The sequence below is a fragment of the Odontesthes bonariensis genome, chromosome 19 (assembly GCF_027942865.1).
Source record: "Odontesthes bonariensis isolate fOdoBon6 chromosome 19, fOdoBon6.hap1, whole genome shotgun sequence".
Lineage (NCBI taxonomy): Eukaryota > Metazoa > Chordata > Actinopteri > Atheriniformes > Atherinopsidae > Odontesthes > Odontesthes bonariensis.
The window spans coordinates 13,915,040-14,036,935 of record NC_134524.1 but is presented as its reverse complement, the minus strand read 5'-3'; the positions used below and the strand labels follow the sequence as shown (position 1 = coordinate 14,036,935).

The 121,896-nt window shown below is 40.4% G+C and overlaps 6 protein-coding genes across 11 annotated transcripts; all 6 read left to right on the top strand.

Annotated features, from left to right (window-relative positions):
• Positions 1-726: 726 nt before the first annotated feature.
• LOC142368562 (uncharacterized) lies at positions 727-11,728 on the top strand. The gene is made up of 7 exons (XM_075450768.1): positions 727-1,458; positions 4,209-6,153; positions 7,539-7,702; positions 7,785-8,008; positions 9,258-9,387; positions 9,465-9,565; positions 10,656-11,728. The coding sequence occupies exons 2-7, from the start codon at positions 4,227-4,229 to the stop codon at positions 10,873-10,875; spliced, it is 2,766 nt and encodes a 921-aa protein (XP_075306883.1). The 5' UTR covers positions 727-1,458; positions 4,209-4,226; the 3' UTR covers positions 10,876-11,728.
• A 1,454-nt stretch (positions 11,729-13,182) lies between these two features.
• LOC142369051 (uncharacterized) lies at positions 13,183-25,503 on the top strand. Of its 2 annotated transcripts, XM_075451281.1 has the most exons (8): positions 13,210-13,255; positions 17,250-17,323; positions 17,485-19,441; positions 21,153-21,316; positions 21,399-21,622; positions 22,146-22,275; positions 22,353-22,453; positions 23,484-25,503. In XM_075451281.1, the coding sequence occupies exons 3-8, from the start codon at positions 17,503-17,505 to the stop codon at positions 23,701-23,703; spliced, it is 2,778 nt and encodes a 925-aa protein (XP_075307396.1). In that variant the 5' UTR covers positions 13,210-13,255; positions 17,250-17,323; positions 17,485-17,502; the 3' UTR covers positions 23,704-25,503. The 2 variants fall into 2 exon arrangements, with proteins under 2 accessions (XP_075307397.1, XP_075307396.1); XM_075451282.1 differs by lacking the exon at positions 17,250-17,323 and having other exon boundaries at positions 13,183-13,255.
• A 522-nt stretch (positions 25,504-26,025) lies between these two features.
• Positions 26,026-36,775, top strand: LOC142369117 (uncharacterized). Of its 2 annotated transcripts, XM_075451375.1 has the most exons (8): positions 26,053-26,098; positions 29,485-29,558; positions 29,720-31,679; positions 33,391-33,554; positions 33,637-33,860; positions 34,370-34,499; positions 34,577-34,677; positions 35,707-36,775. In XM_075451375.1, exons 3-8 carry the CDS (start codon positions 29,738-29,740, stop codon positions 35,924-35,926), a joined length of 2,781 nt encoding a protein of 926 aa, XP_075307490.1. In that variant the 5' UTR covers positions 26,053-26,098; positions 29,485-29,558; positions 29,720-29,737; the 3' UTR covers positions 35,927-36,775. The 2 variants fall into 2 exon arrangements, with proteins under 2 accessions (XP_075307491.1, XP_075307490.1); XM_075451376.1 differs by lacking the exon at positions 29,485-29,558 and having other exon boundaries at positions 26,026-26,098.
• Positions 36,776-38,259: 1,484 nt separating this feature from the next.
• Positions 38,260-49,739, top strand: LOC142369217 (uncharacterized). Of its 2 annotated transcripts, none has more exons than XM_075451517.1 (8): positions 38,260-38,312; positions 41,417-43,346; positions 45,367-45,530; positions 45,620-45,840; positions 47,124-47,253; positions 47,357-47,457; positions 48,252-48,470; positions 49,135-49,739. In XM_075451517.1, exons 2-7 carry the CDS (start codon positions 41,435-41,437, stop codon positions 48,466-48,468), a joined length of 2,745 nt encoding a protein of 914 aa, XP_075307632.1. In that variant the 5' UTR covers positions 38,260-38,312; positions 41,417-41,434; the 3' UTR covers positions 48,469-48,470; positions 49,135-49,739. The 2 variants fall into 2 exon arrangements, with proteins under 2 accessions (XP_075307632.1, XP_075307633.1); XM_075451518.1 differs by lacking the exon at positions 38,260-38,312 and adding an exon at positions 38,326-38,475.
• A 1,276-nt stretch (positions 49,740-51,015) lies between these two features.
• On the top strand, positions 51,016-64,951 carry ccdc149a (coiled-coil domain containing 149a). Of its 2 annotated transcripts, XM_075451258.1 has the most exons (13): positions 51,016-51,159; positions 52,087-52,248; positions 52,448-52,486; positions 52,844-52,951; positions 53,071-53,187; positions 54,162-54,334; positions 55,788-55,860; positions 56,038-56,122; positions 56,715-56,859; positions 57,079-57,155; positions 58,726-58,758; positions 62,630-62,734; positions 63,703-64,951. In XM_075451258.1, exons 1-13 carry the CDS (start codon positions 51,109-51,111, stop codon positions 64,230-64,232), a joined length of 1,698 nt encoding a protein of 565 aa, XP_075307373.1. In that variant the 5' UTR covers positions 51,016-51,108; the 3' UTR covers positions 64,233-64,951. The 2 variants fall into 2 exon arrangements, with proteins under 2 accessions (XP_075307373.1, XP_075307374.1); XM_075451259.1 differs by lacking the exon at positions 58,726-58,758 and having other exon boundaries at positions 63,703-64,949.
• An 8,375-nt stretch (positions 64,952-73,326) lies between these two features.
• On the top strand, positions 73,327-101,585 carry dhx15 (DEAH (Asp-Glu-Ala-His) box helicase 15). Of its 2 annotated transcripts, none has more exons than XM_075451257.1 (14): positions 73,327-73,487; positions 76,266-76,563; positions 77,677-77,870; positions 78,351-78,510; positions 79,698-79,916; positions 83,154-83,321; positions 90,645-90,731; positions 91,065-91,214; positions 91,698-91,806; positions 96,671-96,862; positions 97,871-97,993; positions 98,086-98,276; positions 99,060-99,229; positions 99,654-101,585. In XM_075451257.1, the coding sequence occupies exons 1-14, from the start codon at positions 73,483-73,485 to the stop codon at positions 99,769-99,771; spliced, it is 2,184 nt and encodes a 727-aa protein (XP_075307372.1). In that variant the 5' UTR covers positions 73,327-73,482; the 3' UTR covers positions 99,772-101,585. The 2 variants fall into 2 exon arrangements, with proteins under 2 accessions (XP_075307372.1, XP_075307371.1); XM_075451256.1 differs by lacking the exon at positions 73,327-73,487 and adding an exon at positions 73,503-73,654.
• The last annotated feature ends 20,311 nt before the right edge of the window (positions 101,586-121,896 follow it).

The window sequence follows — 121,896 nt, the reverse complement described above, 5'->3', positions numbered from 1 at the left end:
TGGCGACTGTATAGAGGGGAGGACGGCCTGTACGAACCCTGAAAGGCAATGCTGAGGGCAAACAGTAAAGTACAGTTAGATGGGACAGAATATGCTGTGCAGATCAGAGTTGCCAAGTCCGCAAATTGTAAGGGTTTACTTGTATTTCAGACGGCTGATGCATCTCCATGCAGTGCTGTTTTACACCCAGTCCTCTTTATTTGGGGGGCAAAGACTGTACTTTGCATTTCACCTGGGGCGCAGATGGGATTTTTGAACTGGGAGGACCAAGCTGTCAACAAATGATTTCAACTCAAGAATTTATTTTTGGGTAATTTGGCCATTAACTGGCGCTCAAGTAGTTACTTTTGTAATACCCAATGGGACAATTATAGTTTGCACTAAAAAGCCATTGTAGAATTATTTGAAATCATGGGTAAACAACAAAGAACATTGTTAAACAAAGGCCTTCCTGATTAACATCATTAACATCATTAACATACATTATGAAACTGTCTGGAATACCAATCACCCACCAAAACGTCATGCTTTACGCAAAAATGCGTTTTATTTAAACGTTTGTGTGTGTGTGAACAGAACCCGTTCCTCTTTAGGACCCTGGGGAGGGACAGTCGTCCCTTTGGTGCGTTCATGTACAATGAAACTCGGAACTTGGAGCTCGGAATAATGTGACCCCAAAGTTGAGTACTCCCAGCGCATCCCAGCCTTACAAACACACTAAAAAGCATGTAACTACTGTTTACGTGAGTAGGAGATGGCATGAATTCTATGTAGGGCTGGTAAAATTAATCCGACTTGTTCAGATAAAAAAATCTGCATTGGATCTAGGAAATTCCGACATCCGGGTACAACTGGGACGCATCATTAACTCTAGCAAACAAACGCCGGGCTCTCAATGCAACGTAAAAAAAAACGCTGCAATGTAAATTAGTCAAGTAACGGGACATTAATCATTGGTTTTATCGACGATGTTTGCCGCCTTAAGTACAGACGTGATAGGGGGAGGGGGGGTCCGTCCCCAGTGCCACCTGCGCCATGCATTTCACTGCATAAATGTAATTGAAATGTATTCAGTTATAATGCTTTCAAAGAATGTGTAATTGTTATTATTTTTGCCAAGCAAAGAATATGTTAACGAGTTGACGAATAAGAATCGGAAATGGGCCTCCTTTCACTTTAACAAAAATACAAATGCGTGGACTTCCCTGTCACGGAGCAGACTATTGCTGCCTTAACCGAGGCAACGCGATCTTTCACATTTTTTTGGTTTACTTTGCACCCAACTGCTCTGCTTTGGGTGTTGTTCTCGTGGATCCCAGTGCTTGTTTTTGTTAGGAGATCTGGCAACACTGCTGATGTAAATTGGGCGGAGCAGGACGAAAGACTAGACGCTGATAAGAGTGACCGAGTACGGAACAGCGTGACAAGGTGCCAGCGACAGATCCCAACCTCAACGCTGTAAGTTGCTCTTTCGACATTAGCGATTGCCATGGAAATGTATGGCTTTAGAAAAGCGAAGTATGGCAGACCCCTTCAGTGTTAGCATTTGGAGTCAAAACGGGCACTTTTACTGATCATTTGAAGGTTGATCCGTGGGAACAGCTGATGTGGCGTTGGATTTTTGTCCCCCCTTTCAAACGGTCTCCCACCAACATTTAATCGCCCCTTTTTAGGAATTATGATTAGCTATAGAGCAGACTAACATGCTTTACATAAGCTTTACACTATATTCACAGGACTCAACTCTTAACACTGCTGTACAGGGGCGTCTGTAGCTTGAGCAAACATTCGGGGCTGTAGTCCAGACATGAAAATAATTTTTAACGGGGGTCCGGGGGTTTCTCCCCCGGGAAAAAAAAAATAAAAAAGGGGGTGTTAAAATGAAAATTTAACACACTTCATGACCAGCTGCTACACAAGTAAGAGTTCAGCTTTGGCCACTAGGGGGCCACATCTCGGAGTTCACGAGTAGCCCTACTGCTTCTTTTACATTCATCATGACATATCAAATTGCTTTCTTTTTCCTTTTAAATTGGCATTAGGAAAACAAAACAACTTCCCCTTAAATATATGTCTATGTATATCGGCATAAAATAAAAGACTCAATACACACAAGTTCCAAAATATCACACCATTAACAACCTCAGTTCACTCTCATAGACTTTTATATCACCACAACTTTCTTTAGCACACCGAGAAACAACAGAAAAATAGCCTCAGAGCAGCTAAAAAGACAAGTTTCTCACCGTTGCTCTCTGTATTTCAAAGTACGCCGATATCGGAGCTTGCAGCGGCTCTACAGATGACAGGTGAGTGGTTAGCCTGTTAGCCACAGAGCTTGCAGCGGCTCTACAGGTGACAGGTGAGTGTTAGCCTGTTAGCCACAGAGCTTGCAGCGGCTCTACAGGTGACAGGTGAGTGTTAGCCTGTTAGCCACAGAGCTTGCAGCGGCTCTACAGGTGACAGGTGAGTGGTTAGCCTGTTAGACACAGAGCTTGCAGCGGATCTACAGGTGACAGGTGAGTGTTAGCCTGTTAGACACAGAGCTAGCATTAGCATGGACGACGGTAAGCGTTAACAAGCCTTTATTTTGATAACTGACGGTAGGCGTCCACTATTCCGGCACGTCAAGCCGTATCCAACGCATTCAATTCGACTCGTCTTACCGACGTACTTGTCTCCGGACTTCCAATCTGTATGTGCTCTGACTTTCTTTCAGTGTAACTCGGGATTTTTCTCCTTTTTCTGTCCTTTTCACAAGTAGCTGCGCTTTACTTCTCTGGTTAAGGTCAGAAAATAATGTAAAAGTCGCGCGCCTGCAGTTCACCTCCGAGCTGAGGGGCTGAACGTGGCCTGCGTAGCCCCTGATTGGCTGTTGAGGCACTCCCCACGTGGGGTCATACGAACTGTGCGGTACATTCAAATGCAACAGGAACATTAAACTTTACCGATGCAAACGTAAAATAAATACTCTCCCGCTTCTTTTATTGGTCTCTATGTCAGTCCAGAGAGATTCGGGGCTGAACGAATCTCGACGCCCCTGCTGCTTTATCTAAGCTTATTGTTATCACAATTAAAATGTTGTGATGTTATTTGTGTTGACATAGAGCGCTTGATTCTGTGCATGTATTTCTTGTGATCATTTCTTTGGACATTGGCTGTCATTTTTGTACCTCACCATTTTCTATGAATTGTCTGTGTGTTTTCATTTGTTTGTTAAGCCAATTTTGAACTATCCAACTATAGAAAAGGTGCCTAACTCAAGGGATGGACCAGTTGTGTCAACGCACAACGTGGCAAAGAACCATTTTGGAATTGTGTCTTCAGGCACTTTGTTCGTAGCAACCTAAGTGTGTCGCTAAGACACATTATTTGATCCAATTTCTTTTGGATAACACAGTTTCTTAAGGAATGAAATAGCCTATTCCAACAGTATAGTTCCCAAAGACCTATTAGCCGACAACAGAAGAAGTGGCAGGCCTATTACAGCAGATTACCAGTATCTGAAAGTGATGTGCTGAAGAAATAGGGAGAAAAAAAAAATCCAGCCTGACACATAACCCTGAGAGATGCATCTGGACCATCAGTTGATCCAAATGATACAAGAAGTGGACTGAAAATCAGTGGCAACAGGTCTTATGGAGGGATGAATCCTCCCCAGAACCCAGACCTCAATATTATTGAAGCAGTGTGGGATCATCTTGACAGAGAACAGAACAAAAGGCAGCCAAAATCCAAAGAGCTTTGGGATGTCCTTCAAGAACTATTCCTTTTTACCTACTAAAAAGATATTAAAAGAAAACGTGTCGCAGAGGGATCAGGCTACGTTGAAGAATGAAGGTGCTCATATCAACTCTTTACCGTCAAGCAAATTAGAATTTTACAAACTCTATTTTTTTAATTCTTACTGACTGTATTTCCATTTATATTTGTACTTTTCAATAAAGCTGCACCTATTTCCCATCTTCCTGGCAATATATAAAGAAATAAGGGTAGCCCAAGACTTTCAATCAGTACTGTCTACCAAAGTGAAAGAAATAAGAGTCTGCTTTTCAACATTTAAAATGTGCTTTTTTTGAAAAAAGAAATCAACAAACACAAAGCACCTCAGAGCTTCCGTGCTTATATTAGCTGCTCGGATGTTTGTTTTATTTGTAAAGCGGCACTGAATTATGTGACAATAATGTGATGACTGTATCTCCTCACAGGTTATCTGAAGCAAGAAAATGAATATCATCACACAGTTTAAAGTGACATTCCCCCAGCCGACAGAAACACATCCTGTAATACAGTGTATACTTGACAACAACCTGAAGAAGCTGAAGAAGTTACTGAGGGACAACGACATTAATGAGGTTTATCCCTGCAGAGAATGGAATGACTATATAACCCCACTGATTGCTGCTGTTGCAACTCACAGCCGTGATATTTTCACTTACCTTCTTCGTCAAGGAGTGGACCCAAATCATCCTTCCCAAAGAGGCTTCACATCTCTGCATTATGTGTCCATATCCAAAGCGCCACTTATTTTTGCGAAGGAACTGTTCAATGCCGGAGACAATCTAAACGGATGGAATGTCTTGACACCACTGTGTGTTGCTGCCGTCCATGACAGAGAGGATGTTATGAAATTCCTTCTCTCGAAAGGTGCTCAGGTAACTTTGTTACCTATAACTGACCCTCAGCATCTTACTGACGTAAAGAAATTAGCCCAGAAGATTCATAACTTTGCATCTGAAGGAGATGAACTGTGCTCCAAAATCCGCCACTTTTTGGACATGGAGATTGCTGTACGAGAGAAATCACCAGAGGAAGTGTTCAGAGCGTTTCACAGTCACATGTTACTGGAGGATCCTCAGACCCATTTGACCATGATTGAAGTGCTGTTCACGGTTACTGGGCAAGGTAAAGAAAAGTACTGCCAAGGAAGTATTAAATGGCTGAAAGAAACCGAAAATCTGAACACATACGTTGAAGGTGCAGCCAGTCGTTTTGCAAGCATCCCGGAGACACATATAAAGAGGGCAGTTGATAGTTTGTATGCCATTTTCTGCACGATGGATGATATACCAAATGAGCAAGCGCTGGCTATAGTTCCCCATCTACTGAAGCAGCTTTGTTTGAAAGAGAGACAGGATGTTTGGGAAGCTGTTCTGCAAACTTTATATGTGATGACACAGAAAACAAAGGGCATTCTTGGCTGGGATAGATCCTTTATGGAGAAGTTGTGTAAAACAGTTGCTCCTTTTGTAAATGAGCATCACTTCTCTGACATCAGGGTCTACACATATGGCATATTTGGAAACTTGCTTGCAGTAGAACATGCAGCTTACATGTTTAAATCAGTGGGGATAACTTCAGTGCCTGAGGACATACTGATATCTGCAGCTTTGACAACCAATGACAAGCTGAAAGAAGTGCTCAGACGTCTGAAAAGTCATTGTATTCAGCCAGGGTCTGAATGTGATGGAAATGCAGCCTTACCTGAACCCAGGAAAAAGAAGAAGAAAAATAAGAAGAAAAAGACAAAAAGAGAAGAGAGGCAAGAAGATGCAAAAGATGAATCTGACAGTGCTGCAGCTGATGCCATAGCATCGCTTTCTATTGTAGGATCTACGTCAGCTGGACAAGAATTACCCCGAAACACCTCAGATTCATCGGGAACAAGAAGATGGCTGCCAATCAGCAAGAGGTGGAAGGAAAAACTGGAGAAGCTGGTTGGCACTGATGAAAGTAAAGTAACCAGAATTGGGAGCATTGTTTATATGAACGATGCAGAATTCCGCATTGCAAAGGGAAGCGATGGTACTGAAGTCTTTTTGGGGCTGAGGGATGACGGCACGGAAGTTGCGCTTAAGAGAATGTCTAAATGTAACTATCAAGTGCTGAAGAATGAGGAAGGAATCCTGCGACTCCCAGAGCTTGATCATCCATCTATCGTAAGATACATTGATGCTGTGGAGGACCAAAACTTTGGATATCTTGCTCTCCAACTTTGTGAATACACCTTGGAAGAATACATCAGAGATAATGATGATGGTCTGCCGATGAGATGGAAACTTGTCTATGAGTTTCTTGACAGTTTAAGGGTCCTTCACTGTCAAAATCCTCAAATTCTCCACCGTGATCTCAAACCACAGAACGTTTTGATTGGTAAGAAAAACCCATACAGATATAAAGCTTTGCAAAACTCTACCAAAGAAACTTATAAGCTCCACAGTGACAGTACATGTTTTTATTATTATTTTTCAAAATACTTATATTTATAATTCAAAAACGTTCGCTGTCATATGCGACTTTCCTCACCAGCTAAATAATTCTGTGTGCTACAGCTTTTATTTCAGGTGAACAGCATTTATATAGAACTTTTAGTCTATTAGTTATATTGGAACGTAAACATTTCAGTCCATCTGAAATTGTACAAAATCAAAGCTCTCAAAGCTGGACTGGCGCACCCACATAATGTGTTTTGGGGATCAAATGACACCTGCATATATGAGTTTAACTAAACTTAAACAGACTTAGTCGCTCTGAGCACGCTCCAGTGTTCCCGTCTTTGACCTTGAAATGAACAGAATACGAATGACCAGTAACAAAACAGAATAACATCTTTCTCTAAAAACATTCAAGTGTGCAGCACGTACCAAATGTACAGAGTTGTAAAGCTGTCCAATTCACCGTGTGACGTGTTACCAAATCGCCCTTTATTTTGTATTTTCACGTCCTCTTTCATAAGTTGATCAAATTGGAAAACCAATAAACCTTCTCCCAGTGTGACAGCTTAAGAAACTGGCTACAGGGTAAATGAGCAAGCGTCACTTTCTACTGGGTTTAACCAACTGCAAGTCTTTTCAGGTAATTGTCTACCATACTTTGTCACCATTAAATAAAACTTAACTTTCTGTCGCTTTTAGGTAAATTATCTCTGGTTACTACACAAACCCAAACACAAGTGTTTCTTGGTAAAAAGGCACAGTAGTAAACATCTCATTTTAAAGTTTTTCCCTGAAACAAGATGGAAAACTTAAAACGTGACTTTCAGACTAATTTTTTTGGGTGATTTGCAATGTTTGACTTTCAAAAGTATTCTTGTTTTGAGGTCGACTAAATGTGTTATAGAATATTGTGAATATCATTCCATCAGTGTCTGGATTGTACACCATTTAGGTCACAATTTCACCCATTTTAAATCCAAACATTGCACAATATAAATCTTTTATTTTAAGCAGGTCCCCTCGTTGTTGTCTCAGTATAACAATGCTATTACAAAATAGTTAAACCCCTTTTTTCTGTGTTTTTCCATAAATATCCTTTGTTTTAGGTTTCCTGTTAACATACTTTATATGTTTCAGTATGATATCATAAAGCTATACCCATAGTAACAGGGTTCATCCTGGTTATTACATCTGTAATTGCATAGTATTATCTTATTATTAACTCTTTAGTATTTATGTTTACCACCCAACATTTACCATGTAATCAATTACCCTTTATTTTTGATTATATTTATGACTTTTTTGTCATCATTTTTCCTACAGACGTCAAGGGAAGGGCAAGATTAGCTGATTTTGGCATAAGTAGACGTTTAAAAAAAGATCAAACAACCCTGCGCACGTCCAGTGCAGGAACTAAGTGTTGGATGGCCACAGAGACCTTAGAAGAAGAATCTAGCATACCGTACAAGTCAAACACTGATGTACAGGTGAGTGTTTCAGCTGCATAAACATATTGAGTAAGGTGGTGTAAAAAAGCTTAACTGATAAAATGTTATGTTAACATTTAAGGTGGCAGGGATGCTGATTTACTATATCCTCTCTGGAGGACACCATCCTTTCGGCAAAAAATCCTTTGAATGCGAGTCCAACATTTACAATGGGAGGTACCGTTTGGATCATGTTGAAGATGTGGTGGCGAAGGATCTCATCGAGCAGATGATTGTTAAAGATCCAAGGAACAGACTTAAAGTGGACAAATGCATGAGTCATCCCTTCTTCTGGCCTTGTGGAAAGTAAGAGAAAACACTGACTGATTGATCGGTTCTCTTATTATCACTTCATTAAGTGTATTTGATTTGCTGTAAAGTGCTTCTATGTATGCTCTTAAAGGGATGGTTCGCCTTTTTTGACATGAAGCTGTATGACATCCCATATAGCAATATCATTTATGAACATTTACTTACCCCCCGCTGCGTCCTGTGAGCCGAATCCCAGCTGAGTTTTGCGTTCCACGAAGGTAGTCCGGCTAGTTGGCTGGGGTCAAAAAAATAAAGCGTTTTGCTTCTCAAAAAAATATCCGTTCAAAAGAGTAATACATTTGCATCACAAAATGTTGTCCAGGAAAAAGTCAGACCTCGCTTCGCTTGGCGCTATTTTTGCCTCCCTTGATATCAATGCGTCCAATGTAAAACAGTGCAGACCGAAGAGCAAACCGAGCACTCCCTAGCCACCTAGCGATAGCCGCACCTGTTACGGTGTTTACTGCTCGGAAGCAGGGGACTGCTGGGTCTGCTCTTCGGTCTGCACAGTTTTACATTGGACGCATTGATATCAAGGGAGGCAAAAATAGCGCCAAGTGAAGCGAGGTCTGACTTTTTCCTAGACAACATTTTGTGATGCAAATGTATTACTCTTTTGAACGGATATTTTTTTGAGAAGCAAAACGCTTTATTTTTTTGACCCCAGCCAACTAGCCGGACTACCTTCGTGGAACGCAAAACTCAGCTGGGATTCGGCTCACAGGACGCAGCGGGGGTAAGTCAATGTTCATAAATGATATTGCTATATGGGATGTCATACAGTTTCATGTCAAAAGAGGCGAACTATCCCTTTAATTGCTATGGAAGCAGTATGGAAGAATGTACTTTGTTTTTCATACACTGCCTCAGCATTTTGGCTCAGTTTTTGTTAAATAATGACACAGTGGAATATGTCATATGTTGCTGTTGAACTGACGTTGTCTTTACCTAATTTTATGACCTGTTAAGGACCAGATTATATCTGATGTTATCCTGATATGTTAAACCTTATAATTGAAACTGGGTGTTCTTACTTTTTCACAATACTGTATTCATTAAATTTTGGTCATTAAAGCATTAATAGAGTTGTTATGTTGAGCTTCAACTCTGAAATTGTATCAATCCAAACCAAAGTTACCCATCATTTTTTATATTTGTAGCTTTAGTTCAAATTGGTTAAATTTTTTGTATTTATCGCTTCTGTTTAAGACTCATACTGCTTTATTTTTTCTTTTTTAATCAGGAAAGTTGACTACTTAAGAAAAGTTGGTAACCGGAATGAGGCAGCAAACTGTCGAAAGGCTGACCAGGAAGTGACTGATTCTTTAGAAAAATGTGCTGCTGATGGATCCTTCAAGCTGTGGAAAAACAAGGTGACTGCAGCATAACAGCCGTAACTCAGGAATTTGGTTTCAGAACAAAGTATCATTTTTCTTTTTTTCTTACACAGTTTCCACAAGAGCTCGTTCAGAAGATGGATGGCAAAAACAAAACCTACCCTGAAAACACACTTGGACTACTGCGCTTCGTACGCAATCTCCACGAGCATTAGTGAGTTCAATTCAAATTTAAGCGTGGTCTGAAAATTCATTGACACTGAAAGGATAATTATTACCTTGTTCAAAGACAACAGAGTGATCTTGTCTTTTGACATATAGGCAAGAGCACTTCTCATAATAATTAAGTCTAAGAATACATCACTGAATTACTGAGCATTTCACCAACCACCCTACATTTATCTACATGTAGATATTACAAACTGGCTGAACTAATACGACACAATCAGCTGTCTTTATTAACACACTGAGTAATGATTCACATCCTGGTCTGGATTCACATCACTGTAAGCTGTTTTTTGATGCAACAAGTCCACAAGCAACAACCAAAGATCACATGTAAGACTCCTGAATGAAATCCCTTCAATATAGTTTTCTAGAATCTGTTCAGCTAAGATTTCCCAGAAATATGGATCCACTGAAACAGGTTTGCTGCAACTGTAAAGTCCTCCTCAGTGTTGTGCAGCTGGAGGAAACATCTGGTGGAGGCTTTTGCTGCTAAAGCTGGTTGTACGCGTTACAAAATGTTCTGCCTGACATGATTAGTACTTTTTGTGTGTTATAAGTTTAGTCAGATTTTGTTTGCCTGAAATTGTGATCACATCGATGGGCAACAACATTAGAAACCTCTGTGGGGTTAAGTTTCTAACAGTGGTGTTTGTTAAGTAATGAGATAAATTAAACATCAGGTGCAGTCAAAGGTCTAAAGTAAGTACAACCTCTTTCACTTCTACGGTTTTATATATCTGACATAAAAACAAATCTGGTTCTTACCTCATTTTAGAAATGATAAATAGTACCTCAGATGAACTACAACACGTATTGCATCATGTCATGATTCATTTAACAAGTACTCCGCTAAAACTCAGAAAAAAAGTCTGAAATTCCACACCATGATTCATTAGCTTGTAGAATCTATTTTAGCAGCGATAACTGGAAGTTGTCATTTTCTGTATAGCTGATGCCTTTCTCACTTGGCAGATGTGTTAACACACATTCGAATGCTTTCAGACCAGCAAACTGCAAAAAAATGTTTTCAATAATTCCAGCTATAATCTTTCTGGTACTGTCACTCTTCTCCACAGTGCTAAGGATGCAGCACAAACTGACGTCCTGGTGTTATTTCCTGATCTCTTTGGATGTGTTTACAAGTTTTCAAAGAGCCGAGGGTGGAATGACGAGACACCGCTGAAGGAAATGTTTCAAAGAGAAGACATCAGCACCATCTTTGTGATGGCATCCACAAACACTGTGGAGGATCTGGGTGTCCCAGTTCAAGAGTCTCAAGTCTTTGACTCAAAGTGAAGGTGAAGTCGAAGAGCATTTGCGATGGAGCAGTAATGACACGGTTGTGTTCACATATGCTCGGGGAGAACGGGCAGACTTCACACTGAAGAGCCCCGGCTGAGGTTCAAACAGGGCACCTTCTTGCTGTGTGGGAACAGTGCTAACCACCACAGCACCGTGCAGCCCCCTTTAAGGAATATCAAATACTGAAAAGGAAAAAACTTTTAGAAAAAACACAGATATATTTATCTGTCTTTCCTACCAAGCACTACAGCCTCCCCAAAATGTATATGATATTGATGCTCAAACACTGAAACAGGTCATTGTTGAATGATATATGTCTTTATTCTTGTTGCTAACAATGAAAATACTAAAGTTGAACGAATACTTAACTTGCACTTATTTTATCTCTTTTGATTCTTGTTTTTTATGGACCCTGAATTGGATTAAGCAGGTTTAGAAAATGGATGGATGGATGCTTAGATTTTACATTGAGAAACCAACTTACACAAAGTTAAAGCCCTGTATTAATTTTACCTTAGATTCTTTTGTTTTAGATTAAAAAGGTTTAAGGGCTTCTGGAACATACAAGTATCATTACAAGGACTTTACTGTCTATTTTTTAAGTTTGTACACTTTTACTGGGCGTCTTTGATTTTGAGTTCATGACTTCTGCTTTTGAAAGAAAGTTGCCTTTTGGAGATGCAGTCTCTACAAGTCGGTCTTTTCAGGTATTTCTTGTTATTATTATAATTTCATGTGTGAGTGATATGTGCTTGTTGTGTTTGGAAGCACTGATCCCAAGAAACCCCTCCACATCTCTGAATACTCTACAGTGTCAAATAAAGTCTACGTTGCTTATGTATGACGAGATGTAACCCACTTGTGGGCGTGCTTTTACACCTTAACATCATTCATTACTGAGTACTGACATATGGAAATGTTTTCACGTATTGGTACGTCAGGATTACCTAAGCTATGCTGAAATTGGCATTACTTTCTACTTTTGAATCTTTGTTGGGCACCACGATTATTTTAATGCTTAATTATGAACATTTTTCAATGTTGTGTGTCTGATGGAGAAAACTGTAAATGGTCAGCACCTATAAAGCACCTTTGAACCTAATTTACATCCTATAACAAGAGTATGCAGACATTCTGGCTCTGTTCTTGCAGAAGATTAACCATTGAATTTGTGAGCTGCCATCATTCAATCTGATAGAGCTATAAAAGATACATCTAAATAATGACTTATGAGCATGCTCAGTCTACATATTTAAGTATTGCCATGATAAACATTCATTATTGTTATTATAGATTTTATGTCATTGGATCTGCTCACTTTCTGTTTAATATCCCTGTGATAGTAGCGTCAAACCCCTCAAATAAGACACCAGGACCCGAGAGAATGTGTTTGCATCTAAACTCATCTTTCAGGGATGAGGGGCATAAAGGAGCCTAGAAGAGGAAACACCAATGCTTTGAGCTTAATTTTGTGTCTCAGAAACTGGCATACTTCTCAGTGTATGTGGCTTCATGAAAGATTTGATTTTCAGTGTCATGAAATAACAAAATGAATCCAATCAAATCAAATAAATGGTTTGGGAAAAAAACAAGAATTTCCTCGACTACTACTGTAAGGCAGCCACCAAGTAACTCAGGAGAGTTCTTCATCATACCACAATACAATTTTACAACCTTGGACTGGGCTATTTGAAGGTGATGTAATAAATCATTCAATCTATTGATTGTAGACCCATGTTGAAAATATCACTTTATGATTACTTTCTAAAACCAAATAAATGAACAAATAAAGAAGTAAAATCCTGTGGAAAGCCTCCAATGTTCTTGTGCTCCACATTCTGTTGTTCAATTTGCCCTTCATCTGCATTTCATTAGTTATCACCCCCACGTAGGCTATTCGACAGTGTTCCTCGTTTTCTCCTGTTCCTCGTTATCTTTCCCCCAGCTCTCTTTGTCGTTTGGGATGTTTCGGACTCCTGTTTTATTGTATTCCCCGCCCTTGCAGTGTCTTTTATACACCCAGTATCAATGTTCCTTTTGTTATCTAACCTGGCCTTCTCCAGCATGTCGCTGTTTGGACCCTGTGCTTAATGGACATAGAATGTTTTTATATTGCTTTAACTCCACAGAAGTTTCTAGTCACAAGCACAAGCCGACAGTTTTAGCGATAAAGTGTTGCCAACATACAGCCCTGGCAGAAGACTTTCAAGTTCGCTTGTGTGTTAAATGAGAAACGAAACTGAGCGCACAAAGTACAAGTTAAACGCTGCGCTCCTGTGCGTGCTGATGTCATTGGGAGGAGCAGAAAGTCAAAGCAAAAAAGACTCACTGCGCTGAGTTATGACGGAGGACAGATGCTCAGCTCTAAGACGCTGTAAGTTGATGTCGCGACAATCTACTTTACTGTACTATTTTCATTGTAAAAGATAATCTAACCTATGTGTTTGATAAATATAGTTGTTTACTTCATGCATTTTGCGACCAACGATTTTTTTTCCTGATCAGTTGAAGTACAGAATGTGTGACTGAACTTTCAGGTATTTCCCTCCAACACTTCCTGTTTCTAGACGTGTTTTAATCGTTAGGGTTTATGACAAGTAGTAGACCAACTTGGAGAAGTTTATATTACAAACATGGAGCGAAATATGGGGAATTTTTGTCAGGTCTTCGCATTAAAGTCTTAATTATCGGCGTTATTCCCATTTAGAATCAGTGATCAATTTCTGTGTCCAACTTCAGTAATTACAACTTCTCTCAGCTCACAGTAAATATGGGAGAGATTCCAAACTGTTAATTTTTCTCATATGATGGCCCTGATGATGTTACAATGGACTGGGTGATTATTACTTGTTATTGTCCTGCTAAGAGTGTCACTGTCTTCAGAAATAAATTCAGAATAGCTCGTTATTATTGATCTGACATATAGGGAGTGTCGTTGAACATGTTAGAAGCTCCAGCTTCTAAACCTGTCAGTCAGTGCCGTGAACTACACTGGAGATCAAAATCAGAGAACAATTTATGAACACTTGATTTTTTCAGAAATAATGTATTCTCCATTGCCCAACATTGGAAGGAATTGTCATTGTGGCTATACCAGCTATGAGAAGACAAAAAAAACAAAAAACTTTATTTTACAAAAAATCACAATGGTGTTTTGAAGGTTCTGATAAATCTCTGTATTCACTCTGCATGTAGCTGTGTAAGAGGCCCAACTACTGCTGCAGAAAACCTTCCCCGAACCATGACACTCCTCATGCACCTCTCACTGACTTCTTAACACACTTTGGGTTCAGTCTTTCCCCAGTTTGACGACGTACACAATGGGCCTCTTGCAAGAACCGTTCGTTCGCACAGATTTGTTCTTAAATCGTCTGTACGAGTGATTTAAGAGAATTTGCGCATTCACCAATCTTTCGTATTTTACGTTGTCTTTCAGGTACGAACAGAATTTACGAGTGATCCAGGCCTGTCGTTAGCCTGGCTGACGCGTCCACAATCTCGATGAGATGGTGGTCTGGGAACTAGGTGTGCATTTTCTCGTATTTGAGGCGTGGTTTACGAATGCCTAGAGCCGTTTATTGGGCGCTACGAATGTCTATCAAATGACGTCAGGTTCTTCCCATGCTGCTTTGCGCGCGATTCATAGCCAATTGTATCACTTATACCAGATGACGACAGAAATTCGACGAGGAAGAAGAAAAAAATGGAAAATAAAAGCAAACTTGCGCTCTAAGCTACTTAAATTAACAACAAAGTAGGCCTATATGCTATGTTCTACATGATTTTTTATGTTGTAGAGTTGTGAATTTATTTTGATAATGGAGAAATTGAGCAGCCTTGCTTTGTTGTCTACAGTAGTAGATCAACCCTCATCTTACTTTGAAGCTCCCAGCTCCCAGAAGTGACGTCAACGAAGCTTTAGCAGCAGAAAAGCTATCAGGCTTGTGTTGATGATAATAATAAACTCCTGGACTATGTACAAACTTCCAAATGCATCGTTTTGTGAGTACAGACCATATTTGTACTACTGTAGAAGTTTGGTGTCATGGCATATGATTTTAGTGTGGTAATTTTGGAGATACTGCCAGGGTCCGTTAGCGCTTGTACTAAGCTATTCGGGATAACTCAGTAACTCAGCTGATGTTCAGCCAATATCGGAAAAACTTCGGGTGGGCTACTTGGCTGGATGTCACGGTTCAAATGACCCCAGGGTGAATCTACTCCGAAACACTTTCTAAGGCTGCATCGAACGGTAACGTTGTGTCCGCTGTCATGTTGGATTAACACTCTACAAGCTTCGGTGTAGCGCATGGACGTCGTCATCGTCTTGCTGCCCCCCCCCGTTCTGTGATTGGTTCCCAAACTCTGGCAAAAATAAGGGCGGTGGTTTCCAGGCTGACTTTGCAGTGAGAATGAAATCGAGCGCAAAGCAGCATGGGAATTCCCAGGCTAGCCTGTCGTAGGAGTTTCGTAAAATAGTCCGCTGTTATTCAAATGAAGTTTGCTTGATTAATGGATTGTATATTTAATTACTTTGAAGCAAACATAAATAAATATATACATTATACCCCATAATGATGCTGACATTATTCTGTTTGACTTAAATTATGCACTAATTGAAGGTTTAATTTGACTCTGTATATAACAAGGTCAATGGGAAGTGTAACCAGCGGCTGTCTTGCTAATTTTGGATGCCTTAGCGCGTCAGGCTCTAAGAAGAGAATGTGTAGATATCCACATGGAGACAGACGAATGGCTGACATCGCGATTCAGACTGCCAAGGACTGTGCTGCTGCAAATATGCAGTTTGCTAGAGCCACAACTCCAGAAAAACACGCCGATCAAACCCAATTCCACCACACGTCCAGGTCCTCACCACCCTTGGATTTTTGGCCACGGGAACCTTTCAGAGGGAGATTGGAGACAGATCGGGGGTGTCCCAGGCTATTTTCATATTAAACCATTTCTTTTTTTTTATTTCGGTGACATTACGAACCACAGGTGACATTGAATTAACAGCACTCCTAATTGCTTCTCATTTCTTCGGTTTAGCAGGTTCCGTAATTCCACTGCTGACACTGCTAAAAATGACAGATTTTCCTTTCTGGATCTCCGAAAGCAGAACTTCAATCTCAGAGCCCCTAAAGTTGTTCTTTTTGCGCCTTGATGACATTCTCATGACTCAACACTCAACACTTCCTGGCACAGGAGCGAGGAAGCACAGCCTTATATGGTATCATTTTGGGCGTGGAGTATGCAAATCTACTATCCTCGTGCACGTGAACTTAAATACGCACGGGTGGGATTCATCATTTACGCAGGTCGTTTACACACTTTTTCCAAAGATAAGAGCGTTTGTTGAATCTGACGTGGCGTGTTCGTACGAGACCTTCATACGAAAAAAGTAAGAGAAATGTAGAATAAAAATACGAAAATGTTCTTGCATGAGGCCCATTGTCAGAGTTGAGGCCCATCTCACATCTTCTGGAAGACTGTTCCAGATTTTAGGGGCATAAAACTGAAACGCAGCCTCACCTTGTTTAGTCCTGACTCTGGGCACCAGCAGGAGACCCCTCCCTGAGGTTCTCAGAGCCCGAGTTGGTTCATATGGCTCTAACATGTCAGAGATGTACTTTGGTGCGAGACCATGAAGAGACTTGTACACAAGCAGAGCTGTTTTAAAGTCTTTTCTCTGAGCGACAGGAAGCCAGTGCACTGGACTAATATGGTCGTATTTCCTGGTTCTTGTCAGGACTCGAGCAGCAGCGTTCTGGATGTACTGCAGCTCTTTTACACTCCGTTTAGAGAGCTCAGTGAGCAGGCCGTTACAGTAGTCTAACCTGCTGGAGACAAACGCATGGATTAGTCTAAGTGTAGTTTAGACACTATTTCTTTGATTCTGGCAATGTTTTTTAGATGGTAAAAAGCTGCTGATGTTATTGATTTATTCATTTTTTGTACCAGTTCTCCTTTACCCACACAACATGCTCCTGAGCAAAGGTTAGTCTTGCCTTTTGATTCATTCTGCTAATGAGAAGTTTGGTCATTTGTTTGGGCATTTGGTCATTTGAATTTTGGGCATTTGGACTTGCTTTCAGTCCAAATGCTCTTAAACGTTGTGATACTGTTTGATGAGACAGATCCTTACCCTGTTCAGTTCTGAACTGGCAAGTGATTCCAGCTGCAGTGTTGAACTGATTACCCATTGAAATTCCCCACATTACCCTGTCCTCTGTTGCGTTTGTCTTTCGTAGACGACCGGCTTTCTTGGGGCACTTGAATGAGTTTGTGACGTTGTAAAGAAGCAATATTACAGAAATCACAGATTTTTAATGACCAGCTTCTCTTGTTTCTGCCGATACTCACAGGGAGGGACCCAAAAGCAGACTGACACTGAGAGATGGGTGAAAAGAAACTGATTTATTAGAGATAATGGTGAAAGGTAGGTCTGCTCAACATGTTTGCAAAGTCAGTGTAAAAAAATTACGCTGCCAGTTTAAAAGGGTTTTGACTGATATAGCACCTTTTAACCTTATTTACAAAGCACTGTCTTTCTCACACATTTATACAAACACTCAATTTAATTATTTTATCTCCTCACAGGTTATCTGAAGCAAGACAATGAATATCATCACACAGTTTAAAGTGACATTCCCCCAGCCGACAGAAACACATCCTGTAATACAGTGTATACTTGACAACAACCTGAAGAAGCTGAAGAAGTTACTGAGGGACAACAACATTAATAAGGTTTATCCCTGCAGAGAATGGAATGACTATATAACCCCACTGATTGCTGCTGTTGGAACTCACAGCCGTGATATTTTCACTTACCTTCTTCGTCAAGGAGTGGACCCAAATCATCCTTCCCAAAGAGGCTTCACATCTCTGCATTATGTGTCCATATCCAAAGCGCCACTTATTTTTGCGAAGGAACTATTCAATGCCGTTCCGACCTTGACTGTAGACAACCCAAACGGATGGAATGTTATGACACCACTGCAAGTTGCTGCCGGCTTTGACAGAGAGGATGTTATGAAATTCCTTCTCTCCAAAGGTGCTCAGGTAACTTTGTTACCTATTACTGATGACCCTCAGCATCTTATTTGCGTAAAGAAATTAGCCCAGAAGATTCATAACTTTGCATCTGAAGGAGATGAACTGTGCTCCAAAATCTGCCACTTTTTGGATCTGGAGATTGCTGTACGAGAGAAATCACCAGAGGAAGTGTTCAGAGCATTTAACATGTTACTGGAGGATCCTCAGACCCATTTGACCATGATTGAACTGCTGTTCACGGTTACTGGGCAAGGTAAAGAAAAGTACTGCCAAGGAAGTATTAAATGGCTGAAAGAAACCGAAAATCTGAACACATACGTTGAAGGTGCAGCCAGTCGTTTTGCAAGCATCCCGGAGACACATATAAAGAGGGCAGTTGATAGTTTGTATGCCATTTTCTGCACAATGGATGATATACCAAATGAGCAAGCACTGGCTATAGTTCCCCATCTACTGAAGCAGCTTTGTTTGAAAGAGAGACAGGATGTTTGGGAAGCTGTTCTGCAAACTTTGTATGTGATGACACAGAAAACAAAGGGCATTCTTGGCTGGGATAGATCCTTTATGGAGAAGTTGTGCAAAACAGTTGCTCCTTTTGTAAATGAGCGTCACTCCTCTGACATCAGGGTCTACACATATGGCATATTTGGAAACTTGCTTGCAGTAGAACATGCAGCTTACATGTTTAAATCAGTGGGGATAACTTCAGTGCCTGAGGACATACAGATATCTGCAGATATGAGAAACAATGATAAGCTGAAAGAAGTGCTCAGACGTCTGAAAAGTCATTGTATTCAGCCAGGGTCTGAATATGATGGAAATGCAGCCTTACCTGAACCCAGGAAAAAGAAGAAGAAAAAGAAGAAGAAAAAGACAAAAAGAGAAGAGAGGCAAGAAGGGGCAAATGATGAATCTGACAGTGCTGCAGCTGATGCCATAGCATCGCTTTCTATTGTAGGATCTACGTCAGCTGGACAAGAATTACCCCGAAACACCTCAGATTCATCGGGAACAAGAAGATGGCTGCCAATCAGCAAGAGGTGGAAGGAAAAACTGGAGAAGCTGGTTGGCACTGATGAAAGTAAAGTAACCAGAATTGGGAGCATTGTTTATATGAATGATGCAGAATTCCGCATTGCGAAGGGAAGCGATGGTACTGAAGTCTTTTTGGGGCTGAGGGATGACGGCACGGAAGTTGCGATTAAGAGAATGTCTAAATGTAACTATCAAGTGCTGAAGAATGAGGAAGGAATCCTGCGACTCCCAGAGCTTGATCATCCATCTATCGTAAGATACATTGATGCTGTGGAGGACCAAAACTTTGGATATCTTGCTCTCCAACTTTGTGAATACACCTTGGAAGAATACATCAGAGATAATGATGATGATCTGCTGATGAGATGGAAACGTGTCTATGAGTTTCTTGACAGTTTAAGGGTCCTTCACTGTCAAAATCCTCAAATTATCCACCGTGATCTCAAACCACAGAACGTTTTGATTGGTAAGAAAAAATGTGAAATTCAGAAAATGCATCATGGCACTCTACAAACTAATATCGCTATGGTGACTGGGGTAATCTTATTGATATTTATTTTTATAGGGACAAGAGTGCACTAAAAGAGTAATCAAACAGAAAAAAATGGCATCGACAAAAAATATTTTAACAATATTGTGGTAACCTTAGGTACTAATATTTTAATCGGCTAACATTAAAAGGCTTTAACAGGCGTACGTAGATGTGTTGAGTTTTTCCCTCTTGCATTCCCAAAACAAACAGATCTACACAACACCGTTTACAAGAGAAGGTCGTCTCCATCCATACAGATTTGCAAAACTCTACCAGAGAAACTTATAAGCTCCACGGTGACAGTACATGTTTTTGTCATTATTTTTCAAAATACTTATATTTATAATTCAAAAACGTTCGCTGTCATACGCGACTTTCCTCACCAGCTAAATAATTCTGTGTGCTACAGCTTTTATTTCAGATGAACAGCATTTATACATTTAACTTTTAGTCATATTAGTTATATTGGAACGTAAACTTTTTACACACACGTAAACATTTTAGTCCAACTGACATTGTACAAAATCAAAGCTCTCAAAGCTGGACTGGCGCACCCACATAATGTGTTTTGGGGATCAAATGATACCTGCATATATGAGTTTAACTAAACTCAAACAGACTTAGTCGCTCTGAGCACGCTCCAGTGTTCCCGTCTTTGACCTTGAAATGAACAGAATACGAATGACCAGTAACAAAACAGAATTACATCTTTCTCTAAAAACATTCAAGTGTGCAGCACGTACCAAATGTACAGAGTTGTAAAGCTGTCCAATTCACTGTGTGACGTGTTACCAAATCGCCCTTTATTTTGTATTTTCACGTTCTCTTTCATAAGTTGATCAAATTGGAAAACCAATAAACCTTCCCCCAGTGTGACAGCTTGAGAAACTGGCTACAGGGTAAATGGGCAAGCATCACTTTCTACTGGGTTTTTACTTAGAACCAACTGCAAGTGTTTTCAGGTAATTGTCTACCATACTTTGTCACCATTAAATAAAACGTAACTTTCTGTCGCGTTTAGGTAAATTATCTCTGGTTACTACACAAACCCAAACACAAGAGTTTCTTGGTAACAAGCCACAGTAGTAAACATCTCATTTTAAAGTTTTTCCCTGAAACAAGATGGAAAACTTAAAACGTGACTTTCAGCCTCATTTTTTTGGGGTGATTTGCAATGTTTGACTTTCAGAAATATTCTTGTTTGGAGATCGACTAAATGTGTTATAGAATATTGTGAATATCATTCCATCAGTGTCTGGTTTGTACACCATTTAGGTCACAATTTCACCATTTTAAATCCAAACATTGCACAATATAAATCTTTTATTTTAAGCAGGTCCCCACGTTGTTGTCTCAATATAACAATGCTATTACAAAATAGTTAAACCCCTTTTTTCTGTTTTTTTCTATAAATATCCTTTGTTTTAGGTTTCCTGTTAACATACTTTATATGTTTCAGTATGATATCATAAAGCTATACCCATAGTAACAGAGTTCATCCTGGTTATTACATCTGTAATTGCATAGTATTATCTTATTATTAACTCTTTAGTATTTATGTTTACCACCCAACATTTACCATGTAATCAATTACCCTTTATTTTTGATTATATTTATGACTTTTTTGTCATCATTTTTCCTACAGACGTCAAGGGAAGGGCAAGATTAGCTGATTTTGGCATAAGTAGACGTTTAAAAAAAGATCAAACAACCCTGCGCACGTCCAGTGCAGGAACTAAGTGTTGGATGGCCACAGAGACCTTAGAAGAAGAATCTAACATACCGTACAACTCAAACACTGATGTGCAGGTGAGTGTTTCAGCTGCATAAACATATTGAGCAAGATGGTGTAAAAAAGCTTAACTGATAAAATGTTATGTTAACATTTAAGGTGGCAGGGATGCTGATTTACTATATCCTCTCTGGAGGACACCATCCTTTCGGCAAAAAATCCTTTGAATGCGAGTCCAACATTTACAATGGGAGGTACCGTTTGGATCATGTTGAAGATGTGGTGGCGAAGGATCTCATCGAGCAGATGATTGTTAAAGATCCAAGGAACAGACTTAAAGTGGACAAATGCATGAGTCATCCCTTCTTCTGGCCTTGTGGAAAGTAAGAGAAAACACTGACTGATTGATCGGTTCTCTTATTATCACTTCATCAAGTGTATTTGATTTTCTGTAAAGTGCTTCTATGTATGCTCTTAATTGCTATGGAAGCAGTATGGAAGAATGTACTTTGTTTTTCATACACTGCCTCAGCATTTTGGCTCAGTTTTTGTTAAATAATGACACAGTGGAATATGTCACATGTTGCTGTTGAACTGACGTTGTCTTTACCTCATTTTATGACCTGTTAAGGACCAGATTATATTTGATGTTATCCTGATATGTTAAACCTTATATTTGAAACTAGGTGTTCTTACTTTTTCACAATACCGTATTCATTAAATTTTGGTCATTAAAGCATTAATAGAGTTGTTATGTTGAGCTTCAACTCTGAAATTGTATCAATCCAAACCAAAGTTACCCATCATTTTTTATATTTGTAGCTTTAGTTCAAATTGGTTAAATATTTTGTATTTATCGCTTCTGTTTAAGACTCATACTGCTTTATTTTTTCCTTTTTTAATCAGGAAAGTTGACTACTTAAGAAAAGTTGGTAACCGGGATGAGGCAGCAAACTGTCGAAAGGCTGACCAGGAAGTGACTGATTCTTTAGAAAAATGTGCTGCTGATGGATCCTTCAAGCTGTGGAAAAACAAGGTGACTGCAGCATAACAGCCGTAACTCAGGAATTTGGTTTCAGAACAAAGTATCATTTTTCTTTTTTTCTTACACAGTTTCCACAAGAGCTCGTTCAGAAGATGGATAGCAAAAACAAAACCTACCCTGAAAACCCACTTGGACTACTGCGCTTCGTACGCAATCTCCACGAGCATTAGTGAGTTCAATTCAAATTTAAGTGTGGTCTGAACATTCATTGACACTGAAAGGATAATTATTACCTTGTTCAAAGACAACAGAGTGATCTTGTCTTTTGACATATAGGCAAGAGCACTTCTCATCATAATTAAGTCTAAGAATACATCACTGAATTACTGAGCATTTCACCAACCACCCTACATTTATCTACATGTAGATATTACAAACTGGCTGAACTAATACGACACAATCAGTTGTCTTTATTAACACACTGAGTAATGATTCACATCCTGGTCTGGATTCACATCACTGTAAGCAGTTTTTTGATCCAACAAGTCCACAAGCAACAACCAAAGATCACATGTAAGACTCCTGAATGAAATCCCTTCAATATAGTTTTCTAGAATCTGTTCAGCTAAGATTTCCCAGAAATATTGATCCTCTGAAACAGGTTTGCTGCAATTGTAAAGTCCTGCTCAGTGTTATGCAGCTGGAGGAAACATCTGATGGAGGCTTTTACTGCTAAAGCTGGTTGTACGCGTTACAAAATGTTCCGCCAGACATGATTAGTACTTTTTGTGTGTTATAAGTTTAGTCAGATTTTGTTTGCCTGTAATTGTGATCACATCGATCGGCAACAACATTAGAAACCTCTGTCGGGTTAAGTTTCCAACAGTGGTATTTGTTAAGTAATGAGATAAATTAAACATCAGGTGCAGTCAACGGTCAAAAGTAAGTACAACGTCTTTCACTTCTACGGTTTTATATATCTGACATAAAAACAAATCTGGTTCTTACCTCATTTTAGAAATGATAAATAGTACCTCAGATGAACTACAACACGTATTGCATCACACCATGATTCATTAGCTTGTAGAATCTATTTTAGCAGCGATAACTTGAAGTTGTCATTTTCTGTATAGCTGATGCCTTTCTCACTTGGCAGATGTGTTAACACACATTTGAATGCTTCAGACCAGCAAACTGCAAAAAAATGTTTTCATCAATTCCAGCTATAATCTTTCTGGTACTGTCACTCTTCTCCACAGTGCTAAGGATGCAGCACAAACTGACGTCCTGGTGTTATTTCCTGATCTCTTTGGATGTGTTTACAAGTTTTCAAAGAGCCGAGGGTGGAATGACGAGACACCGCTGAAGGAAATGTTTCAAAGAGAAGACATCAGCACCATCTTTGTGATGGCGTCCACAAACACTGTGGAGGATCTGGGTGTCCCAGTTCAAGAGTCTCAAGTCTTTGACTCAAAGTGAAGGTGAAGTCGAAGAGCATTTGCGATGGAGCAGTAATGACACGGTTGTGTTCACATATGCTCGGGGAGAACGGGCAGACTTCACACTGAAGAGCCCCGGCTGAGATTCAAACAGGGCACCTTCTTGCTGTGTGGGAACAGTGCTAACCACCACAGCACCGTGCAGCCCCCTTTAAGGAATATCAAATACTGAAAAGGAAAAAACTTTTAGAAAAAACACAGATATATTTATCTGTCTTTCCTACCAAGCACTACAGCCTCCCCAAAATGTATATGATATTGATGCTCAAACACTGAAACAAGTAATTGTTGAATGATATATTTCTTTATTCTTGTTGCTAACAATGAAAATACTAAAGTTGAATGAAGACTTAAATTGCACTTATTTTGTCTCTTTTGATTCTTATTTTTTATGGACCCTGAATTGGATTAAGCAGGTTTAGAAAATGGATGGATGCTTAGATTTTACATTGAAAAAAACAACTTACACAAAGTTAAAGCCCTGTATTAATTTTACCTGAGATTCTTTTGTTTTAGATTAAAAAGGTTTAAGGGCTTCTGGAACATACAAGTATCATTACAAGGACACTACTGCCTATGTTTTAAGTTTGTACACTTTTACTGGACGTCTTTGATTTTGAGTTCATGACTTCTGCTTTTGAAAGAAAGTTGCCTTTTGGAGATGCAGTCTCTACAAGTTTGTCTTTTGTGATATTTCTTGTTATTATTATATTTTCATGTGTGAGTGATATGTGCTTGTTGTGTTTGGAAGCACTGATCCAAGAAACCCCTCCACATCTCTGAAAACTTTACAGTGTCAAATAAAGTCTACGTTGCTTATGTATGAAGAGATGTAACGCACTTGTGGGCGTGCTTTTACACCTTAACATCATTCATTACTGAGTACTGACATATGGAAATGTTTTCACGTATTGGTACGTCAGGATTACCTAAACTATGCTGAAATTGACATTACTTTCTACTTTTGAATCTTTGTTGGGCACCACGATTATTTTAATGCTTAATTATGAACATTTTTCAATATTGTGTGTCTGATGGAGAAAACTGTAAATGGTCAGCACCTATAAAGCACCTTTGAACCTAATTTACATCCTATAACAAGAGTATGCAGACATTCCGGCTCTGTTCTTGCAGAAGATTAACCATTGAATTTGTGTGCTGCCATCATTCAATCTGATAGAGCTATAAAAGATACATCTAAATAATGACTTATGAGCATGCTCAGTCTACATATTTAAGTATTGCCATGATAAACATTCATTATTGTTATTATAGATTTTATGTCATTGGATCTGCTCACTTTCTGTTTAATATTCCTGTGATAGTAGCGTCAAACCCCTCAAATAAGACACCAGGACCCGAGAGAATGTGTTTGCATCTAAACTCATCTTTCAGGGATGAGGGGCATAAAGGAGCCTAGAAGAGGAAACACCAATGCTTTGAGCTTCATTTTGTCTCTTAGAATCTGGCATACTTCTCAGTGTATGTGGCTTCATGAAAGATTTGATTTTCAGTGTCATGAAATAACAAAATGAATCCAATCAAATCAAATAAATGGTTTGGAAAAAAATCAGGAATTTCCTCGACTACTACTGTAAGGCAGCCACCAAGTAACTCAGGAGAGTTCTTCATCACACCACAATACAATTTTACAACCTTGGACTACTAGGCTATTTGAAGGTGATGTAATAAATCATTCAATCTATTGATTGTAGACCCATGTTGAAAATATCACTTTATGATTACTTTCTAAAACCAAATAAATGAACAAATAAAGAAGTAAAATTCTGTGGAAAGCCTCCAATGTTCTTGTGCTCCACATTCTGTTGTTCAAATCAATTTGCCCTTCATCTGCATTTAATTAGTTATCACCCCCCCCCCCCCCCCCCCGTAGGCTATTCGACAGTGTTCCTCGTTTTCTCCTGTTCCTCGTTATCTTTCCCCAGCTCTCTTTTTCGTTTTGGATGTTTCGGACTCCTGTTTTATTGTATTCCCCGCCCTTGCAGTGTCTTTTATACACTCAGTATCAATGTTCCTTTTGTTATCTAACCTGGCTTTCTACAGCATGTCGCTGTTTGGACCCTGTGCTTAATGTACATAGAATGTTTTTATATTGCTTTAACTCCACAGAAGTTTCTAGTCACAAGCACAAGCCGACAGTTTTAGCGATAAAGTGTTGCCAACATACAGCCCTGGCAGAAGACTTTCAAGTTCGCTTGTGTGTTAAATGAGAAACGAAACTGAGCGCACAAAGTACAAGTTAAACGCTGCGCTCCTGTGCGTGCTGATGTCATTGGGAGGAGCAGAAAGTCAAAGCAAAAAAGACTCACTGCGCTGAGTTATGACGGAGGACAGATGCTCAGCTCTAAGACGCTGTAAGTTGATGTCGCGACAATCTACTTTACTGTACTATTTTCATTGTAAAAGATAATCTAACCTATGTGTTTGATAAATATAGTTGTTTACTTCATGCATTTTGCGACCAACGATTTTTTTTTCCTGATCAGTTGAAGTACAGAAGGTGTGACTGAACTTTCAGGTATTTCCCTCCAACACTTCCTGTTTCTAGACGTGTTTTAATCGTTAGGGTTTATGACAAGTAGTAGACCAACTTGGAGAAGTTTATATTACAAACATGGAGCGAAATATGGGGAATTTTTGTCAGGTCTTCGCATTAAAGTCTTAATTATCGGCGTTATTCCCATTTAGAATCAGTGATCAATTTCTGTGTCCAACTTAAGTAATTACAACTTCTCTCAGCTCACACTAAATATGGGAGAGATTCCAAACTGTTAATTTTTCTCATATGATGGCCCTGATGATGTTACAATGGACTGGGTGATTATTGCTTGTTATTGTCCTGTTACCAGTGTAACTGTCTTCAGAAATAAATTCAGAATAGCTCGTTATTATTGATCTGACTTTTAGGGAGTGTCGTTGAACATGTTGGAAGCTCCAGCTTCTAAACCTGTCAGTCAGTGCCGTGAACTACACTGGAGATCAAAATCAGAGAACAATTTATGAACACTTGATTTTTCTGAAATAATGTAATCTCCATTGCCCAACATTGGAAGGAATTTTCGTTGTGGCTAAACCAGCTATGAGAAGACAAAAAAAACAGAACTTTATTTTACAAAAATCACATTAGTGTTTTGAAGGTTCTGATAAATCTCTGTATTCACTCTGCATGTAGCTGTGTAAGAGGCCCAACTACTGCTGCAGAAAACTTTCCCCGAACCATGACACTCCTCATGCACCTCTCACTGACTTCTTAACACACTTTGGGTTCAGTCTTTCCCCAGTTTGACGACGTACACAATGGGCCTCTTGCAAGAACCGTTCGTACGCACAGATTTGTTCTTAAATCGTCTGTACGAGTGATTTAAGATAATTTGCCCTTTCACCAATCTTTTCGTATTTTACGCTTTCTTTCAGGTACGAACAGAATTTACGAGTGATCCAGGCCTGTCGTAGGAGTTTCGTAAAATAGTCCGCTGTTATTCCGATCACGTTTGCTTGATTAATGGATTGTATATTTAATTACTTTGAAGCAAACATAAATAAATATATACATTATACCCCATAATGATGCTGACATTATTCTGTTTGACTTAAATTATGCACTAATTGAAGGTTTAATTTGACTCTGTATATAACAAGGTCAATGGGAAGTGTAACCAGCGGCTGTCTTGCTAATTTTGGATGCCTTAGCGCGTCAGGCTCTAAGAAGAGAATGTGTAGATATCCACATGGAGACAGACGAATGGCTGACATCGCGATTCAGACTGCCAAGGACTGTGCTGCTGCAAATATGCAGTTTGCTAGAGCCACAACTCCAGAAAAACACGCCGATCAAACCCAATTCCACCACACGTCCAGGTCCTCACCACCCTTGGATTTTTGGCCACGGGAACCTTTCAGAGGGAGATTGGAGACAGATCGGGGGTGTCCCAGGCTATTTTCATATTAAACCATTTCTTTTTTTTTATTTCGGTGACATTACGAACCACAGGTGACATTGAATTAACAGCACTCCTAATTGCTTCTCATTCTTCGGTTTAGCAGGTTCCGTAATTCCACTGCTGACACTGCTAAAAATGACAGATTTTCCTTTCTGGATCTCTGACAGCAGAACTTCAATCTCAGAGCCCCTAAAGTTGTTCTTTTTGCGCCTTGATGACATTCTCATGACTCAACACTCAACACTTCCTGGCACAGGAGCGAGGAAGCACAGCCTTATATGGTATCATTTTGGGCGTGGAGTATGCAAATCTACTATCCTCGTGCACGTGAACTTAAGACTACGGCTACACGAAAACGAAACGAGGTTTTTTTTGAAAACGGGTACGAAAATTCTTGCGACCACACGGAAACGCGCTGCTGTCCAGATGAAAACGATGAAACGATGCAGTACACACGCCACTGTGTCACGCCACGCTGTGAGACAATAGAGAAGTGTTAAAATTGGCTCACAGCGTCAACTTGTGACTGACGCAAAAACGTTTTGCTGTAACAATGGAAACGAAACGAGGCCGTTTTCAAACTTTCCCACTCTGGAACCCGTTTTCAAAAACTATCGTTTTGGGGTAGTGGGAACGCCGGCTCCGTGTGGCCGCGACAGCGAAACGATAAGAAAAAGTATCGTTTACAGTGAAAAACATTTTCGTGTAGCCGCAGCCTAAATACGCACGGGTGGGATTCATCATTTACGCAGGTCGTTTACACACTTTTTCCAAAGATAAGAGCGTTTGTTGAATCTGACGTGACGTGTTCGTACGAGACCTTCATACGAAAAAAGTAAGAGAAATGTAGAATAAAAATACGAAAATGTTCTTGCATGAGGCCCATTGTCAGAGTTGAGGCCCATCTCACATCTTCTGGAAGACTGTTCCAGATTTTAGGAGCATAAAACTGAAACGCAGCCTCACCTTGTTTAGTCTTGACTCTGGGCACCAGCAGGAGACCCCTCCCTGAGGTTCTCAGAGCCCGAGTTGGTTCATATGGCTCTAACATGTCAGAGATGTACTTTGGTGCGAGACCATGAAGAGACTTGTACACAAGCAGAGCTGTTTTAAAGTCTTTTCTCTGAGCGACAGGAAGCCAGTGCACTGGACTAATATGGTCGTATTTCCTGGTTCTTGTCAGGACTCGAGCAGCAGCGTTCTGGATGTACTGCAGCTCTTTTACACTCCGTTTAGAGAGCTCAGTGAGCAGGCCGTTACAGTAGTCTAACCTGCTGGAGACAAACGCATGGATTAGTCTAAGTGTAGTTTAGACACTGTTTCTTTGATTCTGGCAATGTTTTTTAGATGGTAAAAAGCTGCAAATGTTATTGATTTATTCATTTTTTGTACCAGTTCTCCTTTACCCACACAACATGCTCCTGAGCAAAGGTTAGTCTTGCCTTTTGATTCATTCTGCTAATGAGAAGTTTGGTCATTTGTTTGGGCATTTGGTCATTTGAATTTTGGGCATTTGGACTTGCTTTCAGTCCAAATGCTCTTAAATGTTGTGATACTGTTTGATGAGACAGATCCTTACCCTGTTCAGTTCTGAACTGGCAAGTGATTCCAGCTGCAGTGTTGAACTGATTACCCATTGAAATTCCCCACATTACCCTGTCCTCTGTTGCGTTTGTCTTTCGTAGACGACCAGCTTTCTTGGGGAACTTGAATGAGTTTGTGACGTTGTAAAGAAGCAATATTACAGAAATCACAGATTTTTAATGACCAGCTTCTCTTGTTTCTGCCGATACTCACAGGGAGGGACCCAAAAGCAGACTGACACTGAGAGATGGGTGAAAAGAAACTGATTTATTAGAGATAATGGTGAAAGGTAGGTCTGCTCAACATGTTTGCAAAGTCAGTGTAAAAAAATTACGCTGCCAGTTTAAAAGGGTTTTGACTGATATAGCACCTTTTAACCTTATTTACAAAGCACTGTCTTTCTCACACATTTATACAAACACTCAATTTAATTATTTTATCTCCTCACAGGTTATCTGAAGCAAGACAATGAATATCATCACACAGTTTAAAGTGACATTCCCCCAGCCGACAGAAACACATCCTGTAATACAGTGTATACTTGACAACAACCTGAAGAAGCTGAAGAAGTTACTGAGGGACAACAACATTAATAAGGTTTATCCCTGCAGAGAATGGAATGACTATATAACCCCACTTATTGCTGCTGTTGGAACTCACAGCCGTGATATTTTCACTTACCTTCTTGGTCAAGGAGTGGACCCAAATCATCCTTCTCAAAGAGGCTTCACATCTCTGCATTATGTGTCCATATCCAAAGCGCCACTTATTTTTGCGAAGGAACTATTCAATGCCGTTCCGACCTTGACTGTAGACAACCCAAACGGATGGAATGTTATGACACCACTGCAAGTTGCTGCTGTCCATGACAGAGAGGATGTTATGAAATTCCTTCTCTCCAAAGGTGCTCATGTAACTTTGTTACCTATAACTGACCCTCAGCATCTTATTTTCATAAAGAATTTAGCCCAGAAGATTCATAACTTTGCATCTGAAGGAGATGAACTGTGCTCCAAAATCTGCCACTTTTTGGATCTGGAGATTGCTGTACGAGAGAAATCACCAGAGGAAGTGTTCAGAGCATTTCACAGTCACATGTTACTGGAGGATCCTCAGACCCATTTGACCATGATTGAAGTGCTGTTCACGGTTACTGGACAAGGTAAAGAAAAGTACTGCCAAGGAAGTATTAAATGGCTGAAAGAAACCGAAAATCTGAACACATACGTTGAAGGTGCAGCCAGTCGTTTTGCAAGCATCCCAAAGCCACATATAAAGAGGGCAGTTGATAGTTTGTATGCCATTTTCTGCACAATGGATGATATACCAAATGAGCAAGCACTGGCTATAGTTCCCCATCTACTGGAGCAGCTTTGTTTGAAAGAGAGACAGGATGTTTGGGAAGCTGTTCTGCAAACTTTATATGTGATGACACAGAAAACAAAGGGCATTCTTGGCTGGGATAGATCCTTTATGGAGAAGTTGTGCAAAATAGTTGTTCCTTATGTAAATGAGCGTCACTCCTCTGACATCAGGGTCTACACATATGGCATATTTGGAAACTTGCTTGCAGTAGAACATGCAGCTTACATGTTTAAATCAGTGGGGATAACTTCAGTGCCTGAGGACATACAGATATCTGCAGCTTTGACAACCAATGATAAGCTGAAAGAAGTGCTCAGACGTCTGAAAAGTCATTGTATTCAGCCAGGGTCTGAATATGATGGAAATGCAGCCTTACCTGAACCCAGGAAAAAGAAGAAGAAAAAGAAGAAGAAAAAGACAAAAAGAGAAGAGAGGCAAGAAGGGGCAAATGATGAATCTGACAGTGCTGCGGCTGATGCCATAGCATCGCTTTCTATTGTAGGATCTACGTCAGCTGGACAAGAATTACCCCGAAACACCACCGATTCATCGAGAACAAGAAGATGGCTGCCAATCAGCAAGAGGTGGAAGGAAAAACTGGAGAAGCTGGTTGGCACTGATGAAAGTAAAGTAACCAGAATTGGGAGCATTGTTTATATGAATGATGCAGAATTCCGCATTGCAAAGGGAAGCGATGGTACTGAAGTCTTTTTGGGGCTGAGGGATGACGGCACGGAAGTTGCGATTAAGAGAATGTCTAAGTGTAACTATCAAGTGCTGAAGAATGAGGAAGGAATCCTGCGACTCCCAGAGCTTGATCATCCATCTATCGTAAGATACATTGATGCTGTGGAGGACCAAAACTTTGGATATCTTGCTCTCCAACTTTGTGAATACACCTTGGTAGAATACATCAGAGATAATGATGATGATCTGCTGATGAGATGGAAACGTGTCTATGAGTTTCTTGACAGTTTAAGGGTCCTTCACTGTCAAAATCCTCAAATTATCCACCGTGATCTCAAACCACAGAACGTTTTGATTGGTAAGAAAAAATGTGAAATTCAGAAAATGCATCATGGCACTCTACAAACTAATATCGCTATGGTGACTGGGGTAATCTTATTGATATTTATTTTTATAGGGACAAGAGTGCACTAAAAGAGTAATCAAACAGAAAAAAATGGCATCGACAAAAAATATTTTAACAATATTGTGGTAACCTTAGGTACTAATATTTTAATCGGCTAACATTAAAAGGCTTTAACAGGCGTACGTAGATGTGTTGAGTTTTTCCCTCTTGCATTCCCAAAACAAACAGATCTACACAACACCGTTTACAAGAGAAGGTCGTTTCCATCCATACAGATTTGCAAAACTCTACCAGAGAAACTTATAAGCTCCACGGTGACAGTACATGTTTTTGTCATTATTTTTCAAAATACTTATATTTATAATTCAAAAACGTTCGCTGTCATACGCGACTTTCCTCACCAGCTAAATAATTCTGTGTGCTACAGCTTTTATTTCAGATGAACAGCATTTATACATTTAACTTTTAGTCATATTAGTTATATTGGAACGTAAACTTTTTACACACACGTAAACATTTTAGTCCAACTGACATTGTACAAAATCAAAGCTCTCAAAGCTGGACTGGCGCACCCACATAATGTGTTTTGGGGATCAAATGACACCTGCATATTTGAGTTTAACTAAACTCAAACAGACTTAGTCGCTCTGAGCACGCTCCAGTGTTCCCGTCTTTGACCTTGAAATGAACAGAATACGAATGACCAGTAACAAAACAGAATTACATCTTTCTCTAAAAACATTCAAGTGTGCAGCACGTACCAAATGTACAGAGTTGTAAAGCTGTCCAATTCACCGTGTGACGTGTTACCAAATCGCCCTTTATTTTGTATTTTCACGTTCTCTTTCATAAGTTGATCAAATTGGAAAACCAATAAACCTTCCCCCAGTGTGACAGCTTGAGAAACTGGCTACAGGGTAAATGAGCAAGCGTCACTTTCTACTGGGTTTTTACTTAGAACCAACTGCAAGTGTTTTCAGGTCATTGTCTACCATACTTTGTCACCATTAAATAAAACGTAACTTTCTGTCGCTTTTAGGTAAATTATCTCTGGTTACTACACAAACCCAAACACAAGAGTTTCTTGGTAACAAGCCACAGTAGTAAACATCTCATTTTAAAGTTTTTCCCTGAAACAAGATGGAAAACTTAAAACGTGACTTTCAGCCTCATTTTTTTGGGGTGATTTGCAATGTTTGACTTTCAGAAATATTCTTGTTTGGAGATCGACTAAATGTGTTATAGAATATTGTGAATATCATTCCATCAGTGTCTGGTTTGTACACCATTTAGGTCACAATTTCACCATTTTAAATCCAAACATTGCACAATATAAATCTTTTATTTTAAGCAGGTCCCCACGTTGTTGTCTCAATATAACAATGCTATTACAAAATAGTTAAACCCTTTTTTTCTGTTTTTTTCCATAAATATCCTGTGTTTTAGGTTTCCTGTTAACATACTTTATATGTTTCAGTATGATATCATAAAGCTATACCCATAGTAACAGGGTTCATCCTGGTTATTACATCTGTAATTGCATAGTATTATCTTATTATTAACTCTTTAGTATTTATGTTTACCACCCAACATTTACCATGTAATCAATTACCCTTTATTTTTGATTATATTTATGACTTTTTTGTCATCATTTTTCCTACAGACGTCAAGGGAAGGGCAAGATTAGCTGATTTTGGCATAAGTAGACGTTTAAAAAAAGATCAAACAACCCTGCGCACGTCCAGTGCGGGAACTAAGTGTTGGATGGCCACAGAGACCTTAGAAGAAGAATCTAACATACCGTACAACTCAAACACTGATGTACAGGTGAGTGTTTCAGCTGCATAAACATATTGAGCAAGATGGTGTAAAAAAGCTTAACTGATAAAATGTTATGTTAACATTTAAGGTGGCAGGGATGCTGATTTACTATATCCTCTCTGGAGGACACCATCCTTTCGGCAAAAAATCCTTTGAATGCGAGTCCAACATTTACAATGGGAGGTACCGTTTGGATCATGTTGAAGATGTGGTGGCGAAGGATCTCATCGAGCAGATGATTGATAAAGATCCAAGGAACAGACTTAAAGTGGACAAATGCATGAGTCATCCCTTCTTCTGGCCTTGTGGAAAGTAAGAGAAAACACTGACTGATTGATCGGTTCTCTTATTATCACTTCATCAAGTGTATTTGATTTGCTGTAAAGTGCTTCTATGTATGCTCTTAATTGCTATGGAAGCAGTATGGAAGAATGTACTTTGTTTTTCATACACTGCCTCAGTTTTTGTTAAATAATGACACAGTGGAATATGTCACATGTTGCTGTTCAACTGAGGTTGTCTTTACCTAATTTTATGACCTGTTTAGGACCAGATTATATCTGATGTTATCCTGATATGTTAAACCTTATAATTGAAACTGGGTGTTCTTACGTTTTCACAATACTGTATTCATTAAATTTTGGTCATTAAAGCATTAATAGAGTTGTTATGTTGAGCTTCAACTCTGAAATTGTATCAATCCAAACCAAAGTTACCCATCATTTTTTATATTTGTAGCTTTAGTTCAAATTGGTTAAATATTTTGTATTTATCGCTTCTGTTTAAGACTCATACTGCTTTATTTTTTCTTTTTTTATCAGGAAAGTTGACTACTTGAGAAAAGTTGGTAACCGGGATGAGGCAGCAAACTGTCGAAAGGCTGACCAGGAAGTGACTGATTCTTTAGAAAAATGTGCTGCTGATGGATCCTTCAAGCTGTGGAAAAACAAGGTGACTGCAGCATAACAGCCGTAACTCAGGAATTTGGTTTCAGAACAAAGTATCATTTTTCTTTTTTTCTTACACAGTTTCCACAAGAGCTCGTTCAGAAGATGGATAGCAAAAACAAAACCTACCCTGAAAACCCACTTGGACTACTGCGCTTCGTACGCAATCTCCACGAGCATTAGTGAGTTCAATTCAAATTTAAGTGTGGTCTGAACATTCATTGACACTGAAAGGATAATTATTATCTTGTTCAAAGACAACAGAGTGATCTTGTCTTTTGACATATAGGCAAGAGCACTTCTCATAATAATTAAGTCTAAGAATACATCACTGAATTACTGAGCATTTCACCAACACCCTACATTTATCTACATGTAGATATTACAAACTGGCTGAACTAATACGACACAATCAGTTGTCTTTATTAACACACTGAGTAATGATTCACATCCTGGTCTGGATTCACATCACTGTAAGCAGTTTTTTGATCCAACAAGTCCACAAGCAACAACCAAAGATCACATGTAAGACTCCTGAATGAAATCCCTTCAATATAGTTTTCTAGAATCTGTTCAGCTAAGATTTCCCAGAAATATTGATCCTCTGAAACAGGTTTGCTGCAATTGTAAAGTCCTGCTCAGTGTTATGCAGCTGGAGGAAACATCTGATGGAGGCTTTTACTGCTAAAGCTGGTTGTACGCGTTACAAAATGTTCCGCCAGACATGATTAGTACTTTTTGTGTGTTATAAGTTTAGTCAGATTTTGTTTGCCTGTAATTGTGATCACATCGATCGGCAACAACATTAGAAACCTCTGTCGGGTTAAGTTTCCAACAGTGGTATTTGTTAAGTAATGAGATAAATTAAACATCAGGTGCAGTCAACGGTCAAAAGTAAATACAACGTCTTTCACTTCTACGGTTTTATATATCTGACATAAAAACAAATCTGGTTCTTACCTCATTTTAGAAATGATAAATAGTACCTCAGATGAACTACAACACGTATTGCATCACACCATGATTCATTAGCTTGTAGAATCTATTTTAGCAGCGATAACTTGAAGTTGTCATTTTCTGTATAGCTGATGCCTTTCTCACTTGGCAGATGTGTTAACACACATTTGAATGCTTCAGACCAGCAAACTGCAAAAAAATGTTTTCATCAATTCCAGCTATAATCTTTCTGGTACTGTCACTCTTCTCCACAGTGCTAAGGATGCAGCACAAACTGACGTCCTGGTGTTATTTCCTGATCTCTTTGGATGTGTTTACAAGTTTTCAAAGAGCCGAGGGTGGAATGACGAGACACCGCTGAAGGAAATGTTTCAAAGAGAAGACATCAGCACCATCTTTGTGATGGCGTCCACAAACACTGTGGAGGATCTGGGTGTCCCAGTTCAAGAGTCTCAAGTCTTTGACTCAAAGTGAAGGTGAAGTCGAAGAGCATTTGCGATGGAGCAGTAATGACACGGTTGTGTTCACATATGCTCGGGGAGAACGGGCAGACTTCACACTGAAGAGCCCCGGCTGAGATTCAAACAGGGCACCTTCTTGCTGTGTGGGAACAGTGCTAACCACCACAGCACCGTGCAGCCCCCTTTAAGGAATATCAAATACTGAAAAGGAAAAAACTTTTAGAAAAAACACAGATATATTTATCTGTCTTTCCTACCAAGCACTACAGCCTCCCCAAAATGTATATGATATTGATGCTCAAACACTGAAACAAGTCATTGTTGAATGATATATTTCTTTATTCTTGTTGCTAACAATGAAAATACTAAAGTTGAATGAAGACTTAAATTGCACTTATTTTGTCTCTTTTGATTCTTATTTTTTATGGACCCTGAATTGGATTAAGCAGGTTTAGAAAATGGATGGATGCTTAGATTTTACATTGAAAAAAACAACTTACACAAAGTTAAAGCCCTGTATTAATTTTACCTGAGATTCTTTTGTTTTAGATTAAAAAGGTTTAAGGGCTTCTGGAACATACAAGTATCATTACAAGGACACTACTGCCTATGTTTTAAGTTTGTACACTTTTACTGGACGTCTTTGATTTTGAGTTCATGACTTCTGCTTTTGAAAGAAAGTTGCCTTTTGGAGATGCAGTCTCTACAAGTTTGTCTTTTGTGATATTTCTTGTTATTATTATATTTTCATGCGTGAGTGATATGTGCTTGTTGTGTTTGGAAGCACTGATCCAAGAAACCCCTCCACATCTCTGAATACTCTACAGTGTCAAATAAAGTCTACGTTGCTTATGTATGAAGAGATGTAACGCACTTGTGGGCGTGCTTTTACACCTTAACATCATTCATTACTGAGTACTGACATATGGAAATGTTTTCACGTATTGGTACGTCAGGATTACCTAAACTATGCTGAAATTGACATTACTTTCTACTTTTGAATCTTTGTTGGGCACCACGATTATTTTAATGCTTAATTATGAACATTTTTCAATATTGTGTGTCTGATGGAGAAAACTGTAAATGGTCAGCACCTATAAAGCACCTTTGAACCTAATTTACATCCTATAACAAGAGTATGCAGACATTCCGGCTCTGTTCTTGCAGAAGATTAACCATTGAATTTGTGTGCTGCCATCATTCAATCTGATAGAGCTATAAAAGATACATCTAAATAATGACTTATGAGCATGCTCAGTCTACATATTTAAGTATTGCCATGATAAACATTCATTATTGTTATTATAGATTTTATGTCATTGGATCTGCTCACTTTCTGTTTAATATTCCTGTGATAGTAGCGTCAAACCCCTCAAATAAGACACCAGGACCCGAGAGAATGTGTTTGCATCTAAACTCATCTTTCAGGGATGAGGGGCATAAAGGAGCCTAGAAGAGGAAACACCAATGCTTTGAGCTTCATTTTGTCTCTTAGAATCTGGCATACTTCTCAATGTATGTGGCTTCATGAAAGATTTGATTTTCAGTGTCATGAAATAACAAAATGAATCCAATCAAATCAAATAAATGGTTTGGAAAAAAATCAGGAATTTCCTCGACTACTACTGTAAGGCAGCCACCAAGTAACTCAGGAGAGTTCTTCATCACACCACAATACAATTTTACAACCTTGGACTACTAGGCTATTTGAAGGTGATGTAATAAATCATTCAATCTATTGATTGTAGACCCATGTTGAAAATATCACTTTATGATTACTTTCTAAAACCAAATAAATGAACAAATAAAGAAGTAAAATTCTGTGGAAAGCCTCCAATGTTCTTGTGCTCCACATTCTGTTGTTCAAATTCCCCTTCATCTGCATTTCATTAGTTATCCCCCCCCCCCCCACACGTAGGCTATTCGACAGTGTTCCTCGTTTTCTCCTGTTCCTCGTTATCTTTCCCCAGCTCTCTTTTTCGTTTTGGATGTTTCGGACTCCTGTTTTATTGTATTCCCCGCCCTTGCAGTGTCTTTTATACACTCAGTATCAATGTTCCTTTTGTTATCTAACCTGGCTTTCTACAGCATGTCGCTGTTTGGACCCTGTGCTTAATGGACATAGAATGTTTTTATATTGCTTTAACTCCACAGAAGTTTCTAGTCACAAGCACAAGCCGACAGTTTTAGCGATAAAGTGTTGCCAACATACAGCCCTGGCAGAAGACTTTCAAGTTCGCTTGTGTGTTAAATGAGAAACGAAACTGAGCGCACAAAGTACAAGTTAAACGCTGCGCTCCTGTGCGTGCTGATGTCATTGGGAGGAGCAGAAAGTCAAAGCAAAAAAGACTCACTGCGCTGAGTTATGACGGAGGACAGATGCTCAGCTCTAAGACGCTGTAAGTTGATGTCGCGACAATCTACTTTACTGTACTATTTTCATTGTAAAAGATAATCTAACCTATGTGTTTGATAAATATAGTTGTTTACTTCATGCATTTTGCGACCAACGATTTTTTTTCCTGATCAGTTGAAGTACAGAAGGTGTGACTGAACTTCCAGGTATTTCCCACCAACACTTCCTGTTTCTAGACGTGTTTTAATCGTTAGCGTTTATGACAAGTAGTAGACCAACTTGGAGAAGTTTATATTACAAACATGGAGCGAAATATGGGGAATTTTTGTCAGGTCTTCGCATTAAAGTCTTAATTATCGGCGTTATTCCCATTTAGAATCAGTGATCAATTTCTGTGTCCAACTTAAGTAATTACAACTTCTCTCAGCTCACACTAAATATGGGAGAGATTCCAAACTGTTAATTTTTCTCATATGATGGCCCTGATGATGTTACAATGGACTGGGTGATTATTGCTTGTTATTGTCCTGTTACCAGTGTAACTGTCTTCAGAAATAAATTCAGAATAGCTCGTTATTATTGATCTGACTTTTAGGGAGTGTCGTTGAACATGTTGGAAGCTCCAGCTTCTAAACCTGTCAGTCAGTGCCGTGAACTACACTGGAGATCAAAATCAGAGAACAATTTATGAACACTTGATTTTTCTGAAATAATGTAATCTCCATTGCCCAACATTGGAAGGAATTTTCGTTGTGGCTAAACCACGCTATGAGAAGACAAAAAAAACCAGAACTTTATTTTACAAAAATCACATTAGTGTAAGGTTCTGATAAATCTCTGTATTCACTCTGCATGTAGCTGTGTAAGAGGCCCAACTACTGCTGCAGAAAACTTTCCCCGAACCATGACACTCCTCATGCACCTCTCACTGACTTCTTAACACACTTTGGGTTCAGTCTTTCCCCAGTTTGACAACATACACAATGTTTCCCGTTGGACCCAAATAAATTAAACTTGCTTTCAAGTTTTTTTTTTACTTTCTAAGACAAGGCAAGGCAAGTTTATTTGTAGAGCACAATTCGCACACAGGGCAATACAAAGGGCTTTACAGCTACATAAAATCACAAGAAGGCAAATAAAATCATTCCATAAAACATAAAAATAATCATGGATTAATTCAATTAAAAGCAAAGAGTGCAGATAAAATACTTTCAGGTGTCATATGCACAGCTAAATAGAACTGTTTTCAGCCTGGATTTAAACATTGTCAGAGTTGAGGCCATCTCACATCTCTGGAAGACTGTTCCTGTTTTTAAGAGCATAAAACTGAAACGCAGCCTCACCTTGTTTAGTCCTGACTCTGGGCACCAGCAGGAGACCCCTCCCTAGGGTTCTCACAGTCCCAGTTGGTTCATATAGCTCTAACATGTCAGAGATGTACTTTGGTGCGAGACCATGAAGAGACTTGTACACAAGCAGAGTTGTTTTAAAGTCTATTCTCTGAGCGACAGGAAGCCAGTGCACTGGACTAATATGGTCGTATTTCCTGGTTCTAGTCAGGACTCGAGCAGCAGCGTTCTGGATGTACTGCAGCTCTCTTACACCGTTTAGAGAGCCCAGTGAGCAGGTCGTTACAGTAGTCTAACCTACTGGAGACAAACGCATGGATTAGTCTAAGTGTAGTTTAGACACTATTCCTTTGATTCTCGCAATGTTTTTTAGATGGTAAAAAGCTGCTGATGTTATTGATTTATTCATTTTTTGTACCAGTTCTCCTTTACCCACACAACATGCTCCTGAGCAAAGGTTAGTCTTGCCTTTTGATTCATTCTACTAATGAGAAGTTTGGTCACTGCAGAGCGGGCTTTCAGTCCAAATACTCTTAAACGTTGTGATACTGTTTGATGAGACAGATCCTTACCCTGTTCAGTTCTGAACTGGCAAGCGGTCCCAGCTGCAGTGTTGAACTGATTACACATTGAAATACCCACATTACTCTGTCCTCTGTTGCGTTTGTCTTTCGTAGACGACGAAAGACATACACATCTTGTTTCTACTTTTTGTTTATACTCACAGGGAGGGACCTAAAAGCAGACTGACACTGAGAGATGGGTGAAAAGAAACTGATTTATTAGAGATAATGGTGAAAGCTAGGTCAGCTCAACACGTTTAAAAAGTCAGTGAAAAATTACGCTGCCAGTTTAAAAGGGTTTGTCTGATGATTAAGGAAATTCGCACCAGGTGTCAGATTAACACCAATAACTGGGAGGTATCTGAAGGGGTTCTCTTATGTTGATCAGTGTTCATTTTCAAATATCTGTATTTAAGTTTTTTATACTGTGCTTTAAAATACATGTAACTTGTGAAATATACTTAAAACACTGCTGTTTTACTCTTGTTTGGTTCATTTCAAATAGCACTGTGCAGTGAAATTGACTTTTAGCAAATTGTAGGTTTACGTGTTAAATTGACATTCAATCCCACATAAAGTTACTCTGCAGTTAGATGCAGGTAATTATTTGCTCCAGCTTGTCACGGCGTCAGTTTAAAACCCAACACCTCAGTGAAATGCCCAATCTGTGCTTGGGGCGCTAAGAGTGACCGCAGTTCAAATTTGCGACAAAGAAACAGATATTTTCCAAGCACAATGTTTCACGTGGAGGCTCTAAAACTGACAGCAAAAACTCACAGACAGAGAGAGATTGAGATAAGATTGATCAGTTTTTACCTGTATGCAAGGCAACTGGCTTCTCACTTTCACTACTGGCATCCACAGTCCAGTCAAAAATGATAACATTTCCAAATAATTTCAGAGAGTTGTGATCATCTGACACCCTGGTCCAACACAGCCAGCCGAATGCAGCTAATTCTATTAATTTTTTATTTATTTGTATAGCGCCAAATACAACAAATGTCTATGTTTGTTGCTAATGTAATGTTGTCATAGATACCAGCTTCTTGGGTATACCCAAGTTTAAAACAACCCATTTAAACACACTACCTTTGGTGTAAAAATGGCTAATTTGCTTTCATCAAAATGGTTCCGACTGATATAGTACCTTTTAACCTTATTTACAAAGCACTGTCTTTCTCACACATTCACACATTTATACAAACACTCAATTTAATTATTTTATCTCCTCACAGGTTATCTGAAGCAAGAAAATGAATGTCAACACACAGTTTGAAGACATAATCCCCCAGCCGACAGAAACACATCCTGTAATACAGTGTATACTTGACAACAACCTGAAGAAGCTGAAGAAGTTACTGAGGGACAACGACATTAATGAGGTTTATCCCTGCAGAGAATGGAATGACTATATAACCCCACTGATTGCTGCTGTTGCAAATCACAGCCGTGATATTTTCACTTACCTTCTTGGTCTAGAAGTGGACCCAAATTCCCCTTCCGAAGAAGGCTTCACACCTCTGCATTATGTGTCCATATCCAAAGCACCACTTATTTTTGCGAAGGAACTGTTCAATGCAGGAGAAGATCTAAATGGATGGAATGTTTTGACACCACTGCAAGTTGCTGCCAGCTTTGACAGAGAGGATGTCATGCAATTCCTTCTCTCCAAAGGTGCTCAGGTAACTTTGTTACCTATAACTGACCCTCAGCATCTTATTGACGTAAAGAAATTAGCCCAGAAGATTCATAACTTTGCATCTGAAGGAGATGAACTGTGCTCCAAAATCCGCCACTTTTTGGATCTGGAGATTGCTCTACAAGAGAAATCACCAGAGGAAGTGTTCAGAGCATTTCACAGTCACATGTTACTGGAGGATCCTCAGACCCATTTGACCATGATTGAAGTGCTGTTCACGGTTACTGGGCAAGATAAAGAAAAGTACTGCCAAGGAAGTATTAAATGGCTGAAAGAAACCGAAAATCTGAACACATATATTGAAGGTGCCGCGAGTCGTTTGGCAAGCATCCCAAAGCCACATATAAAGAGGGCAGTTGATAGTTTGTATGCCATTTTCTGCACAATGGATGATATACCAAATGAGCAAGCACTGGCTATAGTTCCCCATCTACTGGAGCAGCTTTGCTGTCAGGAGAGAGCTGTTCTGCAAACTTTATATGTGATAACACAGAAAACAAAGGGCATTCTTGGCTGGGATAGATCCTTTATGGAAAAGTTGTGCAAAACAGTTGCTCCTTTTGTTAATGAGCATTACTTCTCTGACATCAGGGTCTACACATATGGCATATTTGGAAACTTGCTTGCAGTAGAACATGCAGCTTACATGTTTAAATCAGTGGGGATAACTTCAGTGCCTGAGGACATACAGATATCTGCAGCTATGACAACCAATGACAAGCTGAAAGAAGTGCTCAGACGTCTGAAAAGTCATTGTATTCAGCCAGGGTCTGAATATGATGGAAATGCAGCCTTACCTGAACCCAGGAAAAAGAAGAAGAAAAATAAGATGAAAGAAACAAAACGGGAAGTGAGCCAAGAAGAGGCAAATGATGAATCTGACAGTGCTGCAGCTGATGCCATGGCATCGCTTTCTATTGTAGGATCTACGTCAGCTGGACAAGAATTACCCCGAAACACCTCAAATTCATCGGGAACAAGAAGATGGCTGCCAATCAGCAAGAGGTGGAAGGAAAAACTGGAGAAGCTGGTTGGCACTGATGAAAGTAAAGTAACCAGAATTGGGAGCATTGTTTATATGAATGATGCAGAATTCCGCATTGCAAAGGGAAGCGATGGTACTGAAGTCTTTTTGGGGCTGAGGGATGACGGCACGGAAGTTGCGATTAAGAGAATGTCTAAATGTAACTATCAAGTGCTGAAGAATGAGGAAGGAATCCTGCGACTCCCAGAGCTTGATCATCCATCTATCGTAAGATACATTGATGCTGTGGAGGACCAAAACTTTGGATATCTTGCTCTCCAACTTTGTGAATACACCTTGGAAGAATACATCAGAGATAATGATGATGGTCTGCCGATGAGATGGAAACTTGTCTCTCAGTTTCTTAAAAGTTTAAGGGTCCTTCACTGTCAAAATCCTCAAATTCTCCACCGTGATCTCAAACCACAGAACGTTTTGATTGGTAAGAAAAGATAGAAATTTGTTAAAATGAAATTCAGGAAAAGCATTGTTGTCAAAGGTTATTGTAATAAATCTCTGAAGTAATATTGGTGAAACAAATAACATTGTGGCAGATCAATTTAATAATATTGCAGTAATATTTTGAAAGCAATATGTTAACTTTGTGACAACAAAAGAGATTGTTAAGTGTTATGGTTGAACTTAGAGTGTGGAAACGTTAATTAGCCTAATAATCAGTTGGTGTTACTGGTCAGCTTTTCATAATCTTTCATCGTCACCTTTCTCTTGTTTTAACTAAGCCTGTCAAAGTCCTAAAATTTAGCTATTCCAGTAATCAGATGTGGATTAATTACGAATGATGAGCATTCCTAAATATGACCAAGAAATTCATATTTTCTCTGTATATTGTTGTTGGAACATAATTTTCTTTATCTGTGACAAATTCAAATGATGGTATTATTAAGATTGGAAAATAACATAAACTCTATCATAGCACACACTAACTCAGTTTGGCTATCTGTTATGCCTCTTATAGGATATAGGATATATAGGATTTATTTTTCAGGACATTTGTTTCATGGAATTTGTGGGTTTTAATCATTGCTGTACCTCTTTATGATGGCTTGTAAAACTTGTTGAGAGTTGCAACTTTCAAAACTTCTGTGAATCCCTTGTCATTGACAATATCAATTGGTCTACAATCCTTGGGAATACATTCGGCAGTTGTGTCAGTCAACTTATCAGAGGTACACTTAGTTGATGCCCTGCGTTCAGTGAGGGTGGTCTGACGCAAGCCTTGTGTTACACCCGAAGTTGAAACCCAGACGAATACGTGCTTGGCGTTGAGATTTGTATGTAAAGCTCATGGTGCCTCAGTGAAACTCAAACTCTTGCAGTGTGTGCAAATGACAGTGTGTTTTTTGATTGTTCCATCTTTGTTTTTTTATACTCAAACTTCCCATCCAGGGGGCCAACTGGTTCTTCGGGTTCCTCCATCTCATGGGTTGAATTGTGGGACATGCGAGGCGGGGCATCCTGCACATGTGTTAATGCGTTAAAAAAAGTTAGCGTGTTAATTCCACAAACTAATAGTTTTGTGTTTACACGCTTATTTTGACAGCCTTAGTTTGAACTTTTAAAAAGTTAATGAAATTTAGATAAACCAATAAAACCCACCACCAGTGGATCAAATTCAGACCTTGACCATTAGTGTGACAGAACAAGGTAAAACTTTGACTGTTTTTTTTACAGGAAAATAATCATGTTTCCAGATAATTCCTACGTTTTGACAAGTGGTTAAATTTAGTTTCACCATATACAGTACCTGAATAACTTCTCATTGAACATTTTCACAGATTTTTCATGGTTATGACACATAAACTGTTGAGTGTTTTCAGGTAACAAACAGAGCCTGAAATGTCTGATATTACAGTTAGCTATGTCAGCTTGAAATAGATATTTCATAATATAATAATATTTTAGCATTAAGTTTTGTTCTAACCAGTTTTGTTTCACAAGAATATTTGTGTGACTTCAAAGGTAAATGGTAGTGTAAAATGCACACAAATCAACCGGTATTAACCCATTTGTGTCAAATCTTGACCCCACTGATATTTCATTTTTAGTCATAAAAATTTAAACATAACACTGACAAAGCCATTTTACTGCTTGCCGGTCAATATATGTACATCAGAATAATTACTTTTTTAGTACTAAGTAGTTTTGCTGCATTGTCATTTTATAATTTGCGTCTTCATTATAAATCTTGCTTTTTGCCCGTTATGACCCTTTAACATAACTTTTAGTCTAATACTAACCACATACACCCATTTTTAGGACAAGTCTGTTCCCTGGTGATATTTTTACATCAATTTCTCTATTATTTAAATCAAACTAGTATGCCAGTATTACCATGTTAATGTATGAACTTTAATGCAAACATCAAAGCATCAGTAATTTACATTTTTCATTTTGTTTCATGATTTTGTATTTTTTTTCTTTTTACATGTTTTGTCCTCTAGATGTCAAGGGGAGGGCAAGATTAGCTGATTTTGGCATTAGTAGACTTTTAAAAAAAGATCAAACAACCCTGTGCACAGGCAGGGCAGGAACTAAATGTTGGATGGGCACAGAGACGTTAGGAGAAGAATCTAAGATACCGTACAAGTCAAACACTGATGTACAGGTGAGTTTTTCAGCTAATTAAACTTAAGAAACAAGTTGAAGTTGTTGAAAAATTACCTAAACTGATCAAAAGCTTTCTTGAATTTCAAGGTGGCAGGGATGCTGATTTACTATATCCTCTCAGGAGGACACCATCCGTTTGGCAAATCCTTTGAATGTGAGTACAACATTTACAAAGGGAAGTACTGTTTGGATCATGTTGAAGATGTGGTGGCGAAGGATCTCATCGAGCAGATGATTGATAAAGATCCAAAGAACAGACCTAAAGTGGAAAAATGCCTGAGTCATCCCTTCTTCTGGCCTTGTGGAAAGTAAGAAAAAAATACTGTATGGTTTATTTTCATGTAGTGCAACTTAATATGTGAGTTCTGGATGAAAGCATCACTCGAGAATTTTACCTTTTTGTTTTTTTGCTTTTTGGTTCTCCCTACATTTGTGGGATGAAATGCCACTGTCGTTAACACAGACTGCCATATGAACCCCATATTAACATGCACTGCTGCACATGTGAATGTGTTGTCATGCTTTGGAGGCTGACAAAAACATCTCCAGTCGTCAGTAAATATGTCATGAGATGAGACAAAATGGTGTACTGTTACAGGACCTAAGAAGATTTAGACTGCTTTTTTATTTTTTTATTTTAAGGTTTATTTGATATTAGTGACCTTTGGGGGTGTCACTAATATCAAAGTGGGCGGACAGGAAAGGGGCCTGAGAGAGTGGGGGAACACATGCAGCAAAGGGCCCCCAGGCCCAGTGTAAAACCAACAGCCTGTGTACATGAGATGCTTGCTCAACCACTTGAGCTATATGGTGCCCCAGACTGCATATTTTTTATATAGTATGATATATGTGATGAACAACCATGCTTGCACACTTTATCTTTTTCCTCATTTCTCCCATAGGTTTGTGTTGGGTCTAATTGCTGCATCTGCCAATGAGTTTTTAAACTGTATTTATTGTGGTGAGAGTGTGTTTTTTATCAAGTTACTAGTCTGTGATGTAGTACTCTTAAGTAAAATGCTGTCATGATGGGCAGGGAAGTTCTGAAGTATGGTATCAGACACTTTGCTACAGGGCAGTTTCAGGCCCATTTCAGGCCTCTTTATATTGCTAATGTGTGCTCATCAGTACACCAAGCTCACCCCTTTCATTTGCCTGGGATTTTACACTCCCTATGACAATCGAGGGAAGAAAAAGTCCTTTCATTTTTCTGCGATGTCTCCTTTTCAACTTGTCTGCATTTGGGCTCTCATTGTGGGCATTAATTGGGCTTTGGAAATCGCACAGAATCAAAAACAGTGTGGACAAATGTGGAAAAAAATCTTGGAGAAAACTCTCTTATCTCTGAGAAAACTCAGTCGCAAATCTCAAGAAGATACAGGGGGAAAAAAACTAATATCACCTGAGCTACTGCAACAAGCTGCCACCAGTGCAGCACTGTTCTAGAAAGAATAGATAGTTCAGGCATGCAAACATATGCAGCTTTGGTAACCTTACTAACTCCAAATCTTTCTACAGACTTCAGCTCTTGTGTTTGGCTATCGTCATGCAGACTGCATGAAAGCATAACTGAGATCTTTTCTTTTTCCAGGAAAGTTGAATACTTAACAAAAGTTGGTAACCGGGATGAGGTGGCAAACTATAGAAATGCTGATCAGGAACTCATCAGTTCTCTTGAAGAATGTACTGGTGATGGATCCTTTGAACACTGGAAAACCAAGGTTACTTCAACTTCACAGCTTTAACAATTGTACTCATATATTCCATTTCACAACTAATTTAATCTATCTATCTCTTTATTCATTTATTTATTAATGGAGACAGTTTCCACAAGAGCTCGTTCAGAAGATGGATGGCAAAAAAAAAGCCTACACTGAAAACACACTTGGATTACTACGCTTCGTACGCAATCTCCACGAGCATTAGTGAGTTAAACTGTATTCCAATTCATGCATGGTCTGAAATTTCATTGACAATGAAAGGATGATTATATCCTTGCTTAAAGACTGAGTGATCCTGTCTTCTGACATATGGGTAATACTTAAGTCTAAGGATACATCACTGAATTACCAAACAATTCACCAACCACCCAACCCCCTTTTGCTGCTAAAGCTGGTTCTACACGTTACAAAATGTTCCGCCAGACAGGAAAAGTGCAACGTTTTGTGTGTCTATGAGTTTAGTTAGATCGGCATCAACATTAGAAACCTCTGTAAGGTGATTCAAATGAATTATTTTCTAACAGTGGCATTTGTTAAGTGATGGGATAAGTTAAACATCAAGTGCAGTCAATTTTTGAGATTCACATGTTGGAAGCAGGAAATGCAGTAAGGTCAAAAGTAAATACACCCTCTTTCAATTCTATGTTTTATATATCCGACATAAAAAACAATCAGCTGGTTCTTTCCTCATTTTAAATACAGTATGACAAAAAATACCTCAGATGAACTACAGCACATATTGCATCATGTCATTATTCAGATAACAAGTACTTAGTTAAAACGTAGAAACAATCTGAAAATCCACACCATGATTCATTAGCTTGTAGAATCTATTTTAGCAGCAATAACTTTAAGTTGTCATTTTCTGTATAGCTGATGCCTTTCTCACTTGGCAGATGTGTTAACACACATTTGAATGCTTCAGGCCAGCAAACTGCAAGAACTTTTTTCATTAATTCCAGCTATAATCTTTCTGGTACTGTCACTCTTCTCCACAGTGCTAAGGATGCAGCAGAAATTGACGTCCTGGTGTTATTTCCTGATCTCTTTGGATGTGTTTACAAGTTTTCAAAGAGCCGAGGGTGGAATGACGAGACACCGCTGAAGAAAATGTTTCGAAGAGACGACATCAGCACCATCAGAAACGTGTCCACAAACACTGTGGAGGATCTTAGTGTCCCAGTTCAAGAGTCTCAAGTCGGTGACTCAAGCTGAAGGTGAATTTGAAGAGCATTTGTGATGGAGCAGTAATGACACAGAGTTATTATGAATATTTCATGATGGATTTGTTCAATAGACATGCGGTAATATGACCGAAGTTGTTGTTCATCTGATGTTGTATTTACCCGATGCTTAGAAGGACTGTATATATATATATATATATACATATATTGTATATATATATTGTTTAACCTGACTTTCTATTAGTTTGGGTGATGCAACAGAAACCCTTACCCAAGACTACCCAAAAGAATAAGATTAAATCACCAACAGAGTGACAGAAAAAGGAAATTCATATTTTGTAATTTATCAAATTGATTTGGTGTCACCTGAAAAAAACTGTTCAGTCAAGATTTACCAAAATCTGTTTTGAATCTGAAACAAACTTCCTAAAGATTGAGTGGGTTTGTTCACGTTTTGATAAATCTTTTGAATTTTACGATCAGTTATGCAGTAAATTACCAACAGAGACTTCAACAAGAGATGCGTCAGTGATGCACATTTACAAGCTTTGTTTTGTCATTTTGGTAAAGTGAATAAATCCAACATGATTCACACAGTTCATCATATTTTACTGATGACTAGCAGCAATAATGTCTCTGATATTGTCAAAGATTTGTCAGCTTCCTACTCTTATGATATTTTCCCTTTTGTTCACAGTGCTCAGGATGCAGCACAAGTTCATATCCTGGCGTTAATTCCTGATCTCTTTGGATGTGTTCGCAAGTTTGCCAAGAGTGGGATGAAGTGAGGCACCTTGATAGAAATGTTTCAAAGAGAAGACATGAGCACCTGTAGTGTCTGATACTTACCAGCTGTGCGAAGGAGTGCAGGAAACAGGGCGTCCCAAGATAGGAAATTCATATAGTCGAACATAAAACATTTTGAGAATAACACACTCCTGCATCCAGGAGAGGCTCACCAGAAATGTATACATTATCTTCTGGCTATGTGCCTGTGGACAGGGGCGCGCATCACCTTCAGGGTCACAAAATTGGGAAAGGTTTTTACCTTACTTAAAGGTAGAAAAACCCACAGTGAGACAGAGATTGCACGAACATTTGGGCTGATCTTGTAAGGGAAAAATTAATTCCTATATACATTGTATGAGTGTTACTCTGTATCACCCGGTAATAACTCATTTAAGACACTTGTTTTTCTCTTTTCTCCCTCTTTCAATGAGGGAATTGTGCTCTTATGATTTAACAACTTTAAGGAGTTTGACAGGGAAGATGGCACGATACCGAGGCGCCTTGGCTGTAGAAAGGGAGGAAAGATAGATAACAAAGTCTTGAACATATCAAAGGAGTGACTACGTATTAACCTGTATATTTACTGACTTGTTTTTCGCCTAAGAGTCAGAGCAACTCTGAACTCTGTTCTGTGTTGTTCTCTCTTGCAAGATATTATTAAAAGCATCTTATCTCCTCAGAAAAGAACTGACTCTGTGCCTTACTAAAATTTCCGCAACAATCTCTCCAGACTTGATGCATCATTCTGTAAAATATTGTCAACCCAAGAATCTCAACCCAGTTGAAGTTTAAGTTGAATTTAAATGTCGTCCCTTGGGCTCTTTTTTTAAGGAAACATGGGATATATTTCCACTACTATGCAGGTGACTGTCCAATTTAGTTCAACTTTTTGAGTTTTAATGAAAAGAAAACTTTTTGTTTGGTCCAAGTTTAATCCCCCTTTCGACTTAAAATTCTTCCTCTGGCTTATCGCCCAACCTTGGTTGTCCCAAAAACTTGGTTGAAGCTCAGAGGGGATTGGACTTTTGCAATCATGGCTCCCAAACTTTGGAACAAGTTGCCTTTAGATTCTAGACAGGCTCCTTCTCTTCCCGTTTTTAAATCTCTTTTAAAATCACATTTGTTTTCTTAATCTTTTACCACAACTTGAGTTGTTGAAATTTTGAAGCATAAAATAAATGTATTCTTATATCTAGTTGTTTTTTTTAAAACTTATATTGCTGGTGTTTGCATTTGTATGTGTGTGTTGTGTAACTTTATATACATTTGAAAATTATTTAAAATGTATTTTTTTTACCTCTCTGTATCATGTTATACTGTGCTGGCTTTTGAAATGTTTTTTAATGTGAAACTTTATTGTTATCTTATTGCTGCCAACTTCACCAGGACTTCCTGGAAGAAGAGATGTCACATCTCAATGGAGCCTTCTTTGTAAAATAAAAGGCAAATAAATTAAATTGATATTTGATCATTTATACTGTCATTTATTCACGTTAAACTAAACTTAAAGGAAAAAGAGCGTATTTCCAATAATATTAATATTTCGTTTTCAATTTTTGCCATTTTCTCAGATAAATAGAACTCACATCACATATATTTTAATAACATTCTGTCCCTCTGCTACGACGGAAACGATGTTTGTTTACTTAGTTTCACTGTTGTTCTATGACTGTGTTTCTCATGCAATGCTTTTAAACTGTCATAATTATTGGTCAAAACTTTATATCCAGAGACTTTTATTTTCGCCCCTTAACCGGAAGTTGTTTATTGTGATATCAGGGAGGGGAGAAAAAAGTGACGTCGCACGATAAACAAACGGAGGAGGCGAGGCAGCCACGTTCAGCCTGTATCCTGACATCTCTGTCATATTTTTTTTATAATTATGCAGTCTTCCAAGAGGAGTGAGAGCGACTGGCAGGGACTAGTTAGCGAGGTAAGTGAAAGACCGAGACCGTGAACCGCTGCTGCCGCGGCGGACGGATTTAACAGATGTTCCGCCGGTCCATATGGAACGAGCGTCGGCGTTTTGACTTCAGACGGACGAACTGTCGGGTGGCACATTGATCCCAGCCTCTTTGGTCATCACCTCATCTCCGCTGTTATGGTTTAAGACCATAACCAACATGTGGACCAACATCATATGAAGGCGCCTGTCACGGGTCGGCATTGTAGTGGTTCTGACACCTGTGGGCCCACAATTACTTGTTATTAGAATATATTCGTTTAAGCCTCTGAGTAAACATTGTGGTCGGCTGTAATTGTAAATTGATGATAATTCTGGATTTAACAAGCTTATGTGATTCGCATTAGATATAGAAAGTGTCACGAAAACAGCCATTCTTATGCGTAGAAGCTCAACAATGATATCAAGAGACTAAACAGGCATTGGAAGAGATGATTTTTTTTTCTATTTTCATGACTGAAAAATAGAAAAAAATCATAATACATTACAAGGAAATAACATTGCAGTGCTACACAGGCTCTACAATAAATACAAGTTTTCTTTTGCACAATCAGCTCCAGCTGCTGCTTGATTTGGTTATGAGATGGATATCAAGGCTTGCACCGTTTTTCACTTTCTTATCTAAATGACAAACTCTTCCTTCCATTGTGCATTTCTCCATCTGTAAGGAACTAGTCAGGGTTGGCAACACTGGGACATTGAAGTCATCTGACCAGTTCCAGCACTGGTCCGTCGGGAAGCTCAAAGTTCAGACCAAGTTCACATAATCTGTTGCAATTTTCACTGCATATCCTGTGCACCTGGAATTAGGGCAGCAAGCAGCACAACCTGCACAACTCTATCCACAACACTGAATGTTACAATGCCACCATTCTGTTCTTTGTGCATTTGCTGCAGTTTCTGGTGTGCAAACGCAAGCTGGAGAGTAAGAAAGAGGCACTGCTCATCTTGTCCAAAGAGCTGGATACCTGTCAGCAGGAGCGAGACCAATACAAACTGATGGCTAATCAGCTGCGAGAGCGCCACCAGGGACTCAAGAAGAAGTACAGGGAACTCATCGTAAGTCGTTCAAACCCTCAAAATGGCGCTCTCAGTTATATATATTTCCAGGCACCAAAAAAATCAAGTAAAAAATGTTTGAATTGTTTTTTAAAGGTATTAATTTATGCTATTTGTACTCTGATGCCGAAACTAGTGTTTGGCAGATGCATTTGATAATAAAATGTATATTATGTATGTATTTCTTTTCATGTTTTAGGACGGTGATCCCTCTTTACCACCAGAAAAACGCAATCAAGTAAGTTGTTGGTTTATTTTTGGTATCCCATCTTACCACAAAGTGTTTGGCTTCTTTGTGTAAAATTGTTATAATTAGGCTAATTTGAGGACAATACTACTCACTTTTGGTAATAAGAAAAACAAGGATGAGTCTATATGTTGGAGGCATCCTGTACGACTGCTTTTTGGTGCTTTTAAGGACATTGTGACAACCCCAAATGAACAGTTGACACGTTAAGCAAACACTTCTTGCTGGGCCTGATGGAGAAAGAGATGGAGCCCTGACTCAGTGAGATTTATTGGTGGATTTCATTTTAATCTCCCCCGTGACTAATCAGTTGGCCCTTTATCCGTGCACTGTTCTTCTCTCATTCAGGTGAACCTGGCTCAGCTGTTGAGGGACTCGAGGGAGCGAGCGAAACAGCTCACTGAGGAGGTGAAAGACCTCTCTCAGAGGCTGACAGAGGCTCAGGGAGATAACAAGGTGTTGTCGACAGCACTTGTACACAGTTACACATACTTCATATCATGAATTATTTTTTGACATTGAATCGAGTCCACGTGTGTGACAGAAACAGTGAACTGATTGTGTTATTTCTGCAGCTGCTGAGGATGACCATTACTCGACAGAGGCTGGGGGATGAAGAGGTGGGGGTGCGCCACTTCCCTGCGCATGAGCGCGAGGATCTGGTTTGCCAGCTGGAGAGAGCGGGGCTACAGGTTAATGCATTACACACTTTAACAGTGCTACAAACCAGGCAGTTGTAGTGAATCCTCTATTTCAGTTTTTTTTTTCTTCTGTTATTGTGTTTATTTATTTTCTGGCCTCATTTTCTTGTTCTGGTTGTCTTTTTTTTTTCTTTTTTTTTTTTTCTAAACCACTCATCACATCCATTCGACCATAACAGTCCTGCTACACAACTTTGAAGAGCAAATGACTGTTAATAATAATGATTACACTCACTATAAAAGTTCTTTGTGAAACACTTTTCAAAACCTAGTTTAAAAACGAGTACATGTACTGTAATTAGAATACATAAATAAACTAAAATAAGGTGAAAATTGTCAATTTCCCTAATCTTTTACATTCTGGAGATTTCTTTAAAAGTGGCTGTACTTTCAATATGAGTGCAGAGCAAACTTTTAGCTCCTGTAGTTGCATAGTTGCTGTAACTACCTGATAAAAGAGAAGCTCATGATACAGAAATGAATTCATTATAATATGTCCTAATACAAAGTCACACTGTAGTTTGCATTTTGCATCAGGTTTGAAATACATATTGCTTTTTGTTTGCTTAGAGATCACAATGCAATATGATCATGTTTTACCATTTCTAACCACTGAAAGTTGGGAAAGAAAACTGAGAGTTGTTTTTGCATGTATCAACGCTTCGTACAAACACAATTTCAAACTCAGAATGGATAGCTTGTGGGCTTGATATTTTCTGAATATGACAAATCGTGCCTCGAATGAAAATGTCTTCCTCCACCTTCAACTTCTGTTATAGCTGAAGTCACTGAACACAAAAGACAGGCTTTCACAATGGGCAGCTCCTAAGTTGCTGAATGCTTAAAACTATCAATGCACTCTCAGCAGACTATAGTTTAATGACCAAGGCTTTGAAGTATCTCTTGTCACTTGACCCCATCGGAGTTTTCCCTTCCAAAGATTTTGTCTGGGCACCTTTTCCTAGATGGAAGAGATGGAGCACACCATAAAGGCGCTGACAGACGAGCTGCAGGACATGAAGGCGGAGCGCAACGTGTTCAGGGAGAAGGCCGACAGACTAAACCTTGAGATCAACCACATTTTGGGGAATAATGAGAAGCGCATCATTGATGTCGATGCCCTCTGCATGGAAAACAGGTGAGCGTAAGACATCTGGTTCAAACACTCTCTGTTATCAGACTAATATTTCGAACATGATCTGCTTTTACCTCGCTAAACGATAACTTCTAGGGAAACCGTGTGTTTTTATCTTTTGCAAGTTCCCCTGAATTTTACTGTACATTTTATTTAATTAGCAGTTACAGAGTACCAGGCAAAGGTTTGAACACACCTACTCAATCAAGGATTTTTCATTATTTATTTTATTCTTTTACATTGTAGAACATGTAACACATTCTGATCAATGTTGCTCTTCAAGATGTAAAAATAACTAAAACAAACTGGCTGTGTGTCAAAGTTTGGATATTTAAAGGCTTTTGCTTTGATGACAGCTGTGAAAAAATCTTGGAATCCTTCCCACCTGCTACACGATGTTGTCATGTGGAATCATTTTCCAACTGCTCACGTGCTGGTTAAAGTGTTGTCCTGAATTCTGAATAAGTCTTCACCAATGCCAGCACCAAGCCCCCACGCCATCACGCCACTTCCTCCGTGCTTCACAGTGCAAAACATCATTTCAACTTCTCCTTATCACACAGACATGTGTGGCAGCTGGAATCAGAAATCTGACCCTGGTTTTGTGCTGGTCTAACATTGATTTACAGTGTTTCATGGCTCAATGGATTCTCTTCTTCTTGGTAGCCCTCAATCGACTTTTCTTTGCTGCCCAAAGGTCTGATTCACACAGATCTGCCTGTTGCTCAAACTTTGATGTGGGCTCTAATTTGAGTTACCATTAATCAGCCATCGCAGAGGTTTGGAACTCTAATTTACTCCTTCTGTGCAAGAGAGAATACTCCTAACGTTCCTTTCGCTTGGCAGTCCTCGTGAGAGGCGAGTTTAATCTGTGTTTAATGGTTTTTAAAAAAAAAAAAAACTTTTGAAGTTATAATAGTCTAGACTTGCAGTCATTTGTCTTTACCTCATTGGTGCTTGACTGTATGACTTCACTTTGAAATTTTATGCTTCGATCTTGTGAAACTCCTCACAACATTGAAAATGATTTTCTTGATAACCCTTTGTTATTTTAGATTTATTGTCATTTTGTGACTGTCTGAAATTGTTTTATTGAAGGTAGTTTTTGTTTTTCTCACCTCTTGTATTGCTTGCGTCTTACTGAATTGATCGACTTGTGTCTTTTATTGTTTTTTAGTCACGTTTTCGCTTTTATTGAATGTTTCCTTTACCGTGTTGTTTTATATTTGTCTTGTGATTTGTATTTCTCTACATCGCTATAAATGGCGGCTCAAAGATTATCGAGTTTGAATAAGTAAATGTTTGGTGCGCACAAGGTTCAGATGACAGCGTTCACACTTGCTCACACGACCTGAACTCCAGCTTTTCCTTGTGTCACACCGTCACGCCTTGCATGGAATGTGCATGCTGTCATCTGTGCTCCCACTGATTGTATTTTTCATCATTTTCCCTGTAGATACTTGCATGACCGTTTCAGCCAACTGCAGGAGGAGGTGAACTTGCTGAAATCGAACATAATGAAGTACAAGGTAGAGATCGAATGCCTCTGTTCACGTGACTGTTGTAAAAACTGTCTTGAGACTCTGTGAGTCCTGACCAAGTTTGGGTTACTTCTCAAAGATTTTTGCAAAACTAGCTGCTTCCTTTCGGAGCCTTCAACAAGCCCAGCAGGATGAGCTTCATTCCCTTGTTTTCATTCTCCACAGACAGCCCTTGAGAGGAGGAAAAACTCCAGCACATATGGGAAATCAAACAACAGTCCCCTTACTGGAGTGCTATCAGCTAAACAAGGTGGTAACACAAACTGTGGAGCTCACTCAGACATGGATGTCAGAGCAGTTGGAAATTGTAGAAAGCCTGTCAAACCTAGTGTGACACTTCTTTTTTTTTCTCCTTTCAAATAATTTCTTATCACAGAAACTCCTCAAACTTCTTAGTAAAACAAGTCACTGTGTATCCAGCCATGACTTACTTGGTATTTCCGATAACTTTCTTTTTGCCAATCCAAGTCAGCTCCCGGACACCAGCCGAGTTTTTTAATTGTATTCTGAGTGGTAGAGCAGGGAAATGAGGCTGCCATGATGACTGGCAGCTGTTGGAAGAAGCAGCACAGCGGGCTCTGGAGTTAAAGTTAGAAGAGTGTCACATAGCAGACAGCTGTTTCTAACGCTCCATCTCTGTCTTGTTCTTGTCCTGCTGTTTTCCCTTCTCTCGTTCTGTCTCCCTGTTCTATTTTTACCCGTTTTTAAAATGTTCGTTAGTGCATTATTGGCAGTTTGAGGGTCAGCCCCAAAGCTTTTGCACTTTCTCTTTTTTGAACTTCTCCTTCCATTGTTTCAACCTTACACACAGAAGCACATTCATCTTCTCCTTTCCTTTTCAGTCCAGGAAATGCTCCTGGAGGAGCAGCGCTGCAGCTTGCCAGCCACTCCTCAGTCCATCTCTGACCTCAAGTCCTTGGCCACAGCCCTGCTGGAGACCATCCATGAGAAGAATCTCGTCATCCAGCACCAGAGGCACACCAATAGGTAATAAGAGGGTATAATAATGATGGTAGAGGAGCCCCACCCACTCCTCTACTGACTACAGAAACGTTTCCATAAGCTGTACTCTTAACTTCAACCACCTGACACTTATGTTTGTCTATGAATCCTCCTCCTTAAAAACAAACACTGAACTGTAGAATACAAATTCAGACACAGAGACATCAGTATGATGAAACCTGGCCCCTCTTATCTGGTCTGCAGGATCCTGGGAAACCGCGTTGCAGATTTGGAAAGAAAGCTTAAGACCTTGGAGGTGTCGGGATTATGGAGTCTACCAGGTGGGTCTAAAAAAAACTAAACAAACAAACTTAAAAAAGCATATGAAGTGTACCCCATTTCTCCACTGACCAAGGTCTTAAAAACAATTCGACCATGAAACAGTCTATTATCTGGAACTGTACAGTTGTTCATAGATTAGATCATTAGTTCCTGTTGCTAATTTGAATTCTTATTGTAAAATGAATGCAAAGTTGTAAGTTTTATGGCTGCACTTTGTATTAAACTTTGTTAAACCAACAAATGACCAACCATGATCAATAGTTTACTAATGTTTGATAAAAGAAATACGCGAGTTTCAACATCCGTGTCTACTGTTAGCGGCCTGTTTTTATTCACACAGCTGTAGAGGGCCCCATCTAAGAACGTGTAATCCGTACCACACCATAAGTAAACATGAATGTGTGACTGTGTGTGTCATGTGCACGCACACCCAATGGAGACTTTTCCTCTGACCTCACTTGAACCCATATCAACTAACCCACAGGATCATGCTCCACGTGGGAAGAGACAGCTTTTTTGTAGGTTCAACATTAAGTCTTAGATTAAGTTAGAATTGATGTTTGCTTCGTTTAAGGGTGGGCTTTCGGTTCAGTTGTGATGGCTAAATGAAACCTGTTATCCCTTTTTCTTTCACAAGTTATCACAGTTTCCTATGGTCTAAATGTCACGTCTGTGGTCAAAATGGCCCTGAGGTACAGTCCAACTGCTCTGTCTTTCTTCACCAGTTTTCCATTTGAAGCTCTGTTAATCACAGACTGTTTAAGGCCACAAAGTGAGCCACTTGACTCCACTTGAGTTGAACTGGCTCGGGTTCAGAAAACACTGCATCACCGATAAAAAGGCTTGAGCAAAGTAACAGTCAGCTGGCTCATTAATTCAGCAGGCAAAAATTACATTCTTCTTCCTCTGTTGCATATTGACTCAATAAGCCCATGGGCTTCACTGTTGTGCTTGTCCTCTGAGACCTGTTTGGGATTTAAGATATAAAATGAAGTACAGACAGAACGTTGTTTGCTCATTTCTTCTTTCAGCCAACTCTATTGCTGCTGGTGAGATTTGATGTTTAGTGCAAAAGCAAAAAGAAAGAAAGAAAAGAAAGAAAGAGTTTTAACTTCCCTCTTCTGAGTTCAGCATGATTTGAAGTTGAAATTTTCATTTCTACTCTGAGATGGGAGTGATGTAGAAATCCCTTCAAATCTGAACGGCTCATTGAATGAGATATTTTCAAACTCGGGGGACTTAAAAAAAAAATAAAAAAAAAGTGTGACAGTTTTTCAGTTGATAGTGATCACAGATTCCCAAATCTTTTTTTTTTTTGTCAGAATCTCTATCTTTTAAGTTCAGGGTAATAGGCGAGCAAATGTCACTGAGTAATTGTGTGAAAGCAGCAAATGTTATGTAACTGTCAAATGAATTTCCCTGATATTGTGCATGCCCTGCATTTACAGGTGAATACTTTGCTTAGCCTGTTGTATCCCTCTTCCTTTCTTTTTTAGAATCTTAACATAATAATGAGATTTTGTATTCATAACAGTGTGTGTCTCTCTCTCCTCTCTGGCTGCATCTCAGGCTTGACCTACCACGTATCGGTGGGAATTGGGAGTATGTATTCCTTCTGCCCCACTTAGCCCATCCATGCCCTCCACTATGTCATGCCAGGACAAATCTGGGCAGATGCCCAGAAAACATGCCACCTCATGCCCACCTTTTACAATGTGTCGACTCCATTGACCACCAGCTCATGTGTCTGTTCATGATACAATTGAGTGAATCATGCTGCCTGAGCCAGTCAATGTTTTAAGAACTACTGAGGGATTGTTTTAAGGACTTAAATTTTTTAAAGTGGTATATTAGTCTTTAAATTTGTATTCAGATTCTCATTCGAAAGACTTTGATTCGAAAAGCTTGTGAGAATATCGAAGTCTGCCCTCAACATTTATTCTTATATACAGTATATGTTATAGGAAATGAACAGGATTCGACAACCTTGATTCAAACCAAAACCACGTTTTTATGAAATTGAGTAAAATGGCAATCAGAGGAAAATGTGAATTTCATGTAATTGTTTTTAAATGGCCCGCGACCCGACTGACGGATTCAGCGAGTATAGAAAATGGATGGATGTTTTTAAATGGGAACATGAAGACATACCTGCAGATTTAGAACACACAGTTCAGTATCCAGCACATAAACTGTATTCAAGTTTTTCTACCTTTATTATTGCTGATTTATATTTGTAAAGCATACTTTTGCTGACATGAAAAGACTTTCATAGAAGCTGTCACGTTTTGTGAGAAGACACAGCTGCTAGCTGTTCCCCTTCGGTAAACGAAAACAAAAAAATGCAAAACACAAACAATCTACCAAATGGAATCAAAGTAGCGTCCCAAATTAAATTGGCAGTCTGTAAAACGGGAGACAAAGCCATTCACAATAATTCCCCCTTTTCTCCACTGGAGGGCGATGTTGTGCCGTCTATGAACAGCACTGATGGTGGAGGGGCTGTGGCTGAATGGAGGTGCCCTGTCATGAGACCGTCATTCTCTCCGCCATAAAACTGACAAGCATCCATTACTGAAAATGATTGCCCACATTACAAACACATTTAGGGGAATGTGCCGTTATTAGGGAATTTGTAGGCGAGGGACCAGAATGCCTGACGACCACACTGTCCACCACAGTTAGGAAGACAGAGAAATAGAGAGAGATGTGAATGTCTGTGGCCTTGATGTGATAGGAAGTTGGGCTGATATATATTAAAGGCAAACAGCATAGCATGGAGGGCCTTGGCTGCATACCTGAAGCCTGGAAAAAAGCAGAGGCGACTACATTGTCTTCGGATGAGAGAGAGCCAAACACACTAACAATGCCATCGATGCAGTGAGTCAGATAAAGTTAAGATGGATAGATCTCTCAGTTCATCTCCATGATGTGCGAGTGCAAGCTGAAATGTAACATTGCAAGTGAAGACCTGTCAGTGTGCATCACCAATTGAAAAGAAAAAGGTGAATACAGACTGCACCATTATAGCTCTGTTTTAGGATATTGACAGACTTTTTCCAGTTAAGAGGAAGACATTTCACCCTGGAGATGGACAGCTCTGCCTTCCCGTGTAGATCTATTACTGTGAGAAAGATTGACAGATATGTCCGTTGCTTTTCCTTTTGTCTCCATATTTCTGTTACGTAGTTTATGATCTGTTATATTGTGGTTTCACATAATGTAGAATTAGTTTCTCAGCAGAGCCGGATAAGTGTATGCGCGCATATGCAGTGTGTCTTCAGTTAGTTGGCTGGATAGGCAAATGCCAGTAAGGTGCCTCCTCCTCCTCCTACTGGGTGCTGCCTACCTCCTAGAGGCACAACTGCTGTGCTCAGTCAAAGCCTTGCTCTGTATGTGTAATAACAAGGTCTGCCTTATTAATAGCTTAAAGGGGCAGTCTGGACTCCTTTGAAGCCCCTCACTAAAAATGTACCAATGAATGTGCTGCAGAACCACCAGTTATGAGATCAATATCTGAGCTTAATGACGGAATTTAAGGAAAGGTAAAATTGATCGGTGTGGAATGATTCTCCAACATGAATTTTTTTTTTTTTCCCTAAACCTACTTTAGGTTTTAGAAATGGCTCAGTGGGAGGGGAGTCAGACTCAGACTTTATGCTTGCCTGTCTTTTGTAGTTTGACCATCAAAGCCCTCCAACCTCCAAATGCAGTTTTTACTTTTGCCTGTTAAATGTTATCGACACTCCTTTGGCAGCAGTTTCACCAAGTGCCCTCAGACAGTGTGCCTCTGTGCTGTTTCCATGTGCACATTTTTTATTTCCTCTTGCACTCAAAAACAGAGAAGTTTGTGTCTATGTCTATGTACAGCGCATGAAGGAATAGTTTTCTTTTGTGACAATTTCCCGAAACTTCTGGGAGACTGTGTTGGTCTGTGTTCGTACTGAGTTGCTGTGAACACTGTTACAAGACATAGAACACAATTTCTGTTATGGCTTTATTTGAAAACAGTTGGAATTTTTCTTTTCTTTTTTAAATTTGCATTTGAGAGGGTATGTCATGCTGTGTTGCATGCTGGAGCATGGCCGCCATTTTGTAAGGAAATTCAGAGTTTCTTGCATTCACACGATAACCGCAGAGCAAGCAGGAATATAGTTTTTGCAGTGCATGCTGTCTAAACTAACTAAAGCGTGACATCAACTTCACATGCACTATTGCCACGTATGACAAATAATTTGTCAGGTATCAAATAGATTGCTTATTTAAGAACTGTCAGTCAGGACTGAAATGAATGTCATTTGGAGAGCCAGGCTGTATAACAAAACCACAATAAGTGAACTAATTAAATCAATGCATTTTAATGATCTCAGAATGAATAGTCCATAAGAGACCAACCGAACACTGACTCCAAAGTGGACCTTTAATGTTGTTTGCAAATGTTGAGGAAAGTATTCAGTTGGTTGCAGTTTGCAGTTAATTATGCTGGATGTCACTACATCTTCACTCTGGACCTGTATAGGTCATATTTTTTATGTTTTTTGGTTATCTTTCTTTCATTCTGGATTACAAAGCCCAAAGTCCCCAGATAATGGAATTATTCTCTCCCAAAGAAGATGATGCTGCTAAACTGCTATAATCGCTTTATTTCTGTAGACCATGCTTTTTGTACGTTACATATTCACACAACTATGCCTAGTGGCTACTTTGGCGCCTCTCATGCAATCCACTGACCAATCAGATTAGACTGTGCTTGATGGCTATGATGCGTTGAAGGGACAGAATCAATAATAAAGCATTTCACACAGACATTGAACAAGATGCCGCTTCAATAATCAATGTTTGAAAAGTAACGTTTTTTTTTTTTTTTTTACTTAAGCCGGAAAACCTTGTGTAGTTAACTTTTTAGAAAACTTTTTTTTGTATCTCTGGATTCACCCAACTGGTATGTCGAAGCCTCGGAAAGTCTCCAGCCTCAACCTCCCACACACTTCCTGTTTTCACGTCCTTGAACAATGAGCATCCATAACAATGTGGTCCTGGTTTACCATTCTCATGCATCATATCATCCAGGCATCCATTTTTTCACTCACCTGTTTGTTTTTGTGCCACACACTTGAATAATCGGAGACACATGCCAAGTTTTGCCTATTCAGAGTTTCTCTGAAAGGCAAAACGTGTGTCTATGTGCATATACCATGGTGTGTATATTTGTGACGTCTGGTTTATAGTGCACAGTCTCCTATGAGTAGCATATGGTGTCAGCCTAAGAGGCGTGCAGCCATCACTAATGAAGACAGATGACAGAGAGCTCAATCCTCTTCCTGTGAGCACTGCATCGCATACGTGAGTGTATGTTTGTATGCTGTGTGTTCCATCTATTTCAAAAAGGCACTCTTCTCACCTCCTTCTTTATTTGTTGCCATCATTTTCACATGAAAGTAACATTGGGCTTTCTTTCTTGGTTCTCTCCCAGGAACACGAGACAATATCACACTGAATGAAAATCTTCAGCCAGAGCTTCATCCAACACGTGTCACATCTCAGCCAAACAAACAACCCAGAGTGCAACCATCCAAAGGTGAGCGTGTACTTGTGTGTGGCTGGCTTATTCAGTCATTGATGACAATCCCCACAGCTTACGGCATAAACACTGTAATTAGCCACCATGTGCGTAACACTCCCTTCTACAGTATCTTCCATGTTTAACCCAAGTCCTTTCCTTTGCCGCCTCCACTGCTCTCTGCTTCTCATTGGTGCAAGCTGCCCAAATGCCATGGCATTTTGGAAATGTGAAACAAATTCTCACCCACTGACATTCAGAAACTTCTGCCATGTTCTCTTTGAAAAGCGGTGGGGGATGGGAGCAGTCATAAATATGGATACCACTTTCAGTAATGTTGCTTTCTTCTTGCAAATTTCTGTGTGTGTGTGTGTGTGTGTGTGTATACGTGTGTAGGTAAAAGGCGGTTGGGACACCGTGAACAGTCTTTAACCTTTTTAGCTGCATATCCACAGATATGGGTCAGTAAGCCCCAAAGTGGGATCATATTTTTGGTAAAGTAGCAGAGTTAAACCACTGCTACTGCTCAGATGCAGGGCATCACAGTTGTCTTGAGTCCCCTTGTCTGGGGCACTGTTGCTATATTTAGCCTGTTGCCATGGAAGCACTTCAGTCACATAAGTAATTGAATTAACTTTCTACATTGGTAGAATGGTCCAACGCTAAAAGAGGAAAGTTTTTACGTTTACTATCATTCTGTTTTTAGATGGACTATTAATGCTGACTTTGAAATTCGGTTATGAAAATAATAAGCGTAATAGTAATGCCGTAAATATCAGTTGTTATCGATGTATTGAGATGATTTATTGCAAAACAAAGATTGCAGAACACCTGTCTTTGTATTCATTAGTAATCAGACTTATAAAATGGCACAATCGGGGAAAAATAAGGCATAAATGTTTGTTTTCTGATGGGGCTTCACCTTCAGATCAAGTGAGCAATTGAAATGACCACTCATCTCATTTAACTTCTCCCACTTCTGTCAGACGGCAGAGGTTCACATGAATCATCTTGGGAATGCCGCACGGCTGGAAGTGACCTTGGCACAGATGGTGTCAGCAGGGAGGACGCACCTGCACTGCTCAACAGCCTGGATCCTCTTCACGGGGTGGAGACGAATGAGATTGACAGGAGAGAAATCGTGACCCTGACGGATGACCCTGAGCTGGAGGATGGGCACAGTCCATTGGAAGAGGCGGGGCATGAGGTGGAGGGAGTCGAGGATGAAGAACTAGGTTCCACAGTTGAGGAAGGGGAAGAAGCGGCTCTGGCGCTGGATGTCCAGCTCACTCAGTCAGAGCTTCAGTGGCTTTCCATTGAACGAGCCTCCATCAGTCTTCAAGGAATGGGACTTCTGGCCTGCAAGGACAGTGGCTCTAACGGTGAACATGAACACGAGGAAGCTTCAGAATCGCCTCCAAAGAGCGAGGCCGCAGAGGAGTCGAGTTCAGCTGAGTGGGGCATTCACTGTCCATCTGCACAGAGTGACACTTCTCAAAGTGACAATTTGGCATGATCTAACATCATGGAAAAGCTTCCTGAAATCCTTATTGTTGTTATTGATGATTGCATTAATCATTCCTAGTTGCATTCCTGTGGCGTAGCCTCTGCTCATTAGCTCCGTGCCTCATCGAGCAGCTCTCTTTCAGTCAACAAAGGAGAGAAAACACTTCCAGCCACTGCTAACAAAGCCAGAGGTACATCATGGGAGAAGACACTCTCCAAATCAATGCACTTGCAAACTGCATGCCCTAAAAGGAAGAATACGAACTTGTCATCACCAACTCTTGTGCCCCATGTTCCCTTCTTGCTTTTCCCAGTTGTTTGCTTTCTTCTTCATACCAAGGAGTGCCACTTAACTCAGAGCTGCATTTTGTCGGGACTTTGGTGTAACAAAAGATTAATGAATGTGTTGGACTTATTTGTGAATTTATATTCTGACTTTAATTCTATTGGTGTCTATTATTCTGGAGGAGTACATCTTACAAATCATTCCAAATTCATTTATACCAGTTAATACTTAGTATTTGGTTGCGACTACTTGTGCCTTATGTGTCAGAATATTTAATATTTGAAAATATCGATGCATAAATCTGCAGCGTTGTTGGTTGTTATTTTTCTTTCCAGCAAGGGTAATTATATCGATACACACACATACACATCTGTTTTGTTTAGTTTGCTATTTAAATGTGTTAGATTTAAGTGGTGAGATTCAAAAAAGTATCTAAAACTAACAGTTAAAAGGCCAGAAGGATAAATCATACAAATATTTAGCATAAAGTAAATAAATTGAAGGCTTAAATAGTTCTCTGTACATAATAGATCGTTCAAATGGCCATTTAAATAGATGGTTAAATAGAATAATTACCAGTTAGAAGTGGAAATATAAAAAAAACTATGATAATTTCGAATGGATGACTAAAATGATTTAATGATTAAATACTTGAAATACCAAAATAGTGGTCAAAATAAGAAGAATAAGAATCCTGTAAAGAATTAATCTGGTGGGATTTTTAGATGTACACACACAGGAAGTTGACCTTGGTGTTTGATACATCTGGAAGTCGTGGACACACATTCAGAGCAGTTGGGAGCTTAGTTTCCAAGGTTTTGATAAAAACACCTTCTCAGTTGCACAGTGGTACAGTAGATAGCTCAAATAAATGGATAAATTGTCACGTTGTAATACATAAACACCCAGCTTCTATTAGTCCCAAGTGGTTGTAGTACAAATACAGATTTGATCAAGCCAACCTCAACATTGTATGAGGAGACGATTGTCCCAAATTAATCTTTATCCACTTAGGAGTAGTGAATGACACCCAGTTTATTATTGATTAGAATGTTTGGAACATGACAGGTGGTGTCAACGAAGGTGCCACCACCTTGAGTTGATCTGATAATGCCTACCTGTGCATCAGATAAAAGGTTGGGATCCAGAGAGAAAAGTTTGATATTTGTATTTGCTCTCTAACAATTTTTATCTGATCAAAACTTCAGTTGATAGAGGCTGACTTTGTGAACTTGTTGTAGTTGTTTGCTTACACTCTCACTCTCCCTACCTCTCTTTCACACACACACACACACACACACACACACACACACACACACACATTAGGTTTGTTTGATAGTGATGTTCTGCACCACAAAATTTAATTTGCTCCAAAAGTTCACAAACTTGGCTTCTTATTTATTCATCTTGGCAAAATGGGAGCTGAGGCAGGGGTATGCCGTTTGCCTGGATGACAGTTAACGTAAAAACTAAGGTGAGAAAAAAAGATTAATTTCATAAAACTTGGTGGAGTCAGGTATTATAGTGCAAAGTGAAAACCTATTCAGTTTTGGTGCAGAGCCAGATCACTCTCTTTAGAACTGAAAAACAGAACCTTGGTAGAAAATTTGCTTTCTGGGCGCCCTTCTGGCCTTGATCTTTTGCAAATATCACCTGAAATACCACTTTAATTTACAGCCCATTAATGATATAAAATCATTATATCTAGACAGCCAGTCCATGTTAAAAGTTTTGTTTAATTCAGTTCATATGGAAACTCGCATGTGCAGCGTATCGATATGATTGCATAAATGATAAAGTTACGGACACCAGAAGTTTTTGGGCACTGATGGAAGAAAATGGATGCACAAACACGCCTGTCTTGTCTTGCAGCCAAAGTCCAGAGCCCAGTGTGTATTGAGAATCAGTGGTGAGGCCTCCTCTTCCTACATGCAGGTGACAGCTGGGCTCTCCAGGCAAACACAGCGTCAAAGCCAGAATGCATGAACTGCTTATTCTGCAGAGGGCTACTTGCTATTTTTAATCTCTGACATAAAACAGAGGAGAGGAAAGCAAAAGAACTCAAGCTTGGGAGTCATGGTGCTTACCCAGTGTTGGACCTGTGCCAGGCAGCTGATTGGGCAAACAACTCCAAGACTTTTATTTTAAATGTATTTTTTCAGAGTTTAAGTTTGTAAACCAGATGGAAGCTGAACTAATGAATTTGCAAGATGATAGCAGTGTGCCAATGAGTTACTCTAAAGTAATTGGCCAGTTTTTAATTGTTTTTCCTGCATATGAATGGCATCAGATAATTAGCTTTGTACTTATGTATGTAAGAAGGGGGGAAAAAATCAGTCGTGACAGTCTTGAGAGCTGGATAGATGTACCATGAAGTAACATACATACATATATATGTAAAGAGAATCACTGAGAGCTATTGTAGCCAGTCATCACCACTACAGATAAAATGAGCCTACTGTAAAAACACAAAACCTATCCCAAAAATGTGTGACAGCGACACTTTCCACAGGAGGAAAGTAAAAAATATGCATAGCAGAGTGTTGATAGGCCCTGTGGTGCTTAAATCCCTCTGTAGTGTGTTTGCTTTTGCATATTTGTCTCTGAAAGTGATATCAAGGGAGGAACCATTTGTATGTTTGTGGTGTGCTGTGATGACTTAAGTTTTGTGTGTCTAATCGGAGGTCTGCATTCGCTCATCGTGGACATGGCAGTATTAGGATTTTAAATTGATTTGAATTTTTCATTTGTTTGACAGATTGATTGCACTATATACATCTTTACTGGCCTTTCTGTGTGGAGTTTGCATGTTCTCCCCGTGTATGCGTGGGTTCTCGCTTCGCTTCCTGGTTTCCTCCCACTGTCCAAAAACATGCATTGACTGGTGACTCTAAATTGTCCCTAGGAGTGAGTGTGAGCGTGGATGGTAGTTTGTCTCATTTGTGTCTATGTGGCTCTGTGATGGACGAGCCAGGGTGTACCCTGCCTCTCTCCCAATGACAACTGGGATAGGATCCAGCCGCCCCGCAACACTAAATTGGATTAAGTGGGTATAGAAAATGGATGGACGGACATCTCTACTGGAAATAAACATGAATTCAATGCTCAAGGTTATTTGAGGTTTTCCAAAATCTACATATGGCTATGGTCTACATATAGACTATCCAGAAATTCACTTAGATGTATAATGCATTGGTGCTGAAAGTTGTTAAATGTCTTGAGTTGCCAAGACCTCTAAACTTTGTTAGTGATTCTGATTGTCAAGAGCTGGTAGCTTGACAGCACTTACTGGATTGGCCAACATCAATAAACAAGTTCAAGGAGCTCAGTGCAGTTCTGGAAAGTAGAATTGGTGAAGCTGAGAATTAAAAAGAACATTTAGATAATCAAGAAACCAAGGTAAATCCCTGCTATGAATTAGAAACTGTTGGAACACTGTCTCTGTCTACAGTCTAATAAGTCTCACACTGCTGTGGAAATCAACACCTTCAAGCTCCTCTAAAATTTGCAACTGTCAACATGCAGAAAAGATAATGAAAGTTTTATGGTCAGATAAAAGCAAGGTTGTAGTTATTTGGCCAGAGCGAATAGGTATTTTACCACATGAACTTCGTGTCTACACTGATGGTGGCGGTGGTAGCTGGGTCTGTTTTACTCCCGGATAATTGTACAAAGATGGCTGAATAGAGAAGGACTTACTCCCAAGTTTCCAACAGGAAAATAAACCTGAACGCATACCAAAACTAGTTGAGGAATGGAGAAAGCAGTCCAACAATTAGTGTTTGGAATGGACTTTCCAAAATCTGTACAAAAAAAATATGAAAGATTATTAGATCATTACCAGGAAACCAACAATTCATTGAACTCAACCAGTTATGCCAAGAAAATGGATCATATGCCAAAAGCTGGTCAGTGGCAACCAGAAGTGTCTGGTTCTCAAAAAGAACATTTCAATTAAATATCTGTTGGCCATGAAAAGTGTATGTAAACCATAATTGCATCTGCAACTGTTTAATGTTTAAATATTGAGATGGGCTGTATCATGTAGATACATTTCTTTAAATATACTTAAAACTGGTATGTCCCCCTCTGTAGTTAAGCAAATAACTTAAAGGGATACAAGGTAGTTTAGCGGCAGTATAGCGATCTTTATTGGTCAAACTGAAATTCTACACTGTCGTAAAAATGCCCACCTGTACACACCCACTAACTAAACATCGTGGCGAATGCTGCCGTTGTGTTATTTAGTCAGTGCAGTTAGGTCATCTGATTCACACGTGTAGACTGCCCACGTAAGATACTATAATCAGAGATTTTCTGAAGAGAGAACTCAAGATAATATGCTATAATCCTGTTGCTGGAGGAAGTGGCCGCGGGGACAGGGACGTCTGGGTTTCTCTGCTCAGGCTGCTGTCCCCGCGACCCGATCCCCGGACAAGCGGCACATAATGGATGTATGGATGAACTGTTGCTGATCTTGAATGGGATTCTTCCCTCATCATGGTGTATTCGTGGAGTGATTCCTTTGTATTAGCAGACACTTACAAAAGTTACATCTGAGACAGATGCGCGCAGGCACTACCAACATACACGCCGCAATAAACGCAGACTAGCTCTACACTATTCCGATTACAATCACAAATTAATCCATTTTCATTTGTAGATAACAATTCTTGTTCGGATCAAAACGCTATTCTTATTCTAATCAGGTCAGTCCGTGTATTTCTGAAGCTAGGCTACGTCTCGAACTCAGGAGGAATTAGAGCACCGTCATCACCTGTCTCTTTGCGATCTAAAACGCAGATCATTATGGTAGATGAACAAGATCACGCTTGGAGAAATTTCACAAAGATGGGAAGTGCCAACATCGAACGTTTCATATTCAGTCTGTGAAAGGAGGAATATGAAACGCCTGGTGTTGGCTCTTCAACGCAAGCGAACACATAGCCTACAACTACAGCTAGCATACAGTACCTAGCTAAGTGCCGTAAACACAAACGACTCTTCTCGCGCATCACGACACTTCAGAAGCGGGTCGCTCCTGCCGAAGTTGCATATGGGATTTTCAGCATACAGACCCCTGTTGGGAGCGAGACAGGCTTCATTCGCTTACTATTGACTTGTTTAACCTTTGGTAAACTCCTGAAGGCTATAATTTTAGGTGAAAATGCTACCTAGTGCCCCTTTAAGAAATAATTTGATGTGCTAGAAGTCTCTCATACTAATATAGAACCTATGGGTCTTTGTTTCCTCTGACCTACCTCAGTGATTTTCACATTTCCTGGTGGCCATACTAAACCTGACTGTCACAACAGCAACTCCCACAGTCCAGCTGAGAAGCGAGACGGGCAAACTCGCAGAATGCTGGTGGAGCAAGAGCTTGTGGACATGCGATAAGCAGAGAGGCCACGCTGGGGGTCAGCACATAGCGACGCCATACAGTCAGATCTCTATTAAGATAGGAGATGGTGGCCCAAGGAGATAAGAGCTGACAGGACCTAGTGAAGTGATATCAGTGATGGGGCTCCAGCTACAGATTCCACAGTGCCTAATCAGCTGGAGAATCAGGGATGAACTTAAGTTGGCATCAGTATAGTGAGGTAGTTCATAACTGTGTCGATTCAGATTTCTTATTATTTAGTCAATTTATGAAAACAGTCTATGTGGCAACTTTTAAGACACTTACTGCTGCTCAAATATCCACCTAAATTTCTCCTTGGTGGATTTTAGAGCATTTTATTTTGTCGTAGGTTTAGTTTCTAAAGCATAAAGCTGGTATGTTTTCCCATCTGTCTGCATTACATAATATATATGACAAAGTGTAAATTGAATTATTCAAAGAAAGTTTTGAAAGAAAAAGCTGTATGGAGTCCCACAATTGATACTGCATATCAGGAGAACAACACAAATCATTAAATCCAATGAACTTACTGTAGACCTCCATGAGAAAACTGTTGTAAGCCAGTGATCAAGACAAGGGGGAAACTGGTTCTAACTCTTTGAGAGTTCCCTGGAGCACAGAAGTGTAAATAATTGTGAAACTGAAAAAGTTTGAAGCACCCTCACTCTTCCTAACCAAACTGAGTTTCCAACCTGCCAGAAGTATGACTATCTTAGCAGCGCTCCATCAGTCCAGCATGTCTCGGGAAAGACGCAATAAAAGGGCTATTGAGTAGAAGAAATACAAGATCCTGCTGTGAGGTCATCAAACAGCTTTTCAATGACTATGTGCACACAAAGGAAAATATTCTCTTATCCAATGAATCCTCAACATAATTTCTGGATAAGTCTCTGCTCATTTGGCTGATATGATTTATACATTCATACACAAAGACTGTGGTATCGTCATAGAGTTTCAGTGTGGGAATGATTGTAGTAAAGTGATGAGCTGTGTCTTGTGCTTGCTAAACATATTCATCATGTTGTGGGGTTGCCTATCAGTGAAAGGGACAGGGTCATAGTTGAAAACAAACCAAATCTAGCCAAAAACATTTTTTTGAAAGATGTGACCTGTGTCTAGGGCTTTGTTTCCCCTTTCAGCGGGACTGTGACTCAAAGAACAAGTCAAAAACAATGCTGGAGTGGCTGTAGAACCAGTCTCAAAGAGGCCCAGCTAAAGCCCACTCTTAAGCCCCATATGGTATAATATCTCTGGAGAGACCTGAGGATGGCAGGTCATAGATACTTCCGTCCGAGATATTAACAGGTAACTGGAATAGTGGCAATTAAAACATTAAATGACATGCTTTGTAAAGACTTTGTAAATCACGTATATTTCCTATTTTATATGGCAAAGTCTGCCACATAGGTTGTATTTAATAAAATAAGTGACATTTACTGTCACATTCAGTCAGCTCTCTGTGGATTATCATGAACCGTTTAAAATCTTTTAAATGTATCATAATCATATTTCACTTTGACTTCGGAGCAGTCTCGGTGCCAAGAGCACTTAATTCACTGTTGTCCAATTTTATGAAAAGGTTTAACCCTATCAGATTTAATATGTCGCCAAATGACGTTTTCAAACTTTAAAACAGATATATACCGATTCAGTGGAATGCATGACTTGACAAGAAAAGAAAAAGTGTTTTATTTCAAACAATTCAAATTTGAACAACAGCTCTTCATGTTTAACTAAAAAAATATTGATCAGAATACAAATGATAGTGGAATTTGTTGATCCGAAGATGATTGTTTTTGCTGGGGTTTGATTCATGCACTCCTTATCTAAAAAGACACGTATAAGCCAAAACACAAATAGACAAAATGTCACTGAGGCCTCAGTGTGCTGTGCAGCTTTGATATGAGGGAAAATGTCAACAGAAACAGATATGTGATTAGATCTAGAGAAAAATCACGACATCCTTACTTTTTGCCTTAACTCTATGAATCCCCATCTATAAATGTTAACAGTCCCTTCAAACAGAAGCCCCGACCCAGGGACCTCTAATCCATTGGTTTCCTGTTCTTGTGCCCACTTCTTCTTAACCATAATTATCAATCCATCAACCATAAGTGATGAGCCATTTGCTATTAAGCGGCTTGTTAGCAAAGTCTAGGCTGTGTAAATATCTGTGTCAACGGCAATGATTGTCTCCTGTGATAGATTATTCATCACTTCATAATTCTAGAGGTTGAAATCAGGAGTTTAAGTTTCAGGTTCGTAATGCATCATCCTTATGTCAATGAATGTCTGGTTGGGTGAAAATGTTGCATGTCTACAAAGAGGAAATATAGTTTCTTTCCAGAATTAGTTGATAAACATAAAAGATAAGCAATATACTTTACACTAACTTCACATTTTGAGTGTTACCACACACACTCCTAATTTTTAATCCCCCCCCCCCCCCCCCATTGATTTGACCGATTTCAAAATGGGAAAACTGAATTTGTGCCCTCGTTCCAGTTACTCAAAGGGTTATGTGCCAAAAAATGAGTGACTGTGCATGAGGAATGATAATTCTTAAAAGAAAAGAAAAAGTAGGAATTTAAACATTCTGAATATTTTTATGAAAGTTCGAATGGTTTCTTCCCAACACATCATAGCTCTGTGAGGTGGCTTCAAGGGTTCCCCAGTGTTTTAAACACAATCCAACTTTCAGTCTTTCAGATAAAGGCACGTAGAAGGTGGGGTGCTATGAGTTACACCTGATCCACATGAAACATTACAAAAACAGAATGTAGTGAACCCTACTTCTGCGTCTTCTTTCCTTACAGGAGCCATCAGTGAAATAAACAAAACAAACAAACAAACAAACTTCAGTAAAAAAGAAAGAAAGAACCTGACTGTGAATGCGCACAGTGAAACTTAAGTTTGTGGCGGCTCTGGGTGCTTTGATTTGCGCGACTATTGATACAAACTGAATTTCATTGAGTTTGGAAGCCCGCATCCATGAGATGTTTATAAAGGTAAGCACGATATTTGCGAAACAAAAATGTTCTGATTGTGTCCTTTTTTCCCCTCATAAAGTGGAAATTGCAAATGATTGTTTTTGGAGAAATTTAAATATTCAGATTTGCTTAGGTTTTAATGTCTTCTAGATCATGGCACTTAATACAAACATTTCAAAGTCACTTGTGACATCCCTGGAAAGTTTTTTTTTTTTTCATGAGAATTGCCTCTAATGTAACCAACTGCACTCGGAGAGGTTTCAGACTGGAGTGGGCGAGTACGTTGATGTAGTGCCTGTGTGTGTGTGTGTGTGTGTGTGTGTGTATGTGTGTGTGTGTGTGTGCGCGCGCGCGCGCGCGCTGCTTGGCGGGCACATCATCCCGACCACTCAGACACAGCATACTTCCTGTATCTGCATCCTCCTCCGCATCCGAAAAACAACCGTGTTTGATCTGCAACAGGTTTTCACGGGCAACAACATTTATAGGACTCATTAAATACGGGGCCTTTTCTGTGCACCACTCTCACTGAGTCTGACATCGAATCGCGGTTTTCCAGTGACTTCTATTCAGGTTACCGACGATGAGGTAAGAGCTTCCGGTAGCCATTTTTGTCGGTGTTTGACGGCTTGTGCAGAATGTTCGTGGAATAATTAGCCACTGTTTGAGGGAGATTACGGTGTCAGTATGTCAAAGCGACATCGTTCAGATGTGGGAGACGATTGTTTCTCGAGTAAAAAGAGGTCCAGTGATAGGTATGTCACGCTTGCCTTAGCTGGTAACGTTAATCTGTGGAGGAGTTGTTTCCAGGTTGTTGTTGTCCTTAGCTAGCTGTGTCAATGCTGAACACGTTTAGCTAGTACGTATGCACCGGATGGGATGAAAACGCATACAGTTAGCATTTGCGTGATTTCCTATGAAGCCTATTTTTGCTGGACGATAATATTTCGAAATGATTATGCCGAAAAGCACGTTCAGTTAGGTATTCTGTTACCGGCCTTGTGTTCTCTGCACGTGGCTAGCAATACATGCTAACTAATGCCAGGTTAAGCTTGGTGTCTAAGCAGAAATCATATTATTATTATTATTATGAGACGGTGTTAATGTGTTCTAATGAGCGTATTCCCTTCATTTCGACGTAGTTTAGCGAATGTTTGTAGCTATCGCTATTAAATCCCTGGATAAAAACACGGAGGCGCCCCTTCTGGTCTGCCTCGTGCCCACTGGACTCGGGGTCACTGCCCTGCATTTGAGGCATTTTATTTATATAGCGCATTTCATACCACAGGCAACTCAATGTGCTTCGACATAACTTTCACATGCAAAGAGACGCATGTGAAAGTGAAGAACGAACAAACGCATGCACCATCATTGTTAAAGCAATAAGCAAACCACAAATAGCTACTGTAGTTAGTTACTGTATTGTAATCGATGATGCTGCTTAGCACTTTAAAGTCATTCTCGCATTCCTTTCACTGAGTGTACATGAGTAGAGTAACAGAGACGTGTCCGTATATATTTATACTTGTATATTTGATCAGTTGATTAAAACGCTTGAGGTTTTGTGTTGGTGTGTTTAACCCGAACTGATCAATAACTTTTTAAAATGCGTGTAAACCTATTCATCTGGCCGGGATCACATGAAATTGACCTTCTCCAAAAGCTGCACTCACACACTGTTGATTTGAGGGTGGGGGTTAAAATCACTCCCCCTTGTCTATGATCAATTAGGCTGGAATGGGCCAATTCAAAGCATTTCTAGACTGTTGCTCTGCCATTTGGATAACTGAAAGACAACGTGTGTATATGATCTTCCCACAGTTAATGTTATAAGTGGCAGAATGAAGTATCAGACATACTTCATATGATATCGCGATTTATCGCCCTTATGTTCCATGGATACTGAGACGGTGGTCCGTTTAAATGGCACAATTGATCTTTAACTTTAGCTTGACTCAACTGGGCCAATAACCATGCTAATTGTTAAACATGACTTAAAATTGTGTTACAGTACATCAAAATTGTCAATTGTCAATCTCGCACCCAAATAATGCAGTTGGAAATCGTATTACTCGTATTATATTACTATAGGACTCATTCTGACCAAGGTATTTAGACCATATTTGTACACACTGTGTAAATCAATGTATGTATTGTTTGTTTGAGCTGCTATGAAATCTTTGAGATTTAAGTTGCTTCAGATGGTGAAAATGTGTGCGTCTGTCGACCCATTTTGACCGGACGTCTGAATTTGTCTCTGGCTCTCCAAACTGAGGAAGCTTTTACGTCTGTCTTACTGGGGGTAAAACGCTGACCACTGATGAGTGCTTTAATTACCCCGCCTCCAGAAAACCTGAAGTATCCCCTCAAACCTTTGCTGCAGTGGTTCCACTAAAGCTGAACTCTGCTGCAAGTTAAAGTGTAAAACTCGCCTTCGGTCGTCACCTTTATCGTATTTGATAAAGCTGACGACTTATTGGCGTACGAATACTGAATGATCTTGCTGCTGCTGCTTCCTGCTATTAATTTTTCTCCTTTTGATTTCACTTGTTATTTTCAAATTGGAGGTATTTGTGCCCCACTGTTGCTGTCTCTTTTGTTTTTTTTTTTCTCTTGGAAGTAACTGAACTTTCCACCTTTGTGGGACCTGACATGAAAATTTGCTCAGTGATGCTGAAACACTCGGCTTTATAACTGATGTCTATGAAGTTTATACCAAAAGATCCGTATTGAAATTTAGTTCCTTGCATCCCAAAAAAACCCCACAGAAGCACCTGAAAACAAACAGTTCTTTCTAACCATGGAGGAAGAGGATGCTCAGGCAATGGAAAACTGGACATGTGACATTTCTGTTATTTTTTTTTTTTATCCATCATAACGGATAAAATTGTGTGAAATCAACGCCGTCAAAACAAGTACGACAGGCCCGTATTCACACTCTTTTGCGCAGGCAGCTTCACTGCTGTAGTGGGCTGCAGTCTTGTATTCCCATAATATGTACAGCATTTTGCTCTTATGTGAGAATACAAATGATCTGGAACCGTGAAATAAATGTATGTAAAAGGAGAAAAAATGTTGCAGACAATTAGTTTAGTCACGACCTTTGCATGCTACACTTGATTAAACTGCCTTTTCCACTAGGAATGTGCAGTAACCTTTATATTTGAGTTATTTGATTTCTTCTTTTTTTTTTTTTCATGAAAAGATTTAGACAAGGCTTAACATTTGTGCACTGTTGGTTCCATGTTGTAGCAATTTGCCTAACTGCATCTGATGGTGTATTGTTGGCCTAATTGGAAACTTAATTGGTTAATTTATATTGCGGTGCCTTGTCAAATCTTAATCTCCCGTACCTTCCTCTTAAAGGCGTGACAGAGACCGGGATCGGGACAGTGACAGGGACAGGGACAGGGACAGAGATGTGAAGTCAACCAGTTTGCCCATCAGCCCGGCTACAGCCAGTGCGGGCTTCCTGAAGCAGCCTCCCTTTCAGCAGCAGATAAACCCCTTCACCAACCTGCCCCACACGCCACGCTACCACGAGATCCTGAAGAAACGGCTGCAGCTGCCTGTCTGGGAATACAGAGAGACCTTTACTGACATCCTGATGCGCAACCAGTCCTTTGTGCTGGTGGGAGAGACGGGCTCTGGAAAGACCACACAGGTATAAAGGCAGACTATTTTGCAGATTTGAAATACAGCACTCTTAATTAAAAGAAAACTTTACGCATTGACTCAAATGTGTCACATTAAATGAAGGCTTGACATCCGGTGATTAAAATTGGTTTGGTATTGAAAGACAGGATGTAATGAATGCACAATGTATTTATATGGCTTCTCTAAGACGTGTTTATCTTTAGTTCTTGAAAAAGTAGGGTTTTCACTTTAAAAAAAAAAAAATAAATAAATTTATTTAAGCGGTTGAATGCAAACTACCATCCTAACACTTTGTAAGTTGAATGTTTTTATCTTGTTAGTGCCGCCTGCTTCGACGTTGCGCAAAATCTGTGTTCTTTGTATTCATTGTTAAGTTTGAAATACTTAAAAAAAACAAATAATAATAATCTTTCATGGTGTGAGTGACGCACAGAAGTTAAGTAAAATTAGTAATGATCATGAAAAAAATAATTAAAATATCTTTGAATCCTAGGTTTTCTTGCAGTTTTCAGAGGAAACCAGCATTTACTTTTCTTTTTGTACAAATAAAGCAGAACTCTCTCGCGCTTTGTAATCAGGTTTCACAGTCCAATACAATTAACTGTGCATTCTGAGCATTCTGTCCAAGGTATCTTGATGATTAGGTTGGGGTCCTGCAAGTACTAAAAGCAAGTTTTGATATTCTCTGTGAAATGTTTTATCTCCTCCCAACCTGTTATTGCCATTTTTGTACCTCCGACTGGTTGACATTTCCAAGATTGGTAAGATGTGAATCATCTCTAAAGGGCAGTCATCCAAACTGTACGCTTGATAAAGGGAAAGTAAGCCTTGGGCTTCTCTTGGCAAGTTGCTTCTATTGTTAAGGACATATCTTTAGTGAGAATTTTGGCACCATGAATTTAATCAGTCATGGCTGCGCAGGCTGCAGAAAACAATTTTATTGGATTTTCAAAAAGAAAAACCGTTTTAACAGGATATTTTTGGATATATTTTTTTTAACCTTTCGCCCTCATTAATGTAGCACTGTACATTAATCTGTGAGGTTGTTCTGTATTTGCTCTTGCACATTTTCAAACACCCGCTCGTTGAGAGAAAGCCAAATTCATCTTCTGTGTTGCAGATCCCTCAGTGGTGTGTAGACATGGTGCGGTCGATGGCGGGACCAAAGAGAGCAGTGGCCTGCACCCAGCCCAGGAGGGTGGCAGCTATGAGCGTCGCCCAGAGGGTTGCTGATGAGATGGATGTCGTGCTGGGTCAGGAAGTGGGCTATTCCATCAGGTTCGAGGACTGCAGCTCTGCCAAGACTCTACTCAAGTGAGAGACGTGTTTTTCAAATTAGAATTCACAGCTTTATTTAGAGGTCGATGTTCGCAGTAACACATCGGCTTACAAGTTTTCGTTTACAGGTCATTCGTAAAACTAATGCGCTTCTTTCTAACACAGAGAATGCTGTAACTAACATGAAATATCATTTTAGTTCTGGCTTGTTCTTTGGTTGTTAGTGCTTTAATGGTTAAACTGATTCAAATATGTCTTAATGTTATTCCCACCATGCTTATGATTTTTATATATATATATATATATATATATATATATAAATAAATAAAAAAAAAAAGCTTAAAAAAATGCATCGAAATATATTTCCGGTTTGAGCACTTTAAAAGGGGAAAATGTCTCTTTGGGGAATGCTTTGTCTATTGATAACATTTAAAGTGGGTTTGGCTCACACACACAATGATAAAATCTCATTGTACTGCATAATCAATGTCTGCTGCACCTCCTCTATTTTCCCAGGTACATGACAGATGGAATGTTGCTGCGGGAAGCCATGAACGATCCCCTGCTGGAGCGCTACGGTGTCATCATTCTGGATGAGGCCCATGAACGCACATTAGCCACAGACATCCTGATGGGAGTTCTCAAGGAAGTAGTCCGCCAGAGGCCCGACCTTAAGGTGTGCACTGCGACTCTTACAAAGTCTGTTCAATATTTCTGTCTTTCTTGGTCGTTATTTTACGATCAGCGGCCTTTTTGACAGCATGTAGATTTATTTTTACAGGTATTGCACTTATTTCCACAAATATATTCCTTCCAATGCATGCAAAACTCTGTTGAAGGCCTGACTATTTCTTCCATTGTTGGATAAATTCAGTGGCAGTCAGTGTTTATGTCCCCTCCCTGTCAACATTTTTTTTCTGGCAGTGTCCCCGTGTCTGACAGCTGTTTATGTGTTGAAGAAAAATAAATGCTGCTGTTAGACTTGTAAATGCACATCTTTTTGTGCAGCGCAGCAACAGAGATTGCTCCCAAAGCCATAGACATTTTTAAGCCAGTCAACCAGGAGGGGAACAGCGACTGTTGGTGTGAATGGGACGAGTGTCGAGGCAGCCGGAGGCTTTATAGGCTGGAGTGTGCCAGATATAATATTCATAGAGCAGATGGATAATGACTAGTTGTTTGTCAGTTTGGAATCAAAGGTTAGATTGTTGTTCGCGGACTGTTAAATGAGGTCTAGGTTATTGGGAATGATCATCCACCCACACCCCCCTATCTCCTTCATCCCTATCGCCTACCAAATTTGAAAGTTTAATTTGCCTTGATTAAGAGCAATTATGATGTCTCGCAGAGCGTAAAGCGAAATGCAGAGACGCTGGCCCCTGAAAATGTTAGAGATTGAAAATGGGAGACGCATTTCCCATCAGAATTCTAATGTACACTGTCTAATGGCTCAGTAAAAGAACATTGTGTACCCAACACGAGGAACAAGGACTGGCATAGCTCTGTGTAGGTCAGTGACTCGGATTGTAATGCCAAGTTGTACATTATAGACACCATCTTTGGTTTGTGCCAACAGCACTAAGTTCTGATTCAGAACGTAATCCACGTTGTAAAGAGTTGTGGACTCTTTATATTACATGTTTTTAATTCCACCCTTGTCTATTTAGTGTTTGTCCTTATCCCTCAGTGATCATCAAGCTATATGAAATGTTAACTGATTTTTCTCTTGAGTGCTCGCATCCATAATCACTGCAGTCATTAACTCTCTGCCATCTTTACTTTTAGTTTAATCGTTTTTGTATGATTACAGTGTGCCTCACAGACTTGTTAAACACCTAGGGTTTTTTTTTTTCTCTCTCTCAGGTCATTGTGATGAGTGCAACGCTCGATGCTGGAAAGTTCCAAGTGTACTTTGACAGCTGCCCACTGCTAACCATCCCTGGGCGCACACACCCCGTGGAGATTTTCTACACGCCAGACCCAGAGCGGGACTACCTGGAGGCAGCCATCCGCACCGTGATGCAAATCCACATGTGTGAAGAAGATGAGGGGGACGTTCTGCTCTTCCTCACCGGGCAAGAGGTACAGCTCCTAAAGTTTAGGTCAACAGTTGTTTTTAACAGATTTCCAATCTCCAGAGTGGTTGCCTTTTTGAACTGCTGTATAATCTTTAAAGCTGCAGTTAAAGATTGTGTTTTGTTCTGTTTTATTTCTTATGATAAATCATCCAGCAAACGTTGTGCCAGTCGATATTTTCTGGAGCTCGAAGGCTAGATTGAAACAGATATTTGCTCTTTAAAAAAAGAGAAAAGCTGGATAAACTCTTATTTGGGAAGCTTGATCAAACGACTATTTATTTTTTACTTAAAAGAACATATAATATAGTCATTCATTTATTAGTTTCTTAGATTTTCATACATTTCTCTAATACATCTATTATGTTAGTTGGAAGCATATTATTTAATCTCTGCTCAGGAAATGATTAAACCTCAGATTGATAGATGTTAATGCAATGACTGTGCCTGTTTGGGAACCATCAGGATTTACACTGTGAGTGGAGGGAAATGAAAAACAAGTGACCCAGATTCTGCTCTTCCCACAAGTCTCTAAAATTAAATCATTTACTATTTTTTTTTTTTTTTTTTTTTTTTTTTTTCCCCTTCTGCAAATGCTGTCCACTGATGTGTAATAGAGGGCAGGGTCCATGCCCACAGTGATGAATTTGGTCACAGCTGGGTGGACACACACACACACACGCAGAAAAGCACCAGCAAATGTCTCAATCTCCTGATCACTGGACAGGAGAAGCCTGTCGGATCTAGCGACGCTTGTGTTGGCATGATTAGTTTCTCAGCCCTTTGACAAAATGGTGTTGGAAAGCATTTATCACTGGGGTTGTAAAGGAGAATGTTGCCCGTGGAGATTGAATGGAACTCTGCTTAATTTGACTATTTACACATCGCACAGTGACTACACAGTGTGGTTGTGGCTTCCCCGGTCTGCTTTTATGACTTGTTGTTGATTACCAGTAATTAGTTGTCATTTGACACCAGCGTGACTGGTGTAGAACACAACCATCAGTTTTCATTTGTCAAAGCAAGATCGATATGCGGCTTGGGACAAACGGGATAAAGTCATCGGTGGGGCACGGTGTTTGAAGTGGTCCCCTTTGAGGGCTGGTAATTGATTTTAGATTAAGTGGTATTCCAGCTGTTTTGAATTCCACAACCATTGATAGTCACTCATGTGACTGAATGGAAAATTCTTGGGCATTTACAGGCGATGTGTTAAAGATTTTTTGCGGCTCGATGTAATTTGTTGATTTATACCCCCCGTCCCCAATGCTGTGTCAAGCTAAGGCATTACAGAGAGCACTCCCACAGTGAGTTCATTATCACCCTCTCCTAATTGGATTAAAAAAAGTTAATGTGTGGTAGGTCTGGGAGAGATGGTTGTTCAAAGGGTGCAGCAGCATGCCCCTCAAGCACTTCTTAACCTCCTCAGTCTCCCAGCAACTTTGATGTAGACTAATGATTCGGGAGGCAGATTCGTGGCAAAGCCATAGATTCTTTTTTATCTGACTGTTTAATTTAAATCAGAGAAAAGCTAACGCACGGGGCCATGTTCCTCTCTCCTCCACATTTTTTTTCCAGAGATATTTTCCCTTCACAAACAAATAGGAATGAAGCACCAGCTGCAGACAAGACAGTTGAAACTTATCACAGCTGTCGAGCAAAGATAAGTCCTAATAGCTAAGCTTCCCCCACAGCAGCTAACATCAAAACATGAGGATTGGTGGGGGGTTGTTTGCTAGTCAAGAAGGGTGCCTAAATGTGTCTGTTATTAGTTTGGCAGTAGACTCTTGCTTCTGAGGTCACAGGCAAAGCTGGTGGATGGGTTTCCAACACTGGACAAATGCTACTATATATGTACATGCTCACGTGTGCACACACACACACACACACACACGCACACACTTTGTCTTCATGTCCCCTGGGGGACAGTCAGCCAGCTTGCTTCTAGCGCTTTGGCAAAGAGGTGCTTTTTTTTCTTCTTTTTCTTTCTTCCCTTCCCTAATGGCAGCTGCTGCATCCAGACGCTCGATAGGCTATTAATACGGAGGCTAATTTTACCAATCCATTCAGATTTACCGTTTTCCACTTGTCAGTGTGTTGATTAAGAGGCACAAGGCCATCAGCGGGGGCTTGACTTAATGTGGTGAACAAGAGGACAAACGGGGCTTAACAACACATTTGCAGTCCAGACAGAAAACAGGAAACATCACTGTGGTGCTTTCTCTTGTCGAGGTAAATGTGGCGTCGCACAGTTTTAGTCTAGTTTAGTTCTAGTCTTTTTTTTTTTTTTTTTTAAGGCTAATAGCTTCCATATTCCATTTTGTTGCCAGGATGAAGGGCTCTGATGTTGTCCACACTGGCTGCCCTCACTGGGACTTTGGAAAGTTGCTGCATTGCTCCCATGGGCCTGCAGGTGGTGCAACAGCATAAGCTGTAGGGTGACACATATCGGATCTGCAGCTTTATGAAGATTAAATGAGTGTTTGGAAAAATAATATAATGGCTCTTAACAGAAGGAGCTGCTTATAAAGCGAGAATTGTTGCGCTGATTTGGTTTGTGCAACAAACTTTCAATAACTAGAAAGAAATAAAAGACTGTAGAAGTGATCAAAATAAAACAAAGTTTCCATTGGTAGGCAATCCGACGCATAGAATATAAAAAAGGTTTTTTTAAAACAATTATATTATGATAGGCATTTTGGAGAATAAGCTCAAATCTCGCATTCGCCATTGTGTTTCCTCATTCCTGGCGCTTTACGCGGCCTAGCTCTTGCCAGCCCATCGGCTTTAGAACGTTCAGCTTCACTAAACTGATCTGCCATGATTTGCCGCTGGTTATGCATCAATGCTGCAGTCTCATATCACATCCCTCTCTACAATACTGCACTGTAGAATAATGAACCCTGTTGGAGTGTGTCTTGCTCTGTGTGTTTGTGCCTTCCGAGTGTGTGCATCCGTGTTTTCCATGATTGCTGCATTTGACAACAGAGCCACAGGGAGCTCAGCAAAGCATACTGCAGTCCAAGTTTAATTTCCTCCATCAGATAGAATGATAGTTTGAACAAATGTACTGTAGCAGGAAACCACAGTTTCCCCCGGCCACCTTCTCCATCCTTCCCCTATCACCTCGATCGGCCACCATTGTTTTTGCAGGTGTTGCTCAGAACTGTTTTGTTTTTGGTTTTTTTTGGCGTTTGCATATGGCAGCGGCGCAGGGATTAATTGTGGTGCTTTCATCTTGCAGGAAATTGATGAAGCCTGCAAGCGAATCAAGCGGGAGGTCGACGACCTGGGGCCCGAAGTCGGTGATATCAAAATCATCCCTCTGTACTCGACACTGCCTCCACAGCAGCAGCAGAGGATCTTTGAGCCACCCCCACCCAATAAATCAAATGGTGCCATTGGAAGGAAGGTATAGTAGCCCTGTTGCTGTTAAAACACTCAGAGGGGAGGGAAGGCCAGATGGAGAGTTAGATGGGTAAAGTAAAAGAGCTGGAAGGTAGGGACTGAAACTTTTTTCCCTCTCTCAGCTTTGTGCAGAACTGACTCACAACATATGCTGCTTTTGTCAGCATGCAATTCTCTGCTGTAAATTATAACTGGGATATAGCTTATGCCCTGTGAGCCTGAGGAAAACGCTACATTCTTGGGGATTTTTATCGCTACATTTGCACAAGCTTTGCAACCTTTTAAAGAGGAGGACGGGGACCTCTGCAGTCTCAAACCGTGTTAAAGGTGTGCGTTATGTGGGCTGACCAAAGACAGGACTTTTCCTGCTGTACATTCCTCCGTCACTTGATCTTAGAGGAGTTGATGATCCTCGTTTTGATACAGACACGAATGAGTTCCTCGCTTTTGTGTGGCAGTGTCTCTTCAGATGGACTCATCACCAGAGTAGCAGCACCACCTGCGGTGTCACAATGTTGGCATGGGATCTCAGAGAATACGGGAATATCATCTCTGCCACTGAATGAGCGAACACTCATTTCCCACAGCGCTGATGAGTGCCTCGAAGCTGCAGCCCTTATAATTGAGTCAGATCCTGCTTCCATAACCATTAAATGTTTTCTGGCTTTCAAAGTTAAATACATTGTGAAACTGTGAATAGTTCAACATCTATTTAGTGAATATATGAGTATTGCACTGTGAGTGGAGATGTATTGAGCAGTGATAAGGAGTATTTTAAATGCAAGGCTCACATGAAGCGGCATGACACGGCATTTGGAATCGTCGTGAAGTGTTCACCTATGGCACTACCATGTGTGCAACTGATTTAACAAGGCAGAAAGTCACAGACTTACCAATAGATGATTCATTACGGCAGATGTCAACACTTAATACACGTGGCAGCCCCGTTGGATTTCATGGTCAGCCTGGAGAGGTTCCTCTAACTTTTCAAGTTGGGGAATCCAACTTCAGAAGGCTTTTCACTTGATTTTTCACTTACTAAGAAGTCCCACCAAACGTCTACAGCAATGTTAAAGTAGCTTCATTTGCAGAATATTGCTTTGCAAAGCAACAATAAACGCTATTCCCTTCAGCTGTCAGTGGTTTTATGTTGTGGTTGGTTTTTAAATGCAGGTTGGATTTGTGAGAAGTAGAAGTTTTAGATCATCCACTCGTAGAGATGTGGATATGTTTTTATTCTCAGACGCATGTTGATGCAATTCTGCATCGGTTCAGTGACGGGACAAAAATGAAAATTTGAAGCCCACACAGAATTATTGTATAATATTAATAAAGGGGGAATTTTAGGCCTTTGCTAAACAGTTCAGCTCCATGTGTCATTCAACTGCTGTAAAATGCCAAAGAAGCAGAAAAGGCAGAAGAAGAAAAGGAAACGCGTAGCACCAATGTTCTCCTTATATTAATGTGGTGTTTTTGGTGATGTAGTGGAGATATCTCAATAAGTTAATCAAGAAATAATACCGTTCTGTCAACTCTGTGCTTCAACTCACAGAGTGAACCCCCAGATTTGTTCAGTTCAGAGACTTCGATGTAACATTCATTATATACAGTACTGAGATGGGTAAATCAGACACCGGTTCTGAAAAGATGCTGCTTATTAGATTAAGAGGGAGTCCAGACTGATCTGCTCGTATTTATTAACCAATATGTAGCTGTGTTCAGTCACACACAGTAATTTAAAGATGCAAGACGTTGAGTTTGAATACTTAATCCCAAATGGAAATTTGTATTGCTGCAGTGTTAGATAAGATCTAGTGTTTACAGAAATAAAAAGTAAAAAAAAAAAAAAAAAATCAGATTGTTTTTCATCTCAAAGGAGTCCCAGCTCCTGGCATAGTCATTGTTAAAGGAAGTCGAGATGCATTTTTAGATGCTTTGGATCTTTCAGTGGTGAATTGTAATTGAGTCACGAGGTATGCAAAGCATCACAGCTCTATTCGCAGGCAGTGAGTCCCGATTGGCAGTGGTGCTACTTCATCTTTTGGTGGTCATCCTACACCCTCCCTAATTCTCTCGTTTTCAGCTCACTTAAAAAAAAATTGAGTGAAATACAGAAAGTAAAGTCTGGTACTCTGAACTGTATTCCAGCAACCACCTTTAGCTTCAGAGCGGCGCAGTTTATGTCCCTTTTTTCCAAAGCATCAATTTGTCAGGTGCTAGTTGAATCGGTTGAGGTGGCATCTAAAGTTGCCTGTCCTTGAAGTAAACGTGCTTCTCCTCGGCGACTGACTGAGCAACCCATCAAGTGAAAAATGTAGAGATGTCATCCCAGCCAGCCCAAGAGGAAGTACTGAAAAAGAATTAAGGTTCGTCACGTCTGCCGCTATGCATGCTAACGACTGCATTAGGCACTCCTTAATTAACATAAAGCGCTAGCTCGTCATTGCTCTATTTCTCTCGGAAAGCCACTGATCCTTTGTTTTTCAACAGTTTAATAATTTAAAACCAAGGCTGGAATTGACTAATTACAAACAAAGACTATAATCTTACTTTGCCTGTCAGAGTCAGAAATGCGGTCTCTAATAAATGTGAGTGTTCAGATTTTCAGCATTGCCATGTCTGGAATATTCCCTCAAATGTTACTGGAGATCCTGCCATATATCCATTTCAGTGAGCTTTAAATGTGGGTGCATCAGCGCTACACTGGGCACGTTTTTCTTCTCCCTAGTCAGGAGAAGGCTTTATTTGTCATCAAGGCTATGTTTCCCAGCAGGGAACGTGAAAGATGGCCCATTTTAGCTATAGTGCTTGCTCTCCTGCAGGTAATAACCCAGAAATAACATGCAGAGATGATGCTCTAATGATATTACTGATGAAGAAGCCAGGATTATCCAGTGCAGCAACAGACTGGAAGGAGCCAGTCTGCATTCAGTGTAATGGGCCTAGCCTGGATAATCCTTCAGAATCAATGCAGTCAATGAGGCCACCCATATGATCATGAAATGTGAGAGGGTGTCATGTGTGGCATCTGCTGGAGCACCGACTGTGACCCAACATGCATTTGGAGACCGCCTCCTTAAGTCCTCTTTTTAAACCCTATTTTCAAGCATTCCATACACTTGATCTTGATTCTTTGCTGTGTTGTTGGACGCTGGCATAAAGCGTTCTTCACAAGACACCACGTCATGTTTTCTATGGTCAAGCCTTTTAGTTTCTTTAGTTAATTTTAGTTTAATTTAATAGACAGTTTCTTTGAAGTGTGTCAATAATGCAGCGATATGAGTTGAGGAACAGAATTAAGGCTTGCTCAAAAGAGTGCAACATTTTTTTTGTTAGATGCTTGTTGCAAAACAAAAAGTACTGAAAGGTTCTGAAAAGACATTTGAAAGCTGAAGCTAAACCTGTGTTTGTATTAAGCATGAAGGCTTATGTATTGTGTCCGAGAAAGACGGGGTCAGGGGGTCTGAATCGAAGCTCTGCAGGCAGCTTTGCGGTCATAGATTTTATTGCTTTTAATTGTAAAGAAATAAAAACAAATATGTGAATGAGTTGTCGAAAAAAAATGGAAAAAAAAAAAACGTACCAAAGGGTGGCCCAGCAGAGAAAGTTTGGGAACCACTGGCCTATACTATTCTCATTCTAAACAGAATTTAATATTTTTCCATGGAGTGCAATCACATCTGTATAAAAAAAAAACCCGAATCATTTACCAGACATTGCTGTCTGATACCATCGTCTATTTCCGTCTCTTCATTTGTCGACTTGAATACAAGCGGGAATGTGTCTTCTGACAGGTGAATTAACAGAGGTTAAAGGCAGAATGAGGAGGGGGAAAAGGCCCTCTCTGGCATTAATAACTAAACAGTCAGGCATTCTCAGGCTGGAGAGAAATCCTCACTTAAAAGGTGGGATTTAAAAGTCTCCAAGGCTCACAGCTTGAAGAGGCACGGCTACAAAGGAAGTGTGTCAAGTGTGCAAAATTGGTTCGGTGGACCTGTATCTGCTAAGACTACAGTGACGGTTTGCCATTGTGCTCGGTGTTTTAGACTTCTAGGAAGACTTCTCAGAAAGCAGACGGCTACCATCAAATGGCTGCGTAGACCAGCCCCCGGCTTGATCCTGTTTATGTACATGTTGAAGAAAGTAAAGTGCAAAGCGGTGTCTTTTTTTTTTTTTTTTTTTTTCAGCACTCATTTGCATATTAAGCCAGAGCCCTGCTACATCAGATTCCTAAAGGGTTTCTTTACACAATCAGTTCCCTTTGTTTTTTAAGGAGAACCCACCCTGGCTGCAGTCCAAGTTCATGTGTGAACAGTTGAATGTCTGTCTCGTGCTCCATGTTTATCTAAATGCTGTCAGTGACAGACTCATAAGGTGATGTGACTCATTGGCTAATTGGCTTTGATTCATCTGTCATTTCTCATGGACAGCTTTGCTATAAGAGATAATTGTAGATCTGAGACTAAGACACGGTGCAGGTTCTCAGTTCTCCCCCTGGTCTTGTTCTTAGAAACCAAGCAGCTTTTCATTATTTCTCTTTCCTGCTTCCTTTTCCTCCTCCTTGCACTATTTTTCTCTACAAAGACAGCAGGGGAATATTGATTGAGCACAATACAGCTCCATCACAGAGAAGCAAACACTAGGCAGATATTTTGACTCCTCCATAACACCTGAGCACTGAGTATATAAATCATCTGCTCTGAGTTAAATGTCTTTTTCTGTGCTTTTACAAAGGGAACAATTTAGGATGTGGATATTCACACTCCAGCTAGCTTTCATGTTTTCAAACTAGATTACTTGGGATACACAGGTTGCTCAGCTCGTGACTGAAAACGGACGATTTTCAGCTTGACCTGCTTGAACGGTGACAGGCGGGACAAGCTGTCAACATTCCGATTTTCAAGTCAAGTGAATGCACCGTGCAAATAGAAAGCCACACAGCTGTGCTTTCATGGTATGTCTTAAGTGTGGATGTTTTTACTTGGTGAGGAAGTCTGTTGTTTCGGTGTGTATCACGGTTTGAGGTCTGCGGTTTTGTACGGTTGGCCGGACATATTTGAAGTGTTTCCACTAGCTTATGCCACTAGCCCCTTGTCATGCTATCAGGGCTGAAATGTTTCCTCATACGACACAGACACAACCGGCGGGTGTTTAATAAGTTAAACTTACACTGGTCTCATTTGTCTGCAGCGCTCTGCTCTCCTTTCTTCCTTCATGAAATAAAAAAGTATCGTCTCCTGACTCTCTCTGTGAGCTTTTCCAGCCTCGATATTAGACGCCTGATGTGATTGTCCATGATTAATATCACCATCATGCAGACCATGAACATGGTGGCCTCCCCGCTCTCCATATTAGCTTCTTGGTGGTGTTTTTCTTCTTTAATTACTTTTACCGGTTCTGTTTTGTTGTTGAGTGTGGCGCTAAACGGCTAACGGCTAACACGTCACACAGACGGCTGCGCGCGGCGCATCAGCCCCTATCAGGTCCAGACTCATGTGAGAATGCAGACTGAAACAGAAGGACATTTATCAGAACGAAATTCGAGTAGGACAGTTCTGATAACTGCGTTCTATAGAACGGTCTGTCCGAAAGCGGCTATTAGCCGAACGTCGAACGTCTGGACACAAAAATAAATAAATTCCTTCGTTAATAATTGGTCACACAAAACTTTATTGTATTAACCCATAAGAACCCAGACCCATTTCTACTAAAATGAAAATTAAAGGGGTTATAACACAGACTAAATAGACCACATAGAACCCATTTCAGAATTTTTTTCCAGAATACCACCGCCCCACTGTCAGAGATCTGTAATGTGACATAGGCTATATGTCACATTGGGAGTTAAGAACCTGGATAATTTCTCCATCAAGGAAAATTATGGGGGACGTAAGGATGTGTGACACCTGTGTCACGGTGGGTGACACAGATGCGGCTTATCTGCAGATTTTCACATCTTCATTGTAAACAAATTAATAACATAGCTAATTACACTGGTGGGACTGTTCAGCTGTTTCAGACTGATACCTCCGGTTCAGGCTGCTCCTCATCCTCAACACGCACGTCTCTCTTTCAATCGCGGAAAATATTTTTCAATACTCATCTGGATTGAAGCAGCAAACATTCAGTGTAAGAGTTTTAAAAAACTAATTTATTTGATTCACAGCTGCTAGTGTTTTGACCTCAACAACCCAACTACATTATTTATTTATTTATTTTTACGACAAACTTGTGACTAGTTAACTTTATAAAGAAGGCGTAATCGCTTGTTTGCTATGGGACGGGACGGGACAACATTGTATTCAAAATATAAAATATTTTTATAGGACTTTTTAATGTGTGATTTTATAAAGGTGCACGTGATACCAACCTTTAGTGAATTTCGCCAGCCGTCTTTTGGTTGAGCCAGAGCTATAGAGCTAATCTAACGCGACGAAGCTAGCAAGCTTCCAGGGAAGCACGGAGGGGAGGGGCTGTGTGTGTATGTGAAGGCTATGCGAGAGAGACGCGAGGGACAGAGAGACTGAATGAGAGCAGGGAAAGGAAATGCAGCTTAACGAATACGAGTATTTTTTAAAATAGCGTTAAAAAAAAAAATAATAACGAAACGCAATATGTGGCGGCCGGTGTTGAATCTGTGGCGCACCGCCACGAATTAGTCTATGTGTGGGAAACACTGGTTCAGACACCCCCTCTCATAAAATGTTTGACTGGTACTGTATGATTGCCTGCTTGAAAAGGAATGCCAGCCGTTATAGCACCATCACTCATGTGTTAGTTCAGCTATTTTAACATAGACTGGCTGCTCAAAAAATGTGACTGTTGGGAAAAAGAACTTTCAGAAACTATGTTCACCGCAAAGACTTGCTGCACCATTTGCCCGAGCTCGTGTTTGAAACAAAGTTTTCTAGGAGCCAGCATTGCACAGCAGAGAGCAAAAGCCAGTCGGCGTCAGTGAGTCATGCACAGCTGGCATGTCCACAGACATTTGTACTGAGTTCACATGAGCCCTCTTTTGGGGTGAAAAAAGAAAGAAAAAAGATATATACGATGAAAGGAGTAAACGTTGTTGCACTCGCAGCGTGCTTAAAAGCAGGAGCCATTAAATCAACTTCTCTAAGAGGCTGTGAAAACTTACAGGATAGGCTCTCAACAAGAGGGAAGCTTACAGTTGAAGGAACTTTACTTTAAGCTTTGCTAAATAACTGATTAGCATAGGTAAAAATTGACTAAACGTACGTCAGTGCAACATCTAGCACCAGAAGTCTTCAGTCCCTCAAGTCATCTTGTGAAGATCATTTAAGTCACGTGTCCCCGTTTTCCACAGGTCGTCGTGTCAACAAACATTGCCGAGACGTCCCTGACCATCGATGGAGTGGTGTTTGTAATTGATCCCGGATTTGCCAAGCAAAAGGTTAGCCTCCCCTTTCTCCCACCACTCTTTATCTGCTGTGATCATCTGTGTCTGTTGCCTGAGAATCCCCAGATAAACACAGCAGTGCACAACTGACAGCGGCAGAGATGGAAAAGCCTGTTATTTATTCCTCTGACATTTCACCAGCCTGGAGCCAAGTCATACACATGGCACAAAAAAGATTATATATGCACTGTGGTGGATTATGTGTTATGTGTCACTCTGCAGCTCTTTGTGAGATGTTTGTATGTATTGCAGATTTTTGGTATTGGTATTTATTTGTTCATTTTTACCTCTACCCGAGTCTCAGCCTTCTCTCTCTGTTCTTCTCAGGTGTATAACCCTCGTATCAGAGTGGAATCCCTTCTGGTTACGGCCATCAGCAAGGCCTCAGCCCAACAGAGAGCAGGTCGAGCCGGACGAACACGTCCAGGAAAGTGTTTCCGCCTTTACACAGAGAAAGCTTACAAGACAGAAATGCAGGTAGGAAACAGGGTAGTTTGACGATCATTGGATTAGCGTGAGGTGTAAACACATGATTGATTCTCATATCTCACATTCTTCAGTGCCACAACCAACCCCCGGTGCATCCTTCTAGCTGGAGACGCTTTCTGTTTTGCATTATTATCTTTCACAAATTTAAATTTCAAACCTGTTGCTAAATCACACCTTCTGTAACTTTCCAATTAAGCTATGTTAACAAAACAGCCGCCGTGTGACAAATGTACTTGGGGAAGCCCAGCCTTCTACTTAAACAGAGTAATTCTTTAACGTCACTCTTGGTGACATCGGACATTTTTTAAACAAGTTAAATAGCCCTTCAAAGGCTCCCTGTTCGTGTTCAAGTTGACTTACAACCGATGCATGAGTAGATAATAAAAAAGAAAAAAAAAAAGCACCCTGACTAATTCATTTGAACAAATTGTTCCTCTTGACTTTTTCTTTTGTACCTCTTTAATGGCTTAGGACAACACATATCCAGAGATCCTGAGATCTAATCTTGGCTCCGTGGTGCTGCAGCTAAAGAAACTGGGCATTGATGACCTGGTGCACTTTGACTTCATGGACCCACCGGGTAAGTTTGAAATACAAACTTGACCTAGAACTGGTTGATTTGCTTAATTTATTGAATTTTTGATTTTTATTTTCTGTACTTCAGTACATTCACTTTCTGCCATTACTTCTGTCTGTAGTACCTTTTTAGTATGACATTTCTGCAGTGGGGTGTCTTCACACTTCAAAGGCAGCTCAACTGATGCTTTTAATTAATGTTGAAAACAAATCCGAAAGGGAAACTGGTAATCAAGTCTCATTATTTTGCGTAAATGGATATACAGGATACAGGGCCGAAGAACACCATCAACTGATATTTGGATAAAAAAAATAAATAAATAACCTTTATTAAGAAGGATAGGTTAACATGGGAAGCTTCATAACAGAAATGAAGTCTCTCGAGCAGCTAATATTACAGCCCTCTGTGCATTCATAAGTTGCGATTTCTATACGTCATCAGTTTTAGCTGAACCCATGTCCATTTCACTCAGTCGTGTGTACCTCTTATTGGCAGAGCCTTTCCAAAGTCTCTACCTCGGAAAGGTTAAAGCCTGATAAAGCAAATCTTTTCCTACTGCCTGTTTTTTCACAAGTGGAACGTGTGTAGGCTCGCATCACAACTGGGTGCAGGACCTTTTTGATGAGGTCTACCAGTCAATTAGATTCACATGAATGCTGTCCTCGTTCGGTCCACGCAGGCAATTTGAGAGAAAGAATAAGAAAGAAAGAAAGAAAGAAAGAAACTGGCAGTGAGACTGTCTTCTGTTTTAATTCTGATGAATAAGCTGCTTGATGAGCGATTTCTGTAGTTTTAAAATGTACTTGCTGTTTCCACCAGGGAGGTGTCAGTTACCCTGCCATCATAACATTTAGGACTTGTTATCAGATGATGATGTGATTTATGACACATCAGTTGTCCCATTTGAATCCAGAGAAATGCAGCAACAGATTGCTCAGAGGTGTAGCTACATTTCATTGATCTGGAATTGTTTTGATGTACGATATCTAAAGTCGAGGTGTGGTGTGTTGGTTGGGTAAAAACAGACATCACAAAGGATGGGTTAGACACCACGGTATGATGGAAATTTTTTTTGTATTTGTTTGTCAGCAGTTCATGTTAAGTTGATATTGTTTGTCTTCAATGTGAGAAAAGAGTGTTGTTTTGAGTTTGTGCTTGGATCTGTTTGTGTGCTGGCTGGTAGTGTTTAGGATGAGCATGGTTCTGCCATGAAACAAACACCGAAATGATTTAATTGAGGTGCCAGGTTATGGCATTTTCCAAGACGGTGTGTTCTGACATCTTCCAGAGGAGACCACCCCTCCTTTCCCTATCTTTAACCTCACCCTATACCCCCCCTCCCCCCCTTTCTCACCATAATATAGTTTTCATCTCACCTCTGAGATTAAACCCATCTCTCCCCGTCCACTGTGGCAAACGCCATTTTGAGAATGAAATTGGTTACATCAATAGCAACACTATCACCTTTGCAATTGCCTTCCCTTTATATTCCTCCAGTGAAACGTGACTGACCTCCACACTGCAGCCACATTTCTCACAAAATGCGAGGATATACGTCAACGTATGGGATTGGCCTTGTCTGCGGACACTAACTGGGAGTAGTGGGGTGAAGGAAAAGTGGAGGATTACCTTTTTATTTATTTGATCGACTCGTGGCAGACGGTTTCTCGGAAGTTGCTCCCGTGCTGGCTGGAAGCTGGAGCTAGTTGGGTGCAACAAATGAAGTCTGCTTTGAGTCAGAGTTCCTCGGCAGGTTTTTATAACGGCTATTTACAGTGGATCAGGTGTGATAAGCTGTGTCAAAGGCTGACCTCAGACTAAATCGACAGGTCAGAAAAGTGTTAAGTCTCTATTACACAACTTTCCATGTTTAAAAGATTTTGTCTGATTATCTTTGTTTTCGGGCAAACCTTTTTTTTTTTTCAGGTGGTCATTTTTTAGGTTAAATTTAGTGCTGTACATTTAATTCTTTATTTAGGCTTACGCCCTAATGTTGGATTTGAGTTTTCATTCTGATCAGAAAAAACATCTCCAAACATTGTTTGTATTTGTCCATAGCGTTAACGGAAACCTTAACCCCCCCCCCCTTCACCATTAAATGCTCAGAAATGCATTTCTTCTATTTTTCTCGTTAATCACTAAACACAGGAGCAATGTTGTGAGCCAAACAACCAAATGGAAAAGCCAAAAGAAGTCTGTAACGACTTACACAAGCACTTGGCTGGGTGGTATTCATTTTCTTCCTGACATTTCCAAAAAGTACCTTTCAAAGCCAATGTGGTTTAATGTACCTTTAGCCTTTTGCCTTATTGATTCGGCCCTGGGTTAATATATCGGATTCTTGTGTTTTGAGGCAGTCAATATTTACTTTCTGATGAGTCGTGTTGGGTATAGATTGAATTTCCACACTGGTTCATCATGCTAGCTGTACTTGGAAATCAGATTTTCACCTTTTGTTCAGCCCCACACAAGCCATCGGAGTGGTAAGTAATGTGACCAGCAGTCATTAAGTGTGTGTGGGGGTGGAGGGGGAATGTAAAAAGTAGCTTTGATTTCCCCCCCAATCAATATTTGTTAATCATAAAAAGAAAAAGAAAAAAATGCCTCCTTGCTGTTTGAAATTGAATTTTTTTTGGGGAGCATCTGAGAGCAATGAAAGCGAGCGAGCGTGCACCCCTGCTGCTGCTTGAAGCTAATTTTCAGTTAACATGCAACTGGTCATTAGGCTTTAGCTCTGGAGAGCCAAAGGTCAATAATTGCATCTGGAGGAAAAATCTTTTAACCAAACGGTGAAAGCCTTTTGTGTTGAAGCATTAAGTAGAAAGTTCCCCTGTAATTGCATTAGTTGTTTAGGATTGCCTCAGTGCAGGATGAAAAATGAGCTCTGCCATGATTACTTCTCTGCTACGTCGCTGTCTAGTGTAACTCAGGCCATCACACACCAAGAGTCGTCTCATTCTGATTCACCTCATGCTTCCTGCCACCAAACCTGCTAACAGCTCCCCTTTGTTTGAGAGTTTGTGTCTTTCCTTAACAAGCATTTGTCTTCTATTAAAGCTCAGAGTAAAGCGGGTGATGGAAGTGTTTTGTCTGCTCTTTTTTTTTTTTTTTTTTTTTTTTTACCCTTGGTCAGTCAGGTTGCCAATCATGTTGTTTACTAAAACCACGAGAATGTTTCTATCTTAGCTAATAACTTCTGGGCCTTGTGGCATTGAATCAAATCCCTGGGTTTAAAAAAAACAAAAAAAAACAAAAAACAAAAAACTCTTTGATTAAAGCCAAAAATAGAAAATATAGTTGTTTTTTTGTTTTTTTTCTCAGTTAAATTTGGAGCCGCTCAGTTGTAAATGTGTCACAATGCATATTCTGTCTTTGGGGAATACTTATTATGAAACAGGTTTAAATTAAGACCGCTGTTTAAATTTTAGTTCGAAGACATAAAGCAGGATGAGGCTTAGTTTGCAAATAATAAAGTTTGGGCAGTAAAGTGAGCGACTGTTTCCTTGGATTGCTTTCTCTGCATTTAACTAAGCAAATAGTTAAGGGCCTCCCATTGGAAATGTACTGTAGTGATTAATATGTTTGAGCTGGCAACAATTGATTTAACTTTAACTGATGCAGTGAGTAGCTTCTTCTTCTAATAACAAAAGATGCTGTTGTTATTAAGGAGTTAGGGAACCTACTAAAATTGGGTTTAGAATAGACCGACAAATTATTCAAACCTGGAAGGCTAGTGAAGAATCAACATCTTGGCGAGAGAAACGTGGTCCGAAGGAAAATTACCAGTAGAACTAAAAAAAAAAATCTTAGGTCCTTCAGAGTCTGCACCGCGATTTTGCATATCTTTTACAACTTTGTGGATGCTGCTTTGCAGCCATCTGTTGGGGCAGCAGCATCAGAGCCGGAGGCTCAAAGAAACTAAACAAACTAATAAATAAGGCAGGCTCTGTGCTGGGAACTGCTCTGGATCCCCAGGACCTGATTGTAAAAAGAGGAATTTTGCAGAAGTTAATGATCATAAAGACCAGCAATGACCACCCTCTGCAGAACATCGTGTTGAAAGTGTAATCGGAATGAGGCCTCTTCAACTACGATGTAACACAGAGAGATACAGGAGGTCATTCCTGCCGGCAACAATAGCAATACATAATTAAAGCTTAGAACCATTGTTAAAAAAAAAGCTACTGCAACAGTATAATTTCCCTTTGGGGTAAATAAAGTATTTTTTTCATTTCAATTCATTCCAGATTGATGAGTGAGGATAAAAAGAGCAGCGGGTGAAGTGCTGCACCCATATAAGCTTGTTGGGGGAGCGTTATGATATGTACCGCAGAGTCTGGACCTTAGCCCCATTAATAAAAATTGCAGTGACCTTATGCAAGGTTCTGACTGCCATCATAAATGGAAGATATTGAATAAATAGTAACAGAACTCTGGGTGTAAATAAACGTGACATTGGCTAATGTTATTAAAATAATGCCATAGGGGATGCTTGCTTAATAAAAAACTAGAGGTATCTAACCACATATTAGTGTGGAACTTTATTTTGGCCTGGCGGTGTATTGTTAACGTGTACAAATCTAAATTTGGGTGCAGACTGAAAGCTGCTGATTTATTTTCTCAAAGATGTTGGCTACTATGTGTGACAAAAGCAGGAGGTTGTCATTTGTATGCATGCAATACTGGAGTAGTAATAAGATCTGACACAGATTTTATGTGAAAAGGTTCCAAAAAAATGTTCTCAAGCGACGCTGTCATGAGAGAAATGACAGTTTTGCAAATTTTCTGTCTCTGCCACCTGTGTGTGTTTTGCTCATGGACTTGGAACACTTTTAACAGCCCGTCGCTCTCATTCTGTCCTCCTAAGCCCCAGAGACCCTGATGCGAGCCCTTGAGTTACTGAACTATCTGGCAGCACTGAACGATAGCGGTGACCTGACTGAGCTGGGCTCCATGATGGCAGAGTTCCCCCTGGACCCCCAGCTGGCCAAGATGGTCATCGCCAGCTGTGAATTCAACTGTTCCAATGAGATCCTGACCATCACCGCCATGTTGTCAGGTAATGCTCAGGGCTGGGCCACTATGGACACATGGACTGTGCCTCAGAAATGACCAGAGAGTTTAAAAGAAATATATAGGGCAGCTTGTATACCTTCCAAATACCAAAACAAGTGTCCTTTTTTAGAGTTGTGAAAGGGATTGAAGCACTGAAGAGATTCAGTGCTAACCAATGCTATGTTTTAGTAACAGTCTACGCCCTAGATGTTGAAGTCTACTTAGAATGTATGTAATGAGTGCCTACTGAACTTATCTACCAGGCAAGTGGAGTATAAAGTCAGTGGTGTCAGCTGTTTGTGAGGAAGGTGGGGGGAAAAAAATACATGTCTGTACAAATTGTATAGGTGTAGCTGGAGCAGCACCAGCATGCTACAGCAGTAATTGCACTTTGGGCTTGCCAAAGCAGAATGCTGCTCATTGAGATGAATCCTGACGCCTTTGAAGGGAGTGCGAGGGTCTTTGAGAGTGGGGAAATGGATTTAACTAGCTGCTTGGACGTGGTGTGCACTTAAAGCAGGTGTTTCAGGATGGAAGGTTTTTGCTGAGTTCATTAAAGTAAGCAGTAGAAGTACACCTGAGAATGGTGCTGCCACAGCAACCAACCATGAGGCTCAATAAACACAGCTTTTATCCATTAAAGGCACAATCAAGCATGTGTGATGTTAAGCAGTTTGGAGCGAGTTGACAGGGGAGAGGGCAGAACCAGGGAGTTGGTGAATTTTACATTAGTGTATCATGCCTGTAAAAGGGAGCGCTCGTTTGGACTGGGTGTCAGATGTTAGTGGGTCTTGTCTCGCGCCAGATAGTAGCGAAACAGGAGGGAGAAACCCGTCCTCCTTCCCTCCTCTTTGACCCTCCTCTCCTTTTCTTCCATAAACTCTTGGCAATGCTGTGTGCCCTGTGAAGTGCTCTGTGCCTCTCTTGAGCTGAGTCCTTGTTCTTCTCTGTGGGATTTGCTTAACTTATCCCTATGGGCGGCTGTGTTGGGGCCTATACCAACCTTGTTTAGTCCCACAGTGCTTCGTCCGACCCACGGAGGCCAAAAAGGTGGCTGACGAGTCCAAGCTGCGCTTTGCCCACATCGATGGAGACCACCTGACGCTGCTTAACGTCTATCACGCCTTTAAACAAAGTGAGTGGGCCGTTTGACTCGTGCTTCATTGTATAGTTGCCCATGGTTTTCATGTGCTCTTAATCCTAAATTTCCCTTTTCTGTAACAACAGACCACGACTCCACTCAGTGGTGCTATGATAACTTTGTCAACTACCGCTCGCTGATGTCTGCTGACAATGTACGGCAGCAGTTGTCGAGGATCATGGACCGATTCAACCTGCCTCGAAAGAGCGCAGAGTTCACCAGCAGAGACTATTACATCAATATTCGCCGAGCGCTGGTCACCGGCTTTTTCATGCAGGTCAGTAATCAGGCTCTTTTTGGAAATATCCTGGAGGCTCTGGCTTCAAGGATACAAGTTGGACATGCTTCGCTTCACTTTTTATTCTCTCTGACAACCATCGTTGTCTTTTTCATATCTGAGCTAAAATTGTGCCCGCTCATCTGGTGAGGTTGATCATCTAGGAAACAGCTTATTCGTTTGAGTTGTTTATTTAACTAATTGATTGAGAGCTGGTTTTAAAGCATGCATGCGCACGCCCACACACAGACTGCTGCTTTGTTTTAGATGCGTAAGAAATCAAATTAATTTGTCTCTCGCTCAGGAAAACAAATGGTGATTTTGCAAGAAGCTATTTTCAGGGCCACCTGAAACAAGCAGCCTGACAAGTTGAATTATGGTGTTAATATTTAAATATTTGTCAACATTAACCTTTATCTTGGAGACAAATTTGCAGCTCATGTTTCAAGCGTGATCATGTCTTTGGTTGGAAAGGCCTTTATTGAGACTGATTGCCTTGTTTAATCATCACCGCCACAGCAGCTTGACCAAGTGTCTACAAAGTGTGTAGGTGTGTGTATGTGTGTGTGTGTGGGGGGGTAATTTAGTCAAATTTGTGTTGACTGCTCCTTTTTCATCTGAGCATTAAAAGTTCTCAGAATTTTTTCCATTGGTCTCAGTAGTTAAGACATGAAATAAAGAACCAATAAAGGAGTTGTTTGTGGTGTGTTCTTCCAGTTTTCCTCTGAATCTCACCCGGTTCGTTCCTGACCAGCTCCTTTTCCTTTCCCGTCTGGCGAACAGGTCGCTCACCTGGAGCGCACAGGTCACTACCTAACGGCGAAGGACAACCAGGTCGTACAGCTGCACCCCTCCACTGTGCTGGACCACAAACCCGAGTGGGTGCTCTACAACGAGTTCGTACTCACCACCAAGAATTACATCCGCACGTGCACAGACATCAAACCGGAGTGGTAAGTTTTCAAAGATAAACAACCTGACGCCGTATTCCTGTTTCAAAATTTGATTCAGCGTTTTCTGTGAAATTTCGATCATATTCCGATAAATTAATTGGGTGACTGTATTACAATTCCCTTGCCAAATTTTAGAAGCCGGCACCACTGAAATATTTTTGTTTGGGAAAATTGCTACAAAAGTGAATTACGACCGAGATTGATTGGGTCTCACCAGTGTAGGTTTCTGCGCATCACATAAAATCAGCCAAACTGCAACAATTCTTCTACCCGTGTCCCCCCCCGTGACCTCGTACAATTATGTATCACATTTGTTGTGCATGCTCCAGTAGTCACCTTTTGAATATGGAAGAACGACTTTTCTCCCACAAGTAAACACTGAAGACAATTTTTGTGACTAATGTTTACTTGTTTTCTTTCCTAGGCTGGTGAAAATTGCCCCGCAGTACTACGAGATGAGTAACTTCCCCCAGTGTGAAGCAAAGAGGCAGTTGGAGCGTATTATTGCAAAACTCTCGTCCAAGGAATACACTCAGTACTAAAAAGGTCTGCATGTGCTGCGGCGGCGGCATTTGCAGCAAGTAAAAATCTGAATATGAATGTTGTTTTTTTTTTTGTTTTTTGATTCCCACCGAAAACTAATTTTGACTTCTATTTGTGTCTCACTGCATCTGATGCATCTCCATGATGATTGTCTGAATTGTGTATTTTCTTTCATCCCTTTTCTTTTTTTTCATCCTATAGATGAAATGAGTTAAGCACTAGTAGAAATGGACAGACAATAAATGGCTGGTTATAAGAAGCTGCATGATACTTAATGTAAATTGACACATTCCTTTGTTTTGCCCCTGATAAAAAAAAAAAATAAAAAATGGCGTTAATCTATGGGGATTAAATGTAATTTATACAGTATTTTGATGCAGGCCTAATGTAACGATGTCATCTTGTCATGGAGATACGAAGATGACAAGAATTCCTGTCAACTGTTTAACTTAATAAAGAAAATTTTGTGATAATAATCCGTCTCTCAGCATGAAAATACATTCAAATAACAGGATGCTCTTTCCCTAAACTTTCTCACTCAACCTTCCAAAGTGCTCACATCCCAACCTGCCAAAATCCTGCCCGTTTTCCTGGCTCTTCGGGGAAGTTAAATCTTCTAACTGGGATATTGATAGCTTCAGAAACAGTTGGAGTTGGAGGGGGATGTTAATTACAAGTGTTTCGGAACAAAAATCCCTGCTGAGCCGGCTGTACAGCCCTCGTGTCAATGCCTCTCTAATGTGAAAGGTAAAGGTGTGCTTTTGGGAGAAGCTTGACCACCTCGGTGAGTTAAGGAGAAAAAAAAAACTAATCAGAATAAAAGAGAGCAGTAAAACCTACACTTTTTGTCTGGTAATGTGGGAATTCCACGAACAGCAAGTCCTGTGTCCAACCACCTCTGATGGACTGCTGAGCGGACGGTCTTGTATTGTGTTGAGCGTCAGCTTTGTTTATTGTAACCATTTGCCCTCTCCACTTTGAGAATTTTGCTCCTTAAAGTTGCGCTTTACACATTTTACATCTTGCAGTCAAACATGTAACAGTGCTCGCAAAAGAATTGTCTTTCCCGTAGTTTTTTTTTTTTCCCCAACATTTTTGTTGTATACGGTTTGGATTTAAAAAGGATATTTTGGGGTTTTGTGTCATTTAATCTACCCCTCATACTGCTTTTAAGGTGCAAAATATTCCTAATTGTGAAATAGGTGAAATGGAAAACTGTATGTTTCTGTTATCCTCTGCATGATTAAAATGATAATATCACATGTCCATTAAAGACTTTAAATGTCAACAACAGACCAAACAAACAAAAAAAAAAAAACTAGGACAGATGGGGTCAGATTTTGTTCTGGCTGTGTTTTTCTTTTTTTTGTTTGTTTTTTGTTTTTCCTTGTATCATCCTCTCCTGTGTAAAAGAAAAAAAAATAGGATAAACTGTAAAGTTCTGTTGGAAAACATGAGAATAAACGTGGGATCGTTTTCTTATTTTGCACTGTATGCTTTAGAAAAGAATGTGTCATCATTACAAAAGCCGCCATTATATAATGTTAATGCCACCACAGGAGGGATCTTATTGCAGATTAAGAGGGGGAAAAAAATCTGTTCTTATACTGGCATCAGCAATTATAGGCTAGAAAGACTTGAGGATGCTGGATACCAGCAAAACTCCAATGATGTGCAGAAAACCTGAATTATATGATGGGATGTGTGCATTTTAAGATCCTCGTTTAAATGCGATCATTAATTTGCATCAAAGGATGATGCAAATCCTTTCAGCTTTGCAGACATGCATTTGAAAATAAATTTGTGTTTCATATTTAGTGTTGTCATTTTTCTTATTAGCGATTATATGAGCTTTTTAACACCATTTATAGTATCGTGTACACTTTAGACCGTGTCAATGCAAAGCTGTGCTGCAGCTACCTATAATTCATGAGAAGGAGAGCAACTGATTTCACACGAGGGTTTACGGGTGTTGGTGAGGACTCAAATGAATCTTATGTGAATACTTGATTCTTTAATCTCTGACCCAACTATCACTGCTTAAGATGCGTTATGGATAATGTAGATGTGACAAATGTATTGCTTAGGAACTGATTACAACAGATTGGTTTTCAAAAAGGATTGTCAGTGTACACTAACAAATCCAAAACTGCTCATTGCTTTCATACCTCTGTTATGAGATCTTATAAAAAGGCAATGAACTATTTCTAATGCAGGTGCATGGTAAAAGTAAAAGTTTGTCATACCCTCGCTTTCCTCTGCTCTGCCTCGCAGCTTTACATCAACTCAAGTGAACATGCGCAACACTCAACTAAGTACAGCGTCGGAAATGAACATGTAAGCATTTTCACAATCTCTGTAGTGTCTGGGTGTAGGCAGGCAGACTTGCCAGACATCAGGGACTTGTAAATCAGGGACTTTTTAAATTACGCCTGCAGATTGGGTAATATGCTAAGTCAGGAAATGAGCATGTGTGTTTCAGTATTTTTTGGACTGTTGGGAGACGGCTTTTTAAGTGGATGGCCTTTTTGCTTGGGAACACATACAAGAACCACAAAAGGGTGCCGAAGAGATTAGTTTTCCTCGGAAGTGGAGCCAATAGAAAAGCCATTAGTTTCAGCTGATCTGGAAATTATTTGGAATTGATCCTGAGGTGGGAGCGGTTTTTCATGCTCAATGTTTCCATCGATTCACGCTGCCATAATTACAAATGAAAATCTTTGTCTCCAACTTCTTTTTTTTCCTTTGCCTGGTGTTAGCAGGTGCTCTTTCTTCCTGTGCTCAGTCCGCGTAGATGTTAATACAACAGCATCCATGTCATGGCATCAGGCTGGAAATTTGACAAACTGCGATGAGATTTGTGTAATTCTTTTACAAAGCTGGAAAGTTACTTGAGGCCAAGGATGCAAAGTTCTGAATACGATGTATATTTTACCCCACAGCTGTTAACACATCCACAATTCCATTCTTGGCTATGGAAAGGTGACATTTTATGTGGCTTTTTGACAGTTCCTTCCCAAAAGTAGCAAACACAAACAGAAAATAGACAGCTATTGTTAAGTGTGTTTCCAAACAGTATGAATCACCAGCTCGCTACAGCTCAATCTCCCACCACCCACAGAGTCCTGGATGGTGCCTCATCATCATTTGAGACCGTGGGTAGGGAAGTTTATTGCAGAACACCTCAGCATTTCAGGAAAACCTTCCACCCACCCAGTTCTCCTCCCATCCAACGCTGGTCACCCCCCCTCCCCTAACATCACCAAGACAGGTGTCTTATCTCCATCGTGCAGCAAAAGCACAGCCAATCTTCCAGTAAGATGGTGGCTGGAATGTGACAAATCCATCTGTCCTGGTTTGAATTTGTATGCTAATTTGAAGTAATAGCCCCTCTGGTGACAGTGCAAGGGAACAATTCAATCATGCCATCTATGACAGTTGCTTTCCAGCCTTCTCTGTGATATGGGAGTATATGCACGAATTGCTGGGTTAGGCTTGATAGATTGGTTATGTTGCCAAGGTGTGTGCATGTTTAAAATGGGCTGCCAGTTTGAAATGAATCATGCAACTACTGAAGGCACCTGTGCAGAAATGTGCAGCCACTACCTGTGGGCTGAGGGGCAAACGGTGTTTGAGCCGACCCGTTAGCATTTCCTCACAACTCTGCCGGGTTGGTAACTGTGCTGAACTTTCACCCAGTTCCACTGCCATGCCCCTTGTGACATATGCCTCAGTGATAGAAGTGTCCCCTGGAAAGATCACACGAACACAATTGTTAGATTGTTACACTGAATTCTCTCAGGCTGTTGATTTGATTCTGTGAAAAGCTTTCAAGTGTCACTGGGCAGAGGAGGAAATAGTTGAGAGAAGCAGCACAGAAAATACAAGCGGAAGTAAAGGAGCAAGCTGAATGTGCACCACTCCATTATCTTTAAATTAATCTACAGGATAGGTTATGGTTGATGGTTACAGATAAAGCTAAAGGACATACCACTCTTCATTTAGCTTCCATCAATCTTTTTCTTTACCTCAAGATCAGATCCCACCTTCTCTCAAGGCACAGAGTTAGTTTATCACATTTCTTCCTCTCATAATGCATTTCATTACATTATGACACATAATAATCACTGCAGCTGTCATTGATAGATCAAAATATTGCTTAGTCCTTTATTTTGTGTCTATTCAAAGCACAGGAAAAGAACGTATTTTATCATAATTCACTATGTTGGCACTGCTCGTATGGCTCGTGAGAACGAACAAGACGAAATGCGTAGGCTGGGTCACAATAGGAAACATTCCCTGTCTCTCTCTTACAGTCACTGCCAGACTGAATCCTTGACAATTTCTGCTAGAAAAGAGAATATGCAGCACTGTGCCAATTGACCACACTTCAAAAGGGTGCAGATCATGCGTGGCAAACGCATTTGATCAAACAAGGGCGGCAGCAAAGAAGACTGATGCATGGTGAAGGCCCGTCGAACCACACGGGTCTTATATCAAGATAAATAGTGTGCGAAAAGACAGCTCTCCAAATGAAGCCTGTTAGCAGCAGCTGCCTTGAACAGTTTATGGAAAATTAAATATTTTCTGTGCTCAGCACGGCTACATGTGGATAACAAATAATTCTAAACGATATGGGCTTTGTTCTGAGGGAAGAATGTTTTCTGCAATGTTGTCCTCTACAGTCATTATTTGATTTGTACCTAAAAACTGAATTTGCTTTTAAACATTAGGTCAAAATCATTTTTATGATCTAATTTTGTACTCATCTGCAAAAACCCGTGCTGATTTTGATGCCTGCCTGGCTGTCTGAAACCCATCTTTTCAGAAGGTGAGGAGAGGGGCTATGATATAATGGTCTCTCATTCAATACATTTAACTGTCGTTTTTTTTTATCACAGTTTGCTTCTGTATCAGTTACATCTGATTTTGGATGAACTGAATTAGCCTCTGGCTTTATGTCTGTCAGGCGCAGTTGTCTGTGTCGTGTTTTTCTGCATACTTTGTACCTGTCAAGTAACGTAAGAGAGCACTGTGAGGAGAAAATTAGTTGCAAATTATTCCAGGCTAATTGTGTTTCAGGCGATGACAGATAAAGCGTTACAAAACTAGGATTTTTACTTTTGACTCACAACATAATGTCTTAGCTTAAAGGCTTAGGAGCACCAATGTGGTTGTTTTCACTTGTACTGACCGATTAAACCTCTGCCAAGGCTGAAGTCAGGCTGCGCTGTGCTGGGAATATGTGATGTCAGCAGTATGAGTGAATGAACAGTACAAGTGATAAGGGTGGACGTAGTACAACAACGCTAACTGAAAGAGCGAGAGAGATGTCATTCAGGCACAGTGAACGCACAGGCCCACGGTGTCCAGGAAGGAGAACTCGGTGTCTTCATGGAACTTCATGGAGTCGCTTGCTTGGTGGTGCCTTTTAATAAGGAGTTATAGCATGTGTGCTGAGATAATATGACACTTATTGTCACGGTGTCTGGCTCTGCCCTCTGCTCTGTGCCTGAGCTGGTTCATCCCCTGCCATTTCTCTCCCCTCACTCTGTTCTCTCTAATCAGCCTGCAATCAACTCAGCTGCACTCACCTGTTTGCCTCCCTTTATAAGCAGGCCTGGGAGTGCCATTCCTCTACCAGACTGTCTGCTTACCTGAATCTCAGCACAGCAACGGTCCAGCACTAGTCTTTGGCTTGGCCTTTTGTGTATGACCCTGCTTTTGGACCTGACTTTGATTCAGCCTCTGTCTCTTTTTGACATTGTGAGTAGCCCGGTTTATTGATCTGGCGCTGTTGGATTTTTGGATTGTGAATTTCGGACTTGGCTCTCTGTCTCTGATTTTTGGACCTGTTTTGTCTCCTTGCTTTCCTCGGATCTGTGTATGACCCAGCTTGTTATCTTGGACTTGTTAAGGATTTTTAGATCGGATTGTTTGGATCTTCATCCTTCCTCTGCATTAACCTTCCTGATCTCCAAGTCTCTCCCCAGTTCAGCCCCGTCTGCTCCTGGAACTCTGTTACCCAGCATTCCCTAATCCATCTACTCCCCTGCAGAGTCATTCATTTACATTTCTGTGAGTACCAAGCATTTGGATATCCCAATATCCATAGTTTTCCTGGTCGGGCGACTTATTCCTGTGTCCAGGCTCACCCGAAGATCGGTCTGGCTCCTGCTGATATCTGCTGCTTGGACTTTAGTCTTGGATCCTCCTGCAATTCATAAATTTTGTTGTACAATAAACCTTTCAAAACTTGCAGAATGCCTCATTTGAGTCCTTTTGGGCATTTGTTTTGCATTTTGATCACACACAGGGGGACCTTTGGGTGGCTGCTGTGACTTCTGAGATGGCTGGTAGCACCAAATCTTATTTTAGGGGGGGGGGGGGCTTCATGGCAGATTTGCACAAACCACGCTTACTGAGGCCCAGTGCTGTGAGGAGCCCACAAGCCTCAGAGGAGATAAAAAAAAAAAAAAAAAATCAGTGGGAAAGTTAAAAGCTTAGCCTGACTCCATGTAATTCAAGTCGACGGCTACATCATGACGAAGGAACACGAGAAGCTCGAAAGATGCCAAGAGTTGTGGGACGTGAAGACAACAATGCTGCCAGTGAAATCTGAGCATTAGAGAAAGTGGCTCCAAAAGAGCACCGAGTCCTAAGACCAGATGAGATACTGGGACCCATCTAAGCTCTTCACCTGTTGTGACTTATTACCTGCTTATCAGGGCAGTTCGTTACAAGTATGCCCACTGCACTAAGTGCAGCTCTGTAGAAATAGATTTTTTTTTTTTGTGAAATGAACCATATACTCGGGTCTTTCACTCTGCATGACATGTATACCACTCTGTAGGACACGGGCTCTGATTCCCAATGACATTTCTGTCAAGGACAAAACTACCAGTCCTCAGGGAAGAGATGGGCAGCAACTCTCAGACAGCATACGTAACTCATGTTTGCGGTACTCTTGACAATTAGACACCTGAAGGCGGTCCGCCGACTGTTTTTGGGAACCACCGCATCCTGACGGATCCCTTTCTCACTATTTTTTTTTTTTTTTGAGGGGGGGCGGCGGCCACGTGACCGAGGAAGCAGCAGCCAGCACCCCGCCGTTCGTTTGATAGCTTCACGGCGCCGGACGGAGAAGCAAGCGGGGCAGAAGGAGAAGGAGACCCGACAGGAAAAGACACTCGTCGAGGGAAGACTTGCAGAAAAATCTCCGTTTGCATCATTACAAGTCCGCCGACTCCTCGACCAGGCACGGCTGGCTCACCATGGACGGTTTTGGCAGGACCGAAGATGAGCTGTTCTCCTCCTGCCTCCTCAACCTCACCTGGGAGACTTGCTACGAGCAGGTAGGGCGAGACTCTCCCTGAAACGTGTCGGCTAAATGGATATTTAGGTCAGCCTAACCGCCGTCTGTTGCGACAACACTCTGATTAAATCGGCGGAAATAAGTTTTGAGTGAGTCGGCACGTGAAGCCGAGAGCAGGTGCAACTTCGCTAAGTTAATTCCAGCTGATGAGGCGCGCGCGCGCGCGTGTGTGTTTCACGAGCTCGGAATACGTCTCCGTAAAGCCACCTTCCCGAACTTTCTCAGCTAATTAAATCCTCGGAAATCGACTTATGCACGACAAAAACTAATGTTTTCACCAGACACATTATCAGCAAATGAGAAGCGGGCAAAAAAAATAAATAAAAACATTCTTGTGAAGACACTGAGATGCACCATCTCTGGGTATTACACTAAGTGATACATTTCCACCTCCAACCGGTCCCGAGGCATGCAGGTTGCCAGGTAAGTGTTAAAAGTGAGAACATCACTTTGATCCTGACGTTTTGGGCCTTTCCTCACACAGCAGAGCAGCGCTGGTGTCTGTTTGGAGATAATTACTCAATTCCTCCCCTCCAGCTCAATCAGTTCTGCCTTTAAAAAAAACAAAAAACGCACACACACTTCTTCTACTGTATGAAATCCTTCTCATTTCTCGCGTTCTAATTTGTGTGAGGAGGGTGTGCGGCTGAAGTCATCTGCCACAAGAATGCCAATGAAATCATCCTCTGAATGTTAAGAGGACTCCCAGCTATTTAGCAATTTATGCTCAATGATTGCTGCCAAAATATTTCTACAGTGATTTTTATGGTAATTTACTTGAATGCCACCATGAGAGCTCAGGATATACATACAGGATATTTATTTCTCTGTTATCAGAATCCAGGTTGCAGTACAGCGGAGGGGAACACTTAAACAATCAATCTCCTGTGGTTTAGTGGGCTACCATTTGAATTACAAGTAATCGCAAATTAAAGAGGATTAGGCTCTTAAAGCCTGAGCTCCTGATTTGCTGTGCTAAGAGTCATAATGTAACAGTTATTTAGGCACAGGAAACAAAAGCCACTCCAAACACGACTTGGAATCGCAAAGTCATTGGGAATGGCATTTTAAATGTGCAACAATTAAGCCTCAGCATTTTCAGCTCCAAAACGGAATTTGGCACATCGGTTTGGAGTCGCATATTTACGAGTTCAAGGCATTTTTTTTAAATCCCTGTAAATTTCAACTGAATTTCCATCCATGCTTTTGAACTATTCATCTTAAAAGAAGCAATCTTAGTTCCTTTCAAGGCAGTCTTGTGTTTTTCTTTTTTTCTTCCCCAACAATAGTATCCTAAAATGGATGAAGAAGAAATGGAAAATCTCATTCTGGTAGCTATTTTAGACTTTCCTGACATCTGACCACATGCTAAATGGATTGTTCTGCAGTACAGGCTTTTATCACAACTCTGATGTATGAAGAGTTAAAAAGACCATTGTCCTCCTGCTTTCAGTACAGTTCGCACACTCTGCTTTGAACATCACTCCTCGGTAAAGAGATAAAAGTAAATAAAGAAAAAAGTTAACCCTTCAGAGGCAGGGTCATCTGCGAGGCCAGTTTGTTGTTGGCCACTCACAGATCCTCTCTTGCCCTCCCCAAGTCTTAGGGCGGGTGGGGTAAGTAAGTAAATAAATAAATAAATGAATAAATAAGGGAGTAAAGAAAAATGTTGACACAGTCTGTCCTTGTGGCCAGATTATCCACTCATGCTTGAGCGCTGGGTAAAGGCCCTGCATTATTCAGTCTAAGACACAGAGGCAGGGAAAAAACTGTGGAAAAGCTGGGCTTTGCCTCAGGAGTGTGTGTGTGTGTGTGCGTGTGTGTGTGTGTGTGTGTGTGTGCACACGCATGCTCTGGGTTGAGCGCCTCCACTTTTGAAAGGGCAGACGTGGTGCTAACTGTAATGCACAGGGTTTGAGAAGTCGCAGTCTCTGCTTAATTATCACATGAACTTACTGCCTCCCCTCAGCTCCATCTCTTTCTTCCCCTTCCCCTTCTCTGCGTCTCACACGTTCCCCCCCACCCCCTTGGCAGGCTTCACCAGGGCTGCTGTCCGTGGTGCTGAAAGTTTCATCACACATGTTGGGGATGTCTCTCCCTTTTTTTTTTTTTTTTTTTCTCTCTCCCTTGGATTTCCAGTCTCCAGTCTCTGGCCAGAGTTCACTTCTCTTCAAAAGCAATGTATTCACTTTGTCTCGACAAAATGTGTGCCAGCACTTGGCAGTCCAACTCGAAAGGGTGAAGCCTGTCATTTAAAACATTAAAAAACACTGCAGGTTGCACAGTGTGCGCTGGGAAGCAGCAAGAACTAATATCTGTTTTCATGCGTCTGTTGTTGCCTACAGCAAGGCTCAAGTTACATTGCGACACACTCAGTGGCTTTGCCATATGAAAGATCCTTCATATGTGCTCTTATGTGCATTATTTTGTCCTTGTGAGTCACTTGTTTTTCTGTGTAATGAATCACGAGCCAGAACGATTTCAGCGGAGGCTCACTCTCCAGCAAGAGACGGAGGAAAACATTTTATAGGCAGAGTTTATGAGTGATCGCAGACTCTTATCTTTGTTTGAGTTGAGAATAATAAGCTCCATATTTATTGGCAGGAGGAAAAAAAGTAGGATTTCATAGTTCTATTATTCAGATTTAGTAAAGTCTTCATCTGAGGTATTTGCCCTCTCTACCATATCCTGGTTCACGATGTTTGAGTAATATTTGAGTTAGAACTAAAGCTGTGATACATGGTGAGTCAGTTAGTCCATCAACAGAATATTATTCGGCTACTGTTTGGCATCTGATAATCATTTAAGTTAGTTTACAGGTAAACTCCGGTCATGGTTTTAGCTTCTCCGGTCTGAGTTTAATTGCTTTATATCCCTTGAAACGGTTTCTTTTGGGATCTTGGCTGAAATCCATTTGAAAACATAGTCTTTAGAGTTGTCCTTGCTTTTCTGAGGCTTAATCATTCATTCATTCATTTGTTTATTTAGATCGGATCAATCAGTAATGACAATAACTGTAAGATTCAGCCGGGCTCATTTCTCAATGAGACACCACATCAAACAAATGTTGTCTTGTTTGCAGATAGGAAACCACTGAGGAATCATCCTGTTGTTGTTTTACAAACTACTGATTCAGAGTGCCTACGAGAGAGGTGCTGAGGGCCAGTCAATTCCGTGGCATGTCTGATGTCATCTGCTATTGACTATGTACTCCACTATTTAGGGAATCTGTTTGATGAGCTAACCAAACCGGCTCAGGAGTGTTGTGACGCCCTACATAGCAGACTGTGGCAACAATTATGCAAAGCAATCTCTGTTCAAATTAATGTTTCAGTACAGTTTAAGTAGTAATCTCCATCCAAGCTTAAAGAAAGATATACCACATGAACATTTACTGAACATGGAAGCGGTGGTAAAAAGGCATGCCCCCTATGCATGTTTATAATTGTGTTTTATTAATCTAAGCATTTGTTGCAAGATGAAATGCAGAGCTCATCTCCACTGCCACTAGAATAGAAAACGAGGTCGGCAATACCCGCAACACAGTTGGCCCCTGGTAGTTTAGACTGAGGTGGGAAAAGTGCAACTTCGGCTGATGGCGACGTCAGCTCAGCCACGGTTTACTGGTGTGAGTGAGCTTACCACAGATGCAGATCTTGTGGGAGAGCTGTCTGTGGTGATACTTTGAGAGAGAAACCTCTCCTCTTTTAAAAAAAAATAAAAAATTAAAATTTTAATTTCTCCCCTGAAAATACAATTGAATTACGTTACCAGAAGGGTGAAAGGAAATCAATACAAAGGATTAAAAATAGGACCTTCACGATCATTTCCGTTTTAGTAACAGTACAGTAACTGTCCTGACAGCTTTCACACTCAAAATGGAAACTGTCGTCTTAGTCGCTCATATGCATTGACTATGAGCTATCAGGGAGGGAAATCCCATATATTTCACCCCCTTTGGGAGAGATATTCATAGAAGATAACGGATCTGAGATTTCAGGCTAAAAATGTATCACTTCATGAGTGACAATGAGACCTTTAGCCAATGCTTGTAGAGTTGTTAATTATTGAATGTAGCACCTTCTTAACCTCATCATTTTACATGTATTTCTTATTCACACAGACAATCATTCAGCCCTGTGTGTGTATGTATATATATATTATAATATAATATAATATACACTTTATGTAAGTAAGGTTCTGCAATAGACTGGACCCCGTTGACATGGGTTTAAGCGGGTATGAAAAACGGCTGGATGGATGAATAAAAGTGTGCAACACTTTTTTTTTTCTCTCTAATTTCACACGAATGACCATTTCAGGCGCAATGTGGGGCTCAGTGTCTGACCCATGTGGATTTACAAGGGATCGATCTGCTGACCTTTCGGTGGGAAGGCAACCGTTTTAGCAGCTGTGCCACAGCCGCCCAGTGTTGTTCCCAGTTGATGCAGCCACAGGACAGCAGCTGCAGCTCCTGACCTTTCTTGGCTGCAGCCACCTTGCTCACTTTGGGTTTTTATCTCAAGTGACATCTGGGATGTTCCACAGCACCAGTAAAAGTCAGATAAGATTTCTAACCAATATGTAGTGACCGGTTAAATCCTATTCCAAAGGCGAAAGCAGGTTTCTTTCCAAAAGTCATCATTTCTGCTCGCCCGTATTAGAATGTATTCCAGGGGCCAAAATGCATACACAATGCGTACACCAAAAAAACCACGTGTACACCTTTTCCTCCACACAAATTGGTAATTATAAAGGAAGACAATAGAGTGAAACTACACCCCGTGTATTCTTCAGACCATGCAAAAATACATTTTCATCCTGATGGGAGGCAGCAGAATTCACCATTAAACGAAATGGACAATTTAATCGAACGATGACGATGATTTTTTTTTTTTGTCTTTCTGAATTTGCTTCTCATTGTGGTTTTTATTTCCAGACACACTCTTATTTCCAGAAATTGTTGCATATACAACGGCAGTCGTGCTGATAGCTGCGTGAAGACTTCTCGAATGAGACCTTTAAAAAGAAAACAATTTAGATTCTTAAGGCAGTGGACTGTCTCATAGACTTCTACGGGGCTGTTTTAAGAAAACAGCAAACATACCACTATCCCTATGTGCATCTTTGTCCTCCTGCTGATTATCACCAAGCAGCGCTGTATAGCGCTGTATTCTTTGCATTCATGTGCTGCAGACAAAATGGGAGTTCCTGATTTATGTGAGCTGATGTTCTTAACTTGCAGAGCTAATTGTTTCTTTTTTAATTCAGCAGTTTTCATTCCGTTTGTATTTACAGAACTGAGATCACCAAATGAGATGTCATGTATGTCTACTTCAAACAAGTTTTCAGTTTTTATCTTCGGTAAAACGGCGCTTCCTCTTTACTTGTACTCACATTCTCATGCTTGTTTAGTTTTGGCGGCAGCGATTCCGCAAGTTTTTTTTTTTGAGCTCCTTAATTAGTATGGATGCGGGGAGGAAATGTGAAGACATAAGTTCTGATCATACCGTAAAAAATCTGATGTCTGTGCCAACATTTAGCTAGCAAGGACCATGCCACAACAGTGCAAGTTCACAGGTTTAAGTAGGAATTTGAGTATTGGGTTGAATGAAAGGAAACTGAGAGGCTTCAGAGAAAGACTGAGAGTCGGGGAGAGTTTTGTCTCAGGAAATCATTAACCTGAGCTGACTGTGGAACCCCAAACAATGCCTGTGGAAAAAAGGGAGCGGATGAATGAATAGGAGGAGGGATGAATAGGGATGAGAGAGAGGGAGGATTGATAGATGTGGGGTGGGGTGGGGGCACTGGTATGAGGAATACAAGACAAACAATCTCGAGGTGTGGCCTTACTTCAGAACCTAAGCCCGTCCATTCATCCATCCATTTTCCATACCTGTTTTATGCAATTCGGGGGCACCAAGGGGCTGGAGCCTATCCCAGCTGCCATGGAGTTGGAGGCGAGGCACACCCTGGTCAGGTCACCAGTCTATCACCGGGTCTGTAAACCTAATTTAACAAGTCTCCATCGGTAATTAATCAGTAATTAATAACTGTATGAATTTGGAATTTTATATTATTACCACTGAAAGGTAAGAATTTGGGTCAGTCATGAATCTGTGAAGTACACTGGTTTCAGTCCCCGATCAGCTCTGTGTGTTTAAAACGATCCCTACTTCTCCTAACGGCCCAAAGGACTGTATCTAATTTCCAAGTTGGCACGTTTTCTTCATTTTTTTAAATTTTCTTTTAAATCAACAAGTGTGTGCCTGCTGAACACCTTGCTTTTGACAGCAGCCCACAGATGCGGGGCCTGTCAGCAGTGTAATGAGAAGCGTGTTGTTCCTTTGCAACATATTGCCAAGATATGGATGAAGAATTATCTAATCAAGACTTTGTGAAAGTCGCCGCCACTTAGTCACTGCTGACCTGTTAACCGTCTGCCAGGGTTTCTGCTGCGAGGTCTTAACACACTATAGACAAATAGTATAGGTTTATTTTGGTGTTGGTATTGTTGTGATGTTTCATGGGTCTTAGGAAACCTGCACATAGGCATAATGCAGACAAATGAATGAATCTCCACATATAAATATAGCACTCATTGTGCATTCTCTTTTAATACATGCGTATCGGTCCTAAAGCGTGAGTTGTCACCACTCTTGAGTTTTGTGGCTGATGATCAGACTAAAGCTGATTTTGTGGCCACTTTGAAACACAGGTTGACCTTAAGCTTACTTGATTTCAATTCTAAAGAAAGATGTGAACCACCAGAGGGAGCAACAAGCTTTGATTCCTCATGGGACTATAAAATCTGTCATGCTGAATGTCTAATGATTTGCAGCAGGTAAAGCCTTTTTAATTTACCAATCCTGAATATTCTCGGTGGGAAAAAAAGGAGATAAACTTGAGCTATGGCGCTCTTTCTAGTCTCCGTCAGGGGCTTGTTTCATAGTTGAATTAATGTAATCACAGTATAAGCTTCCAGAGATGATTTTTTGTTTTTTGCCACCTTCTACTGTGCCGTCTGAATCAACGTCTTAGCAGGGGTGGCGCAGGCACACCAAACTACATTCTTTGATTGTGTGTGGGAAAATGTCTTTCTCGCCACTGACAATCTGGTGATACCTTGCAAAATCTGAGATGAAAGGAAATGCAGCTTAGACTGTGAAAAATCCTTGCCTTCTCACTGGGAGGTAAAAGCACTCTTGCAAACATTGAATTGTACATCTGAAGTGTTATCAATTCCACCTGAAACGGAGGGCCCCAGTGGCAGAGCTGAACCCCCGTGCTTTTGATCGCACCAGCGGCGACTGTAAACAAGTATTTTCCCATCTTCTTCTTCTTCTCTCTGCCTGTCTGTCCGTTTCTCTCCACGCTCTTTCTGTGCCTCTGCTGCTCCCCCACCAAGGTGTCTGGAGGGGGAGGTTCCTTTGATTATCTCTGCTGCCGATTAATTGCTTTTCTTAACCTCTGCACAGACGTGCTCCTACACCGCCCCGGAGCTTTCTGCACGCGCCCACATGGACCCGTGCCAGAAGAAAAACAAACCACACCATGCGTCTACCTCCCCACCTTCTCCCAATTACTGACCTCCATCCTTTCATTTCGCCTTGGATGTTATCGTAGGCATTATCAGTGTATTTACTTTGCTTGTTTAGTGAGTAACTTGGCGCACTGCAGCATTCTTGGTTCGATTTTGAGGCAGAAGAGAGATGTTTGAGAGGTGTATTCATTTTTTGGAAGAGGTACAGCAGGGGGTGAGAAGAGCTGTCACAAACTGTCTTTGGGAAAGGAGGTGGCAAACTTATGCAGGAATCTTACACGTTACGTCACCAACGCAGGGTTTTAGCCCCTGCCTCCGAACGCCGACGTCTTCATCTAGAAAAGAGCAGCCTCCTTCAGACCTTGACTTTTTTTTTTTTCTTTCTCCTTTAGGACATCCTAAAAGCACACACAGGGGCACCAGCTCAATGATTCAGATGATTTATGCACTACAGCACACATGCAGAGTAGCTGCAGTACCTTTAGAGTTTGGAGAACACTAGACAACAATATGCTAAAACCTTCTTCGGATGATTCAGTGGTTGGTTGCCACAGACGTTTCAGTTGATTAGGAGTACTTTCTGGGGCTAAGTGATGGTTCAGAATTTAGACATGCAAGTTTCTTTTATAGCCTAGAGACATTGGCAGTGAAGTGTTGGAATATAACCTCTACGGTTTGGGTGGGAGTTGTATAATCCATATCACTGATTTTTTTCTTTTTTCTTTTTTTTCTTTTCTGGTCTTGGTCTCCCTCCAGTTTCTCTTTTTTTTTTCTCTTAGTGACTCCGAGTCCACACAAACTTCCTCAAACTTAAGTTTTGTGTGAATGTTTATGACACTGCTGCAAGTGGCTTTAGGGATTTTATTTTTTTTTTCCAAGTGCAGCCTAATTGGTTCAGGTGTTTGATAGAGCGAGCACTGTGGGGCTCCGGTCTAAGAGGAGACTCTGCAGCCCACACATACTCGAGACGCGCTCCCGATGCACAAATCCAAAATTTGCACGTGAGGCATGAACAGACACATAATGTGCAGCACTCATTCACTTACTAACAGGCTAGACTCCCAAGACTCTATGGTAGAGTGTGGTGTTGCTGATTTTTTTTTCCCATCAGCAGAAAGCTGGGATGAGCTGAGCTAATTGAGCTGGGAGGCCCTGCAGTCGAGCAGGGCCCCTTCTCGCATGGACTCGTCACTTCCTCCTTTATCTGTCCACTCCTGTGTCTTGAGTCCCATATCTCCAGACCACTCTGTGCTGCCCAGCAGAATGGCTTTAATGCATGACTCAATGGTTCCCAAAGCTTATCAATATATGAATGAAAATGTGGTTTAAATGCATTACAAATTCTGTGGTTAGGAATAAATGACAGCAGAGTTGTTGTGTTTGTGGTTTGATGTGTAGCCTGTAATACACATGCAGTACATGCTCAGTCTGACAGGCAATTGTTTGTTTAAGTGCTGTTCCTAATACTACACGCATTACAAGCTAAAATGTCCAAACTGCATTGGCTGTCTCACAGCAGACTAGCCAACAACAAAAGCAGATTACCTGTTCTATTTGAGGGATATTAAGATCTTACATTCCTTTTGATGGGCCCTGGGAGGCCTGTCGTAAAAGCCACAGCAAGCTGTCGAGACGGAGACTCAGAGTTGTTTCCATCCTTTAGCCGCACTTTGGGACTGATTATGGTCAGGCAAACAGCCTCTACCTGGAAAGTCACTTTCACTTTTTCGTCCACCATTTGTTAGTACAGCTAATGTCTCATTAAGTCTCACAGAGGGGAAATGATGTGCTCTTAGGGTGAAGGTTAGGCTCTGGGCTTATCATGAGACAAAAGAAAGACTGATTATCGCAACACAGGCGTGCTGTAGCCTGCGTCTTTCACAACAAGTCCTATTTGTGTTACTGCTTGAGCTGCTTCATTACCCATAATCTATTAGCCCTCCTTCCACCTCCCCCAAGTAAAAGTTAAAACATTTGGGCTAAATGATGAATGCTTGATCACTTTTGCGTGTTCTGTGGAAAGGAGTGGACTGAAAGGGGGTGGGGGGTAAATTTTACATTATCAGGGAGATAATTACAAAGCAATCATAAGCTGTTTCCTGTAAAGTGGTAAACAAGCCAAGGGCTTCTGCTCTTTTCCCAAGAATAATTAAAAGCCGCTTTGCATTCTATGCATCAGTGTCCTTTCCTCCACTCAGTGGCCACCTCTTGGCATAATAAAGCTGGTTGAATCTTTCACAGGGGAGGGGTCCTTCACTCAAGAGTGATTTGGCATTTTCAGGGCCTTTTTCTTGCCTTGTATTTTCTCATCAATCTGCAATATAAATGAAAGCATGATTTTTTTTGTTTGCAGAACTCCACTTTACCTTTTTGAAAAAAAAAAAAAAAATCTGTTTCTTTCCTGGAGCCAACTGGCAGTTCTGAACAGCTGTGAATTGCTGTGTCACATTGTGGGAAAGCTTCCAGATATGGACTACTACTCCTCCGTGTCTTTGGCTTTAATGCCTCAGTAACGAGTTCATTCATTGATTGGTCTAGACTTAAGAGTAGGGCGACTTGTCGATGGAGGTGTGTGGGAATATTAGATGAGAGACCCATCCATTAAGGCTGTACAACCATAAAGAGTAATGGAAAGGCATTAAAATTCAGATTCATCTATAAGGTATGTGGATTGTATTTTGGTAGTTTTTGGCTTTCTAAATCCTTTATACAGTCTTAATTCTACAGGAAGACGTACTTTCTGAGCGCACGTTGTTTGGGCATCATGTCACAATTTTCCTGCTCAATGATTTTTAGCACAGTTTAAGGTTGTCAGGAGAGCAAAAACTGAGGACTGTTGACTTCCATTGCATGCTATCAACTTCCACTCTGTTTCTGAACCCTGTCTACAACTTAAGATGCCCGCAGGCTGTGTCGCATCACAGCGCTGACAAGTAGTCGTTACTCCACTTCTAACAACACAAGAATCAGTCAATTATCCATGTAATCGATCAACATAACTCCACTGTCACTCATTTAAAGGAGCCGATCAATCTGCATAGACCTTTTTTTTTTTTTTTTCCTTCTCATTTTTCTGAGTGGCGCCCTGGGTTGGCTCATAATGGATCTATTCTAGTGACAGCGCGCCCTCTGATTTATGGTTGTTTTTCACCAGAGTAAGGCTGGAGTTGACCTCTCATCTAGGTTGCCACCACTTCTTCTCACAACGCCTGTTAAACAGGACACCGAGTTGTGCGACAACTGCCGCCCTTCTGGACAAAATTGATATTGCCCAGAGAGCACGGGCTTGTGTGTTAATGAGCGCCCAACCTTAAAAAGCTCGACTGACCTGCATCTGCGTGAATTATGTGTGGACTGCACTTGGGCAACTTCTCGGTGACTTCATTACAAAATGAAGCAACCCAAAAATTTCACAGCCCTGCTTTGACAAATGCAATAACAGCAGTGTGCGATGCAGAGAGGATGGCGCTGGGACACTGTGTCCTCCATACCTGATGACATGCAAGGTTTATCACGTTGAGCAGAGACATGGTCACCTTACCCCAGGCCTCATTGTGACAGCCAGCAAGTCACTTGAGAGCAGCATTGGAAATCAATACCCCCCCCCCCCCCCCCACACACACACACACACACACTCTTTAATTGTTAAAAAAAGATCTTCCCTGTTTACAGCATCCCATCATCAATCAGGACAACCTGACTTTCATTTCTTTTTGCTTTTTCCTCTTTTTTTTTTGCCTCCTCTCCTTTCTCGAACAGATTCTCCTCTGTGAGCTGCACCAGCTGGCTGATTGTTGGGCAGATTACGTAACAGAATGTAGTAACTCGTATGCATTACAGAAGCCTTTCTGGTTTACTTCGGGGTTGCATTAGTGTGAGCATATACATGGAGGACATATGCTGGCTTTTGTCCTCTGTTGATTTCAATCTGTTTAGTTTATGTTGATTCCCATGATACTTTTTGATTTTTAGATCACACAGCAGTTCCTGGAACCACAGACATCTTCTTTTTTTTTTTTTTTTTCGTACCATGACCCTTTGTCAAAGCTTGCATTATGTGTGAAATCTACGAGATCTTTCTGCAGTTTAACCTCAATACGAAGAGTAACTTCAAATGGAAGGCCGCTTCAGATGACCTAATAAGCAAATCACTTTTAATCTCTTATTTAAACTGTACTTATAATTTAATGTTAAACTAATGGGCGGGGGGGGGTTGATGATGGTATGTTTTCATTTCTTGGCCGTTGGTTAAAGAAGCTTTTGATCACGAGCACCATTTTAAAAGAATTTTTTACAAGTGGGTCAGTGCAGAAGGGCACTGTTCCATTTAGTCCTGTGGGTTTCCCACTGCTTTCTGAAAGAAGGAGGGGAAAAAAACTTTGTGCTCAACGAACATGGACCGAATGCAGAATTCGTTATGAAATGTTGTGTTATTATGGAGGAAAAACGTCCCAATTTCTCCCTCAAAATTTCAACGTATTTTATTGCATTCAGCACAAACTCAAGTTGTTTCTGTCAGGATGTGGGTTTTAGGGAGGACACGGATGCGGACTTCAAAAAACAAGGTAGATTTATTAAAGCAAAAAACAAACAAAGTTCAAACGAAGGGCGCGGCAAAGCCGGATTCAAAAAACGTAGCTATAAACAAAACAAAAAGAACATGGAATGGAATAAATACTTAGCTAGACAAACGTGGAAATCATGGGACGCAGGAATCTTAGCATGGGTTTCAAGTGTGACAAACAACAACAAAGATCCAGCAAAACTGACAGGGGAGGCAGGAAACTAAATGGGGAGTGAGAGTGATTGGGGAGTGAGTGCAGCTGAGGGAAAAAACACAGGTGAAGTGAGTGAACTAATAAACAGAGTGCAGGGAAACTAAGGCATGACAAAAAACTAAACATGGACTGAAAACAAAAGCATAACCTAAACATGAAAACTAAAAATGAGAGTCTCTGGGCGTGACAGTTTCATATTTTCTTTCGGCTCAATTTAATGTGATAGAGGTATTTTTGTGTTTCTGGCCTGCAACATATTCCCAAAAAAGTTGGGACGGTAAAGCTTTTCATTGCTTTGTAACGTCGCCGTTCCTTCCGACAACACTTAAAAGACTTTCTGGCGGTAAAGGCACCAACCATGAAACATTTGAGTTATTGCTTTGTGCCGGTCTTCCTGCGGTCACATCTTGAGGTGTTGAACTATCTGGCTGCTTGTTTTTTTTGCTTCGATTTTCCGCTTCCGCTTCCTCTGGCCACATTATACATTCTCAGATGCCTCCAAGCCCAGAGAAGTCAACACTTCTGGCACTGATGTTACCAAGCATGAAGCATTTCCGGTGTTACTTTAAACCAGTCTTCCTGCAGAAAAGTTTTTTTTTTCTTTTTTCTTTCGTTCTGACCAGAGATCTTCAGCCTAACGTAGAAAAACTTTAATAATTAAACATGCTGTGAACTTTTCCAATTTCAGACAATTGAAAAAAAAAATCCTCTTTTTTTCTTTCTTAACACACAGGTCAAAGAAGCCTAAAGCCAGTAGTTAGCTTGTTTTCCCTTCTTCAGTTAAGTGTGCTACCTGCGGAGGACCACGGCTCCAAAACTGTGGTTAGGCCCTCTCTGGCTAATTAACCGCTCGGGCCACAGTCGGCCATTTGCATCGTTTAATGGAGGGATGATGCCGCAGCTGTCCTTCGTCTGTCATTCATCTGACTGGTGCCCTTTATGCCACAATTTGTGCCATAAGATTTAAAAATAGCCAAAGCTTGCTTAGCATTTATCACACTCATTAAAATGATGAAGGACATGATGCATGCTGCATTTTCATTTAAGCAGCAGTAAAGGCCGAATTTTAATTTGGAGAAGTGGCTTTTGTCCTAGCAGAAGGAAATTCCCGGGGATTCGTGTCGAGAGGACCTCATTACGACAATGTTGTGGCGCATTGAATTGCTTTAAGCAAGGCTGTTCACTGTTGTGAACTGTTGGGAGTGTGAATATATATATGTTCTTCTGCTATTGACTGCAACAGGCTGCTTAGTTATTTATACATGTCTATTGCTGTGTAAATAATTGGGAGTTTAGACATGCGTACAACAGAAGAAGAAGAAGAAGTTTAACAGCAGCGGTCGATAGAAACTGAGCACTAAATCCTGGACAGATGACTTATTTTATGTTTGACTTGCATCTCCACTTTGACATGATTATAAAAAAGCACCAAAACTCCAGCACATACTCGCGCTCTAACTCACCCTCTTACTAATACAAGCCTCAGGCGCCACAGTATCATCCAGGCATCATGTGTTCATTAGGCTGGGAGAGTGTTTGTGCACTCTGCCCTCTTGTGTGCATGGAAACTGTTTTTAATCTTTTTTTTTTTTCCCTCAGAAGTGCTGCTGGATTATTATTGAAACTGCTTGATTTCATTTCTACTTCAGGCCATCTTTCACATTCCAATAATTAAGTTGTGCACCAGTATGTTTATTTATTTATTTTTTTTTGCAGTGCAGCAATTTAATATAAACTACATGCATGTTTTTTCTTTTCCCCAATCCTCATGCCAGTATCAGCCCCTTTTTCCCCCTCTTGATGTTTACTTGCAATATCATTCGGTTGTGTCTATGACTAGTCTGCTCTTTTTATTTTTTCAACAACTCATCCTGAGGGAAAGTGGATAGCACATGTGAACAGATCACTTCTGATTAGTGCGGGTGCTCTGGAAAGATGCTCGTGGTGTTTTTTTTTTTTTTTGTTGATTTTTGCCAGAAACAAACGATGGTGTGGCATCCCTGGGGAGGACTGCCATTTTCTTAGCATAGCACAACCCCCGAGAGAAGTTGTGTGCTGCACATCTCCCATGTGCTGTTAACTTGGGGCTTTAAAGTGCGTGCTTTGTTTTTCACATCACAAGATGATGATATCGTTCAGGATGGTGATTTTTAAACCGTAGCATTCAGCTTCATCTCGTCTACAAATACAGGGGATGGTTTAATTTTTTATAAGAGTTTCGCAACATAAACGCGCTGTCATTCAATTCTCACTGCAAATTTACATATAAAGTGCCTGATAAGACTGTTTGTGTGTTGCCAACACACTTTGCACATTTTGTGTCAAAGCATAAAGGCTGAAAGAAATTTGAGTTTGTTTTTGAATACATTTGAATCATGTGGCATTTTGTGCGAGAAGAGGCAGCGCGAGGTAGGTAAATAGTGCAGGA

Coding starts and splice junctions, on each gene's coding strand:
- ccdc149a (XM_075451258.1), top strand. CDS start 51,109: ATGCAGTCTTCCAAGAGGAGTGAGAGCGACTGGCAGGGACTAGTTAGC. Junction 52,249..52,447: donor AGAAGTACAGGGAACTCATC/GTAAGTCGTTCA, acceptor TTCATGTTTTAG/GACGGTGATCCCTCTTTACC. Junction 56,860..57,078: donor CACCAGAGGCACACCAATAG/GTAATAAGAGGG, acceptor TCTGGTCTGCAG/GATCCTGGGAAACCGCGTTG.
- LOC142369217 (XM_075451517.1), top strand. CDS start 41,435: ATGAATGTCAACACACAGTTTGAAGACATAATCCCCCAGCCGACAGAA. Junction 45,531..45,619: donor AGTCAAACACTGATGTACAG/GTGAGTTTTTCA, acceptor TTGAATTTCAAG/GTGGCAGGGATGCTGATTTA. Junction 47,458..48,251: donor CGCAATCTCCACGAGCATTA/GTGAGTTAAACT, acceptor TCTTCTCCACAG/TGCTAAGGATGCAGCAGAAA.
- LOC142369051 (XM_075451282.1), top strand. CDS start 17,503: ATGAATATCATCACACAGTTTAAAGTGACATTCCCCCAGCCGACAGAA. Junction 19,442..21,152: donor ACCACAGAACGTTTTGATTG/GTAAGAAAAAAT, acceptor TTTTTCCTACAG/ACGTCAAGGGAAGGGCAAGA. Junction 21,317..21,398: donor ACTCAAACACTGATGTGCAG/GTGAGTGTTTCA, acceptor TTAACATTTAAG/GTGGCAGGGATGCTGATTTA.
- LOC142369117 (XM_075451376.1), top strand. CDS start 29,738: ATGAATATCATCACACAGTTTAAAGTGACATTCCCCCAGCCGACAGAA. Junction 33,861..34,369: donor TTCTTCTGGCCTTGTGGAAA/GTAAGAGAAAAC, acceptor TTTTTTTATCAG/GAAAGTTGACTACTTGAGAA. Junction 34,500..34,576: donor TCAAGCTGTGGAAAAACAAG/GTGACTGCAGCA, acceptor TTTCTTACACAG/TTTCCACAAGAGCTCGTTCA.
- dhx15 (XM_075451256.1), top strand. CDS start 73,587: ATGTCAAAGCGACATCGTTCAGATGTGGGAGACGATTGTTTCTCGAGT. Junction 73,655..76,265: donor AAAAAGAGGTCCAGTGATAG/GTATGTCACGCT, acceptor TTCCTCTTAAAG/GCGTGACAGAGACCGGGATC. Junction 83,322..90,644: donor ATGGTGCCATTGGAAGGAAG/GTATAGTAGCCC, acceptor CGTTTTCCACAG/GTCGTCGTGTCAACAAACAT.
- LOC142368562 (XM_075450768.1), top strand. CDS start 4,227: ATGAATATCATCACACAGTTTAAAGTGACATTCCCCCAGCCGACAGAA. Junction 6,154..7,538: donor ACCACAGAACGTTTTGATTG/GTAAGAAAAACC, acceptor TTTTTCCTACAG/ACGTCAAGGGAAGGGCAAGA. Junction 9,566..10,655: donor CGCAATCTCCACGAGCATTA/GTGAGTTCAATT, acceptor TCTTCTCCACAG/TGCTAAGGATGCAGCACAAA.